The sequence below is a fragment of the Eleutherodactylus coqui genome, chromosome 13 (genome assembly GCF_035609145.1).
Source record: "Eleutherodactylus coqui strain aEleCoq1 chromosome 13, aEleCoq1.hap1, whole genome shotgun sequence".
Classification (NCBI taxonomy): domain Eukaryota; kingdom Metazoa; phylum Chordata; class Amphibia; order Anura; family Eleutherodactylidae; genus Eleutherodactylus; species Eleutherodactylus coqui.
Genome location: NC_089849.1, coordinates 90803787 through 90947965, shown reverse-complemented (window position 1 = coordinate 90947965; position 144179 = coordinate 90803787). Strand labels below are relative to the sequence as shown.

General features: G+C 43.8%; 1 protein-coding gene across 2 annotated transcripts; it reads left to right on the top strand.

Annotated features, from left to right (window-relative positions):
• The first annotated feature begins 61301 nt into the window (after nucleotides 1–61301).
• On the top strand, nucleotides 61302–143802 carry PIK3R5 (phosphoinositide-3-kinase regulatory subunit 5). Of its 2 annotated transcripts, none has more exons than XM_066586267.1 (19): nucleotides 61302–61437; nucleotides 106873–106994; nucleotides 108231–108331; nucleotides 119530–119598; nucleotides 121666–121804; nucleotides 121891–121960; nucleotides 122257–122431; nucleotides 123077–123233; nucleotides 128875–128955; nucleotides 129424–130192; nucleotides 130316–130472; nucleotides 131215–131334; nucleotides 131853–131972; nucleotides 135006–135099; nucleotides 135685–135761; nucleotides 136121–136214; nucleotides 137160–137242; nucleotides 139859–139971; nucleotides 142221–143802. In XM_066586267.1, exons 2-19 carry the CDS (start codon nucleotides 106886–106888, stop codon nucleotides 142360–142362), a joined length of 2670 nt encoding a protein of 889 aa, XP_066442364.1. In that variant the 5' UTR covers nucleotides 61302–61437; nucleotides 106873–106885; the 3' UTR covers nucleotides 142363–143802. The 2 variants fall into 2 exon arrangements, with proteins under 2 accessions (XP_066442364.1, XP_066442363.1); XM_066586266.1 differs by having other exon boundaries at nucleotides 139856–139971.
• Nucleotides 143803–144179: the final 377 nt, after the last annotated feature.

Here is a 144179-nt window from a genome sequence, read left to right as displayed (position 1 = left end):
TTATAATAGACTGTTTATTAAGCCTCACATTATTGTTGTCAGTCTTGCAATTTCCTTTCATTTTAAATGGTTTTACATAATTGTGTTCTGTGTTTTGTCTATCATTTTTGTCATTTGTTATATTTTTTACATGTGCGCGAATTCATGACGCATCCTCTTTTTCTTCTTTATATGTAACTTTAGGTCTGATTAATGTCCAGCTCCCCAACTTGGTATTCATTGCAGTGCCAGACATTCCTTTTTTCCCTTATTAGCACACCGTGACAGCCTCTCTACCACTTCTTTTAGGTGTAGATGGTGCCTATATTCTTATGTCACATGAATTTCCTCAAGAGAGGCTGTGATGTTTGCTTATCCTAGAATGGCTTATAAGAAGTGTGATGGTCAAGAGGTTGGACAATGGGTTTCTAAGTTAGGTAAAGGCTGAAACAAGGTTGTCTATCCAAGGAGAGGTTAAAGTAGGGACATGCATCCTAATAGAGAGCGTAAGAAGTCTTTCCATCATAGGAAAGAGAATAGTGAGCTACCTAATACAGGCAAATGCAACCTGCTTATCTCCAGCAGAGGCCACAAGATGAGTGTCCATTCCCAGGAGAGAATGTAAGACGTTTTTCCATGGTAGGAAACATTGCTGGCCAAGGAGCAACAGTAGGGAGCATGCCTATCATTAAGAGGGCCTGTCCATCCTGAGGACAGAGTATAGGAGCCTGTCCATTCCCAGAACAGAGTAGAGTGAGCCTGTCCATCCTGAGGACAGAGTATAGGGAGCCTGTCCATCCTGAGGACAGAGTATAGGGAGCCTGTCCATCCTGAGGACAGAGTATAGGGAGCCTGTCCATCCTGAGGACAGAGTATAGGGAGACTGTCCATCCTGAGGACAGAGTATAGGGAGCCTGTCCCTCCTGAGGACAGAGTATAGGGAGCCTGTCCCTCCTGAGGACAGAGTATAGGGAGCCTGTCCCTCCTGAGGACAGAGTATAGGGAGCCTGTCCCTCCTGAGGACAGAGTATAGGGAGCCTGTCCCTCCTGAGGACAGAGTATAGGGAGCCTGTCCCTCCTGAGGACAGAGTATAGGGAGCCTGTCCCTCCTGAGGACAGAGTATAGGGAGCCTGTCCCTCCTGAGGACAGAGTATAGGGAGCCTGTCCCTCCTGAGGACAGAGTATAGGGAGCCTGTCCCTCCTGAGGACAGAGTATAGGGAGCCTGTCCCTCCTGAGGACAGAGTATAGGGAGCCTGTCCCTCCTGAGGACAGAGTATAGGGAGCCTGTCCCTCCTGAGGACAGAGTATAGGGAGCCTGTCCCTCCTGAGGACAGAGTATAGGGAGCCTGTCCCTCCTGGGGACAGAGTATAGGGAGCCTGTCCCTCCTGGGGACAGAGTATAGGGAGCCTGTCCCTCCTGGGGACAGAGTATAGGGAGCCTGTCCCTCCTGAGGACAGAGTATAGGGAGCCTGTCCCTCCTGAGGACAGAGTATAGGGAGCCTGCCCCTCCTGAGGACAGAGTATAGGGAGCCTGCCCCTCCTGAGGACAGAGTATAGGGAGCCTGCCCCTCCTGAGGACAGAGTATAGGGAGCCTGCCCCTCCTGAGGACAGAGTATAGGGAGCCTGCCCCTCCTGAGGACAGAGTATAGGGAGCCTGCCCCTCCTGAGGACAGAGTATAGGGAGCCTGCCCCTCCTGAGGACAGAGTATAGGGAGCCTGCCCCTCCTGAGGACAGAGTATAGGGAGCCTGCCCCTCCTGAGGACAGAGTATAGGGAGCCTGCCCCTCCTGAGGACAGAGTATAGGGAGCCTGCCCCTCCTGAGGACAGAGTATAGGGAGCCTGCCCCTCCTGAGGACAGAGTATAGGGAGCCTGCCCCTCCTGAGGACAGAGTATAGGGAGCCTGCCCCTCCTGAGGACAGAGTATAGGGAGCCTGCCCCTCCTGAGGACAGAGTATAGGGAGCCTGCCCCTCCTGAGGACAGAGTATAGGGAGCCTGCCCCTCCTGAGGACAGAGTATAGGGAGCCTGCCCCTCCTGAGGACAGAGTATAGGGAGCCTGTCCCTCCTGAGGACAGAGTATAGGGAGCCTGTCCCTCCTGAGGACAGAGTATAGGGAGCCTGTCCCTCCTGAGGACAGAGTATAGGGAGCCTGTCCCTCCTGAGGACAGAGTATAGGGAGCCTGTCCCTCCTGAGGACAGAGTATAGGGAGCCTGTCCCTCCTGAGGACAGAGTATAGGGAGCCTGTCCCTCCTGAGGACAGAGTATAGGGAGCCTGTCCATCCCCAGGACAGAGTATAGGGAGCCTGTCCATCCCCAGGACAGAGGATGGGGAGCCTGTCCATTCTAGTTGAGGATGGTTCATCATTGGTAAAGCATTAAGAAGGACGTTTATCAGTGAGATTGGAGGAATAGATAAAACTATAAGGCCTAGGTTTATCAAAAGAAATGAAGTTTTTACCAAGGTGTGGATTTGTTAAAAGGGTATTCCGGTTATTCCAAAGTCTTTTATCTCTTTTTTATTTAAAGGGTATTCCGGTTATAGGTCATTTTTTCAAGCCTTTATTCATCCACTGAATGCATAAAAACTGAAATATTGATGGGGCTCCGACCGCTGGGACCACCACTGATCCCAAGAATAGGCTCTATTCCTCTCAATGGCGCAGACACATAGCTGAGCGTTGCACTTGGCTATCTCTATCTGTCCCTTAGAAATGAATGGATTGGCGTCGCTCCATTCATTTCTATGGGGCAGACAGAGATAGTCGAGCACAGTGGTCGGACCCTTAAGGTTCTATCGGTTTTCACCCATCCGGTAGATGGATGAAAACTTCAAAAAATAACCTATAACTGGAATAGCCTTTAATGAAAAAGAGATGAAAGATTTTGGAAGGTAGTAAGAGTGTATATAGTCTGTAGACTGTCTTTGTGTATGGTATGTTCTAGCAGAGGCTGTGAGATGTCAGTCCTGGGAGAGTTTTCCCAGCTTACAGATATTTTTACTCACTCAACTTGTCTACCTGCGGAAAACAAACTTGCAAATTCCTGACATAATTGTGACCACTACTAACATGTTTTCAGCTCTCTGAAGACTCATCAGTCTACTTGGCAAGGCAGAAAACCATCCATTCTAGCCTGCCATAAACTACGTGGACATTCAGACTGCAGTAGATAAATCTCGCTCGCTCATTTACATATTTACTATTCTGTTTAAAAAAAAAAAAAAAAGTTAACAATTTAACTGGTATAAGGTCGGAGCTTCGGGCACAGATCCGGCACAAAAACCCGAAAGAAATAATATAAATCAAATGGACCCCATTATAGTCAATGGGGTCTGTTCGGTGCTGTTTGTTTCAGGCATAAGACAGCCCGTGAAAGCAGCCTAAGTGCATGCAATGAAAGGGAAACAACAATTAAAAAACATATATAATTTTGTCATATTTTGATACTTTTCATATAATAACATTTTTTCATGTCTGATTTTAAAACTTTTGAAATATATTGGTGTGAATTGAGCTACAATGTCTAGAAAAGTCCACGGCACTCGGGTTGAATGCAAATAAAGTCTACTGTTGTATAGATATATTAATCCGTTTTTAAGGGGGCTTTCCAGTGTAATACTATTGATGACCTATCATCAGTACAGCTCATCAATAGTTGATCGGCTGGGGTCCGCCACTCGGGATCCCAACCGATCAGCTGTGCGGGCGCACTGCAAATACACAGAGGTCGGTGCCGAAGCAGCGGTAGTCTCCGTGCCAACCTCCCATGTAGTGGCCGGCATTTGTAACTGCAGGCATGGCTCACATTGATTTCAGTGAGAGCCGTACCTGCAGTTACGAGCACCAGCCACTACTCGGAGGTTGGCGCAGAGACTTTTACTCCGACCTCTGTATACTTGCAGCGCTGACAGCTTTTAGGTCAGGGTCCCGAGCGGCAGACCCCAGCTGATCAACTATTGATGCCTATCCTGATGATTGGTCAGCAATAGTATTACACTGGAAAACGCCTTTAAATTGGAATAGTGTGATGCTTGGAGTCAATGGGCATCTTAGTCACTCATATTGTAGAGCTGACGTCTGAACAGCAGTGTTGGCTGACGGCGAGTTATTGTATGGTGAAAGGACCAAACGTCATTAGATGAATCCAGGTTTTGCATCATCCTGATTACTAATTGACACATATTTGTACACCACATTCAACTTAAAGGGGTCATCCAGCCTTTAAAAATTGATGGACCATCCTCAGAATACGCCATCAAAATCTGGTCAGTGGGGTCTGTCACTTGGGATTCCCCCAATCAGTGGGTTGAAGTGAATAGGACAAGACTGTAGTGCTCAAATGGTCATATACGAGTAAATAATACGCCATGGAAGCCACAATGGAGAATCCATCGGCGCTGCTGAGAGAGGAACGCTATGACCATGGAGAATTGAAGAATGGATTTACTGGTATCATCACTATTGGTTGCCAGTAAGCTCATTCTCCAATATCCTGTGGTCATAGCATTCCTCTCTCAGCAGCGCCGACTGATTCTCCATTGTGGCTTCCCTGGATTCTTCTTCCTCTTGAGTCTTGCCGGCGGTACTTGAGCAGAGAAGGCGAGCACTTCTGCTTGTTGTGCGCCTGGTACAACTCCATCAGGCGAGTGTCTTTACCCGTTACCTTCATTTGCCTGGGGATCCTGCACATGGGAGCCACGCTTTCTCATTTATCTCAGCTCCATATAATACAGCATTCTGGGTATGAATATACAAGAGTACCGTTGCCGCTTTAATAAGTTGATCAGCGGGGATTCCGAGTGTTGGACCCCCACCGATCAGATATCGATGGCCTATCCTAAGGCCAGATCATCAGGTCTAAAAAGGCTGGATGACCCTCTAATTTGCATTTGCCCTCACTGACTGCTGTGGACTTTTCTCTATATAATTGCTACAGATTTTAATATCTGTCTGATGGACTCCGGGGTTATACTGCTGGAGTGATGAAAGAGCCATAGGCTGAGGTCTGTCCCGCCTGACACCAAGACGCATGACAATAGGAGATTCCCAATGGTAATAATGTTCCCTTCCATAGAGAATCATTTACATAATAATAGTATTGTAAAGGCAAATTTATGCAAATCTAATATTAATTTATGCAAATCTCATTTCACCTTTTTTGAAAGAGGTATTCCGTCTGTAATGACGACGCAGTTTGTACACTCGCAAAAGCGTGTTCATCAGTAACTGGCAGTGATGCCTTGTGGGAGGTGTAGTTTTTGTACTCCCCGGTCAGCAAAAAAGGTATGGAGTTGGACATTCGGAATAATGGCTGTAAGTGGAAATGTTAGGTAAATTTTGCCCAGAGTCCAGATCACCCCTTTAATGATCATTTGATGATCTCAGAGAGACTCAATAAAGCTGAATAAACCCCCTATGAGAATCCAGATCACAGGTGCGGATTTTGGGGCTGAATATTCCACAGGAGGGCAGATTCCGCATGTGAAAGGTCCCTTAGAATAAGCTGAATATAAATTGTGTTCCTGCTCTGACCTCTGGCAAGCAGCTATAATCTATGGTGAAAAGTGGCAGTAAGTACTTAATATCTTGTAGCGCCACCACTGGGGAAAATGAGTATTGCACAGACTTTATTATTAGAAACTGTCGCATTTCAGGAGGATGGGGGTTGGGAACCACAGGCAGCACTGCAGAGAGGAGAGTAATACTTGTCCCTTTCCTCTGCACTGGTAGGTTTTGCAGCAGTTAGCAGAAGCTTCTTTCTGCTGCTCCACCAATCAGCTTTCATATACAGCCAAGGAGGAAGAGCCGCCTCTCTCCACCCACGAGGAACGGATCTGCAGCAAGTCCAGCTGAGAGAAGGGTGTGCATTAGTATCTACTATTTCTGCATGTTCAGTTATCCTGCTGCTTTAGGTCCTATAACTCCTCCATAATCTTTGTGGGTCCGGATGTCAGAGGCTTCTGTCCTCAGACTGCAGGTTGGTAGATAGCAGACAGACCCTGCGGGTCTTCACTGCCCTTGCTTCTACACCAGCTTCAAGTAAGGGTCCTTTTACATGGAAGGACTGTCGGGTGCTTCAGAGCCGAACAATCATCCCAGCGATAATCGTTCCCATGCTTTCACACAGGAGGGAGGATCGCTCAGCGACCAGAGGCAGAGCGGACCGGAGGTAGGTCCAACCACCCGCCTCCTTTCACAGTAAGCAGTCATTCATAGGGGCGATCGGCTTTTTGTTTCTATGCATGCAGAAACTGAATGATTTTCGTGCGTTAATACTACATGCGAGAAAGATTGGGAAGGACCTATCTTCCTGCCTTTTTTTTCAAACTCACATGTACTAGCTCGGAGTTTGAATAGTCAAAAAACCTAAAAAAAACAGTTTATGCGCTAATGCGGTCTGTAGCAGCTAGCATATTAGCGCATACCCCATGTGGTTTTGCCCTAAGGCTGGTGGTAACTAGTATTCTCATACTGTCTTTTATTCAGCAGTATACTCTGCTATAACAGTATAGCCAGAAGTGGTTTGGGGATGTTATCCAGTCTCCGCATGGTGATACCTATATATTGGTAGATGTTGATGCGCTTATCTATGTAGATAAATTCTGGTATAGCATAGTGCGCCTTGTATTTCCCAACAGAGCACAGAACTCTTGGGTAAAGGAACCTTCACATGGGACGATTCGACCAACTAAACACTGGAAAATAGAGCATCGTGTGGCGGCAAAGTGTGAGTGTAGGGCAGTAAAAAATGCAGTCCTCGCTCACGACCTGAAGGTTGCAGGTTCAATCCCTGCATGGTTCAGGTAACCGGCTCAAGGTTGAATCAGCCTTCCATGCGGTAAAATGAGTGCCCAGCTTGCTGGGTGAATCGCAAAAACAGTTTGGCAAGAGAATGTCACCCTAGGAGTCAGTCATGACTCCGCACCAGGGGACTTTACACTAAATAGCTGGATACAGTTAATTTAGGGGGTAGTGGTCTTGTGTACCAAGTTTACTATGGACAAGCAAGATGGATCTAGGAACCCCAGTTGGATAATGGAATTGACAAACATTTTGCAGATGCGATTCATACATCTCATAAGCTAATAAATAGAACTTTCATCACTTCAAAATTAAAACGGTGAAGCGCTTTTACACGAGACGGTTACCATTCGCCTGATATCACAGTTTGCTTGTTTACGCAGGCGGTCAGTTTAGACACAAAAATAAATAGCTTTTTTTCTTTACCGGGATGGTTCAGTCCGACGGAACGATCGGTGTTTAAACTGAGCGATTAGCAAACGAACCAACGATGGTTTTCGTGTTGACGTGTAAAGAATGATAAGTGAATGAATTATCATTCATCATTCAGTCGTTGGTCGCGTTTTCACTGAACGATTATCGTTTAAACAATTTTCTGAATGATAACCGTTCCGTGTAAAAAGACCTTTAAGCCTCCTATTACGTCTCTATAGGATATTTAAAACATATTGGGGGCTTCCTCAGTCGACTGTGTTTTCTTACTGTTTTCCGGACGTGAAAATCACGCCTGAAACCGAAACGAAATGGAACCATTGATTTCAATAGTTTTGTTTTTACTAACATGATTCTTACGCAATATTACTACACGCAAGAAAAAATGGGCCTGCCCTATCTTCTCGTATATAGTTTTTCTACGTGCATGAAAAGATAGGGCAGGACCTATTTTTCTTTTTCTTTTTTTTGCGCACAATAGCACGGAGTTTGAAATGTCATTTTAACCCTTTCCAATCTACTGTCTGACGTCTGCAGACATTATGATTTAAGGATATACAGCTCTGATATTGGAAGACGTCCGTCGGGGTTCTCTTACTGTATATTGCCAGCCTCTCTGCTGTCGGAGCTTATCCAATGTGTCACCTCATGCAGTACTGGCTTTAGCCAGCAGATAGCGCCGTTGTTTAACCGCAGAAAAGAGTAAGCCCCCTAGGAAAACCAGGATACAAATTGGATTGGAAAGGGTTAATGCAAATATTATGATGATCATTCTGAAGGAAAAAAACGGACAAGAAATAAAGGAGGACATTATAATCCCACTAATCAGGGCTTCAACAGACAAACGTATATGCAATACACTCGCCACAACGGAGTGTATTTGCGCATGCACAAGGGTTATCTGCAGGGTCACACCCATCCCCTTGATTGTTTTACCCTGCCATAGACTTCTATGACAGCTTTCTGCGTAACATGCAGAAATATAGGGCTGGTCCTATCTTTTCTCGAAGAAGTTGTGTGCGTGAGAAACACGCTCATGAGTACAAACCCATTGAAAACAATGGCGTCGCTTCATCACGTTTTGTGGGCGTGAGTTTAACTCGCATTGAGAAGAGGTGAATTTCGCAGTGAAAACCGCGATAAAATTGACATGCTGCGGGATTGAATTCCACACCGCATGCCAATTTCCGCACGGGTTTTGTGGGGATTATTGGTGGACAAGGTCTTCAAAATCTCATCCATTTTGCTGCTACTGGAAAGGTTGCAAAATTAATGTGTGGAGGAGTCGCATAGAAATTCTGCAGCAAATCCGCCCCATCTGGACCTCCTTTCACAATAAAATTGGGGGTATAGAAAAGAAAATGTTTTAAATGCCAGATGAGTTAACAGGACAATGCCGTGTCTCCCTGAAAATAAAACCCTGTCTTAATGTTTGTCCCAAAAGAGGTGCTAGGTCTTATTTTGGGGGGATGTCTTATAACAGTGACAAACAGCAGCGATTTTACTTTTGCTTTTGGAGGCAGTGTTCCTGCTTCCGACAGCAGCTTTAGCGCCCCCCATCATTGATGAGGTGTGCTAAATACAAAAAATAGAACAGACAGCACTTGAAAATTGTGTTTGAGTGCATGTCTGCAAGGCTCCCATTGAAATAAATGCAGCGTTATACTACGATTATCACGCAGTAATTTGAGAAAAAAAGTGTGTGCTGCTCCCTGAGCAGGCACCGTCCGGGTTCCTCCCGCTGGTCTGAGGAGGTCCGGCAGCTAGCTTGCAGTCGCCAGCAGAAGATTGCTTTCCGGTAACGGAGTTCATAAACCCCGCCTCCAGGAAAGCAATGGCTCTGATTGTTTCTCGAGTGCCGCAGCTCAGCCATTCAATGCAGCACTCAAGGACCAATCAGAGCCATCGCTTCCTGGTGGCGGTGTTTATGAACCCTGCTACCAGGAAGTGATCGTCTGTCAGCTGCTGAGCAAGCTGCCGGAACTCCGCAGAGTGGCGAGAGGGACTCCGATGGCGCCTGCTAGGTAAGTATTGCTTTTTTTTCCATGTAGTGTAGCTATGGCTTATTTTCAGGCTAGGGTTTATATTTCAAGCCCCCTTGAAAATCAGGGAAAGGCTTATTTTCAGGATAGGTCTTTTTGGGGGGGAAACACGGTAATGCAGTGAGATTTGAGATATAGAACAAGGACATGGGGTACAGGACAATGGGGATGGTAGGACAGTGACACCCTAGCACTTATCACATAGAGTAATACTGAGCTGTGGATTATAAAGGTTTGTGTAATAAAGGTATTTATTTTTCTTTTTTGTCTGTTTCACAAGGGGTTAACACGGTAGAATTGAGGCATAAACAGAAAGTGTTGCCGGATTAGAGTTTTTCTTTTCTTTTTGTCACCAAGTCAGTTTCTTTGTGTTCGCCCCCATCCAGGAGAAGATTGATTGGAGACCTTTCAAAACACCTTTACAAATCCTTGTCTTATCATCAGATCTGGGAAGACTTTGAAATACTTAACACACATGCTGGCAAAGAAAACAGAGAAGTTATGTGGCCCTCACCACCCAAACACCTTTTTGAATCCAGTTTCTCACCCCTTCTCCCTTTCACTTGGGGCCGATAGCCCCTCATTAACAGGTCAGTCCTATTTCCACACTTGCTTTTTACATACAATCTGTCAGTCAAGGCGAGCAGACTATAATCAGCCCCGAAGGAGGAGAGGAGAACAAACAAGCACTGGATCAAGCAGAATCATTTGGAAATGGGGGTATATGCTAATGTGGCCCCTTCCCTTTCTGTATGGCGGCCCCTGCTGCATTCCTAAACACCGAGCTGTGAAAAAAAATCCTTTAGCTGTTGCAAATCGAATTAGTGTTTGATTAATCTGCTCCCAGCTTTGGTAAAGCAGTGGGGTGTCCTTGGCAAGGGCAGTCTCCTTCCCCCCTACTCTCCGAACTAATTCCCCCTCCTACCCCTTCTACGCTTAGCAGGATGCTCCATTCACACAGACAGCTCACTACAGGATGAATTTGTTAAACCGCTGCTGCGAAGAAGCCTATAAGACGCCTTAATGATCTGGAAACCCTTCTTGCCTGTGATCATGTTGTATGTGTGTGTGCGCGTCTTAGGGGGTCATTATGTATCCAAATTAAGCATTTTTTCACAGTGATGTAACAATGCTGCACATGATTGTGCTAAATATGTATACAATTACCGGTCGGAAGGGGGAGGTCTTACATGGGAAATGGATAATAGTAATGCACCCCTGCGAAGGTCCTTGACTGACAGCATCCTCCAATGCTATTGGCATTGCTCTTGGGTCAGGAACTGAGAAAGAACCCTGAGCCCAAAATAGTTGGTGGGAACGGAGGGCAGAGAGGGGCTATGCCTGTAGCTGCTATACTGGTGATACGGTGAAGCCATGCCTGCTTGCCTATCTTTATCCGATTATTTAGGGCAGACAGTTTATGGATCTGCCCTCTCCACGCGGTTCTGTTCTGTACGGCTTCTTTCAGTTCGATCATTTGCATGTTGGTGTTGGCTTTGATAGTATCAACCCAGCGTGTTCTTTAGCGGACAGGTCTTCTTTTGCCTTTGACCACTCCGAGCATTGCCGAAGTCTCTGTTTCGTAATTTTGCCTTCCAATGAAAACTTTGGTTTGACGCGGTCTACGCGATCTTGGCGGTCCAAGGAATTTGTAGGTGTTTCCACCAGCACCAAAGTTCAAAGGCATCAATCTTCCTCTGGTCTGTTTTTTCCAGTGTCCAATGTTCATAGTCCTAAGTTGGGATTGGGAAGGTGATCGTGTTGACTACCCGGCATTTCATTGCAATTCTTAAGTCTTTGTATTTCCAAATCTCATCCATACTTATCATTGCTTAAAAAAGGGGAATTTGGTTGGCCTATCCTTGGAAAGCTGATATAGGTGAGGTGGAGGATCTCGGGGACTACAAAGGGAGAGGTAAGTTACATCTCAAGCACCAGAACCTATTAAATTTGTCAGGGGATCGCCGGTCGTTGTAAACAATCTGATTTAATGGTACAATAGAATTGACCAGCTTCCTCCTGGTAGATAGGGAAGGATTTGTCTGATCCATCCACCTGAAGGCAATTGCCTTTCTAGTTAAGAATTGTGATTCCTTAAGGAATATCCAGGTATGATGCTGCCAGGTTTCTTCATGAAGAATCCCAAATAAAAAATAATATATATGGTACAGGCATACTTAGAATCTCGGAAAGGAAACCTGTGACCACTTTCCAGAAGCCTTGGATAGCTGGGCATGCCCAGGTCATATGCCGGAAGTCCGAACTGGAGCATGGGCATCTAATACAATTAGCAATAAAGACTCTACTCAATTATTGCAACTTCCCGGCAGTGAGGTAACACTGATGCACAATATACAATTGTAAGGTGATTCTAAAACCTCCTGAAATCCGTCATCTGTTAAAGTAGGTGTCACCATAGTAGTGTTTTCCACCATAGAAGGGCAGGTGGAATCACATGCGTAAATGATATTAGATGAGAGTATAAGTTAGATATGAGGCCACTCAGGCCCTGGTATCACAGGATCCCAATTAAAAGGTAATGAGATATACATGGACTAGGAGAAGGAAATTGTGTGTTGACAGCATGTCTAATTTGCAAGTATCGAAATAATTGGGAATGAGGTATGTCATACTTTGTAATTGGTCAGAGGAGGCCAAAGTGTTGCATATATCCAAGAGACCCAAACTATATATTACGAATTGTTCCCAAATATGAGCATCGGTCAAACAACATAATTTTGGAAGACCCGGGTTTCATTAAATAGACAAGTCACCCACAATATCTCTAAATGTATTAATTGACTTGGCTTGCCTCCAGATTTAGGAAGCCAATTTGTGCATGGCCAATTTACTGGAGTAAGTGAGAGGGACTTCAAGTATAGGCCTAAGAGTAGCAATTCCCAGGAAATTTGCCAAATGTGCCTCTGAATCTGGAAGAAGGCCATCCTTTACCCAAGATCTAAGATGTATAACTTGACTGGCAACATACTATAGAAGTAAGTCTGAAAGAGCGGCACCCGCAGCCTGTTTCAGGCGAAACTTGCATTACTTTTACTCAATCACACAGCTTCACCATAGAGTGTTTTTAAGGCTGTAGTATGTTATTTTCAAATTTTCATCCACCCATTAGATAGGTGAAAACTGATAGATTGGTGTGGAGATCTGCCCACTTACCCTCCCTGGATGGGTAGCTTAGCATGTGCATCACTGATCCATTCATTTAAATGGTGGAACTCAACTATCTCCAGCAGCCCCACTGCAATGAATGAGTTGTTGCATTCATTCTAGGAACGTTGAGATCTCTATTCTGCTGATTGTTGGGGACCCATCAGTTGGACCTTTACCTATCCAGTGAATGGGTGAAAACATCAACTGGTACAACAATTTAACTTGTCTCTAAACCAGACATACCTTTAGATGTATGGCATGAGATGTTAAAGGGAACCTGTCACAAAATAAAGTCAGTAGGGCTTGCGATATAGCTCTGTGGCTGTGACCCCACTGACTCTATTCCTTTTTTTTCCATACCCACCTCCCTTTGCCCAGATCTTCTTAGGTCTGGCTCCCGGAGCTCTCAATGTGTCTAGTAGTCGGTCTCCATCACTCACTCTCAATGATGTTGGATTGTCATTAAGTCTGACATCATCCATTGAGAGTGGTGGGGACTATCCACTTGACACATTGAGAGTTCCAGACCTAAGAAGAGGTGAAGGAAAGTGAGTATGGGAAGAAAAGGGAATAGTGTCAGTGGAGCCGGAGCTACAAAGCCGTGCAACCATCCCCACTGACTTCATCCAGTGACAGGTCCTCTGTAAAAAAGAGTCCGTATATGTCTGAGGGGTATCTCAACAACTGTTAGACATTCATCAAGCATAGACTCCCACGTTAAGAACCTTACAGGTTGGTACAGATTTACCGAATTGGTATGATAATCCTGTATTAGCTTGTACTATTGGTTTATATAAGGTTTGCTGAAACAAAAGCGCCCATTTAAGGGTATGTAAGAAAAGTTTTGGAAAAGTAAAAAGTTATATTATGCTGTTTGTGGACTGAATTAGAAACGGGGAAAGATGAGCATTTCAGTTAGAATTCACACAAAATCCTGTAGAGATTGAACCAAGAATCTGCAGCAATGGAAAACTGATTGCGCAAAAGTTGATAGAAAAGGTCTACCTGGTCTCTTCTGTGTTGCCGTGGATTACTTTATCATCCATCGCCTATTGAACTCTGAATGAATTTGGCCTTTACTTAGAGAACAGACAATTGCACTTTCAAGGGGGACACCGAGTCTTATCTTCAAATGACAACCTGGCTGTGGAGTGAACATTTTTTCCTACCCTTTCCCTCACCGGCCTTTAAAAGCTTCAGCTGAAAGTGTCCCCTAGTCTCATTTGTTCAAGCATGGAGTTTGGCCTGAACTTTGGATTACTCTTCCTTACTTATCTCTGCAATATACTGGATCAGATGTGCGTTGGTCAAGTCAAAAACTTGGTTGAAGCATTTTTATCTGTGTTATTTCTGGTAACTACTGCTATGGCACTTACAACATTTATAGCCAAGTCGGCTTCTGCTTTCAATCAGTGTTTTATGCTGCTTGTTTAATGGAAATTTTGTGAATTGTTAAAATAAAATAAAATAAATCTTAGTATTTGTATAGCACCAACTTATTCTGCAGCACTTTCAAGTAATTATTACTCCCCCACCAAGCTGACTACTCATTTTACTGGTTTCAGAAGGATGGGGGGCTGAGTTGACCTTGAGCTGGCTATGTGAACCATGTGGGGATTGAACCTGCAACCTTCAGGTCATGAGTGAGAGCTTAGGACTGCATTTCTGCTGCCTTAACACTCTGCGCCACACAAGGCTCTATTACAATAAGGGCGCCTTCAGACGACCGTATATCGGCTGGGTTTTCATGCCCGTCCGATATACGGCGTTCCTCTCTGCAGGGGGAGGAGGCTGGAAGAGCAGTGCACTTGAGCTTCCGCCCCCTCTCCACCCCTCGTGACTATTTGCAATGGGAGGGGAACGGAGCTACATGCCGGAACGTAGCTCCGCCCATACCATGCCCCCTCCAATTGCAAATAGTGGTGATGGGCAGAGAGGGGGCGGGAGCTCAGTGCACTGCTCCTGGCTCTTCCAGCCTTCTCCCCCTGCAGAGAGGGACGCCGTATATCGGCTGGGCGTGAAAACCCAGCCGATATATGGTCGTGAGACCAGCTTAGGGTCCTTTTTTTTGGGATGAGTGCCTATTGTTGTCCCAACGATTATCCCTTCTGTTCTTTCATAGATGAACTGCCTGTTTACACGGACCAATTGTCACTTGATTTCTAAGCCTGCATAAACTGAATGACGAACGCTAAGCAAACAAATTATCGGTCGTCATTCAGTCGCTGGCCGTATTTACTCTGAATGATTATTGTTCAGTTTTACATGACCCAGGGATAAAGGGGTACTAGGGTACATGTTCCTGTGTAAAAATTAGTATTCTTCCTTATATTCAGGGTGTTGAATCCAAATACAGAAACAAAAATTGTTGAATCCCCGCCTGCTGAAAGAGCTGTATCTGATTGGTCACAGTGCTCAGCTAATCACAGGCAGTGCTCGGCCATTCATTGAATTCCCGGCCTGATGAAAGAACTTCAGAGCAGTGAAGGGAGGAGACCCGGCTACACCCGGCTGAGCCCCGGCAGTGGCGGAGAGGTGAGTATATATATTTTTTTATTTTTTACAATTGATAAGGATGATTTTTCAGGGAAGGGCTTATATTTAAAGCCCTTCCCAGAAAAATCACTGTGGGGTTGCCTGTGTTCTGCATACCCCGCTCAGAGCACTCAGCTGGATACCAGCTGCGTGCTCCGAGATGGCAACAGCTATATGCAGAAGATAGCGGTCCAGCTTGTCTTCTGCATACAGCGTGAGCCTTCATTTACACACTTATGCACAGTGAACACTCAAAACTGTCACTCCAATTGCCGTCTGAGCGAATTTTAAGCGATCATCTTGCCGTGTAAATGCACAAAATGATTATCGCTCAAAAGATATCTTTTGAGCGATAATTATCATTGCGTCTGAATTAGGCATAATGCATTTACTGCTGGGTTCTCTTCACCTATCACTGTTGGTTGTTGGGGGCACATGATCACCTTATTGTTGATGGTCTATTGTTTGCACAAAAACAATATGACGCATGGTCTACTTTCCTGTGTATTTGTGCAGGGAAAGAGCCAATACTGAAGTAATTGCACTTATTGCCTATTTCAATAAATGGGAGCATGGTTGTGGGTTTTTTTGCGCAGGTTGTTCTTACACCTGGAATGAAGCTGGAAGAAGAACAGATCAAGGGAATTAATCAATGGATGCTATTTAAGGATGAGCGAGTATACTCGCTAAGGCACTGCTCGTCCGAGTATTGTGCCTTAGCCGAGTATCTCCCTGCTTGTCCTTAAAGATTCGGGGGCCGCCGCGGAGCGGGGAGCTGTGGGGGAGAGCAGGGAGGAACGGAGGGGAGATCTCTCTCTCCCTCTCTCCCGCCCGCTCTCCCCTGCTCCCCGCCGAGACTCACCTGTCATCCGCAGCGGTCCCCGAATCTTTAAAGACGAGCGGGGAGATACTCGGCTAAGGCACATTACTCGGACGAGTAGTGCCTTAGCGAGTATACTCGCTCATCCTTAATGCTATTACATTTCTTAGGGCTTATACAAATGGGTGCATGCCCTAATACACTCGGCACTATGGAGCGTATTAGCACATGAACCCATTATTTGTTTTTGGCTATTCAAACTCTGTGCGGTTGAGTGCGAGTTTGAAAAAAAAAAAGCGCGAAGATAGGTCTCGCCTGATCTCTCTCACAAGTAGAAAAGCTAGTCCTATCTTTTCTCGTGTGTAGTATTAATGTGCGAGAATAATAATAGTGAAAGCAAACTATTGAAATGGTGTCGTTTCATCCTCACCCAGAGAAGTGGTCTGGGCCCTGGGGTATCTATCTCTCATATCGATCTATCTATCTCATATCTATCTATCTATCTCATATCTATCTATCTATCTATCTATCTATCTCATATCTATCTATCTACCTATCTATCTATCTATCTCATATCTATCTATCTCATATCTACCTATCTATCTATCTCATATCTACCTATCTATCTATCTATCTCATATCTATCTATCTATCTATCCATCTCATATCTATCTATCTATCTATCTATCTATCTATCTATTTATCTCATATCTATCTATCTATCTCTCATATCGATCTATCTCTCTTATATCTATCTATATGCTATCTATCTATCTATCTATCTATCTATCTATCTCTCATATCTATCTATCTCTCTTATTTCTATCTATCTATCCCATATCTAATCTATCTATCTATCTCCTATCTATCTATCTTTCTTATTTCTATTTATCTCATATCTATCTCTTATCTATCTATCTCATATCTATCTATCTATCTCTTATCTCTCTCTCATCTATCTATCTATCTCTCTCTCTCATCTATCTATCTATCTCTCTCTCATCTATCTATCTATCTATCTATCTATCTCTCTCTCTCATCTATCTATCTATCTATCTCATATCTATCTATCTATCTCATATCTATCTATCTCATATCTATCTATCTCATATCTATCTCTCTCTCATATCTATTTATCTATCTATCTCATATCTATCTATCTCATAGCAATCGCATATCATCTATCATATCTCTCTCATATTTATCTCCCATATCTATTTCTCTCTTGTGGTTTTTAATAGTGTACGCAGTTTCTTTAAAAAAATTTGCGTGGTCTTTGAATACTGCATGCACTTTTTAAAATGTGTTTTTTTTTATTGTGGTTCAAAAGTACAACAGAAAACATGAACACACCCTAAGGCCATTCTCACACATGCACTCAGAAAATGCAGCTCGAAATCATAGCATTTTTACTGCAATTTCAAGTGGTGTTTTTGAACCCATGGTACAGCATTTTTAATACACCCCATTATTGTGATGGTTGAGGAGGTGCGTTAAAAACTGTAAAAAAGCAAGAATAGAACAGATTGCTCTTGAAAATAACGGAGTTTCTAAGCGTTCCAGCTCAGGTCTGAGCAACCCCATTAAAATCAATGGGAGCGTTGTACCACGTTTAGCACAGCGCTCGGGACGCCGCGCTAATCGTGGTAAAAAGCAGTGTGTGTGAGAGTGGCCTACAGGGCTACAAACAAATTTTCATGAAGTGCAGGGAATCAGTCATGTTTGGAAAGGTTACACCAAGGGGCAGATCATGCAAGGAAATTCATTTTGCAGCTGTTTGCAGCACAATCTAGGTATGGGTACGGGCGGACCTGAGCGGAACTCTTGCACCTGGGCCCGTGAGCCTTTAGTTACACCCTGTTCACATGCACCTATTGCGCGCGTTTTTGTTTGTGCACAAAAAAAGCAGCATGCTCTATTTTCCTACGCATGAAAATAGCACATATTGAACAAATTATATTAAGTACCTTTTTCAATGCATGGGAGCGTGCATGTTTTTTGTGCATGCACATGCGCATGATTTGCTTGTGCAAAAAATACTGTGAAAAACTCACATGCGCGTACAAAGATACAACACCCATTGCTGAAATATGTGGCACAAATGCACACAGAATTGTGCTGATGCCCATGTGATAACAGTCTTAGGGCTTATTCACACATTCGTATATCGGCCGGGTTTTCACGCCCAGCCGATATACAGTGTCCCTTTCTGCAGGGGGAGGAGGCGGGTTGGGCCAGAAGCAGTGGACTGAGCTTCTGCCCCCTCCCCTTGCAACTATTTGCAATAGGAGGGGGCGGGGCAGAACTTAGCTCCACCCTGTCCTACCGCTCCCATTGCAAACAGTGGCGAGAGGGGGCGGGAGGTCAGTGCACTACATCCGGCCCGGCCCACCTCCTCCCCCTGTGGAAAGGGACACCGTATATCGGCCGGACGTGAAAACCCAGACGTGTGAATAAGCCCTTAATATGGACCTACCCTCATGCTCGATTCATGTGAGGGCTTTTTCAGATGGGCGTATTTTAGTCTTGTTATGCAGCCACATAACAGGACGAAACGAAATCATGAATTTCATTGGTTTCCGTTTAACCATCGTGATTTTCGTGCGTTAGTACTACATCCGAGCAAAGATCGGACTTGCCCTATCCTTCTCGCACACAGTTTTTCAACGTGTGAAAAAGATAGAGCAAGACCAACCTTCCCGCGCAGAGTGTGAATAGTCTTAAAAAAACTAGTTCATGCGCTACTTCACTCCGTAGTGGCGAGCCGATTAGCGCATGCCCCATGTGTTTTTCTGCCCTGAGTGTGTCCAATTTGGTTATGGGAAAAGTAGATCGATTTTGGGGCTTATTAGACGACCCTATGTGTAAAAGCATTGCGCACTAATGAGGTTTTTGAAGTAGATTTGCACGCATGTCTGCGCATAGTACTGTACTTTTTGCCCACACAGTGCCAATTCACGCCGTTTCCATAGATTAGAAGGCTAATTAGCCTAATGAGCTCCAAGCGTGTTCTTTTCCCAGTGTTTTGCGCAGTGTCACACTTTCTCCTTGAGTATTTGCTGTAGACTTCTATGGGACCCTTGCTACACAAAACGCAGAAAGATAGAGCGGGTCCTACTTTTTTTCCGCGTGCGCAAAACGTGCTCTCTGGGAACGAACCCATCGACATCGATGAGCTCTATACTCTATGTTTAGCGCGCAGATTTTGCGTGCACAAATACCCGCGCAAACACGGTTTTGTGAAGAAGCCCTTAGTGTGCGTATGCTCATGTGATATCCGTACGCCTTGCATGTGTCCATTTTTTATGTCATTTATTTTATTTGCACGCCAAAAAAACAGAAGGTAGCAACATTTTTTTCTAGACATGCTAAGTACAAGTGGGGTGCACACAAACGTCCGCCATATGTGCTCTGGTTTTTGCCTTGAATGGGTGACTGTCATCCCAGTAGTCGGACCATGCTGCAATCTACAATCCATATAAAAACACACATGACCGTATAATGGGACGGTTGGTTGTCCGTGTGCAGTCAGCTGCAAATACAGATGGCACATGGACACGAAAACCGCCCCTGTGAAGAAGCCCTTATTGTTAACATCTTAAGTATGTATCAAGCTTCCAGTAAGACTCCGTAAAAGCAACAGTGACACCTACAGGCAGTAAGGAGGTATTTCCCAAGAGTCTACAGTAATGGGACTGTTTCTCCAGATCAAAGTAACCGCATCAAACTTACTACAAATACGGGCGCTTTCACATCTGCGTTGGCATTTCCGATCGGAGTTCCGTCGCAGATCCGCCACAAAATGCAGAAAGAAAAAGCGCTGCAGGATGAACGCCTCCACTGACATCAACGGAGGCCGTCTACGCGGAATCAACGGTAAAATAGAGCGAGCTGCAATTTTTCTTCCGCTTGCGGAATCTGCAATTGATATCCGCAAGTGTGAAGGAAAATGCACGCCTTTCAATGCCCACGTTTACCGTAGATCGCCCGCCAATCGTCCGCCGATCACGGAATGCGCAATTTTAATCCAGTCATATGACACCGGCCTTAGTGTTTCCTTATTTGTCACCTTGTGTCCCACCTGCATTTTATCTTAAGCCTTCCTCAAGGTGCATTCACACAGACAAGAGCGAGTCGTGCCTGACATTTTCGGGTGCGACTCACATGGCACAGCACACAGATCCCCCGTCCATGTACTCTGCGCTATGCAGTAGACCGCACATCTGCATGTTCTATTCTCGTGCGAGAAAATAGTCAATGCTGCAATTTTTCCGTCTTGCAGAATTGGTTCGAGAAAAAAGTCGCCCACGTAAATACACCATTGTGGGGCATATTTCCGTGCGACCATTTTCTCGCCCGTGTGAATGCACTCTAATCCTGAGCTTCAATTGACTAATAATGTTATTTCCCGGAATTCTATTCTCTCTAACACGTCTGTGATGCAGAAGTAGTCAGAAGTATCTGGCACGTCTTGTCGCAGGCTCCAGATAAAAGAATCTAAATATATTCAAATAGCAGATCTGGTTTATTAGTCCCAGCGTAGCACGGAGCTTAGTCATAAGAGGGCGGCCGAGAAAGGGTTACTCCGCATGGGGTCACCTCCACAGCCCGCTCTTTGTCTCTTTAGACGTCAGGCATTACAATTTTAATTAATTGCCGTGCCTCTGAATCAGCAACACGAAGAGTGGGCAGCCTCCTGTTCTGCCCATTACTATACCGCTGAACGGTGGAGGAGGCTCGGCATTATGTAGCGAGCTCAGCCAGGCCCACCTCCCATTTACATCCAGGCCTGTTACTGAAACAAATGCCTCATTGGGGGGCTTCTAATCTGTGTTTTACACTTTCTTTTCCTAATTAGTCCTTCTTCTAATAAGGAGGCCACAAAAGAAACTGGCTTTGGCTCTGATGCCTGAGAAGGAACAGAGTTGATGCTGGTAAAATGCTTCCAGATATGTAATTAAATGTTCTTAGTTAATTGGTCTCCTTCATTCACGGCTTTTTTTTAAGGGAACGTTTAAAATAATAGATGCAGAATGTAACGGCACAAATATGAAAAGCAATTGCTACATTAAAATAATCGTATAAAGATAAAAACGTCATTAAATACATAAGTGCAGGCGTTGGCTACTTTTTCCAAAAATATTTTAAGGAAACTTGGGTGACAACAAATATGGCTGCCATGACGGCTCCCAAAGGAGTTGACCCCAAGCTTTTTGAGACTCCATAGTGATGAGCATGCAGTTAAAGAACAATACCTGTGTGTCGCACCCACTGCCAACGAGCGGTGAGTGAGTTCTTGAAATAAACGCACAGGAACTGTTAACACCACAGATCGCGGAAAGCAAACAGTTAATGGAAAAGAGAAAATAAAGTAAATGGGTACTATCTAGAGATGAGCGAGCATACTCGATAAGGCAAACTACTCGAGCGAGTAGTGTCTTATTCATGTACCTGCCCGCTCGTCTCGATTCGGCTGGCAGCGCGGGTGATAGGTGAGTTGCGGCGGTGAGCAGGGGGGAGCGGGAAGGAGAGAGGGAGAGAGAGATCTCCCCTCCATTCCTTCCCGCTCTCCCCCGCCGCTCCCTGCCCCCTGCCGGCACCCGAATCTTTAGAGACGAGTGGGCAGGTACTCGAATAAGACACTACTCGCTCGAACAGTTTGCCTTATCGAGTATGCTCGCTCATCTCTAGTACTATCCCTATGGGACTCTAAAATGTGAACGTCCCTACCTAAATAGTGAGTGTACCATCCCGATAAGGACGCCCTCATGCCGAAACCTAGGGTACTCTCTAACCCTAATACCTGGAAATAAAGATATAACAATCCTAGAGAACACACTTCACAAATAAAAGAAGCTAAAAACCCTCCCTAACCATCCCCTGGTGCGCCCCAACAGCAACACACCCCCAAACCACTCCTACCAGAGTCAGAGAACACTATGCAATGGAAAAGCCAAACACCAACATAGTGACCTACACCGACACAACACAGTGCGTGGGATATATGTCATGGTCAGCAAACACTATGAAGAGACCCAGTTACCGAGAGATCACAGAGGCGGGTTCCCTACTGACATCACTGAGGATGCCATTTTGAAGAAAATGGTTGTCACGGAGGTTCAAATGGTTTTAGATGTCTAGGACTCAGATGTCATGCAGATATAATAGTGTCCAGGGGTCATAGCTAAACAGGGATGTATTTGGTGTGGCATAAAGGATGGATGCTGGACATTAAGTAGGGATCCGCATAGAAGTATGGACATCAAACCATGCGGATAACCTTCAGACGTTTGGGTTGATATTTTTCTGCTTTTACTATCTCTGGGTAGAATTACCCCCATAGTGATAGTCAGTTGATTGGCTTCAGATCTGACCTATGATGACTTGCTGCTAGGGGGGTGAAGATAACAGGTCATTGGGTCTACTAAGGGCCCATGTAACAAACTAAGGGGTTTGTCAACTAAGCCCTCTCAACTAAGAAAACCAGCTCACCATTATGGAGGCTCTTGTGGCTGAGCTGTGGAAGGAGAGCAGATGACAATGCTACGGCATCCTGGTTAGAGCAATCCCTTGCTCAATGCGGTTTTCCTCCTGCTTCCTTAGTTGTTCCAGATCCAGTATCTCCTGTGTTGGATGTAGGTCCTCAGGCCCCTAGGTCTCAGGCACAGGCACCAGGGTGAGAACATCTTTGGAGGTCCAAGTGCAGGAGGCAATGCTACTCTTCATCCCTGTCTCATAGTTGCTGGAGGGACTCTCGTTCCTATGAACGGGCTTCCCCATTGGGCTTGTCACATAGTGCAACATCGCTTCCGATCATCCCCGACATCCAGGGCTCTTGTGAGTGGCAGGAAGAGGCCATGGAAGGGGTGATGCTTTTACAGAAGCCAGAGTTAGTCAGTAATCCCGAGATCATGCATGGTTTCCCGCCAGATGTGTCTTCCTTCCCTTCGTCAGATGAGTGTCTCCAGCAGATCAACTTTCCAGGTCGGCAGCAGCATTGTGGGGGCCACATTCCTCCTCAGTATTCTCTAGGCTGCCTTTGGGTTGCCGTTAGCAAGAGCAGTGCCAGTCCGAGCAGTGGTTCCCAAGTGAGAAGCAGTAATTCCTTCTCACCCAGCAGCTGGAGCATTGTCAGCAAAGGTATGGGTTTCCTTCAATGGACGGGAACATCGGGCCTCTGCAATGGGCGCCCACCCAAGATGCTGGCTCAGAATGTTCATCTGGACAGCACACTGCGGCTGGTGAGTTAACAACTCCTTTAGTATCGGTATTAGCGTCCTTGTCTTAGGTACTTGCTTCCTTGCAGGCGTTGTCTGATTCTTCATCTGTACCTGTGCAGCTTCCCATAGGGTGACCCCAGATACATGGCGCATGCTAAGGAGCTGGGAGGGCAAGATGCTGGCTTGTCATAGTGGCACTTACCACGCTCCCTCCCGGAGGGACGCACGCAGCCAAGGCCAGGGCAATGCTGGGCCTCTTCCAGGATGCCCAATAGATGGTAGAACAAGGAAAGAGTTTGTCATGGGTGACATCACCGTTCCGGTACCCACCGGCATGAACATCGGCTCGGAAATAATTGAGCCACAGACAGTAATAGAGTTCCTCAGGTCCCCGGGAATGGTCAGGGCCTGGAAAAACTTTACTTAACATAACTTCAGCAATACACAAGGCACAGATTACAGATTTGAGAAGTGCAGGAATTAGATGAGCTAGAGTACCTCCACGCAGCAGATCCAGACTTCAGGATGCCTGTGTGTGACAAAATAAAGATGCGTACCTCCACTCAGCAGGACCCAAACTTAAAAATGCTGGAGTGGGAACAATGAAAGTAGAGTACCTTCCCCTGGCAGTCCCAGACTACAGAACGCTCGGGTGTGAAACAATTGTGAAGGAGTACTTCTGCACTAGGCCTTGGAAGATTGCACTCACTTGCTGCTTACTCTCTCTCTTTGGGGGGCTCACTCTTTCTCTCTTCATAGAAGCAGGCACATCGGAAATCTCTCCTCCTCTTCCATCTTCACTACATGAGGGTTGAAGGTACCCCCATGCAGCTCTGTACTTTCTCTTCTTGGTGGAACTCAAGATGAAACATTTTCCTGCTCTTAAGCACTCACATTTATACCTTCATTCGTACCACATGACAGGACATAAATTGATACATTTACCAGACAGTCAGCTCACACCAGACATTAACCTCTCATATGCTGCAGCTGTGCAATACACATACCAGAATGACAAGACATTTCTGCACATTGCATCAAGACAAGACATTACATGTATGACATTTATGGAGGGAGCCAGGGAAGCATGTACTGGGCAACTACACTTGTGGGGGCTTGGACAGCAGCAGACAGTGCAGGGGTTGAAGAGGGTGATAGTGATTTGGATCCTTTGCCACAGTTCCCTGCACCACTAGCTGCTAAAGCTAGAAGAGTGCCTGAGACTTGTTATAAAGACATGGTGATACTATGCGAGGTATCACTGCTGGGTTTTCATTTGCCCAGCTTGGCATGGTAACGGGGTCAATGGGTCCAACGGTCAGCCACCTGAGATCTACGGCAGGGTCAACTTATTCCTAACTCCCTGGATCCTGTACTTGTGGAAGATGGAGTCTAAATTGCACCCCACATGGGCTAACATATCCCAACACGCTTCGCTGCCACCACTGACTGTTTATTGACAGGTAGGTCAGCCACCTTGGTTCCACTCACTGTGTGGTTATGAGCCTTCTCGGTTTCCACCAGCCAACACACAAATTAATACACCTTCGGGGTTAAGGATTAATTACAGCTCAAGGACTGGCTAGTAAAGTAGAACTCTTTATTCCAAACAGGTTAGCAGTGCTTAGATAAAAATATGCAAAAGGAGTTATTTGCAAAAGCGTAAGGGAACATACAAAATGCACACAAAGCAGTTATTAAAATAAAAAGCAATAGAATAATAGAACATATCAATTTATGAGGTTGATTCAAGTAGTCCTGGCTGTGAAAAGGGTGTAAAAAGATGGACAGTCCTGCATCAGATGAACTCCTGGGTCTGACAATGGGTAGGGAACCCCGTTTAGTTTTTAAAGGCTCTTTGAGCCGCACCTCTGCCATCCTCCTTATGTCATCATGGATAAGTAGATGCCCCGATCTTCTGGATAGAAACGCAATTTAATATTTCAGCCATATTTTCTCAGGAGACACTCCAAAAAGGAAACTATGGCTGCCATATTTTATAGCATGAATGTACCAACAATTAGACATCAAATACTATAGGTCCAGCAAGAGTGCAATTCCACATGTTCTGGGGGTTGCACAGAGACAGGAGGGGATTTGTTGTATTCACTGTATGCTTCCGGTTCGGAAAAAATAATTGACTAATATTTTTGGATTACTCATAATCCCATTTATTCATTTTTTCTTTGTCTCATCTCAGTAGTTGGCGGTCACAGTCAGTCAGTCTGAGAGAATGTGTATTGGACAAGCAGGAGGACAATGGACTCTCCTGCAACTAGCTAATTTCATTATCATAGAAAAAAGGCTTCTTCCTTGATCCAAAAAAGAGCAGATGAAAGAAATAAAAAAAACCCTGACAGATGTGACTATTGGTGCCCTGCTTGTCAGGATGTACACTTAAACATTTGTTTGAATTCATCCAATTCTCCTAGGTCAAGGCATTTGGTATCTTTACTAGTATGCTAGGTGATAAAACCGGGGACTACTTAGGCTGGCCCGCCTACTCATTAGACTGTTCTGCCTGTTCATGACATGGGTGTGTCCTGTGGCGATGTTAACAGAACAGGCAGTGGCGAGCCTGATTTTCCTTGTTAGTGATCCTCGCTGTCCATGGGATCCTTAGCATTCTTCTCCAGTACTATAGACGCTTTTGAATTAACTTCCTCCTGTCATTTTAAGTGTCCAGCCTCCCCAACAGCAGTTGCAATGGGAAAAATAATTGTATTTACTAGGCAGCATTTGCTTCTGAAACTGATGCCTTTACTTTTCCAGATCTTGACCAATCCTAGCAAAGCCACACAACCCAGCGCTAAGATGGGAAAGAACTGTAGAATCAGCAAGCAGTCAGAAATTGATGGCATGAGTATACAGAAGAACTTTTTGCTGGAATCAACCACTCTCTACCAAATGCAGAAGAGAATATCGCAGAGCAAGAAATCGAAGCAGAAATCGAATTGGGCATTAAAGCAACTTCCAAACCGCAAAGCACCAGAAATTGATTATTTGCCAGCAGAATTGATCCAAGCAGTGCCTAAAAGGATACTACTGGCTCTATGTCAGAATGTCCTGGAAACAAAAACGTGGCCAAAAGAGTGGGCGAGATCTGTTTTCATCCCAACACCCCCCAAAAAGTGATGCACGTGACGGCTCCAATTACTGAACAATTGCACTGTTAGCACATCCAAGCCCATTCTGCTGAATATTATTCCGAAGCAATCATGGAATGCAAAATACCTGATAGGCAAGCTGGTTTCTGAAAAGACAGAGGCACTCATCATCATATGTCAAACCTCTACCGATCATGGAGAAAGCAAGAGAATACCAAAAAGACCTTTACTTTTATATCGACTACACCAAGGCTTTCGATTTTGCAGGCCATGAGAAACTCTGGATTTGCCTCAAACAAATAGGTGTCCAAACTCATCTAATTGAGCTCATAAGATCGCTCCATATCAATCAGGAAGCAGCAGTCAGAACACCATATGGGGGCACCGACTGGTTCAAAATCAGAAAAGGAGGCCGACAAGGCTGCATCTTGTCATCATTTCTTTTCAGCATGTATGCTGAGGCCGTTATGAGGAAAATCGGCTTGGCTGAGTCAGAAATTGGTGTGAAAATAGGAGGGCGGAACATAACCTATCTACAACATGCTGATGACACCAACCTTCTTGCAGAAAGTCAAGATGATCCAGAGCAGTTAATAATGGCAGTCAAAGGAAGAAGCGAGCTGGAAGGACTCTTCTCAAACACCAAAAAGACAAAGACCATGACACCTGCTGGAAATGGTGGAAATATATATATATATATATATATATATATATATACAGTGGTTTTTTTAAAGGGCCCCTCTGGCGAATTTTTTTTCCTCTATGCACTCCTATCACAGTTAGACCTCCTGCACAAGAGCAGATTTGCATTGGCGTAATCCGGGGCAGGTGTCCGCCTCCGAATTCCGCAGCCAATACTGCCTATAACATGTTATTGAAAACCGCTTTCCTTCACACAAGCGGAAATCAATTACAATTTTCCACTGACAGAGGAAAAATCACAGCATGTTCTATTTTTGCTCAGATTTCACGCGGACGTCTTCCATTGAAGTCAATGGAAGCCGTACGATCCCCGACCCTTCTCTATTCTGCTGTCTCTCCTGTTTTCTCCTTGATGGTCCAGCTACAACTCCTTTCCACCAGTAATCTCGCGAGAGCGGGGCTTCACACTTACAAATGAACACACACTGGTGGATAAATCTTTGCGCAAACAGTTGCTTGTGCGAATATTCATTTGCACAAATGAGGGAATCTTCTCCCACATCTTCACATGGGCCCCTTCTACACCATGCACGGAGTGGCAGCCAAAACCCAGCCCACAGACTGCTACTGCACCCCACTGCATCACTCCTGTCTCACATTACTATGCCCCAACTCCGAGGGCGGGAAGAAGACCCTCAATGTATCTGGCTTCTGCAGTGACGTGTGCAACGCCATGAAACCTACATGTACCAATGTCAAAAAGGGAAGGGATTATTCCGATCATCAGAGCCCTAGTTAGTATGACTAGCTAAAACATATGAAGCTAATACACGGGGGTCCTGTAGAAATGCTTACATGCTGGCAGTGTCCACCGGTAATTATAGCTGATCACCTGGAGTTTCAGCATTTAGCTCATTGCTTGAGAGTGGATTATCGAAAGAAGTCATGTGATTGATGGAACCAAGGGTTCTTTGCACTAAATACAGTACATCTATCACCTATGGTATGCGTAGGGCACAGCAGTTTTCATAAGTAGCATAGACTTTAAATCAAGGATGCCCACCCATTTTTGGTCCAAGGGCTGCAATTCATACTGTTCTATTCAAGGGGCCGCAAGAAAAATTTGCCTCCAACAGTCATAATATTTTTTCCACTTACAACATATAGGACATCTTATTTTTTTGTGGGAGGAGTTGTATTATTTAATAGCACCATTTTGGGGTACATATATATTCTATATAGAAGTTAGCTTTCATCATAACTTGTTTTTGGGGGGGCAATGCAAAGAAAAAAATGCAATTCCACTTGCTACACCTTTCATGCACCCAACTCCAGCTCAGTTATAGGAACGACGTGAGGCTTTTTTTGTCTAGCCACCTATTGCTTGCAAATACGGAACAGCTCAGCATCCTGTAGAACAGCTTCTGATATATCAGTGTCCAGACCCCGCTGCCATGTGACTGTGATGGCACCAATGGTCCTGCAACGCTCTGTCTGTGAGGGTGAAATAAAGTAGATGGTTTATACTTACCCAGTGTATCAGTGATGCCTCCTGTGGACTCGCATCATACCAAAAAGCCAAGATAACCTTTAAATATCTAGAGTAATCATAAGCCCCCATTTCTTAGAATAGCCACTCTGGGGTGCGCTGATCACATGCCCCAAAGGACCTCATATCATCTTGGTATACAAAAAAACCATAAAGGGATACAAGAGCTCAGGGTTTGTATATGTCACTTATAGTGCTTGTACCTGAATAGACTTCTATGATCTATCCATAAAATAGGTGATAAAAGTGTGACAGGTCGGGGTCTCACTATTGAGATCCCCACTGATCCCAAAAATGAGGGTCTTGTGTCCCCTTTCCCTCCTCACAGTAGGTTTACTGCAGCCCCCCAGTGAGAAGAAGAATTAATACAGTGGCAGTCACAGTGCCACTCCATTTATTTTCGGTGGGACTGCCGGAGATTGCTGAGTGCTTGTACTCGGCTATTTTTGTCAGCCCCATTGAAATGAATGGAGCAGGGGCCATGTATGATCAACCATCACTGCATTCAATGTGATGTCACTGCAGGTGGGTGCTGTAAGCAGTGACGAGAAGAGGGGGACATGGGACCCCTAATCTCAGGATTGGTGGCATTCTCAGTGGTAAGACCCTGACCGATCAGACTTTTATCCCCTATTCTATGGATAGGTGATAGAAGTCTATTCTGGTACAACCCTGTAAATATATAGAATTGTGCTTGAGAAAAGAAGTATTAGTGACCCAGAAATGTGTCACAGAATGGTATATACTATACTAAAACCCTCCTGGTCAGGGGCGTAGCTAAAGGCTAATTGGCCTGGGCGCAAAAGTTTACCTTGGGGTCCCCAGCTTCTCTTAACCTCAACGCAGAGGCGTAACTTGAAGCTCCTTGGCCCCAATGCAAAATCTGTAACAGGGCCCCCAACTATAATGCTTTACTTATAGTACTGGGCTCCCTATATGGAGAAGAGAGGCCTTATGGGCCCCCTAAGGCTCCTGGGCCCGGATGCAACCGCATCCCCTATAGTTACGCCAGTGCTACTTGTATCATCTACATACAAGTGGAGTACTTCCCGAACACTCTGGGTGGACTGTAGGAGTCTTGGCACTCCCAAGTTACTGAGGGCATCCCAGCAAGGGGGTAGGTGGCACACTCTTCAGAATAGTTACTTCTGACTACTTTTTATAATCTATACACTAATATATACAACCGCTTAGGGCTGGTATCTTTTTTATCTTTTCATTCTGTAACCTGAGGGACCCCGAGGCAATAATGCATTTGATCACATAGGTAAAAGTTAAGATGTCTGCATCCACTGTCTATAGGTGTCAATCCTTTCCTGTCCAATTTCTGAATTTAAAAAAAAGTATTATATATAAACTGGACAAAAATAGTAATTAAAGATCCATTCTATCCTACCAGGCAATTCATACTGCACAGTCTACACTGTGGTTTCCCTGATATAATCAATGTGGGGCACTGGCAGAGTTAGGGAGGAGGAAGATGCGGGTAATTGCCCCCTAGCCATGACCACCCCTCCCCCCAAAGAAGGCACTCCTTGGATGTTCTTCTCACCTTTCCACAGTGGTTGTATATTACTGATCTCCTTGTCGCCAGTTCTCTCTTCCCCATGACTCTCACAGATCCATTACTGTAATTTGGGAGGCTCCTCCCACATGTCACACATGAGCTGTGAGAGTCATGAGTACACTGTGCTGGGTTTGTCTCACCCAGGTTGTCTGTCCTCCTACTTTGCCCACTCTCCCATGAAGCTGAAGTTCATTTGGGACTGCAACCTCTAGATTATTTAGTGTCCACCACATTCTCATAAAGGGTCCAGTCACATTGGTGTATGTGTCCCGCATATTACACACATAAAATACATAGTACACAACAAATACACATGTACATGTTAAATCCCCATAGCTTATATTGATGCGTATTATGCACCTAAGCAGGACATGAGCTTTTTTTCATGTGTCCAAAAAAACAAAGATGTAAGTGGCCAATAGAAATCAATGGGCATTTAGCATTGTATATCACGCGGGCCACATATGCCCGTGTGAGAAAACCCTTATGCTACATTCCTCTTGGGCTGGAAACTTCTTCATAGATCCAAAAGGCCCACGATTCTCAATTACTGACAATTGTGATTTCATTCCAGGTTGCACTTATCTTGGGAAGGATGCCTCCATTGCTGACCTTTGTGCTTTCCTCATTTCATATCCCACCAGACTCGGCCCTATCTGCTCATCTTAACTTTGAGTACAACTGCAATGTCAGCAATAAAGAGTCCACACACAGGGATTTAACTTTCAGAGCCAAACAGGAACGGTCGGTGAAGCTTGTTTACTTGAACAACTTTTGTACAGTTCAGCAATACACGCCAGCAGGAAAGCAGTACAACACACTCAGTGGTGTGACAGGGAGGATTCATGGGTAGGCAAGAGAAACCACAGTCCCGTTATCCGTGGGTCCCAGTCCCGGCAGCACACTTCCTTCTCTCCAGCTCTCTACCGGTCATCACTCACATTTGGAAAGTGGGTATGCTGCATGGCGGCTCCACATCCGCTCTCTGTTCTTCCCATCCATCAACGTAAAAGTCTGGGTACATTAGGCCCAGGGCATTCACAAAGCATCTACTTGGCCTCTTCCATCCTGATGGTCCTCTAGGAACTGAGCAAAGTCTTTCCTTCTCACAAGCTGTTCACTCCAACTTCAGCCAACTCTTTAGCTTGGCTGGGATGTTTCACACACTCCCGCAAGACGACCAACTTTTTCTCTGTCTCTTCTTTTTCTTTCTCTTCTCTTTTTTTTCTCTCTTTTTTTTCTCATGCACCTTGCAAACACATATATAACACGAGGTCACATAACACACAAAAGATACATTTCCAGACATAACCCAGACAGTAACCCATTCAGTGCTGCACTTAGGTAATACACATCATATTCATACACATAGAAGACACTGACAATACAGTAAGCACGAGACAAATACATTCACACTGATGAAGGGGCCCCACTAACTCTGGGCCACTACACAACCAACTTAAGCATTTCTATACAAGGTCCAAACATTACGCAGACCTCCACCAGTAGTCACGGATTTTGAACTCGTGTCACCCTTCACCTTCACGTCATGTCAGCAATCGACTGTATAAATTACTAACCTCTCAACATTCCCAGCAACTTCTCCCATATTGTAACTCATGGGAGATGGAGCTGAGAAAGCAGTTCACAAAGGCACAGTAGATGCTTTTACTGTTTTCATAAGGCAGCTTTAAAATTCTATTGAGTTCCTGTGTCTGTAGTGGCCTAGTACAACAGGGCCCCTACATAACTGCTTGGGGGATCCCGATTGTACTGGGCCCTTCTGACGGTCTTGTCAGTGTCTTCTGTGTTGCAAGAATGATTGCATAGCTGCAGCATTGAAGGAGTTAACTGTCTGGTATGTGAGCTGACTGTCTGGAAAATGTATCCATTTGTCTGTCATGTGACCTTGAGAGATATATGTACTTGCAAGGCGTGTGCAGGAGGCTTCTGTTATGAGTTCTGAGAGGGTTCTGGGCCTGCAGCAGAGAGGTCTTCAGGAGTTCCACACAGGTACCTTCAACCTGTGTGCTTCAGAATGGAAGAGGCAGAGAGAATAGCCTAACGACTGTCGGGTTTCTCCTGACGTCCCGTGCGTTCTCCCTGTCACACTGGCTGTCTAGGAAACTGATGAACTGTGTTTGCTGCTAAAGTTGAGTAAAACAACCGGTCGCCCGTCCATTTTCGAAGGCCACTTCTTAAAAAGTACCCGTGTTTGTGTGGATTTACTCTGGCAACCAGAAATTCCCCCACGGAAGCTGTGCAAGAGAGGATTTACTCCACCATCTAGGAATTTCCCGCTGCAGAAGAAACGGTGGTGTCTCGAGTGACTAAAAGGACTCAGGTAATTCCTAAGTGGGTTCCTGTGTATTAACCTGCCCTCGGCCCTTGGAGTGTCACCGGTTACCCTCTGGGTGGGAGATGGTAGAGCCACCGTGACAAGGCCAAACTCTACCCCGCTATCTCGTAGGCCGGGACTTGCTTCTCGGACGCTGCATGTCTCTTCATGAATGGTACCCATCAGTGCCTGATAATTGTTGGCATTGCCATAGTCCCAATGGCACTGTCTCACATACAGTATGATGGAGTTGCCCAGCTCTGCGGTCCTTAGAGTCGTACATGAAGTGACCAATGCTTTTTTTGCAGACTACCCAAAAGTAGTCCTACTTGTTATGTTCCCAATGGCCCAGGCCATGATATAAACATAATTTGTTACAAGCTGCGAAATTAGTGATTTCACCTAGATAAAAATTCAGGGACAACCAAAATGAAGAAGCTGATTGCTCATGCTTTGGAGGCCTCGACCCAACACATGAACACATGGTATAATTGGATGTATTTAACCCCTTAATTCCTCCACAAACCTATAGCCCCCACTTCTGTGACACCACATTTCATAGTGCCCACTTCTGTGACCCCTGCAGTACCTAGCCCCACAAGTCCGGCCAGCACAGGAGTAACTTCATTACCTTTGTGGGCAGCTGCCTGACACAGTGCAGCTCCATATATAGGTTTTTTTTTGTATAATATGTAGCAGCTATCGTGTTCAATTGGTGTTTGTCTTCAACGGGACAGGAAAACACATCAAATAAGCAAAGGCCAACCCTGCCTCTAGGTCATCCAAGATGCACAGTACACCCAGGAAAATGTCTACTTGCCTCTGTTTCAAGTGCCATTGTGGTTACGCCACAGATAGCAAACACTACTCACTATCTGGCCTGCTCAGTCAGGCTCCGGCAGAATAGAGTGGTCACACAGAGAACAGGTGCAATGACTGTTCTTCTCTTATCAGCCTCCCAAGTCCAGCCGGCCACCTTCTCAGGAGGCATCCTTATTCAATGCGAATCATGGCTACACTCAGTCTCTGCCGATGAGCAGTAGGAAAGCTGTAACCCAGCTTTCCAGGTCCCACTGCTCAGCAGTATTGACTGAGTGGCTGTGACTTACATTATAGCTAAAAGTAACTATACAATACATGATTGGTGGGGGACCATTCTCAACCATATATTAAGACACACTGCGTAGTCTCAATATATGGTTGAAAATCCAGAATACAGCCCAGTGATGATGCGTTTGGACATTTCAGGTCCACTTGACTCGGGAGATCCTGGGAGGACTGAGCACCCCATCACTGAGCTGCCGAAAACCATAGATGCTCCAGGTCTTTACCTTCAAGACCCTTTAACTATTCCTTTTTCACATGTAGTATGCAGGATGGGTGGGAGTTTGTTTGCCTGCGATGGACATCCTCCAGTAGACCTACACATCGGGTCCTCTTACAACAGCTGATTTTCTGCCAAGAATTACATTTTAGCAAGTTAATCAGTTCTCATTCAGTTCCATTTACAAGGACGACAAATGATTGTAACTATGATTGTTTTTCCTTAACTGTTCCATTATTGTCGGCAGCACATCCCTGTTTACACACAGCGATGTGTTGATCAAAACCAGCGATTTTTGGACAGCATTAGAGATGTGATCACCCAACAAAATAATAGTGTTTGCCCATTTTTTTGGCTAATCGCCAACAAGTTTAGATTAGCTGATGATCAGGAGAATGAATGTTCAGGCGAACATTGGTTCCTGATTATTACCCATGTCAAGGGCCCTTAAATCTTTTGGACCTCTTTAAATAAAAGCTTGGATCTGGATCCGCCACCTCGGTGGTAGTTGGGATCCTTGTTTGCTAAAATGCTTTGCATAACAAGATCTTAGGTCTGTAATTTGCGGACCATAAAAACTGGCATTTAAGGTCAATTTTCCTCAAATTTCTCTTAAAACTCACTACTTTCAGTGGTGAATTGTTCATGATCATCTCAGAGTCCTACGACTAAATCCTAAGTAACCTTTCCCTTTTTCTGCTTGCTGAAACTGTTAACCCATTTTTACCCCAAGTGGGGATTTCTCCAACATCTCTCTTTCTCCCTCTTCAGTCCCTTAATATTCAGCCCGAATTAGATGGAAGACCAAGTGATTTGACCTTCGTTCTGCACCGATTTCCATACTGAAAAGGCCTTTAATGATTTTAATATTGATTTGTCAAAAGGAACCAGACAACTTTGTCTTGTGGTAACAATGTGGTCTGAATGGCTGGTGTGTAGAATGTGTGAATGTCGCTCTCTGTTGATATGGGGATGGTTTGTCTGTTTTATTCTCCTTTCTGCGGGGAGTAATTTTCATATCATGTGGACACTTGGAGCTCCCTGTCAGCCGAAGATGAACCAGATTGACCTTTTTGGTGGAAGAGCAGTAGGGGAGTGGGAGAAAGTCTATCTCTTAAGCAGTCTTAAACTGAATGGTAGATTTCATGGAGCTGTTGGTGTATGCATGCGGGTGTATGTAATGTATTTATATACTTCTACACCGTACAGAAAAGAGCAAAAAAGAAATACAAAAGGTGGCCTCCGCTGACTTTGACCAATTAAGAACACATAAAAAATGCTTCTTAACCCTGTTTAATTCTACTTTCAGCTGCGGCCAAGAACTGAATTTAGCTTTTAATTAAATTTGTAATTAACCAGGGATCCATTTTTAATTAATGGTAGTGTTATAAGAGCTGCGAGGAATTGCGGGAGGATTTGTAAGACAAGTTTCACTCTTGCATTATGGGATTTTTAAGAATTTTTTAGGTTTTATTTTTAATCAATCCTAATGGACAAAAAAAGGCAAATGGTAATTGTAAAAATAACAAAAAACAAACAAACGAAAAAAACGAAAATTTTCTATTCTATTTTTGATGGCCAAATGGAAACAACTTTACAAGCCGTTTGGTGCGGTCCTCCCCTGACAAATGTAACAAAAAAGTTCTATATTTGTATTTGTCAGAATCTCAACAAATGTGCAGAAAAAAATACATAGACATTTTTTTTAACTAATTTCCAAAAATGTTGCTATTGAAACTTTTGGTAGTTTTGAGTCAAGTGGCTGCTTTTATTATAAAGCACAGTTGCAAATTTTTTTTATTGTCAACATAGAAATAGACGTAATGAAGAGAAGGGGCGTACGCATATATTGTCGCAAAACTACTAATCTTTTATAAAATTATTTGGTTTAGAAAAAAATTTTTTTGTTATTTTTTCAACAAAAAATTCCCTTGTTATTCTATAGCCGGAATGGAGTAAAAATAGACATTTTTCATTCATGACCAGAAGTGTTAAATCCTACTTATTTTGGAGTGAAGGATGAAATTGAATCCCTATTGACAGGCATGGAAATAAAGTGCTACTGGGAGAGGTTAACGTCAAGAGACCTATGTGTTTGAGTTGTCGCCCAACTGGTTGTTCAGCCGGAACACATATCACTCTAAGACACCGGTAGGCAGAATACACCTTGTCGGGTATAGTTGAGGTTTCATCTACAGGTAGTCTTAGTCCTTAAATAACAAGAGAAGATTGGTGTCTTATCTGCAACATATTAGCTGGAGTTTAATGTTATGCAAAAATGAAATGTAATATTACACAGATTTCCCCCCAAAAAGTTATTCAGCTACTTTTTACTTATTTTTCCAGGAAAACTGAGTGACATCCAATATGGCTGCCTTTACCAACCCTCAGCTTTCCTAGACTCCTGATTGGTAATTCAGTCACATCACCATTCTGCATAACTAGGCAGATATCTGTGTAAGGAGTCATGTGAGAGTTACACTGTATTGATGGCTATACTGGTTGTCACCGAATGAGATCTAACTGGTTGATTAGATGGTTGTGTTATAATAGCTTGTTAGAGCACAAAAACTGAAGATTGATAGTTTTCTACATTTTTTTATGTCTTTCATGGAATCATTTATCAAATCTGGCATCCGGTCATACAGAATTGTTCACTATTAAAGTTGTCATCGAAGTAGAATATGAAATGAGTTTGATATAACAAGTCTAGCCGTAGTATCCAAGGAATGACAAAGATATCAAAGAAAGAGAAAAGGAAGTGTAAATCGTTAAGGTTGCAAGAGGGCGCAATACAGTTGGAAGGAGGGTGAAATGATAATTTAAAAAAAAAAGAAGCAGTGCTAAGTAGTAATTGTTTTATGAATAATGGGGAATAAAAGGAATAGCCATAACGACCAGTGATTATTACACATCGGGGCAGTCAGCATTATTGATCAGATTGATTCAGCTCTAATTTCCCACAATTTAAGCTTGATGGGTTTATATACAGGGGCTCAACCATATGTGACTCATGATGGGAAACATAAAGCTTTGTGATTGAGTCGTATCACATATCTGTGACGGCTCTGGATATACTAAGGGAATGGGCATTATTTCTCAATGAATTAGGGAGATTTGACAATAGGACAATGTGAGGCAGAAGCGATTAACTATAAGTACAATTACATATATACAGTAATGGTAAGCCTAAATAGTTTAAGTAGCAGTGATTGCTGACAATAGTTAAAAAAATCTAAATTACCTAAAATAGGCCATTTATGACATCTAAAATAATAAAAACAAGCCTAGGACAGTTGTGCCTAGGACATTATTGTAACTACTGATGATAACTCCTATTATGAAGAGCTACATTATTATGCCAATGCCAAGAGTTATGCAGACAAGGAGGACAGAATTCTAAGACCCTCATATGTTGTTTTGACCTATAGATCATTTCCCGATGACATGCCCTACTTCCAGCCCAAACCTAAAAAAATCCCAATACTGTCCTCTTATATTCCACCAGCATCACAATAACAAATTACATTAAACAAGCATGATTTATGTGCGAGGGTGAACATTAAGTCCGAGTTGCCATAATATATAATTTGTGTTTTTTCCCCCTCCACACAACAGAATAGGAGATCATATTAAAAAACACTAATTTTTTCCGCCCAGCAAGTAAAAATGTACGTTTTGTGGAAATCCTGGTATGAGACGGTTTTGAAACGATCTGGGCTATTTAATTTTGAGAGTGACAGCTCTATTCAATTGTCGGCAAATAGCATTTTGTGTGTCTCTCTATGGCTTTTTCTTGAAGATTAGCCAGTGGGGGATGAATGGTGAGCATTATTCCGACCACTTGGTATTCTGAAATGCCAAAATAATTACCAGGGACTAATTCAAGGCATTTAGTAGTTGGAAAAAAAAGCAAAAAAAAAAAAAGCTTTCATTTAAAGTTCCTTCTATTAAGCTTCGCCTCTCATACACATATATGTATATTTTGTATCAATTTTGAGCTTATGTGAAATCTATGTGATTCCACATTCCGGGATTTTCACTATACAGTGTATCCTCTATAAAATGCCGTATTATAGCTTATGACCGCACAAAGGGAATTTTCATTTGGTATCGATACTCTCGAGGATATACAAGAGAAAGTAGCGTTTATTTTCTTACCTTCCGTGAGATCGGGGTGCGGAGATTTACAGAGTCTCTCATCTAAGGACACCAAGTGAAGTTACTTCATAAAGTTCATTCCAAAATATGCCGCCACGTGTTGCGTGGAACGCTGTCCCTTGTCTTTTCCACCTGCTGCGGGTCTGGGTGTGACATTCCTGAGTACTTGTAAGGGGTATCCAAGCTTTAGAATGGGTGTGGAGAATAAGGGGGGGGGGGGGGGGAGCAGCCTGAAGTGGCACTCTGCCTTGGATGGAAAGTAGCGTTTGGGGGATTTCATGGTTCTGTGGTTCCCAAAGAGGTTGAATCGGGAGTATAATTTCACATCCAGACAGCGAAAAAGATCAGCTGCTCCTGTGTGCACAGGGGAGAAATAAAGAGAAAAAAGGCTTTTTCAATAGAAGCGATCTACATAATCAGATGTATTTATTTTCTATACAGGTCTACCTATTTCCATTGTGCAAAGATAAGCGTCAACGTAAACAGAAATGAGTGTATTAGTACTTAGCGCCGGACTTCAAAGAATACTAGCGGTGGGTTTCTTTAAAAAAAAGTTGCACCAATTTTACAAATTATTACTTGTAATGAATGCATAGAATCGTAAGGCTTCTCTACAGAAGATACAATATTATTACACACTTACAGGATGTGCCAGTTAATGCTGCAACAGGGCAAACAGTGAAGTAGACTGCACCACATTGCTGATGCGTAATCATAGGAAGCTATAGGTAGGGAAAGTAGGGCGAAAAGAAAACTAATTTAAGTAAAAAATATGTTTTTACTTGTAGCTGCAGGAAGAGCAAATATCTTATGTCAAGAAGTTCCCAATGTCTTCTCCTTCTGCTACAATAGAAAGCTGTTCATGAAGGATGCATTGGCGCTCAGGAGCAAGTCAGATGTCTGGCGCCAATTGTCCAGCTGTGCCCATTATTCTTTGACGCAAGGTGATAATTTTGTTCACGAGTGTAGCATAAACTACTGGATGTTCTTCAGATTCCACCAAACGTAGAAGTCAAGTGGATTGTTATCTAGTGGACGAAAAAGTTTTGTCATCATGCCGTGCAATGATATGGCCCATAAAAGCCATTCTTGAATGGGTTGCGGCTGGTGCACCGGGGACAGTCATGCCGAAAGTATTTCCTACCAAACTGTATGAGCGGCCGATCCTGAATCAATATGTCGCCATGTTGCTGAACGAGTTGCAGATACTATTCTTCATTGAGATTTTACTCCTAAAGGACTGAACCAATTAGGTTGTAGATATAATGTACATGAAAAATACACCTGCACTCAAAGAGTCTGTCTGTGTGTAGTAGATGAAAATATCAGCACTTACTTGAAGTGGTGGGTCTATTGAAGGTCCAAAAACCACCACTTTTTGCAAATCCAAGGTGGCATCAAAAAGGTCTTGAAAACCAAATTCGATAACCCACCAGGGATATTGGGAAAGGAAGGCTTAATATATAGTGGAAAATATACACATACAATAAATAAAAGGAATAAACGGGGTGGATGGGGGGCTAGATATGCAGTGCAACGCGTTGGAGAGTTGAAAGTCCTTTTTCTAGCACATAGACAGATCCCCTGAATGTGAAGGGGTATATATAATTAATTGCAATCAATGAAGGCTAAACCTGAAAGTGCACACTATAGAGCAACATATGTGGCATCCGCACTTACGTACCAAACGTTGCCAGGCATGCGTTTCACTTATGTGCAAGCGTGTGCGTCCTCAACCTGGAGACACGCTCCAAGACTTATATCAGCGTGCGTCTGATCCCTAAGGCCAGCATTACGCATTTCAACAACTTTAAAGTTGTTGAAATGTGTGCCCTTGCCTTTGCAGCTGCATAGTCACGTTGTTGGCATTGCCATCTTGGGGGATATCGACACAGTATGGAACAACTTGTCCTGTCAGGTTGACTCTTTGGATAAGTCAGTTGATAAACAGCCCTGATATTTTCAGAGGAATCACTTGTGTCCTTCTGGCATTTCATCCACATTCTCCATAAATTATTAGGAGATCGCATAGCTCTGCATTCGTGTATGGTGTTGTTTACTGCTTGTCAAGGCACCAACTACTTCACCAGACAGCAGAGCACCTGCCATGAAAAGGGCGATCCCACCGGGATGTGGCAGTGAAGTAGTTCCCGACCAAAACCAGGGCTGGAGAAATAAAGTGAGTCGGTAGATAACAAAGGACAATGACAAGCAGAAACTAGCAGAAAGAATCAGGCATGTCCTAAGAGTATAAGTGGCATCTTTCATAGGGAGGTGCTAGTTTCAATAGGCAATAAGGGAACTTGATTCCTCACCCTCCGTATTCACCCGATGTTGCTCTGTGCAACTTTTTTTTACCATTGCTTCGAGCAGTGGAAAGGACACAAATCAGCCATCACAAAATAGGTGAAAAACTGTACAACTTGTTGAAAAAGAAAGCAGAATGCAACTCTCCCTAACAACATTGGCTGGTACACCGCCTCAGAAGGTTTCCGCAGACATTCACCTAGGAACAGAAGCCCTTTACTAGTAACACCCCGCCTACTGGAAGAAGATCCCTGTTTCTTTTGGGTACCCCCCGTATATTTAAAGGGATTTAGTTTGAAAAAAGGGAAAGCCAACAACCAAAATACGAGGTGCCCCAAATGTTGTAAGCTATGCTCTTACGCCGTAAAAAAACCCGTTCATAATGTGGAAATAACTATTTTGTTGGCCGGGTTACTAAGGGTCACATTAGTTTTTAATATTACGACTGGGGCAATGCATTGCTAATAGGACATGACTGGACTTGGTGACTGTATGAAGGTTCCTATTTAATAAATGTAACTCAAGTCCACAGAATGCCAACATCTCTAGTGAGTCCTTAGGGCCCTTCCAACGGGAATCTATATAAAGGCCCCAACTGAACGATGAATGAGAATTTGTTTGCTTCTTGTTCGTCGTTTGGTTTTTGCAATCAGAAAACTAAGCAATGGAGCGACCGTGTAAACAGGCAGTATCACTTAAGAAGGACTGCCTGTTTACCAAGAGTAGAGCCGGGCGGGCCGGAACGATCACCGGTCGCTCCACTCGCTCCATTCACTAAGCAATACTCGTTCCTGTTTAAAAGCACAGGATTGATTATGGCTTGGACGACTTGTGTAATAGGGCCCTAAGAAAGACAAAGAGTAAAAGTTAGGCCCAATGTCCACGGGCAAAATAGAATTAAAAAATTTGCGCGGGTGTCCTGCATGCGTGATCCGCGCCCATAGGGAATCAAATATCCGCTGATGTCATTTTTCCCTGATGCGCGGATCCCACGTGCGTAAAATCACGTGCAGTTTTCCCGCACAGAGGGCTCCTGCGGATTGCATTTAGGCCTATGGAAGCCGTCTGGTCCCGTGGCACACCTGCAGCTATGCCATGGGACCGTGGGAAGCACATCCGCCAGGCCGAAAAAAGAAGATCCGGCCGTGACAGAGGGGAGACCCGCAGCATCGGACAAGTAACTATAATCTATTTTCTTGGCCTCATGCCTGCGGGGCAGGAGGGACCTGCTGTGGGATTCCGCATGGGAAATCTGTGCGGGCCCCGAATTTCCACGTGGACACGAGGCCTTAAGTTTTTGGCTCAAAGGGGTCTCCATAACAAAAAATAAAATGGACCCTTCTGCAGGTACTGCCTCATGCCATCGCATCTAAGTATCCTAGAAGAGGAAGGCCCAGAGCCTTCGGTGTCCAATCCAATCAGATAATACAATCCCGCATGGGGGAGAAGGATGGCCTGGTGGTCTCGCTTGTTTGCTAAAGCGGCTATGATAGTCGAATGGGAAAGCCAACTGCATCATCACATAGCCGATAGAAGAGTGATGGGTCCCTCTAATCATGGGTTAGTAGCGGCCGCAGGGGCTGCTTTTGTCTTAGCGTGTATGAGGCTATGCCGCTGAGCTCACAATATGATGGCTATAGCAGGGCTGTTCTATATAACATGATCATAACACCAAGGGGCAGATTTACTAATCCGGTCTAATATTTAGACAGCATAAAGCTGGACTAGAAGTCTGAAAATGCACCAAATTAATCACAGCGGCCCATACTGCTAAATCTGAGACTTCTTTAGACTCTTTTGTCTGACTTCGCATCATCTATTGGTTGGCTTGGTTTACATCAATATTTTGGGCAAAACTTTGGTGCATTTTGTTGCATTTAAGCCATGCCGTTACCCACTAAGGGCTCCTGTACACGGGTATATTTGATTTGTGGAATCCGCGGCTGCCTCTGGATTCCGCAGCAAATACTGCCCATAGCCTCCTATAGAGAGCTGCTGCTTCCTGCACATGGGCGGAAATCAACGGCGTTTTCCGCTCACCGCAGGAAAACCACAGCATGCTCCATTTCTGTGCGGTTCCCACCTGGACAGATTCCATTGAAGTCAATGGAAGCCGTCCATCCCTCGGCCCTTCGCAAACATCATAGCGGAAAGGTCATGGGATCTGCGTCCTCGCCTAGCGACGGCGCAGCATTATCTGTACTGCCTGCGCCACGGCTGGCACTTCCGCAGTACAGATGAAGAAGAATCCGGACAGGTAAGCGGGATCCCGCATGCCGGATCCGACCCCGTCGTATGCAGAAGACCTAAGTTATGTCTCTTCCCTGCAAAAAGTGTCTAAAACACATAATAAATAGTGTGGATGCCAGATTTTGCAGCACATTGTGCCCGAATTCTGGAGTTTCATCTTAGTATATCTCCCCCATTGTGTTGCTGTTCCCCTTATGCAGCATCATTGGTCTATGCGTCACGTAAGAGTAGAGACCCGGTTGTGAGTGCCAACTTTGCACCCCAAGCGTTCTGTAGTTCATGGGCTTATGGTGGCATTAGAAAGCGATTCTTTAGCCCTAGGATTTTTTTTTTTTTAACAGAAAACTCATTTTTCTGAGTAAACGCTACATATATCCTTAGTCTAGACTATAGTGCCACCTAATGGCAAGTAATGGAACTGGGAAATGTGAGTGCTTGGATAATCAACGTGCTGTTAAATACCTCTGTATAATAAGTATTTAGCGGCACATAGATTTCACTTGCTCACGCGGTACTATTTACTGTACATAATGCTCGGTTGACAAATGTTCATTAGAGAAGCAATTTTTAATTTCTTTGTAAAAGAAAAGAGGATTCAAATTTACACTATATCAACCCAAAATTCATATTTGGTCTTTTTTCTTTCTTTTTATATTGCAATTCTGCATTTCCAATCAATGCAATAAAGACAGGCACTTGGGATGTGTTGGGAGTATACGGCATATCCTCTCACTCCTCCTGCCACATTCCTGTAGGGTACAAGAGTGCACTCAGCCTGCTCTTAAAGGGCCAGTATGACCCTTTGCTTTCTTGTCCCCAGCCATTTCCATGTTATTTAAGACACTTTCTCCTAGCAAAGATATCTGAAATAGGTTCCCAGTGTTCAGGTTAAGGTGTTTCTGTAGGCTGCTTGTTTCTCAGTTTGAACCTTTGCCTGAATATTTGGCTTTCCTGAATGCCTTCTGGCCTGACCTCCTGCCTGTTTGCCATATTGCACAAAATCTACCTGGCCCAATCATGGCCTGTTATCTGACTCCATTCTAGCCTGATCCCTTATTGCCACGCTCTGCTACCTTTTTGACCTGCCCAGGTGAGTTATCAAGGTGTGGCTGCTGACACCGCACTGAGCCAAGGCGCAATAGCTGAATAGGTGCTTAGTGGGGAGACAGGCCAAAGTCAGGGCTGGTAGTACAGGTGCAGAAATGAGGTCCAGGCTTTAGGTGACGGCAGATAAAAGCAGAGTCCAAAATACAGAGTCAAGGACAGGGAGCACAGAGGTTAAAGGAGATGTCTCGAGGAAGCAGTTAATTTTTTTTTTTGCCCAGTCCCCCCCATTAAACACACATTACTAAGCCCCCCTGTAAATGACATTTCTAGCTGGTTCGTACTTACCGTTCCAGCGTTTCAGCAAGTTATAAAAGTTTCCTCAAGATGGCCGCCGGCTCTTTCCCAGTCGCTCGCTGCAGCCCGACGTGCGCGCTCCCGAGACGCCGCCAGCTGTGTCTCCATGGCAACCGGACGCATCGCAGCCGCCGACCAGACGCCCCGCAGCCGCCGACCAGACAGCAGGTAACCGGCGCTAGCCCCCGGCTCCCAAGCGCTAGTTCCCCCGGCGCAGCGACAGCCCCCCCGGCCTAGCGCTAGCCCCCCCGGCCTAGCGACAGCCCCCCCGGCCTAGCGACAGCCCCCCCGGCCTAGCGACAGCCCCCCCCGGCCTAGCGACAGCCCCCCCCATCGCAGCGACAGCCCCCCCCATCGCAGCGACAGCCCCCCCCCCCCGGCCTAGCGACAGCCCCCCCGGCCTAGCGCTAGCTCCCCCGGCCTAGCGACAGCCCCCCCGGCCTAGCGACAGCCCCCCCCATCGCAGCGACAGCCCCCCCGGCCTAGCGCTAGCTCCCCCGGCCTAGCGGCAGCCCCCCCGGCCTAGCAACAGCCCCCCCGGCGCAGCGGCAGCCCCCCCCGGCGCAGCGGCAGCCCCCCCCGGCGCAGCGGCAGCCCCCCCCGGCGCAGCGGCGGCAGCCCCCCCCCGGCGCAGCCCGGCGCAGCGGCAGTGCCCCCCGACCCATCACTTACCTGGGAGGCTTCTCGGGGCTGCTGGGCTGGTCTTCTCCGCTGGGCAGCTCCAGTTTCTGCACCTTCCTCTAACAGAGGATGGTGCAGAATGGCCGCTTCAGCGCGCTCCCGAGCAGTGACAGCTCGTCTGCGCATGCGCAGAAGAGCTGTAGCGGGGAGCACACTGAAGCGGCTCGTGCTGAATGGAGAAGACCGGACTGCGCAAGCGCGTCTAAAAAAGCAAGCTGCCAGCGAATTTAGACGGAACCATGGAGACGAGGACGCTAGCAACGGAGCAGGTAAGTGGAATAACTTCTGTATGGCTCATATTTAATGCACGATGTACATTACAAAGTGCATTAATATGGCCATACGGAAGTGTATAACCCCACTTGATTTCGCGAGACCACCCCTTTAAGGGAGTCAGAATTGGAACGGGTCAAAACCAGAAACACATGAACTAAGATTTTGTCACCATGGTAGGAAACTAATTGTTTAGCCTTCCACCCTAGGGTGTGGATGCCTAATATAGGAGGTGCAGGGATAGAATTGGAGGGGGACAGGTTAGAGAGCATGCACGGACCATTTAAGAAAGGGCAAAAAGGTGCATGAACCCTACAGGCTGCGACACATTGTCTCCATACTGCTGGCATGGGTAACTCCACTCTGAGAGCAAGGCGATACGGTCACAGATCACTTACAGGACTCATTCTGATAAGCCTTTGAGGAACCGGTTAGACCACCTCGGCTTTACCTACATTTGTACTAATGATTCTGAACTGTCCTGGAACAACCAAGCTCTGGTCATTGCCTTCTGAGAGGGTCTGGCAAGTCACATTAAGGATGAATTGGCTGACAGTGATCTCCCAGCTAGTCTAGACAACCTGATTGATCTTGCTACTCAGATCAACATCTGGTTTAAGTAGCCAGTGAGGGAATCTTTCTGTGAACGGAGATTACCGTCTGGTATCTACCTTCTAGAGACCTTCATCTTCTATGTTCTGTTGAAGTCGGTCAGTTCTCTGCTCCGCATCTTTCCTGGCAATGCAACTGTAGTGTACAGAAGTTTCTGAGTGATTTATGTATGTCTTGTGCCTATGCATTGTCAGTGTTTTCTATGCAAGTGAATTTGATGTGTATTGCATAGCTGCAGCACTGAATGGGTTACTGTCTGGGTTATGGCTGAAAATGTATCTTGTTGTGTGTCATGTAACCTTTTTTCATATATGTGTTTGCAAGGTGCATGAGAGGAGACTGTGAGTGATAGCAATTGTAGAGAGATCTTCGGTTGGAGTTAGAGTGAGGCCTTTGGTGTTCAGGACAAACTGCACCTTGGCTTACAGGAACCCCCAGGTTGGAAGAGCCTGAGCGAATGCCTTATGTATTGCTCTGGGCCCAATCTACATAGGCCTCTATGCTAGTGACTTGGAGGACCGCAAGTACGTGAGAACCCATCCTTAAAGGAGATGTCTCGAGGAAGCAGTGAATTTTTTTTTTTGCCCAGTCCCCCTAATTAAGCATACATTACTAAGCCCCCCTGTAAATGACATTTCTAGCTGGTTTGTACTTACCATTCCAGCAACTTATAAAAGTTTCCCCAAGATGGCCGCCGGCTTTTTTCCCGTCGCTTGCTGTAGCCCGACGTGCGCGCTCCCGAGACGCTGCCAGCTGTGTCTCCATGACAACACGACGCCCCGCAGCCGCCGACCGGACCCCTGGAGTGAACACGGCCGACCAGTCACCCACCGCCAGGCAGCAGGTAACCGGCGCAGCCCCCGGCCCCCCCACGCTAGACCCGGCTCCCCAGCGCTACCGCCCCGGCTCCCCAGCGCTACCACCCCGGCTCCCCAGCGCTAGACCCTGACAGACGAAGGCCCCCTCGGCCCAGCGCTAGGCCCCGGAGCCCAGCGCTAGGCCCCGGAGCCCAGCGCTAAGTTCCAGAGCCCAGCGCTAGGTTCCGGAGCCCAGCGCTGGGCTCCGGAACCTAGCGCTGGGCTCCGGGGCCTACCGCTGTGGCCCGGGACCTTCACCTGTTAGTGAAGATCACCCCCCGACCCATCACTTACCTGGGCGGCTTCTCGGGACAGCTGGGCGGCTGGGCTTCTCCGCTGGGCAGCTCCAGTTTCTGCACCTTCCTCTAACAGAGGATGGTACAGAATGGCCGCTCCAGCACGCTCCCAAGCAGTGACAGCTCATCTGCGCATGCGCAGAAGAGCTGTAGCGGGGAGCACACTGAAGCGGCTCGTGCTGAAAGGAGAAGACCGGACTGCGCAAGCGCGTCTAAAAAAGCAAGCTGCCAGCGAATTTAGACGGAACCATGGAGACGAGGACGCTAGCAACGGAACAGGTAAGTGGAATAACTTCTGTATGGCTCATATTTAATGCACGATGTATATTACAAAGTGCATTAATATGGCCATACAGAAGTGTATACCCCCACTTGCTTTCGCGAGACCTCCCCTTTAAGAGTGAGTGTGTAGAGGTAGAGAGAGAGAGAGAGAGGAAAGGAGTTTTCTGGGGTCCGGGTCACGCAGATAAATGGACTGTGGATCGTCTGAAGCAACCTGAGAGAACCTCCCTGTCAGACCACTAATTTGTCTGCACCAGTGTCCTGATGGTGGATGTAATTTGTTTTGGACTGTTACCAGTGATTCTCAAGTAAACGAGCTCTACCGACCATTCCCGGTTCGGCTCTGAAACGTTAACTCTGTGTGTGTGGACTCTTTATTGACACCTGCTGGATTCACCGCAAAGGACGGAATGGTGGCGTCACACGTGACAACGACTTAAAGGGGTTGTCCCGCGCCGAAACGGGTTTTTTTTTTTTTTAAACCCCCCCCCCCCCGTTCGGCGCGAGACATCTCCGATGCAGGGGTTGAAAAAACCACCCGCACAGCGCTTACCTGAATCCCGGCGGTCCGGCGTCTTCATACTCACCTGCTGAAGATGGCCGCCGGGATCCTCTGTCTTCATGGACCGCAGGGCTTCTGTGCGGTCCATTGCCGATTACAGCCTCCTGATTGGCTGGAATCGGCACGTGACGGGGCGGAGCTACACGGAGCCCCATTCAGAAAAGAAGAAGACCCGGACTGCGCAAGCGCGGCTAATTTGGCCATCGGAGGGCGAAAATTAGTCGGCACCATGGAGACGAGGACGCCAGCAACGGAGCAGGTAAGTATAAAACTTTTTATAACTTCTGTATGGCTCATAATTAATGCACAATGTACATTACAAAGTGCATTATTATGGCCATGCAGAAGTGTATAGACCCACTTGCTGCCTCGGGACAACCCCTTTAAGGTAAACGACAGTTGGGATTACCCTTTGAAAGGCCCGCCCTCGGTTACTTGGACGGGTCCCCGTGCTACCCTCAGGGTTGGAGATGGTAGAGCGCTGTGACAATGCCCAAACTCTACCCCGCTGTCTCCTAGGCGGGGGCCCGCTCCTCGGACGCTGCACAACCACCCTCCTGTGATTGACTGGAACTCTGGTTAGGTTGTTTGTTAGGAACCTTTCTGTCATTCCCATTGCTTATCTCCCATCATTTCCACTGTTAAGCCTCTTGCATCTCAGGATCCTTCCAGTATACTTGGTCAGTATAGCAGCTATGCGAACATCTTCAGCAAGAAGTAGAGACTCTAGAGATTCCATAGACCTTATGATTGTACCATAGATCTTCTTCCTGATTCTACTCCACCTCATTTTCCACCCCTTCCCCCAGCGACCGAAGCAATAGCTGAATATGTGAAACAGAATCTTTAAAGGGGTTGTATATGCAAATCCTCCTCCCCAGCAGGTGCTGGATTCTTCTTTATTCACTGCATTGAATACTATGGTTTTAATAAAATCCCTATAAAAAATAAACACCCTTTGCTGTGGATTACACATCTCTTTAACAGGATTTGTGCGGCTGAATTCTTTACCAAAATGCATCTTAGGGTCACATACCTGATTCGTATCAAGCGGGTGCCAAATGGAAGACAGCCTTTAACACTCATCATGGCCATTACAAATATCTCATCATGCTCTTCAGCCTTAGCCATGTTCCAGAAGTTTGTCTATGACATCTTCCGTGATCAGCTCCATGTTTGTGTGGTGGTTTATCTGGATGACAACTTGATCTACTCACCTGATCTGACTACCCATAGGGAGCGTGTTTGGGTACCGGTGCATTATGTCTCCACCAGAAAAGTGGGTGGAGACATGGGCTGTTCAACCGGAGATAGAGGGAACGCCCACAGCTTGTTATTGGCTGGCGGATACAGACCTTAACCAAGATGAACTGGAGACATGTAAAGCCTTCACAGAGGTAGGGAGCTCCCTCTGTTGTATACTCAGCAGGTTGTCATGGCAACAGGATGCCAGCTATAGGCGTCCTGCTTTGCCATTCAGCTCCTGCGGGGTTAAATCGTTGGGCAGCGCCTATCAGCGGGGGTGAATTGGTCGTAGTGGGGAGCTGGCTCGCCCACAGAGGGAACCGCCCTCCCGCTGTATCAGCAGGGCTGAATCGGTAGCCAGCGGCTATCGTCTCCTCGGCCAGGGGTGAAAAACAAACGTGCACAGCCCCAGAGGCTGACCTTGTGCTACCTCTGCTACAGCAATCCGTTGACAGAGGAAGCCAGTTCCCAGCTCAGCAGCCGGGAGATGGGCTGACAGTCCTTGGAGGTTCGGCCAGCATAGCACTGAAAGCTGTGCAGATCACTACTGAGGTGCTACGTGGGCGTTCCTGGGCATTCCCTATCAGTGTGGCTTACCAACCCATGTCTCCACCCATTCTTCCGGTGGAGACAGAATGCACCAATGCCACATGTTTGTATGGCTCTGCAGTGGCTTAAGGAGAACAAACTGTACACAAAGTTTGAGAAATGTTTGTTCAAGAAGTCAAGTTTATCAATCCTTGTTTACATCATCTCTGACCATGGTCTCCAGATAGACCCTGATAAACTAAACAAAGTGCTTGACTGCCCCCATCCACATAGCCTGAAAAGTATTCAGCAGTTGATCACCGGTGACCACCGACATGTCATAGCTGCAGGGTCTTCACAGACCCCTAACCAGCTCTGACAGTGACTACTATCAGTGGGCTCTTATTGATGATGCTCCTATGGATGCCCCAGCTACAGCGGGAAAGAGTGAAATAAAAAAAAAAAATAGTTCTATTATTCCAAAATTGTCATTTTATGGAGTAGCTAGTAGATCCATATATCTTATTTATGTTTTGATACTTACTCTGAGATATAACAGGTTCATTGTTGGATTATTTATACTGTAGCTATATGTCCACTATGATTGTGCTGCTTATTTACTTATTTATTATCAGTTCAATCCATTTGCATGTATTTTTACACAACGTTTTGTAGTTTGCTTTTCTTTTTCCTTGTTTTTATCAACTTTTGTACTTCCATTACTTTTCAAATGATTACACACACAACTTTTATTTCATGTACATTCTATATATTGTATATCCAGCGCTACTGAAGAAGGGGCTTATTTTGCCTCGAAACGCTGTGCGTTTCAGCTGTTTTTTTTTTCCAAAATAAAGCAACACTTTCTTCTAAATATCCAAGCATGTGCACAATTTTCTAAAAGAAGTCGTGCCACTCGATCAGCGTCTTTTTCTTTTCTACCCAAAAAAATAGTGTGAATGACCCGCAGAGGTCTTATATGATATCATGGGGGCCATAGATGCTAAAAAAAATTACAAAAATAAGTATAAAAAAATCAGACTAAAATAAAAAGTTATATATAAAAAAGAAAATGACGTGCCGACACCGACCAAAGCTATCTCTATTTATACCCTGTAATCCAGGATTATACAAATTATAATAATAATAAACTTTATTTGTATAGCGCCAACATATTCCGCAGCGCTTACATAGACAGGGGGGGATTACAGAAAGACAAAAGTACAAACATTACAGAACCACGGTTACATAGTAATCAGTTGATTGATACAGTAGGGGTGAAGGTCCTGCTCCAACGAGCTTACATACTACGAATATATAACACAATTATGTTAGAAAAAATTGTCACCGCGCTACGTTTCGTTGCCTCAGTGACACCTTTATCAAGCCATATAATGCACTATATGGCTTGATAAAGGTGTCACAGACACCAAAACGCGTTGCCTGCCTGTTATGTTTTCCACAATCGGTGGATTATGAAATAAAACTTTGGATTTTACCCAGTACACCGCTGTGTACCTTCGTCAGTGATTGGAGTCTACACTTCAAGGAGGGGGCTTCTGTATTACATACACACCCCCCTCCTCCCCAGTAAGTGTCTTTCTTATATTACCACTCGCCTTTATGCTCACCGCTAAAGACAAAGTGTTTCCATACATATAATACAAGTACCACGTAGCGCGGTGACAATTTTTTCTAACATAATTGTGTTATATATTTCTCTATGAGGGTTACTCTGCATCAGGGAAACCCCTTTTAAATGTCCTGCAGCTCTCCGGTTAACACGTGGATCGGGTACTTGTGGAATTACATCGGAGTTTTTGAAAACCTTGTGGCGCATTCCTACCCTACCTATACATTCTACGAATGGTGGGGTAATACAGAAGGTAAAGGGGCTGGAGATGTACACGGTATGGCGAGGTGGAGAATGAGCGATGTTATACACATAGACAATGGTCAGACATTTAGCCGTGTGACGGCAGAAATGGTGTGACTGCAGGAGCGGTTTATGGTGGCTAGCAGGGATTGCAGTCAGTAGGTCAGGGAGCTTGTTATCAGGCGGAGTACAGAGGGGTTTGTTTAGGGAATGCGGTATGCCTCCCTGAAGAGGTGCGTTTTTAGAGCACGCCTGAAGTTCTGCGAGTCCTGGATTGCTCGGGTTGCCTTTGGTAGTGCGTTCCAGAGGACCGGTGCTGCTCTGGAGAAGTCTTGGAGGCGGGAATGAGAAGTTCGAATGAAAGGGGCACTCAGTCTGGTTTCATTAGCAGAGCGGAGAGCCCGGGCTGGTTGATGGATTGAGATGAGGGAGGCGATATAGGGTGGCACTGCGCTGTGGAGGGCTTTGTGGATGAAGGTAGTCAGTTTAAATTGAATTCTGTATTTAACGGGCAGCCAGTGCAGTGACTGGCACAGAGCAGAGGTGTCCGAGTAGCGGCTGGACAGGAAGATGAGCCTGGCTGCTGCATTCAGGATGGATTGGAGAGGGTAGAGTCTGGTGCAGGGGAGGCCGATCAGCAACGAGTTGCAATAATCGAGCCGGGAGTGCATGAGGGCAACAGTAAGCGTTTTTAACGTCTCCACAGTGAGAAAAGAGCGGATTCTTGCGATGTTCTTGAGGTGCAGCTGACATGTTCGGGCCACCCAAATTATAATTCAAAATGTCCGAAACAAAATCGTGAACCCTTTCCTGTACTTTACTTTAATGTAAATATAATAACTAGTAATGAGCGAGCATACTCGCTAAGGGCAATTGCTCAAGCAAGCATTGCCCTTAGCGAGTACCTGCCCGCTCGAGAGACAAGGTTCGGGTGCCGGCAGGCGGGCAGGGAGCTGCGGAGGAGAGCAGGGAGGAATGGAGGGGAGATCTCTCTCTCCCTCTCTCCCCCCTGCTGACTGCCGCTACTCACGGCTCCCCCACGCCAGCACCCAAACCTTGTCTCTCGAGCGGGCAGGTACTCGCTAAGGGCAATGCTCGCTCGAGCAATTGCCTTTAGCGAGTATGCTCGCTCATCGCTAATAATAACCTTTGTTTTGTCATTTTTTGTACACATTACCCCATATAAAATAAAAAAGGAAAAACATTTAAGTGAAAAAAAGGTATTGCAGAAGAGCCCTGTATGTGATTAAAAAAAAGGTGACAAAAATAGTTTTGGCAGGCCAGGACAAATGATAGGGCCATAAAACCACCGCATGGATAAATATCGTAAAAAGTGTCTGGTCCTTCAGGACTGACGACCCTGGTCTATAAGGTGTTAAGTGCGCCTTCTCCTCTGCGTTGTTCCTGCATTGTCCAGATGTTTCATGTTTCGTCTCAGTGCAATTTTCATTCTGCTGATAACAATCAGCAAATTCGACCTACAGTTGTGGCATCCCGTTGAGTTTCCGCCTCAGCACAATGCACAGGCCAACCGGCTGTACGTAGCGCCACGAGGAAACCTTTAGTAAACTCGCTGTTTCATTTTGATGAACTGGCTCTTGGCAGCATCTTAGAGGCATCTTCACCCCTTAATCTTTATGCAGACAAAAAACGACACAAAGCCACCCCCTTGGGCAGAGGCGTAACTTGAAGCTTCTGGGCCCCATGGCAAAATCTGTAACAGGGCCCCCAACTATAATACTTTATTCATAGTACTGGGCTCCCTATATGGAGAAGAGAGACCTTATGGGCCCCCTAAGGCTCCTGGGCCCGGGTGCATCAGCATCCCCCGCATCCTCTATAGTTACGCCCGCGGCGCAACTAAAGGCTCAGGGGCCCTGATGCAAAATGTGAGCTGGGGCCCCCCCTCTATCTGTATCTGTACCCGTAGCCATACCTAAACCATGCTGCACGGAGACATAACTTGAAGCTCCCAGGCCCCAATGCAAAACCTGTACCAGGGTCCCCAACTATAATGCTTTATTCGTAGTACTGGGCTCCCTATATGAAGAAGAGAGGCCTTATGGGCCCCCTAAGGCTCCTGGGCCCGGGTGCAACCGCATCCCCTGCACCCTCTATAGTTACACCCCTGCCCTTGGGCATGACAATGTCTCCAGAGTTAGCTTTGCAGGTTGCTTTTCATCTTTTATGATTCTCTGATCACATGATTGGACCGAAGTGTCATCAATTTGCACCACTTGTTGCTCGAACACACCCTAAAAACTGCATGAAACTGCAACCATGGTGTGGCTTGTTCTCTGTAATGCAGCCTATGTGGAAATCAACTGGAAACTTCTGTGCAAGAGTGAAGACAAACGGCACTTTTTTTTTGGATATTGGCAGGAATGCTGGAATCCCGCACTGTTTATGGTGATTCGTGCAGCACCTGTCATATCAATCAAGAAGTATTACTATCATTCACAAAGTAACAGCCCAATGAGACTAAAAAAGACTAAAAAATGGAATACTGTGCTTATTAAATAAGTGATAAAAAGACTTCTCTTTCATGAAAAAAAGACAAAAAAAAGGCCCAAAATATCTCTGGTGTTAAGGGGTTATATTACAATACCAGCAAAAATGTTCACAATGCCTTGAAGTCTTGAAGTAAACGGATGTCTTTCTTGTAGTACACAAAAGGCTCCACAAGAGGGTGCATCCTTTGGAGAAAGGATCCTACAGAAGTCCAGCTAGTGCAAGGATTTACATTTGCAATAGCTTCACACATTTATCGAACCGCTCAACTATCAAATAATGAGAAGAGGGTCAATTTTTTTGCCCTTAAACGGGTTGGCCAGTTGTAAACTACTGATGGTCTGTCAGCGGGATAGACCATCAATAATAGATTTGTAGGGGTCTGCCACTTGGGATCCTCACCGATCAACTGTTTGCTAGGTTGGTGTGCTCATATAATGAGCTGATTACTGCAGTAAGCAGACAGACCCGTTCCCTCTGTAGTGGCCAGACTTGGTATTGCAGGCCAAGTTCCCATTCACTTCAATGCAAGCTGGGCCTGCAGTACCAAGGCTGGCGGCTGCAGTGGGAGCAGAGCTGCCTGCTTCCTGCAGAAATCAGCTCTGTGCACAAGAACACAGGCCCAGCAAACACCTCATTGGTAGGGATCCCAGGTAATAGAACACTGTTGCTCTACTATTGATAAATTATACTGCAGACATGCCATCAATAGTTTACAACTGGACAACCCCTTTAAGCCACACCTTTAATCCTTCCCAAACCTATCCAGCCCCCTTTGTACCCACACACAGTAATAGTGCCCTCTACGGCGTAACACACAGTGCCCCTTTGTTCCTCGCATACCTTTATGGTTGTGTGGCAAACAGTAATAGTACGTCCTCCCAGTAATAATGCCCCATCAGTGCTCCGTACATAGTAAGGATACCCTCTTAATGCCTCCACACAGAAAGTACCCCAACTAATGCCCGCCCTCATTCCTCATTAAAGATTCCCACCAACACATGCTCCACCAATACATTCACCAAGTGGCACACCTAGACTTTCTGCCTGGGGCAAACCGCAAATCACTACTGCTTGTACCCCTTTTCATTCACCACTACTGAAAATAATACATATATATATAGGCAGACAGACTTATTAAGGAAGAGGTCTTTCTGCTTCTTCTATCAGCCCTAAAACAATGTTCTTTATGTCCTGCCGGCTGCTTGCTGAAAGCTTCGCGCAAAGAGGTAGAGTAAAGGGTGAAGCTGGGGGAATGCTCGGTAGCCTATATCCTACTGCATGCAATGGGGTTTGGCATCTTGGGCACAAGCCTTGAAACTACAAGTCCCATCATCTATTTATACCCAGGACTGTAAAAAGGGGGCGCTCAAATAACTATGTATAAATATATCAGGGGACAATACAGAGATCTCTCCCATCATCTATCATACCCAGGACTGTAACAAGGGGGCGCTCTAATAACTATGTATATATATATCAGGGGACAGTACAGAGATCTCTCCCGTCATCTATTATACCCAGGACTGTAACAAGGGGGCGCTTCAATAACTATGTATAATATATCAAGGGACAATACAGAGATCTCTCCCATCATCTATTTGTACCCAGGCCTGTAACAAGGGGGCGCTCTAATAACAATCTATAGATATATCAGGAGACAATACAGAGATCTCTCCCATCATCTATTTATACCCAGGACTGTAACCAGGGGGTGCTCTAATAACTATGTATAGATATATCAGGGGACAATACAGAGATCTCTCCAATCATCTATTTATACCCAGGACTATAACAAGGGGGCGCTCTAATAACTATTTATAATATATCAGGGGTCAGTACAGAGATCTCTCCAATCATCTATTATACCCAGGACTGTAAAAAGGGGGCGCTCTAATAACTATGTATAAATATATCAGGGGACAATACAGAGATCTCTCCCATCATCTATTATACCCAGGACTGTAACAAGGGGGCGCTCTAATAACTATGTATAATATATCAGGGGACAATACAGAGATGTCTCTCATCATCTATTTGTACCCAGGACTGTAACAAGGGGGCGCTCTAATAACTATGTATAAATATATCAGGGGACAATACAGAGATCTCTCCCATCATCTATTATACCCAGGACTGTAACAAGGGGGCGCTCTAATAACTATGTATAGTTATATCAGGGGACAATACAGAGATCTCTCCCATCATCTTTTATACCCAGGACTGTAACAAGGGGGCGCTCTAATAACTATGTATAGTTATATCAGGGGACAATACAGAGATCTCTCCCATCATCTTTTATACCCAGGACTGTAACAAGGGGGCAACCTCTACGTCTAGAGCAGTGGTTACCAAACTTTTTGAGCCAAGGAGCCCTTTTTGAACCAAAAGTTTTTCGTGGAACCCCATGGAGGGTATGGTCAGGGGAGGGGTTAGAGGCATGACTTATCACAACATGATTTTTACCTCTGTCATTATAAAAGGGACATCATTTACAGCCTAGTAATATTAGGGTTCCCCCATTGCTGCCCCAGTAGTGATAGGGTCCCTCATTGGGAGGGAGAGGTTTAGCAGTGCGGATTACATTAGCGTCGATTGGGACAGCCATTGGCCCCCTTGCAGTTTCAGGCTTGGGGTGGTGGCTCCAATCGTCCCCTTTATAATTCTCCATTGGTCCTGGCTCTACTCACCCCTATAGTGGTTTCCCAACAGCCTGTACTAAGAAAATCAGAATGCAGGACCCCATGTGACTCACATTGCTATGCCGACCGCAGGTCTTGCATGCTGATTTCCTCAGTACAGACTATCCAGACTCCGCTACAGTGGTAAGTAGAGCGGGGACCTAGACCCTCCATCGGAGCCCCAGAGAAGCTCTCGCAGAGCCTCAAGCATCGGAGCACACTTTTGGAAACTCTGGTCTAGAGGAAAGAAGGTTTCTACACTGACATAGAAGTGGGTTCTTTACTGTAAGAGCAGTGAGACTATGGAACTCTCTGCCTGATGACGTGGTGATGGAGAACTTGATAAAAGAGTACAAGAGGACCTGGTTGCCTTTCTTGAGCGATACAATATTACATGTTATATCACTGATTACTTCAGAAGGGTCGGTGAGTGAGGAAGCACTTTTTTTCCCCTTAAGTGAAGAAAATTGGCTTCTACCTCATTTGTTTTTTTTTTCTTTCCTCTCGATCAACATTGGGGGCTAATAGGCAGAACTGGATGGACATATGTCTTTTTTCAGCCTAACATACTGTTACTTGCACCAAGCAGCCTTTTACAACTTCAGCGGCCGTCACTACAGCAGCAGTAGCAATGTACAAATGTCTTATAGCAACAGTTCCTCATAACTACTTACTCAGATCACAGTTCAATCTTTATCTCCTGTGTCAGTAAATAACGCTGCTGACGTCTCACGGAGTATATAAAACAGAGGCGCAATTCTTTTACAGGCAAATCTCTGGTCGACGTCATTAACCCTTGATGGGCTGTAGCGTAGACAGTCTCCAATCAAGGCACAGAGGATTATATCCTGCTCATGATGCAAATTTCGGTAATGAGCCAAGGCTGGAGGGTCTGATGTCACGGTGGCAAATGTCTCCCACTCTGATCCACTGCAGCGTCCCGTACGGTGACTCCAGACACAGGGCATACGCTGAGGAGCTGGGAGCGTAGAATGGTCACTTGTCACGGTGGCACTTACCACGCTCCCTCCTGGAGGGACACACGTAGCCTCAGCCAGAGCAGCGCTGGGCCTCTTCAAGAAACCCCTAGGAGAGGGATGGCCAATAAACATGAGAACAGGAGATAAGGTTGTCACGGGTGATGCCACCATTCTGCTACCCACCGGAATGAACCTTGGCGGTAAATAAAGGGGCCGCAGACTGTGTAACATACATCAGGGTAGTGGCTGGATTGAGAAAGTGTGTGGAGATGAGTGGTGACTGGGGAAATGTAGTCATGGTGGTCTGGGCCCGGATAGAGAAAAAAGTGTAGATCAATCAGAGATCTCACTTATGATCACTGGAGGTAATTACGCTATAATCACTATCACTGTGTAGAGCTGATATTCAACCACTATGGAGTGGCTGCAATAAATAGAGGAATACTAAAGCCCAGCCCCTGTATCTAAGACTGCTGTGTTATAAAAGTTGTCTATTGCATATGCTACCAATACTGTATATATCTTTTTATTATGTTTTTGGCCTTGTGTCCATAATAGGTTAGCCCGAGTCAGAATCCAACATTCTCCCTTTAAGAAAATTCTGCACGTGTCCCTGACTGGGAGCCATGCTAACATTACCATTAATTGGGAACCACCACATCGGTGCGCGCAGTTATTTGTACAGTGAATGGTAGTATTATTGGAGTTCTCTATGGAACTGCTATTTGAGCACAGTTTTGCACTATATGGTAGTATTGTTTGAGCACCTTGTGGTACTATTATTTTAGCGCTGTATTGCACTGTTATTGAGCGGTGTAGGGCAGTATTTTGGGGTACTTTATGGCAGTTATTTGTACAGTTTATGTTAATATTTTCTTTATTGTTTGGGTATGTCATGGTAGCGTTATTTATCACTGTACTGCACAATCGTTTGGTAGTAGCCCCATTATTTATGTAACATCTGGCGGTGTTATTTAGGCACTATATACCAATGTTTATTATATACCAATTAACAAGTAAAGCAGTGAGGAGTATAAACCCATAAAATGTTTGCTTCCCGAGATCTGATCCAATACGCCTGGCATTCAGGGCATCCGCAGTTACATGGAACAAATGATTGGCATTCATATGAGGTGTTCATGGGAGCCCCATTGACGGCAATAATATACAGTATATATCATTTAAACCTTGTCCTACATTTCCATGGAACGCAGCGCCTCCGCAAACACTTTCCCATCTAAATAGGTCCCAAAGCAATGAGTTTTTTAGTTCATGAACATAATGCCAGAATAGACTGACACGGCCCTTACATACCCAGATAATGCAGATCAGTATGTTATTTGGAGTCTGCGGACAGCCGCTATGGGTGATACTTGGCATCTGTCACCTATGAGCCTGCGTTGGTTCTAAAACCCTGCTTGCTGCCAAGCCTATGGATTTGTGAATATTCTGGCCGTCTCCCAACCTTTATTTCCAATCCGAAGAAACAAAAAAAGTGAAATGTCCCGGCGCTCCAGGAGATTACGAGGTTTACAGCGATAGTGGAATGCAGAGAATACGCACGCACTTCGGAGGGGGGTTTGGATAAAGCCAGCCCCCTTGTATTCCAGGTTCACTTATGCACAAAACAATGAGGGTACATTACGGGTAAGTATCTGAAATCCAAGAGAACAGTAGGTTCACATACTTCATTGGCAACCGTCAGAACAGTAGCGCCACAAAATCACGCAGGTCAGTGAGCGATTTAATGTGAACAGGGTCCGTATTTGCGCACCCCCATTTACTCCTATGGTGCCTTAGATGTGCACAAAAATAGAGCATATTGCGTATTTTTTCACAAAAATTAAGCGCTAAAACACAGTATGTGAGGGAACCCATTCAAATCAACGGGTTCTAATCTCTGTGGTTTGTACAAAAGATTTTGCGCGTTTTTGCGTACAAAATCGCCCATCTGCAGAAGCCCTAATTGGCAAAATCTATGCTGCGGACAATTCCGTGCCATGTGAAAGCACCTTTAAGAGCGGTGTGAGAGTGAGTACTCACATGGTGGAGCAGTGTGAGAGCGAGTACTCACATGGTGGAGCGGTGTGAGAGCGAGTACTCACATGGTGGAGCGGTGTGAGAGCGAGTACTCACATGGTGGAGTGGTGTGAGAGTGAATACTCACATGGTGGAGTGGTGTGAGAGTGAGTACTTACATGGTGGAGCGGTGTGAGAGTGAGTACTCACATGGTGGAGCAGTGTGAGAGTGAGTACTCACATGGTGGAGCGGTGTGAGAGCGAGTACTTACATGGTGGAGCGGTGTGAGAGTGAGTACTCACATGGTGGAGCGGTGTGAGAGTGAGTACTCACATGGTGGAGCAGTGTGAGAGTGAGTACTCACATGGTGGAGCAGTGTGAGAGCGAGTACTCACATGGTGGAGCGGTGTGAGAGCGAGTACTCACATGGTGGAGCGGTGTGAGAGCGAGTACTCACATGGTGGAGTGGTGTGAGAGTGAGTACTCACATGGTGCTCATCACACCTAAGTGGTGGCACTTACAATATAGTAAACACATGCATACACATGCAGCGTGGGGCGGGCCTGTTACCCCCCAAACATCTCAGGACCTTTTTACACGGGCGGATAAATGGTTCAGACTTCTGCAACCAGTGGAAATCTGAAGGATTATTGCTCAGCGTAAATGTCTGCCCCGATTGAACGACCAACTAGAATTAATTCGCAGAAAACTGAATGATTGTCCCATGTAAACAGGCAGTATCACTTATGAACGACTGCCTGTTTACTGTGAATGGAGGCAGGTGGATTGGAACGATCCCCAGCTGCTCCACCGCCATTCGCTGATCGTTCCTGTGTAAAAGAACAGGAATGATTAATGCCGGGACGACCTGTTGGGCATCTACATCCGACAAGTCGTCCAGTCTGAAAGGTGTAGGCAATTCACTATCCCCAGACAAATGACCAAGATTACCATTCCCGGGTCTGAGGGCTCTTTCACACGGCCGTATGCGTCTTTACGTTTTGTAGGCCGTGCCGTAAAATTACATGAACGGGCGTTTTTCCGCGCTCACGACCAGCGTTTTCTCATCCATTCACGCGACCAGGAGCAACCTTTTTAGCGAAAAAATATGTCGCACCCCGGAAAACCCTCGCTCTGCCAAAATCCTTGGGATGCCTTCCAATGCCTATATAGAGGCACCTATAAGCTTGGACGCTACTAAAATGCCTCCCCCTTCCTTTCTTTGTGCAGCTCCCATAGGAGTCTATGGGAGCCACCAACGTATATTGGGCAAAAGATAGTTCCAGAACAATTTTTTGTCGCCGTATACGGCACGTATGTTCCATTTTTCACAGTCTGACGTATATACGCACCGTATATTCGCCAGTGTGAACGAATGCATTGGAAACCAATGCTTCGAATGGTCGCGAATATCGGTCGGCCTCCATCACTAGCTCCATGTTTCTGGCCAACCTTAAGTCAGTAGAGGACCGGCTACTATTGTGATACCGCTTGGTCCAGCTTTGAATGGTCAGCTCTTAGGAACGGGGTGCAAACTAATAGATTTATCAAAATCTCCTATGCCTAGATTGTAAGCTTCTGAGGTTCAAAGTGTATTGGGCTATCAAGTGATTGAAACCGCTTGCTAGAGATGAGCGAGCATACTCGCTAAGGGCAATCACTCAAGCGAGCATTGTCCTTAGCGGGTACCTGCCTGCTCGGAAGAAAAGAATCGGGTGCCGGCGGGGGAGAGTGGGGGGGGGGGGTGGAGGGGAGATCTCTCTCTCCCTCTCCCCCCCCCCCCCCCTCCCCGTTACCTCCTGCTCACTCCTGCAACTCACCGCTCACCCGCGCCGGCACCTGAATCATTTCTTCCGAGCGGGCAGGTACTCGCTAAGGACAGTACTCGCTCGAGTAATTGCCCTTAGCTTGTTTGCTCGCTCATCTCTAGTAACCTGTAATAGATTATTACACTTATGACAATTCCCTCCTATATACCTATATTATAATGGTTTTCTTCATGCCTGTATGTGACGATTAAATCCCATGATGCTACTTTTCTGTTCGCTGCTTTCCACCCGTAGATTCTAAAATGCACATTAAGGGACTGTGACTTCTGCAATTCACTAATCACCAAGTACTCGCTCTGGATGTGCAGAAGGGCAGGTCTACATACAAGGAAGCCTCTTCTCAGCATCAGAGTTGGCCGTCCTCCCTGGGAGGGTGTGAGGCGTCCTCCACCGCCCTCCTTCTCTCTGTCAGGCTCCTACTGATGCACACCACAGTTTCCTTAGACAAGATATGTGTGACAGGTCAGATGAAAACCACCTGCATCTCTAGGGACTACTGATTCGGAATTCCTGCCCCCTGCAGTCGATGGGAGGCAAGTTGTAAAGAAGCTGAAGGTAAGTGCGACTAGTCTGACTATATAAAAGTCTGCAGCTGGGCAATACTGTTCAGTATATCCATATATCATTGCAGTGGCGGTTAAAGGGTAGATCCACTTATGGTTACTTATGCAGCAAGTATTACCCCAAATTGCACCCATTTAACAGCAGGAGGGTAACTGATATCATTTTGCTTTTCTGCTCGGATACATGCCTATATATTATTATCAGATGCTCACTGCACTATATATATATATATATATATATATATATATATATATATATATATATATATAATGCAATTGTTATTTAAAGGTACCTGCACTTTTTTTTATGCACATGAGAGGTGATTCTAAGCATTTTTGGGATAGGTTTTAGTAGCCTATTCTGTACATTTTACTTACAACACGGGGCTGAGAGAGCTGTCTTCACTGCATAGCAGTAGAGGGCGCTCCATCCAGCTGTGTCTACACCAGCTATTGCCATACACAGTACCAGTTTATCATTAAATGTCTCCATTTTATTTCTTTAATTTTTAGTCTTGCCGCCCCCCCCCCCCCCCCCCGAATGTGTCCCACCACCTCGGGTGTTCTATAAATTCCCGTCCAGCTCCTGCCGCTGTCCCTAGCTGCACTCCATGTCAGGAGAAGCTGTTCAGTGTTGCAGACTGCTTCTCCCCTATGCAGTGCACCTGCTCCCCTCCGGACCCGATGCACTGTTAAGGGACTCAGTGTATCAGGTTGTGACATGCACTACTGTACACCCCATGCATTGAGTCTCTGGTAGTACATCAGATCCGGCAGAGGGCAGGTGCGCTGCGTAGGGGAGAAGCCATTTGCAAGACAGAACGACTTCTCCTAATACAGAACACTGCCAGGAACAGTGGCAGAAGCGGGATGGAGATTTATAGAACACCTGCGGTGGTGGGACACATTGGGGGGCGTGGGAGGACTGAAATTAAAAGAAATAAAATGGAGACATTTAGTAATAAACTGATACTATGTATGGGAAGAGCTGGTGCAGATGGAGCAGACGCAGCTAGATGGAGCGCCCTCTACTGCTGCCCAGTGAGGTGCAGGCGGCTTTTTAGCCCTGTTTTCACCTATATGCACATCAAAGTTATTAATGATGCTTGGCTTCAGATTCATATATAGGGGATTGGTAATTAGGTTGTGCATTCAGCATTATGTGGACCAACTAATTAACACACTGCTTTCTGGAACTCTCTTATAAGGGTCAGTTCACAGACAGTAGAATTCAGTTGCATCTTGTCTGCTGAATGGGAGTCGAAATTCTGCAGCAATGCACAGTATAGTGTTTAACAAACCCTATTCACTTACAGCAGAAACCAATCCACGGTGGAAAATAGTCATGCTGCAGATTTTCATATCCACGGCATGCTCTATTTGTTACAGATATGCAGTGGATTTTCAATGGATGGGTTTCGGTGCAGATTTGTTCTACCATGTGCATTCATACCCTAACTGGGCAGACTGGCCATTCAGTGTTGAGGGAAAGCTAAGTGACAAACCCTGTGGGAGTTTATAATGGAATGGAGGTTATATTGTGTGTAACCCAGCTTTCCCATGAACAGATAGAATTAACCCCTGAGATATCTAGCAGAGCTCACTAGCATGTTATGGTTGCAAAAGATGTGATGTTTGTGTGCTTTCCTATAACATCATACCCGAGTACAGGATGTCCTGGGTCCGCCGTGCAGTGCACAATGTGGCATTTTCGCAATTGCAGTTGCTTTACCCAAAATGCTCAATGTAAATGTGTTATGTGGGCTATAATGGGCAGGAACTGCGGGGAGAAAGGGCAGCGGATAATGCAATATCATATGGAAATACAAGAAGGCAGTGCAAGAGAGGAGGACGGTGGAGGAAGTAACTTCATATGGAGGAAGGTCCTTGGGATCATGAAAATAAGGAAGAAATTCAAGAAAACAAGAGTGACAGATAGAGCCGACTCCGGGTTTATGTGGCCCTCGGGCGGTAGAGTCTCAGTGGCCCCATTGCAGTGTGTCAACAGATACGCAGCAGTAAAACTGCAACATTGTATTATAGTGTGTTATTCTACTTCATTTACTACAAGGTTATAATAACGTGTTGGACTTATTATACGGGCTGTTACAATTTTGGTTTGATACACTTAGAATACCAAAGCATGGCTGGCAACTAGAGATGAGCGAGCGTACTCGCTAAGGCAAACTACTCGAGCGAGTATTGTCTTATGCGAGTACCTGCCCGCACGTCTCAAAAGATTTGGGGGGAGAGCGGGGAGGAACGGGGTGGGAGATCTCCCTCTCACTCGCTCCCCCCTGATCACTCCCGCAACTCACCACTCTCCCCCGCCGGCTCGTGAATCTTTTGAGACGAGCGGGCAGGAACTCGCATAAGGCACTACTCGCTCGAGTAGTTTACCTTAGCGAGTACGCTCGCTCATCCTTACTGGCAACACATCATGTGATATAGTTTTCACTCGTGTGCATGAAAAATCACTTTTCCATAGCATGCTATGGGCAATACTTGCTGTGGAATTCGGAGGCAGACGCCGGCTCCGGATTCCACAATGCAAATCCGCCCGTGTGCAGGCGGCCTAAAAGCTGTACAATACATTACATGTACCCGAAAATGATGCCATGAAGAATTACAACTTGTCCTGCAAAAATCAAGCCCACATATGGCTATGTCAATGGAAAATTAAAAATTATAGCTCTTGGAATGAGACAATGGAAAAAACTGAAAAATTAGTTGATCATTAAGGCTCAAACTAAGGCCTAAAGCACACGGGCGGATTTGATCTGCGGTATCCAGATTATATGACCACCGCCGGATTCCGTATTAAATGCTGCCAATAGCATGCTATGGTAAAGTGGTTCGTCATGCATATGAGCAGAAACCAATTGTGGTTTCCGCTCGTGGATGAAAAATCGCAGTATGCCCTATTTTCCTGCGGTGTCCACACAGACGGCTTCCATTGAAGTCCATGGGAGCTGTCCAACCCGCGGACCATCCACAATTAACATTGTGGACGGGCCGTGTATTCAACAAGAACAGCAGGAATCTGCCTCTGCAGTGTGCATGCAGCCTTAGGGGTTAATATAGATACATTTGCAGATACTGGGCCTTCGTTGTGATGTTTAAACTATATACTAATGGGCACAGAGGGCTGGTGAAGTCTCTGGTCATGTGTGTGAACACAGAAGCCTGGCGTCTCAGGGGCTCAGAGCCATATAATAGAGTATGGGCATTGAGAGCCTGCAGAAAACCTGTAACATATGACACAAGTAGCACATGGGACTCACATTGCAGCTGAGATCCATAGAAGATCTGGATAGGAGTCGGTCCCTGCCAGACTTTGTCACTAAAGAGGCGGTTACCTGTGAGTCTGGTCAGTGGTTGTGGACCCCTTCTAGTGTCTTGATCCAGACAGTTGTATTGCCGGATGGACCTGTGTATCCTGGAAGTAATTTCACACCACTTCTAGTGGGTTCCTATACCAAGGGCAGGAGAAAGCCTTGTTATCCCCGTCTGTACGTGTATCCAAAGATCAGAGAATAAGCTAGTGCAAGCCCACAATGCCCCCACATACACTAAGTGCTCTAAGTTGCCTTGTAAGTTTAACAGAGACTGCAACCACCAAGCTGCATGCCTACTTGCATTATCAGATGACCTGTGTGTCCTGGAAGTTGGTTTCCAAGTGCTCCTAGTGTGTTCCTTTGTCAAGGTCAGGAGAAAGCCTTGTTATCACTGTGTGTAAATGTGACCAGAGAACAGAGACTGAACAAGTGTAAGCCCACAATGCACTTCAGGGCACAGCCATTCCTGTCACAGTTACTGATGATGATCACACAGCTCCTGTCACACAGTTATAATAGAGGAGATCACAGCTCATTCTCCTGACTGTTTACTTATGGTCAGTAGCTTTTTTAGAAGACTATAGGAGCTAACAGGGATGTGGCTGGAATACACAGAGGAGACCTTCGGAGTGTGACAGGCAATCAGGTGAGGGGGCACAGATGGAAAAATGTGTTTTTGCCTAAGTGGCCTTTTAACAGAGATTATGATTGTCAAGCTGTATGTCTAAATGAGACTTTCACCACCGAGCTATGTGCCGATTACAGACTGTAGCAGCCAAGGTACATGCCACTGATTCTAACCATTTACACTTTGTGCCCCAGCCATGTCCAATTGAACTATGCTGTCTCTGCCTCCATTACTGCACCATCCTCAAGTAGGTTACGGTGTAATAGTCAAGGGTCATGCACTAAAACTCTTACATACTGGTTTGAAATGTTATTTGCATTCCTATATTTGTGTTTATTATTGTAATCTGTTAATGTTGTAGTGGTCACTGTTGCCTTAAGTATATAAGAACTTGCAGCAGAAAACAGATGGAGAGTATGGCTAAGGCCACATGGAGGGGTAGAGGAACCTGGTGTTGCCGGTTTTAAGAAGAGGCTATCTAGTTCCATAGGCAGTTGCTACATTACACAGAAAGAGAAGCTGCAGGTGTACAAGGGTTTAAAGAGATGGAAAAATCCCAAAAATTCACACATTAAACGGTGTATTTACAATATGGTTTTTAAATTTGCATGCCGATTTTAATGCGTACTTGAAGATTTTCAGCCTCCCATTAACTTCAGTGGCATGGATTGTTCTCACCGTAAAATCCCTTTCCTGTCTTGTGATTGGGGGACACAACAAAGACCGTGGGGATATAGATACTGCCACGAGGAGGCGACACTAGGCAAAAAAAAAAAAGGCTTAGCCCCTCCCACTGGCTATATCCCGCCTGCCGACACCCAGCTGATCAGTTTGTGTACCAGCAGTAGGAAAACAACCACGCGGGAACAGAGTTTAACAAAAGTAACAATAAGACACCAAATGCTACAGTTGCAACTAAAAACACAGCACCATGTGAGACTTACGGAGCCGAGATCCCGGTCAGGACCTGAAAGTGGTTTCATCGAAAATGACCAAAAAATGGGTGGGTGCTGTGTCCCCCAATAACGAGACGAGAAAGGGATTTTATGGTGAGTACAAAAATCCTCTTTTCTTGCGTGTGATTTGGGGACACAGCAAAGACCGTGGGACGTTCTCAAGCAGTCCCCGAGGGTGGAAACACATAAACAAGAAATATGCATGCGGTCAGATTACAGCTTTCTGCAACACCTTTCGACCCGGCGAGGTGTCAGCTGACGCGAACGCATGTACTTAGTAGAACTTAGAGAATGTATGCGAAGACAACCAGGTAGCTGCCCTACACACCTGTGAAGCAGAAGTACCGTTGTGAACTGCCATGAAACCCCCACCACCCTGGTGGAGTGGGCTGTTACCCTCAATGGAGGAGGCCTACCCTTTGCCCGGTACGCCTCCAATACCGCTGAATGGACCCAACGAGACATGGTTACCTTGGAGGCTGCGAGGCCTCGCCTCGGACCCTCAGGAACTACAAACAAGGAATCAGAACGCCGAAACTATGCTGTTAGTTCTAGATAGATCCTTAGCGTGCAAACCAGATCCAGTGTATGCAACGCCTGCTCCCTCAGGTGGACCACTGCCGGGCAGAACAATGTCCTCATTAATATGAAAAGCCATCACCACCTTGAGAAGGAAAGAAGGCACTGGACGCAGGCCACCGTATCCACCTGGAAAACTGTGAAGGGAGGCCTAGCCGAGAGCGCAGCAATCTCGGACACTTTATGAATCGAGGTAACTGCAACCAGGAAGGCAACCTTCCAGGACAGCATCCTCCACAGCACCTCCCCCAATGGTTCGAACGGATGAGCCTGAAGGGCATCCAGGACCAAATTTAGATCCCAGGGTGGCACCGGAGAACAGAACGTCGGCACGGAATGCGCAACCCCCTGCATTAAAGGGTGCACCGCTGATCTGGATGCTAAGGGCCGCTGAAAAAGAATGGACAAAGCAGAAACCTGGCCCTTGAGGGAGCTAGGACAGGGTCCCATTTCGAGCCAGTCCTGGAGGAAGGACAGAAGAGGGGACACAGAAAACACATGCGAGGACCCGCCCGAAAAAACATGCTGCCGTAGTCCCCGAAGTGTGTCCCTGCTACCCTAGAGTACCCCAGGTAACCCTTATCCCTCCAGGGACTCACCCAGTGAGAAGGGAACAAACGGGAGGAAGGTGGGGTGCAGGGGAAAAGCCAGAGCAGAGGGAAAGGGAGAGGGAGCCTCTAATACTTACCATCCTAATGCTCCTGGAGAACTCCAGAATCCAACAGTCAGCCATCACCTCCAGCAGAGTGCTCACCCCCCCATCGCCTGCCCTGCGCGGGGAGGGGAAGTGGATCGCAACAAACGGGGAAGGGGACTCTATGGCTGGCAAGACACACACGGGAGTACCCGGGTAGTCCTCCTTTTTCTTCTTAGGGGGCCGGGCAGACAACAGAAGGATTATTTTACTTCTGTTCGCCCTCCTCGGTTGGTTTAAAAGGGAGAGTTAAACCTCCCTGTTAGCCCTGGCCATTTGGAAAATCCTTTCAGCCCTTGCAGGCGAGACCGTCCGCCCAGAGGTGTAACTTGAAGCTTTTGGGCCCCAATGCAAAATTTGTAACAGGGCCCCCAACTATAATGCTTTATCCATAATACTAGGCTACCTATATGGAGAAAAGAGGCCTTATGGGCCCCCTACGGCTCCTGGGCCCGGGTGCAACCGTATCCCCTGCATCCCCTAAAGTTATGCCCCTGCGTCCGCCTCCTACGGACACTAAGCTGAAAACTGATCAGCTGGCTGTCGGCAGGAGGGATATAGCAAGTGGGAGGGGCTAACACTTTTTTTAGTGTCGCCTTCTAGTGGCAGTAGCTATATCCCCACGGTCTTTGCTGTGTCCCCCAATGACACGAGCGAGAAATTACAAATTACTTCTTTTTTTTTCTGCTATGTGAGTTTTGACTCTGTGACAGAGTTACATAGTGGAAGGAACAGAGTCTTGCAGAACCAAAGTATTTCTGGAGATCAGTGTGCTGATCTTGTAGAAGGTCACAGAGAACTAGTGCGATAACCAATGCACCTCCTTGCATACTAAATCCACTCACCCAACTTTCTAATGTAGTGCCTGCACTGAAGAGCTTCTCTACATGGGCCTTGATAACACCCTGTGAATTTCTCAAGCCTATTAGTAGCAGAAAAGGATTTTTTCCCTATTTTTTGTATAGCATGATCAATGCAAATGGGTGTAACAGTATGAAAAGACCATGACAGCAATACAAAACTGTATGGGACTCGGAAGTCAGGATATGGCATTTAGGAGCAGGAGGCTGCAATGTGAGAGAATTCGGCTTTGTTTTGTGATCTACATCCTCTTCCAGACAATTAATCCAGGATTGGTAGCCAGATAATGATCTAGACCTATTCACGGTCAAATTAGGTCATTACAAGAGAGAATGGGGTCAGATAGATGTTAAACTGACCATTCACATGAGGAACGTGTTTGCTAAAAGTGGTTCTAGCTGGCATTTATCATACTCAATCCTTCCATTAACAAGCATGTTTTGCTATGTGGGAATGCAGCCTTAGAAGAGATGTGCGACCAGCTGAAAGCTCTGAGGAAGAGCCAATATAGTCAGGGTTGCTGAAGTGTTGCATGCCAATTGAAGGGGCACTCCAACAAACACATTTTTCCATTATTGCCCTTCATCTGATTGCCTGTCATCCTCTAGTGGTCTCCTCTGTGTATTGCAGCCACTTCCATGTAGTGCAGCCTCCTGTCTGATTTCTTACTTCACTTTCAAAGCAGTCTCATAATGCATTAGCTAGAAGCTATACCATTTTTGACTGCTGGGTGGAAGTTTAATTATTATCATTACCTTCTATGATCACATAAATAATCTACAAACCATATGTATACAATTAGGAAGATGAACTGTGATCTGCTCTATTATGACTGTGTGACAGGAGCTGTGTGATCATCATCTCTAACTATAATAGGAGTGTTTGTGTCCCCCCTCTAGACAGTTTCTGTGGTAGGTCTATATAACAGCATCACATAGACTGAGAAATTGACTAGAAATTGAACACATAAACCCGAAGAAATCTGAGGTGGTCAGAATTGAGATCACATGACCATTTGAGGAGAAATCAGCTAGGAGTTTTATATAGAATGGAATAACTAACCAAGGGAACACTAGCTCACTTATGTATACTGGAGCGAAAATGGCTACATAATGAATGAAAAACAAAACACCGGAGTGGCCCTTTAACAAATGAATGGCTGACCATGTAACATATTCAGCGCTCTTTCCTACGAACATATATCGGCTGGCCGTTTTCATGGCCGGCTGATATACGCTGTGATCTGATGCATTGGATTCCAATGCATCAGATCACATGGCCGTATTCCTGAAATGCAAAAGCGCCAGGCCAATATAGGGCCAGGCATTTTTACGTAGGGCCCAAAAGATAGTCCTGGAACTATCTTTTGGGCCGGAATTAGTCGGCCGCTGCATGGGCTCCTATGGGAGCCCATGACAGCGTCCAGAGGTGGGAGGTAGTTTAGCAGCCTCCCGTGTAGGCTCACCTCTGCTCTCCTCCTCGCTCGTTCTTTGTAATGGGAGGGGGCGGAGCTAAGCACCAACCCATCCCGCCTCCTACCACTGCAGGCAATGGGCGGGACATGGGCGGAACTAAGCTCCCACCCTCTCCCTGTCCCTTGTCCATAGCCATCAATGGGAGGAGGCAGGACGGGACGGCGCTTAGCCCCGCCCCAACCCTCCCATTGCAAAGAACGAGCGGGAAGGAGAGCAGAGGTGAGGCTACACGGGGGGAGGGAGGGAGGGGAAAGGGGCGAAGACATGTTGACCTTAGTGCATATGCGCCGTGGCCCATGCCGTGTGAACGGGCACACAAACGTTAGATTTGTACACCCGTTCACGAGCTTCTGCGCCCCAGATGATAGCGTATATCGGCCAGCGGTGAAAGCGCCGACCGATATACGCTCATGGGAAAGAGCCCTAATGAGGCTTATGGAAGGGTTTTGTAGTGATAACACTTTAAGGCTTGGTTTTGAGCCACATGGCACGCTGTCACTCTTTCCAACGTGCTGCAAAAGCCAAGCTTTAAAGGGTATGTCCAGCTTTGCAGTTAATTATTTGTATTACTCCAATACACCTCATATTGCCTTGATTGAAGTGTCAGGCGATTTCTGGTGGCTTGAGACCAACATATGTGATAAATCAGTTTATATGATTTGGGGCAGAAGCACTATATAGGATACAGTAGTGGTATTTGAAGCAATGAATTTAATGTATACAACCCTACACCCTACTCATAATATACACTTCCATTAATGTACATGGCAAACATTCTAAGACAGCTTCGTAACATGGAGGACTACGATACAGTTCCTCAGTTGTAGTATGCCTCTATATAATGCAGTCACCATATAATAGATACCAGCTTTATACAATGATAGTATTACAGTGCAGTTACCTCCAGTTATCACAAATGTTGTCTTCTCTGAATGTGGTCATCTGATTTCACTTTTCTTTCCCGTGGACCCACACCGCCATGAAGATTTCTTCCAACTAGACTCATCTCTGCACACACACTTGCTATCCTGCTGCTACCTCTCCCCCTTTAAGTGTTCCTTACGCAGTAATGTAGCCCTTTTGTGCCCCAAAAAACAATAGTGCCCCCACATAGTAATAATTAGTGTACCACACTTATAGTGCCCCCTTTTTTTGCTCCTGTACAGTATTCACTGTTGTGCCATCATAAAGTAATATGTTTTGTGTCCCCCACAAGATAATAGTGCTCAGGTACCCTCTTTTTGCCGCCCCAAAAAGTAATAATGCCCCCTTTGTGCCACTTTTTGACCCATGAGGCAAAAATGCCCCTGCAAAAAATAGTACTCCCTTTATGCCATACAAAGTAATAAGGCCCTCCCAGTGTGCTTATGAGGTAATGCACACTTTGTAGCCCCACAAAAAGCCCACTTGTTGCCCATTCTCTGCCCGCGATTATTCCCTGTTAATCTCCCTGGCTGCACTGTGAATTGTTTAACAATTAACTGGTCCCCTGCTTCCATTGCAGTGTGATATCTTCAATAGTCCTCTTCTGTCTGCAGCTGAAGATATCTCATGTAGAGGAGAACAGACAGAAGTGGATGACTGAAGATATTGCAGTGAGTAGAGCAGATACAATAGGGTTATTGAAGATATCTCACTGCAGTGAAAGCAGGAAATCAAATGATTACCCGGGTGAACAGAAAGGGTCACCGGGTGAGGGTGCATAAAACCTGGGTGGCTGCCAGGAAAACTTAACATGCCTGCAGACATTGTCCCTTCCATGTCCTCTTTTTTGCTAACATGCATACAGTAACACAGGGAACACATGAAAGACTACAAGATCAAATCATATACAGTGTTTGTTTGTAGTCTGCAACCATGCAAGCACAAGGGTTTACATGGGAAGTGTATACACAAACCAATAGGACATTTTTAATGAAGGCTATTTGCAAAACTATAACTTTAGCATAAAGCGTGACTAACTTTTTGAATGACTTTTCAGAATAAGTTAACATGTGTACATAATGGAATAACACTATTTATATGCGTTTTATCCTGTATTTCCCCCATATCCTCCTTTGCAGGGTGTATATTTGATTCGCAGTCTGGTGGGAGGAGCTTGATTGCTGTGCTGTGTGTGTTGAGTTCTATAGACTGTACACAAAGAACTATAGATCCTGTTCTCTGTCTGTAACACACACATCACATGCATATCATCATCATGTAGGAGTGTACAGCAATATTTAGTTAGAAATGTACATGTGTATAAACAGCAGCAGATACATCACCATTAGCTCCAGCAGGCCACGACTATGTGTGAGTGTTTCCCCTTCCCCCTCCTCTCTGCTCTCTATACAGTTCAATGAGCAGAGAGGACTCATCCCCCAGCTCTACTGTCCAAATATCCCCTGTCAATCATTTGGGAGCAGGCAGTGTACAGCAAGCTGGGAGTAGGGGAGACAACAGTTGAAGGGGAATTTTTAGCACAAAAACTTTATTTTAGGTAAATGAATGTTCTAGTTATCACACTGGCTATTATTAAAGCACAAGTTGTTTGTAGAGTCAGTAACCATTACAACACAGAACTGCGGCACATGTTCTTGCTATAGCACTATGGGATATAGCATGATGGTAGAGTGTGCGCTGTGGGAGGAAGTGTGGTGCTGTGGTTAATGTGCTGACAACCAAATAAACAGCTGTGGATTCAATTTGGACATGAGTGTCATTTAAAGAGACTCTGTCACCTACTTTTAGCCCTATGAGCTATGCTTATAGGCTGAAGGTAGGTGACCTGCTGAGTCCAAGGATGTAAGTGTTATACTTACCTCTCCCATCATTCCCCCAGTGTTAGCACTGGAAGCTGCTGCTCAGTGCATTGAGAGGCGCTGCTAAGTAGTCCACCCATTGTAAAATTAGAATGGGCAGACTACCTAGCAGCGCCACTCAACGCATTGAGCGGCAGCTTCCAGTGCCAGCATCGAGGGAACGACAAGGTAGGTAAGTATAACACTTACATCCCTGGACTCAGCGGGTCATCTACCTTTAGGCCGGCTTCACACGGCCGTGACAGGCTCTGTGGCGGAGCCTGTCACGGCGCCCCCCAGAGATCCCAATATTTACCTCCAGATCCGGCGTCCTACGTCCCGTAGGACGCTTCAGCGCGCATGCGCAATAGAGCGTGTGACGCGCCAGCCGCGTCATATGACACGCCCACAGTGTCACATGACGCACCGGCTGCGTCATATGACGCGGCTGGCGGTAGGCGGGGAAGCTGTGCTACAGCGTAAGATAGCGTGACGGACGGCTTGCATTGACTGCAATGGAAGCCGACCACGCGCACACCTGCGGCAAATAGAGCATGCCGCGGGTGAGGACGGGTGATTTTACGGTGCGGAGCACTGAGCTATTGGGTTCAATAGAACCTAATAGCTGCGGGCAACGCAGCGGATATCCGCCGCGAATTACGTGGCGGAAATCCGTCTGTGGGAAGGAGCCCTTAGACCTCAAGGACTAAAAGTAGGTGACAGAGAAAGACATTTTTGGTTTACAGAATATATATTGTGACTGCATTGCACCTCTCTTAAATTAGAAGACTTCTTCGTTTCTGAGAAATCCCTGAATCTTCCACCACAAGAGCAGATCTCTTTGGGAGATGACGTAAGATCTCCATTATATCCCTATACTGTAGATATCAGTCTGAGGATACAAAGCGACTCATTGGCCTCTGCTGTTGCTGCTTGTATAATAGTTGGGTATTCCTTATCATCTCCCTTACGAACAGTCTATGTAGCAGGTTAGTCTGTTATTGGATGGTGATGTCACAGTGTGATTGCAGTGAGGTCACACAGTCTGCGTATTAGGTTAACCTGAGATTGAATATCATGAAGAGATCAGTGTAGTCAATCACAGTCTGTAGCAGTTTAAATAGAATTGGTCACCATCTTTTTTGCAGCGTTCACTGAGAGCACCATAAGTGCAGTAGTTTGGGAGAAACTTGCATTTTATTAGTAACACAGAATTGGTCCTGCATATTCATGAGCTGCAGGCAAGCCACACCCACCCCAACCTCTAGCCAATGATATCTCTCTCTATACACAGTAATAAACTGAAAGTTCTCGGTCATTGGCTGGAGAGTGGAGTGGGCAGGAGTAGCCTGCAGATCATGAACAACCAGGACTACTTTAAAGGGGTTGTCCCGAGGCAGCAAGTGGGTCTATACACTTCTGTATGGCCATATTAATGCACTTTGTAATGTACATTGTGCATTAATTATGAGCCATACAGAAGTTATAAAAAGTTTTATACTTACCTGCTCCGTTGCTGGCGTCCTCGTCTCCATGGAGCCGACTAATTTTCGCCCTCCGATGGCCAAATTAGCCGCGCTTGCGCAGTCCGGGTCTTCTTCTTTTCTGAATGGGGCTCCGTGTAGCTCCGCCCCGTCACGTGCCGATTCCAGCCAATCAGGAGGCTGGAATCGGCAATGGACCGCACAGAAGCCCTGCGGTCCATGAAGACAGAGGATCCCGGCGGCCATCTTCAGCAGGTGAGTATGAAGACGCCGGACCGCCGGGATTCAGGTAAGCGCTGTGCGGGTGGTTTTTTTAACCCCTGCATCGGGGTTGTCTCGCGCCGAACGGGGGGGGGGGTTTAAAAAAAAAAAAACCCCGTTTCGGCGCGGGACAACCCCTTTAAGTAATCCTCTAAGCATGTGCTGCAACTGATAAAATGCAAGTTTCTCCAAAACTACTGCAAAGATCCACACAGCAGATATATTTATGTAATCAGTGTGATTGTCACTACCTTGTGCTGCCTTCAGATAGGGGTGCAAAAACATGGTGACAGAGTTTATGATGTCATCATGTGAGGGGATTGAAGTCATAGTCTTTGTATTAGTTTAGTTCATGATTGGGTGATGATATCATAGAGAGTACAATGAGGTCGCAATGTTAATGTTGCTGGTTAATTGATTTCAATGGGAGCCGTGCCTGCAGTTGCAGGCTCCGGCCACTGCACGGAGGTCGGCATGCTTCCGCTCCTGTGCATTTGCGGCACTGACAGCATGCGCCCGCTCAGCTGATCGGTCCGAGTCCCAAGCAACGGACCCCAGCCGATCAACTATTGATGACCTATCTTGATGATAGGTCATCAATAGTATTCTCCCTGGAAAATCCCTTTAAGCCCATGTTTGGAGGATGATGTCACAAAGTAGTGTACAGTGAGGTCGCATAGTCTACATACAGTTGGAAGAATACGTTAATTAACCCTTTTGAATTACCTGGATTTCTGCATTAATTACTAATAAAATGAAATTTGATTATTATTAAAATCAAAACTATAGACAAACTAAACTAAACGACCCTGTTTCCCTGAAAATAAGACATACCATGATTTTCCAGAATTTTTGAGGATGCAAAATGATTTTTCAGGCTTTTTGAGGATGCTCGAAATATAAGCCCTACTCCAAAATTAAGCCCTGCTAACAATTAATTAAAAAGGTCAATTTAAATAGTGTCCAGGCAGCTATACATGTAAAAAAAGTTAAACATTTTTGAACAAAAATTAATATGACACTGTCTTATTTTCAGGGAAACACGGTAGTAACTCTCAGACAGTTGTGCCGTCCATGTCTTATATTGAGCACATTGAGTAAATGTCCACAATGCAAAGAGATAACTGAGGAACCTCTATGTTCGGCTGGGTTTTCATGTTGTGGTAACCATATGCATGTGATAGCCCGCCCACCTGCCGCCATGACCTTTACAGCAAGATATTTTTATGACTCATAGTGATGTCACATGTATAAAAAGTAATCATTACAGCCCCCCGGCCCTAATTACCAAAGACACCACAGAACATACAACTGTCCCAGTCCTTCCCCTCCACATTCGAAAGTGCACTTCATGGGTTTTCCCAAGACTTTAGTTCTTTCATCTCTCATTACACATCTTCGTATAAATCTTATTTCATGTCCTGCAGTTGGTTTCTTGACGTCGTCTGCTTCTTATTTGCATGTGATCAGTTGATATTACATAATGCATATATATCTTCCATGTGGCGTTATAAGGGATTCAGCAAACATCTATATATCCTTCATAAATCTGTATTGGTTTCTATAGACATTGGAGCCCTCAAGGCAAAGATAAGTACATTTCACCACTTCATTGTTGAGATCTTGAATGGGTAATCTCTATGGTACATGCACCCTGTTGGTGTTGCTGCTGGGATCTGTTGTGCTGCATAGGTTTTCAGCAGCAAAGCCCCACAGGTGTGGAATGATTAAGCTGGCTGGTTGTGGATTTTCCCAGTTAGCCAATCCCCAAGGTCTGTGCTCATGTATATACCAGCTCCTTTGCTAGATGCTGCTGGTCTTTCTCTGGTATGAACAGTGTCATGCTTCTGCGGCTCTGTACAGGTTCTGTTCCATGTGAACTGTGTCATGCTTCTGTGTCTCTGTTCTAGCACTAGCAGTCTTGTGTTCCTGCTCATCTGTGCAGGCTTCAGTGTGTTCAGTGTGAAATGTGTTGTGTTCCTTCATGTTTGTGCAAGCTTCATCAACGAGTGGGAAAGAGCTTCATCAACGAGTGGGCCAAAGCTTCATCAACGAGTGGGCCAAAGCTTCATCAACGAGTGGGCCAAAGCTTCATCAACGAGTGGGCCAAAGCTTCATCAACGAGTGGGCCAAAGCTTCATCAACGAGTGGGCCAAAGCTTCATCAACGAGTGGGCCAAAGCTTCATCAACGAGTGGGCCAAAGCTTCATCAACTAGTGGGCCAAAGCTTCATCAACTAGTGGGCCAAAGCTTCATCAACTAGTGGGCCAAAGCTTCATCAACGAGTGGGCCAAAGCTTCATCAACGAGTGGGCCAAAGCTTCATCAACGAGTGGGCCAAAGCTTCATCAACGAGTGGGCCAAAGCTTCATCAACGAGTGGGCCAAAGCTTCATCAACTAGTGGGCCAAAGCTTCATCAACTAGTGGGCCAAAGCTTCATCAACTAGTGGGCCAAAGCTTCATCAACGAGTGGGCCAAAGCTTCATCAACGAGTGGGCCAAAGCTTCATCAACGAGTGGGCCAAAGCTTCATCAACTAGTGGGCCAAAGCTTCATCAACTAGTGGGCCAAAGCTTCATCAACTAGTGGGCCAAAGCTTCATCAACTAGTGGGCCAAAGCTTCATCAACTAGTGGGCCAAAGCTTCATCAACGAGTGGGAAAGAGCTTCATCAACGAGTGGGCCAAAGCTTCATCAACGAGTGGGCCAAAGCTTCATCAACTATTGGGCCAAAGCTTCATCAACGAGTGTGCCAAAGCTTCATCAACGAGTGGGCCAAAGCTTCATCAACGAGTGTGCCAAAGCTTCATCAACGAGTGGGCCAAAGCTTCATCAACGAGTGGGCCAAAGCTTCATCAACGAGTGGGAAAGAGCTTCATCAACGAGTGGGCCAAAGCTTCATCAACGAGTGGGCCAAAGCTTCATCAACTATTGGGCCAAAGCTTCATCAACGAGTGTGCCAAAGCTTCATCAACGAGTGGGCCAAAGCTTCATCAACGAGTGGGCCAAAGCTTCATCAACGAGTGGGCCAAAGCTTCATCAACGAGTGGGCCAAAGCTTCATCAACGAGTGGGCCAAAGCTTCATCAACGAGTGGGCCAAAGCTTCATCAACTAGTGGGCCAAAGCTTCATCAACTAGTGGGCCAAAGCTTCATCAACTAGTGGGCCAAAGCTTCATCAACTAGTGGGCCAAAGCTTCATCAACTAGTGGGCCAAAGCTTCATCAACGAGTGGGCCAAAGCTTCATCAGCTTTTACAGACAAGTTTCCAACTGTAGTGTAAAAAACACTGTGGTTAAGCAATTATCTGGTCCTGGACAAACAAAGATGGCTGTATCACTTCTCTGACTACCTGAAGCACACTGGGCATTAGTATGCGGTCTAAGGTACTACATGCTGCTCTGACTGGCCAGTGTTGCTCTCGTGGGTGTACTGAGCAACGGACGAAAAGCAAACAAATTCTCGTTGGCCGTTCAGCCGGGTCATGCATTTACCCTGAATGATAATCTTCAGACTCTCCTGGATGCAGTGCAGCCATCTCTGCTTGTCCGGGACTGGAGTGCCACTTTAAGGCTTCAGTTTAGTAACTAATTTCTACCTAATTACCCAACTGCGCTGTTGGTCGTATGCTCACTGCTGCTCATACTATCTTGACGCATATTAGTGCATATACACGCCAAGATGGGGAATGATATGTATACTTACGAGGGATACGCATGCACCCCCGCCCCCCGGGCAAACACGTTTGCTTGAGCCCGACCTAACTTAGATAGCCACCTACCTCTATTGTAATAGCAGACGAATATCACAAAATAGGAGTGTGGAGCAACAATAAGGCTTCCTAGTACAGATCCGCATGGCTGCTGTATGAGGTGCCATGTGTCTCCTTATATCTCCATACATACCCCATTCCATGCAACATGCCACTGTGACACTATGGCAGCATTGTTACAGCTCAGTACAAAATATGGGCATGTGCCATCATCATAGTCCACCTGCAGAGCATTACTCAGGATCCGATAGTGCCAGATCCCTTATTGTAGGCGATGAGTTGTCCCTCTCATATGGATGCACTGTATAATTGAGCATTGGTTTCCGTCTGGAGATTTCAATCACTATCTGGAGAAGGATTTTGGATTCATCCAATGGAAGGCAAGCAATGGAGGTTTACATAGTGATGGCGTCAGCAATCACCACCGTGAAGACCTAAATTACCCGGTGTGTTTTATACAATGTCCCTGGTACCATTCTGACCGGCGATACTCTTGAGAAGTACTCGGCTGCACTGCGTAGCTCTGTGTCACATTTCTCTGCATATAAAATGGACCAAAAGTTTAAAGAAAAAAATAAGGGAAATCAGAAATAAACCAGAAGTAGGTTAAAGAAGGTTGGTCTGTAATGCCCTGTGAGCCCTTATGAGTGCCAATGTTATTTGGAGGCAGTGCTGGAAGTTACAAAAGTACAATACCCGGCAGAATTACCGACCTCACATGATAAGTCAGCTGGGTTGGTGGTTAGGTGGATGCAATGGCTAAAATTACTGATGACAGGACTGAGATCTGCTTCATCCAAGAGACAAATGCTTCCATGTATGGCAGTCATGGCAGCCTTAGCTATGTGTGACCTGTGCAATCGCACAGGGCACCAGCCACCAGCTTGTAGTGGGGCATCAGGCAGATGTAGGCTGGGAGCGATCACCCCTCCTTAGGTCCATCTGACCAAATGATTTTCTTCTTGCATGCAGTTGCCTCTTGGGTAGCTACATTAATCCTCCTCCTCCTGGCTCTGTCTCCTTCCCTCTTATGTTCAGGGGCACTGCTGTCACGCCATCTGCAGCCCTGCCACAGCATTGCTTAGTTCTGCTACTGTATCTATGTACTGAGCCTGGTTCTGGTGCTGTATGTATGCTATGAGTTTGGTTCTGATATAGTATTTATTCACTACTGAACTGTTCTGTTGTAGGTATGTTTCTATCTTTCTGTACAAGCAGAATACAGGCAGACGTCCTATGAATACAAGATATATGGGGGGAAGGTGGTGCCAAAAACTGTTCTGCACAGGATGCCATCTAACCTACAGCCAATACTGCATGTCACTATGACACAGACTTTTGTTAGGGCAACAAAAGGTCCTCAGAGCTGACTGCATAGGGATTTCCATGGCCCGAATCGCATCACCCAATCAAAGGAGTCTTCGTTGACAATGCTGCCTTTATCAAAGAGTTAAAGGCCCAGAAATGGAGGCTCCCAAGGTCCCATTTGTTAAAGCATGGTCCAGGCGGCACGGGTTTACAATGGTTTCCTTCCCATCTGCAATGTTTTCACTCATGCGATGTGGAGTAGACAAAAAATCGCGGCGTGCTCTATCTTTCTTCGCTCTCCCATATTTCCCTATGGAGCCTCCTTCTTATCACATCGCAATGCAACAAACATGCGATGCAATGCAATTTTAACATTATTAAGTCCTATTGACTTTCACGATGCGCTGCAAGATTATTCTAGAAAAAAAAAGCATGGCTGACGCTCAAAAATTCGCAGCAAAATCGCGATTGCCTGTGTGAAACTAGCCTAAACAAAAGGTGGTCTGTACATTGGGAGAGGGTATATTTCTGCTGCTGTCAACATATATACCTAGCAACAAAGCAGACGGACAAACTACACTTTGGCGTGAGGAATATTGGAGTTCTCTGTGACTTCAGACGTTGTTCAGACTCGCCAGTCCGGCCACACAAGTAAACAAAACAAAAAACAACTAAAAATACAAGGAAACCTGAAGAAAGCAACGGATTGGGACGTGTCGGTAGTGGTGGAGGTGGTAGAGGATGGGCCAAGTTGGCACTACAAGAGGCTCCCATTGGAGCAACAGCTTCATACTCTGTAGGAGGCAAGGCAAGCCCAGTGCTATTCCTTAGAAGTGTTTCTGCCTGTGTGTTACATCTGCAGAACAGGTCGTAGAGTGGATGACACAGCGTGCCTCAACTACCACCACATCCTCTTCCTCCCAGTCACAGGACACAGCAGTCAGTCTGCACCAGTCGGCCATGAGCATCCTCTCTACTTCATCCTGTGCCATAAATCAGTCTGAGGAGCAGTTTGATCATTCAGTGTCATCGATGTCAGCCGGGCAGTCCAAATCACCAGTAGAAGAAGAAGACCAAGACGTTGAATGCACTGATTTTTTTTCCCTCCATAGAAAAGGAGGAAGGTGGGTCAGTGGGCCCGGTCAGCCCTCCAAAGGCAATTTGTACTCAGGGGGAGGGAGACACGGACGTGCCAGCTCCCAGTGCTCACTGTGAAGTAGAGTCCACTCAGGAGGAGAAGACCGACGAAGGGGAGGAAGAAGATGATGAGGTGCTTGCCCCAATATGGACAGACGGGGAAAGCCATGATAGCAGCTCACAGGGAAAAGAGGAAGGAGAGGCAGACGTTGTGGAGCAGCACCATGCTAAGGCAGGGAGTAGAGTGTCACAGACAAACATAAGGGCTGTAACTTCAGCAAAACAAACTGATCATTCCACTAACCACTCATCAGTAATGGTGACATAGAAGATAGTATACTTGTGTACAGAAGTGTGCTGATAAAATAGACATTAGAGATGAGCGAGCAGGCTCGTTTAGAGCAATTACTCGAACAAGCATCGCTTTTTTCGAGTAACTGCCTACTCGGGCAAAAAGATTCGGGGGGAGGCAGGGGTGAGCGGGGGGTTGTGGGGGTGGAATCTCCCCCTGTTCCCCCCGCTTACCCTCGCTCCACCCCGCCGCCCCCAGAATCTTTTTTTGGACGAGAAGTCAGTTACTCGAAAAAAGCGATGCTCGTTTGAGTAATTGCTCCAACCGAGCCTGCTCGCTCATCTCTAATAGACATGTAAACTGTATACCTTTAATAGGATTAAAAGTGTACTAAAGGATATTATCGAACGAAAATGGTAAAAACACCAATTATTTAGAATACATTTTCAAGTGTAAACAAGTTCCACACAGGCAATTGCGATTTTACCGTGAGAAAATTACGTATATTTTTTCCCGCGATCTTTAGGCGTCAGCACTGCTTTTTCTCGCAAAATCATCACTGATGCTCACGATTTTCTCGGGCGTTTTTATTGCACGATTTTGTAGCAATTTTTTTGTGAAAGGCAAAAAAAAACAAAGAAAAAACTACACTTAGTAGTTATCCATACGACTGTAATACCCTGAAGATTGAACTCAACAGGATATTTAGTGTGAAAGGTGAACACTATAATAAAAAAAGCCAAAAAGATAATGTTTTGTTAATATCCGTACCTCTAAATGTTTTTAATAGTATTACACAGTCATTTATATATACTTAAAAATGAGTGAGTCACTAAAGAGTTTTTCCAATTACACAAATATTCTTGTCAGTTGGGGGTGGGGGGGGGGCGGGGGAATTAAATATTTTAAACAGTTAATAAAACTCACCTCTCTGCTGGCCTGCTGCTCTCCCGCTGTCGCTCCAGTTCTCCAGCTTACCCCTTTTTACATTGGCTGCAGTGGTCACATGGCTGTTTGCTCACATGAAGGCTGCAGCTGGGAGGAAGCCCCAAAATAAGACAACAACATTAGTGACTTCCTGTAAACGGGCCAGGACCTTTAACTTAGAAACCCAATTTACCTGTTTATGATGTACCTCCCAACTTTAGAAGGAAGAAAGGAGGGAAAGGCATTTTTTCTAAGCCACACCTCCAACCAGACCCCGCCCCTGGCCACACACAGTCCCCACCCCTGACCACCCTAAATCTATAAGGAGGAGGTGCTTTTAGGGGTGGGACTCAAAGTTTTAACAACACATTATCTAACTGGGTGATTAAATTATGCGACCATTATCCCTAAACTAATAGTTCAATAAACAATTACCTATATTATTGTAGTCATTAATAGTAGAACAGTTAATTCTAAAAATAACGGTCCTTCTGATGCAATGGGAAAAACACTTTTTGAGAACAGTGCCTTATATCACTTCCAATGCGCGGTGGGTTTCACAATCCTATTCAATTACTCAGACACAGATACTTGGATCTACCGTGTTTCCTTGGCGTTGCGTAGGCGGTATTTATAAATTGGCTGAGCCGTGGCTTTGATGGGGCAATTCAAAAATCCCGCCTCCACAACGCGATGGCTGCGATTGGTTCTTCGACCGCTGCTCAGCCAATCAATGCAGCACTTGATGAAGCAATCACAGCTATTGCATTAGTTCATCAAGCGCTGCATTGCTTGGCTGAGCAGTGCTCAAGAGCCAATCAGAGCCGTCACTTCCTGGAGGTGGGATTTATGAATCCCGTAACCAGTAGGTGATCGTCTGTGGGCGGCCGAGGACTGCAAGAAGCATGTAAGAGCTCCAGAGAGCAGCAGGAGGGACCTGGATCAAGCCTGCTAGGTAATGTTTTTTATGTAATACTGCTAGGGCTTATTTTTGGGTTGGGGCTTATATTTCAAGCCTCCCTGAAAATCACCCCAAATCAGGGTAGGTCTTATTTTGGGGGAAACAGTGTAGAAAATAGGAATTCTGTTATGTTTCTGCATGTGGCAGTAAACAGGAAGACCCAGAGGAATACAGAGAGCACACACAACCTTGTTGATTTCACCATTGGGTAAATGTCCACTATTTGCCACGATCCTTATATTGTCTCCTGGTGCTACATATCTGTGGGCATGTATATTATTTAAAGCTTGTGTCAACTTTTGAGAATCATTTTACAGTTTCTATACTTAATCTATTTACAAAGTTACTATGTAATTACATTGCATGAACTGTACTGATTCTGATTTACACTCCACAGCTGCATTCATAGTTCTGCAGGCTTCAGAGCTCACATCAAAGTGCATCCCTTCCTTGTTCAGTTTCTGGATAGAGTTTAATGTGATGATTAGCATTTTGGAAAGTGTTGCGTTTGCAGCAGGTAATGTACAGCCATATGGGGATGACAACAAGAAAATATGTGTTAGATTGGGAACAAGTCTGTGAATCTGCCTGGTGATCCAGTATGCCAAGCACCAATATGAGTTGGTCCCAACTTGCTACTTTTAATACATTAACCACACATGTAAAGACTACTTGCACAACTAATATATGTTGGAGAGTTCGGGCACAGAAGTGTTAATAAATGCTGCTGCAGCATTAAAAAAAGCAGAATTCTACCGCATACCAGGAAGTGAGAAGAACAGGAGGAAGTCAGTGTTTTGCAAAGCTGGTGTTTACAAAGTTTCCCTTCCACCTTGTTGTCATAGGACAGTGCATGTCAGTGAGAGATCCAGCAAGCTTAAAGGGGTTGTCCTGCGCCGAAACGGCTTTTTTTTTTTTTTTCAATAGGCCCCCCGTTCGGCGCGAGACAAACACAAGGGATGGGTTAAAAAAAAAAAAAAAAGTTTAGTACTTACCCGAATCCCCGCTCTGCGGCGACTTCTTACTTACCTTACCAAGATGGCCGCCGGGATCTTCACCCACGATGCACCGCGGGTCTTCTCCCATGGTGCACCGTGGGCTCTGTGCGGTCCATTGCCGATTCCAGCCTCCTGATTGGCTGGAATCGGCACACGTGATGGGGCGGAGCTACGCGATGACGCGTAGAAGGCGGCGGAGCCAGAACGCCGCTTGTGCCGAGACCCAAGAGAAGGGAGAAGACCCTTCTGCGCAAGCGCGTCTAATCGGGAGATTAGACGCTGAAATTAAACGGCACCATGGAGACGGGGACGCCAGCAACGGAGCAGGTAAGTGAATAACTTCTGTATGGCTCATATTTAATGCACGATGTATATTACAAAGTGCATTAATATGGCCATACAGAAGTGCTGAACCCCACTTGCTTTCTCGGGACAACCCCTTTAATGAAAACGTCACACCGCATTTAAAAACATACTTGGAAATGTGTCCCACAGACAACGTTGCTGCTTCCCCAGTCACATCGCAGAATCGTGATTTCTCTAGTATTACTGTACAATTATCTGCAGTGTCCAATCACATGTTAGAGCCCCTGATGACCAATAAAAGCCCTCCTTGAGAAGTCATACCCATGTTTAATCCCTTAAAGGGGTTCTGTCATTAGAAAACAAAAATTGTATACTCACCTATTCCTCCCCAGTCAGTCTTCTTACCACATCTTCTCCCAGCCGATTTTCCCCTGTTTCCTGCAGACCCCTGGGTCACCTCACCGCAAGCCGGACAATTCCTCTTCAGGTGACGAAGCGTCTATTCTCTGCATTCTCCTTCCTGCAGGGCAATGTGTCCTTTCACTAGTGACATAGCGTTCATAGCCTAGCAGGGAGTGCCGAGCTATTGCTGAGACTGCACATGCACGCTATTCTCTATAAGAACTCTCGTGGCGAGATAGGCTGCATGCGCAGTATCGGTAATAGATCGGCATTCCTTCCTAGGCAGTGAACGTTACGTCACTAGTGACCCGGTACACTGACCTGCTGGAAGAATAATGCAGAGAATTGGCGCTCTATAACAAGAAGAGGATTCGGCCGGTTTGTGGTGAGGTGACCCGGGAGACTGGAAAAGATCAGCGAGCACTAGATGTGGTAAGAAGACTAACGGGGGAGGAATAGGTAAGTACTGATTTTTTTTAAAAAAATTTTAAATGACAAAACCCCCTTAACCGCTTCCCACTATATGACTTACATTTACGTCATGCAGGTGCAGGGGATTTATGAAGAGAGATCGCAGGGCAACCTCTCTTCACACAGCATGTGAGTCAGCTGTTTATTACAGCTGACACCTATGGGCAATAGCTGCGATTGGCCGCACGGGGGGAGGAAAACACAGAAACGAAAAAAAATAAGGGGTTAAGGACATGGCCTATTTTGGCCAGGAGGACGCAACGATTTTTTAGGGATTTTCCTCTCCACTTTTCAAAAGCCGTAACCTTTTTATTTTCCCATCGACATAGCCCAAATGATGTTTTTTTTGCGGGGCGAGCTGTGGATTTTACTGATACTAATTTTGGAGTAGGTATAATGTAGTAACCCGCGTAGCCAATACAGAATGCGTACAATACAAAACGGGTCATTTTAAGTAAGAAAGGATGACTCAAGCGGCCGCTACTTTAAGTGCGGTGGTCGTCCTTCTGCCCAAACAGGTACTTCGCTGCTCGGCATCTTATATCTAAAACACAAAATCCGTTTGCTTGTGTCGTATACAAATTCCCAGTTCTGGACTGATTTGAGTAAAATTTGGCATTTTTTTGTTATTCATTTGTTATTCTGCTGAGGTAAAATGAAAGCTGCTCTGTGATTGGTTGCTATGGGCAACAGTTTTCAATCCTTGGTGCTGAGGTAAAATAAAACCTGCTCTGTGATTGGTTGCTATGGGCAACAAAACCTGTTTTTTTCCTGTTTGTTGATTCACTGTTAGACAGTGTTGATAAATGAGGGCCGGTGTTCATACATTTGCCCCATGTATCCCTGTCTGGGGACAGATCATTATCCACACGGACATCCAAGGCGGAATTAGGAAGGACATAATGGGCAAATGATTGGCGGCTCCACAGGAATAGATGGGGGCTAAAGAGCAGTCCTGAAACACAAATTTCCGGCGCTCAGTCTGACTCTTCTAGTGGGAATTACTTGTTGGATATAACCTGGATACTAAATCGAGTCCGTAGAATCCATTGGTGGAAGCAGATTTGGGGGGTGCTGCATTAAAATTCAAGCAAAGGCAAAAAAATGCAAATAAGGTTGCCAAGACAACAACATTTTTAATCTTTTATAAGCCTGTAACCTTCTCTGGGGCGAGATTATACTGCGTGCACAATGTCATGTCAGCCGGTCGTACCGTTTGTCCGTGACGCAGACAATGACAAATATATAGAAGATTGTAAAAGTTTTAATAATGTTTTTGGGAGAGCGGGGAGAAAAGAAGGCATTACTTCAGCCGTTGTTTTTTACAGCTTTAATCATACAGCATGAAGGACTTGTGAGGACTTGTTTTTTGCGTGACGAGCTGTGGTGTTTATTGGTACTATGTTGGGGCACATAAGGCTTTTTTGATCAATTTTATTGCATTTTTTAAAAAAGCAAAATGAACAAAATAAGCATTTTGGCTCTGGTTTTCAGTTTTTGGCAGTTTTTTTTGCTGTGCAGGATAAATTGTGTGTTCACATTATTGTACTGGTCGTTATGGATAGGATACCAAATATGCATGTAGGGGACTTGAACCAGTAACACATTAATTGCTATGATAATGCATTATCACTTACAATAGAGATCACAGACCATGGCTGACCTGCCACCATTATCTGCCATGGCAATCCATCCGCCCTCTCTCTGTGAACCCTGATCTACTTTGGGTTTAACAGTGGGGATCGATGAGAACACTGATCCCTGCTGTTGCAATGGGAGACAGCTGTCAGTCACAGCTGGCTTCTGCTGCGGGATGGCACGGGTTCTGCTTCTAAGCCTGTGCCATCCACAGGATGTAAGTTTACATCCTCTTGCTTTAGGTACCACCCAGCCAGGATGTAAACTTACCTCCTGTGGCATGAAGAAGTTAAATACGCGGTAGGTTAATTGGTTGTAGGTAGAAGGATGCTGGAGCTCCCACACATTCGCTGATTCTGCAAACTCATGACCGGGGTCACCTCCACTGTGACCTGACCACCTTCTTACCCCCACCCCCCAATGATACACGGAGACCATAGTAAATTTTGCGATATTTTGGCCACAGCAGCCATTTTCTGTAACAAAATAACAATACATATTAACTCATCTTAGCATACAGAAAGAAGGTCCTAGGAGCCACAACTAAAAGGTCTGGAGTTTCACACATAAAACCAAACCTTGCTTCCGAACCATACACCTGGCACGGAGCCACCACTAACCCGCCACCCAACCACTAGACGCTAGGATATCAAAAAATTATGCAGGCCACCTGGGATCCCTTCCCTGGCCTTCCCAAACGCACCAGACCCAACCACAATGAATAAACAGGGGCGGGAGGTCTTAAAGATGAGGCCGTACCCAACAAACTCCCTCCACCCACTAGAAAAAAAAAACCCGGCTCCAAGGACCCCCCCAACACGCCACAGGCTGCTACCACAGGACATGAACGATTTCCACCCTACATACTCGTATCACTTGAACTTTTGAAACTCATGGAATGCTTCGCCTCCCCTTCTACCTCTCCATCTCCTCTCACTTTTTTCTTTCCTAAAATGGCACTCCCGCCTAAAACTTCCCCCTTTTACCACTTTCCCTAGCTCACTCCCCTAATTCTATCACTCCCAATCCCCATTTTTCCCTTCCTTAACCTCCCCGCCCCCCTTTACCTCCTTCACTTCTCTTATTAACTCTTTCACCCCTTCCTGCTCCCTAGGAATCCTGTTATGTAGGGCCTCCCCTTAGGGTTCCCTGGGCCCCGATCCGGCCATCAATGAGACCAAGGATTCCATTGTTTCTATAGGTCTGTGCACATGGCAGGAGATTAAAAAATAAAGACAGGCACAATTTTTGCAACATCAATTTTTCCTCTACATTACTGTGTAAAGAGTGTGATGCTTTGGTAAACGCTAAGAAGGTATCCCACCAGAGGCGTAACTAGAAGCTTCTGGGCCCCTATGCAAAACCTGTAAAAGGGCCCTCCAACTATAATGCTTTATTCATAGTACTGGGCTCCCTATATGGAGGAGAGAGGTCTTATGGGCCCTCTAAGGCTCCTGGGCCCGGGTGCAACCACATCCCCTATAGTTACGCCAGTGTATCACACATAATAGGCTTAGATACACAAGCTAAGCAGGCTGGTTCACACATGATATTCTTAGAAACTGTGCATCAGCTCAACAGGCAGACTCAAGAGCATAGTGTAATAGAAAATAGTTTCAAAAGTTTTTACAATTACGCAATAATTGCTGTGCAAGGAATTGCTTTGCATATTGACTAAACTTAAAGGAGGAAGCAGATATTTATAGCAAGAAAAGCCTAAAATAATAATAATTCATCCTTACCATTTGGGGTCTTGCGACCTCAAACGATAGCAATGACTGAGGTCAAGCCATAAGTAGCAAAAATATGAATTTTCACTCTAATCCCCTGAAATTCCCTCATAATCATGGCATACACAGTCATAACCCATGACATATTTATGATGCCTTGCCATAAAAGTTGAATTTACCAATAGGCACAGCAGGCATGAGACTACAGGGGGTTAGAGTTTGAGGAGCCCCTTTTGCCTTTTCGAGTTCTCATAGCAAATGTATCAAACTGCTATCATTGTAATAGGAAGCATCTGGTTCAGCAATAGCACCATTTACATTCCCAAATAGGGGGGGACTTGTTATTTGTATAGCGCCAACTTATTCCGCCGCTCTTTCAGGTAATTTATTTATTACCACCCAGCAAGCTAGTTACTCACTTTACCAACCTCGGAGGGATGGAAGGCTGAGACAACCTTGAGCCGGCTACCTGAACCAGGCGGGGATTGAATTCAGGTCGTGAGTGAATAGCCACCACTAGACACCGGCTCTTTCACGATTAGGGCTTTCCTATATGGAGATGTTTTCTGTGGATCAGTTTCATTGTGAATGGACATTAGATGGGAAATTCAAGCGATCTGGGCGACCTCAAATGAGTCATTGTCATCGGGCTAGACTAGACGGGGCCAGGATTTCACTGCCGACATTGTGGGGTTTTCTTGTGCAGCGGTGTCAAGAGTTTACTAATAATGGTGTGATTATGGACAAATATCCAGCAAAAGCGGAACCTATGCACAAAAACAACTCGGTGATGAAAGGGGTCAGAGGAGGATGTCAAGAAACCTTCTGGCAAACCGGTGGTGCACAGTCAAGCAAATGGCAATGGAATGCAACTCCCGTGCTCCAACTAATGTATCCGACCGGATGACTCATCATTCCTTTAGCATGAATAGGCTGTAAAAGCAGACAACCAGCGCCATTAACATCTAGGAGAAACAATAGGGAGCAAACATTGGATCACTGAGCAGTGGAAAAACATTACTACGTCAGATGAATCCAGATTTCGGTTGTACCATGCTGATGGGAGGTTCAGAATTTACACAAGCAGCATGAATGGATGAACCCTTCCTGTCAGCTGTTGAGAGCATTGGCAAAGCATGGCATTGGCAACCCTCTCCCACAACAGGACATCAATTTACATCCTGACTGGCAAGGGGTTCCTGCAAATGGACATAAACTTACATCCTTCTTCTGAACCTGCACCATCGACAGCAGGAGCACCCTGTGATTTGCAGCCGACCTCCCAATGCAACAGCGGGGATCAGTGAAACCACTAATCCCTGCTGTTAATCCCTTACATTTCTACACCTTGTGGTAACTACGCCATGACAAATTACTGCTGTTCTGAAGGCCAAAGGAGGTCCAATAGACAACTAGATGAGTTTCTCCAGTAAAGTGGCCATTCCATATATATTGCTTGTAAAGTAAAGCATGACTACTCAACAGGGAGTGTCTTAAAATGACAGAGGTAGAGTTGTTCCAGCATATATGCCCGATTTATCTATTGATATCAATAGGAGTAAGAGAACCACATGAGGGAGGGCAGAAGTTGCACCACAATGTGTGCAACTTCCTGCACCACGATGCACATGTGGCTATAGTTTTGGATCCCTATGGTGATTTTAGTTTGGGGATACCAGACCTGCAGTCAGGCTGGGACATAATAGGGGCGCATAAATGCAGCCATAATACTCTTGTGTGAATGCAGTCTAATTGCTTCTCTATACTAGATATTTAGGCCTTTTTACCAGTTCCTACCTTGCCAATCCTCAGCAGGTAAGCCCATGCTTCAGAAACCATCAACAAGGAATAACCAGGCACACCAATCGGAATGTTCTTTGCTGTAAAAGTTTGCAGTAGCCCAACTTTAGTTTTCGGACTGCTAAATCAATGTCTAAGCCTTCCTATTGCGTAATGTATTATCTTCAAATCCGCCCATGTTGATATGTAACAAAGTAAAGTCATCCTATTATATATTTTTTTATATGTAAATGAAATGTTATAACGCTTCCTAATAAAGTCCTTCATCAGTCCTATGATCATGCAGCACAATTAAACAGCTTTGTGCTGGTGTTTTTTAGCGACTAATAAAAGTGGATTGTATTCAAATCTACTTCTTGTTTAGTCTTCCAGTGAATATCGTAATAGACTCTTTGTGGAAAAGGAGAAGTGACAAGTCATAAATGCCATACAAAGCTTTTGTAGGCTGCAAACTTAGGTAGAAAAACAACATGGTGATCAGTTTGTCTATTCAAATCAGTGTAAATATAACTGCATCAGTGCACACACTGAAATACCCTGTTACTTCAGTATATAAGTACTGGTCCCTATCACTAGATACAAGATGTATCACTTTCACCCATCAACCATAGCATTAAAATCCCCTACCTAATATTGTGTAGATGCCCTCCTGCTGCCCAAACATCTATGGCCCATGGACTCCCCAAGACATCTAGAGGTGTCCTGTGGTATCTGGTGCCAAGACATAAGTAGCAAACGCAGTAAGTCCTTGAGCTGTGAAGGGTCTCCATGGATAGACTTGTTTTTACATCTTTTAGCTGCTTAGACTGAGATCTGGAGAATTTGGAGGTCAAATCAACACCTTCAACTCTTTGTCATGTTCCTAAAACCATTTCTGAACACCTTTTTGGAGTGTGGTAGGACACATTATCCTGCTGAAAGAGGCCATCACCATTAGAGACTATCACTGCCATAAAGGGATGTACTTAGCCTTAAAGAATGTTTAAGCACATGGTACATGTCAAAGTAACATCCACATGATTGCCAGATTCCAAGGTTTCCCAGCAGAACTTTGCCCGTAGCATCACACTGCCTCTTCTTCTTATAGAGCAACCATAGAGTGCCATCTCTTCTCCAGATAAGCAATGCACCTGCCCACATGATATATAGGATGTGATTCTTCAGACCAGGCCACCTTTTTCCATTGCTCCATGGTCAAGTTCTAAGGCTCACTTGTAGGCGCTTTCGAAAGTGGACAGGAGTCAATGTGAGCTCTCTACTGGTCTACATCTGTACAGCATGTGTTCTGACACCTTTCTATCATAGCCAGCAGTAACTTTGTCAGACGATTGTGCTGCAGAAACTCTTTTGTGGTATCGGACCAGACAAACTAGTCTTCAATGCCCACATGCATCAAAGAGCCTTGAAGACCCATAACCATGTCACCAGTTCAACGATTGTTCTTTCTTGCACCAAATTTTGTAGGTTGTAAGTTACCACTGGGAACGCCTCACAAGATCTTCCATTCGGGAGATACAAGTAGATATAAACCTTATACCAGCTGTACATATAGAATTATATACCAGAGTCGCAGTACTTTTTGAGAAGTCTATAACAATTGTGTTTAGGCAATCTATAGTAGTGTTATTCTTTGGTAGTGGTACTCTTTGGTCAGTCTACGCACTGTTGTGCTCTACCAACATACATATGGCTGTCTTTAGCAATTTGAGCAATACACCTGCAGTTCAGAAACCATGGTAAACACATCTCACGTCATTAGTGGTTCTTCAATCCAACCCACAATGTTGTCGCAAGACAATGAATCAACATTGCAACATTGGGGATATGGACGTCTAATAGTGGATCTCTCACCGGAAGGCATATTAGCTAACTGTCCTAGATCAGCAAGTGAATCACTAACTGTTGCTTCAACTGACTACTCAAATGCTGGACAAACATCAACTTTTGCTCAACCCTTCTTCTGCATTAGGTCATCCGGAAGGGGACAGATGGTCAAAGGATGCGAAAGGAAGATCCGGCACTCATCTTAAAACTTGTAATCAAACCAACAACTGGATATCCATGGAGACGGAGTTACGCTTTTAAAGCCCTTAGCATTGGCTCTTATATATTGCTGTGAGTCCACTGGTGGGTCTAAAATTAAAAAAAAAATGTAAATTAAAAAAATAAATAAATAAAAAGCCTCAAGCCCTCTCCTTCACTCTGTATATAGAAATAAAAAAATAAAAAAACTACCCAAAGAAAAGTTATGTTATCTAACCCACGTGTTGAATGTAGTAAAAAAAAAAAAAGACAAAATTGCTAATTTCAATTATACTGCCTGACAAAAATGAAATAAAAAGCAGTCAAATACGGTATGTTAAGCATAAAAATGACAGCTCATCCTGCAAAAAACAAGCCCTCACACAACCCAATGGCTTAGAAAATAAAAATGTTGCTGGTGTTTGATTGCAACAACACACATTGTTTTCATGCAAGGCCACCTGTCCACAGCCAGTGCGATATACCGCCGCAGATTTCTGCAGCAGGAGCCTCCCCCAGGGAGCACTTTATCATCGCGATTTTCCGCAATCAAGCTATCTTTAATGATAGGTTCATCGCAGATCGCAGAGAATTGCAGCAAATCGTGGAATGCCGCGAGTTTTAGACGCGGGCGGAAAATCATGGGCGATTTTCCACTCGTGTACATCGGGTTGCGCTTTCCATAGTTGTCCTATGGAAAGCGTTCACTGTGTTATCCGCATGCGGATTATCGCCACAGGTAACGCAGCAATATATCGTCCGTGGACAGGAGGATTTAAGTGAAAAAATGCATATAAAACAATGCCAGATTACAGTTTTTTGTTAATCCCATCTCCAAAAAATGGAATAAAAAGTGATCAAAATGTCATATGTTCTCCAGAATAGGATCCATCCATGAAAACTACAGCTCATCCTGCAATACCGCCAGTCATTGGAAACTGGGATTTTCACAGCTGCATAATGGCACAAAATCGCGGCCATCTGTTTAAGACCTAAGGCTGGATTCACACAGGGCGGATCTGCCGCGGCAAAACCGCCCGCGGCCGCTAATCTCGGGATTAGCCAGCCATGTGGACGAGGTTTCTCAGAAATCTCGTCCACATGGGACGGCTAATCTGCTGCGGTAAATCTGGTCGAAACCGCGGCCGCGGTTTCAAAAGATGCAGCATGTCTATTTACTTTTTTCTGTTTGTTTATTTACATCGCGGCTGCGCTCTTCTCTATGGGAGCACCGGCCGCAACGGAAAAGCATGCGGCCGAGCCGCATCAAAGCTGCTGCGGCTTAAACCGCGGCGGTTCTCCCGGCGGAAGTCTCGCGGTTTTTGCTGCGGCCAAACCGCGAGATTTCCGACGGGAATCCGCCCTGTGTGAACCCAGCCTTAATGGTAGAAAAGTAGCAAAACATAGAAAAATGTAAATTTTGCATCAACCTAATCACGCTGACCCAGAAGATGACATCATCAGGTTATTTATACTGCATCGTGAATATAGAAACAGAAAACAAAGATTTAATTTCTGTTTCAGGGTGCTTCACACGTAGCGGTAATGATGCACAGTGGAAGATCCGTACCAAAATCTGCACCAAAACTGCATCAAAATCCACAGCAGATTTCACTCCACCAACTGAAAGGGTGAAATCTGCTAAGGAACTGCACTAAAAAACTAGTGCGGTTTTTGACACGGATTTGATGCAGATTTTCTACCGTGAAAAGTCCACACCATTTCCGCTACGTGTGAACATAACGTTATCATTCTATTACCCCTGCCCCCCCCAAAAATGGTAAAAGTTATCGAATACATTTTATGTACCCCAAAATGATGTCATGAAATAATACAACTTTTCCACACAAAATAAACGAGACCTCAGGAAGCAAAATAGTCCCATCATTCAGGGGTTAAGGTGCTCTTTAAGAGCTGACTACTTCCACCAGTCATCCAGGATGCATTGTTGGTCATATGAAGATGTAGGAACCGCAACTGTTACGTCATTACTAGTTTAAACTATGTGGTCAAAATAGTTGAGTGGCCTAGAAAAATCCCAAAGCTTACTCATTAACCTCACATATAGCGGCTCGCAACGCAAAAGCTTATTGACATTTACAGTAGAAAACAAGGCTAAGAGAGTGGCCAAATTATATGATATCAGATCTTATACCTGCACCCTCCCTCCTAACCCTCCTAAGCTTGGCGTTCCGATCAAAGACAAAAATTCCACTATGTGGTTACATCTCAGAGCTGCTTCTGTGCTCTCCACATACTGGTTTCTTCGAACTGGAGATGAGTTGACTCAGAACAGGAAACCTCACTTCTTCAAAGCGCATCTTTCTACACAGCGATAGTGAGAGATGTATGAGGGGGAGAGAAATATAGAGAGAGGTCCAGGCAAAAAAAGAGTAAGAAAGTGTGAGGAGAGTCAACCAAATGTTGGAAGGATCATCTAAGTGTTGATAGGATCATCTAAGTGTTGGGAGGGTCCTCTAAATGTTGGGTCATCTAAGTGTTCATAGGATCATCTAAGTGTTGGAGGGATCATCTAAGTGTTGATAGATGATCCTATCAACACTTAGATGATCCTATCAACACTTAGATGATCCTATCAACACTTAGATGATCCTATCAACACTTAGATGATCCCTCCAACACTTAGATGATCCTATGAACACTTAAATGACCCTCACAACACTTAGATGATCCTATCAACACTTAGATGATCCTAAGTGTTGTGAGGGTCATCTAAGTGTTTATAGGGTCATCTAAGTGTTGGAAGGATCATCTAAGTGTTGGGAGAGTCAAACAAGTATTGGGAGGGTCAAACAAGTATTGGGAGGGTCAACCAAGTGTTGGGAGGGTCAACCAAGTGTTGGGAGGGTCTACCAAGTGTTGGGAGGGTCTACCAAGTGTTGGGAGGGTCTACCAAGTGTTGGGAGGGTCTACCAAGTGTTGGGAGGGTCAACCAAGTGTTGGGAGGGTCAACCAAGTGTTGGGAGGGTCAACCAAGTGTTGGGAGGGTCAGCTAAGTGTTGGGAGGGTCAACCACTCAATGAGTTTTAACAGCTGCTCATGACTATTGGTGGGAGGAGTATGCTTTACGTTACATAACTTACTTTCATATTAAATACTGCACAAATACAGCAAGTGTATCCAAGGCCGATTTCTGGTTTGGTTGATTCTATGTGATAATTGACAGTAAGCCAATATGATGATTGGTACAATAATGTGTGAATTGAGTCCTTTCTTAGGGCTTCCATCAACTGACTTCACTAAAGAACAATACAAAAACACCCACCCCACCCCAGCGTTTGGTTCATTAATGCAGGTTCCAAGCTGCTGTACTACAGTCTTATGTGAATGGGATTCAATGATCAGTATTTTTAGTGTAACAAACCACTAGCCATGGTGGAGTAGGCCTGAATACGAGTCCATACCATTCCCTATGTATTACTGATGTCCTTTTCTGGGGCGTATGAGCCATTGGGCCCTTATTAGATACCTGAACCCAGGTGCAACTAGGAAATGACAGCTGAACTGTGATTGGCTGCTCTGGAGAACTAGGACACATGTTGCTCAGATGTTCTCATGAGGAGGATTTTTTGTGTCTATGTAAAGCTACCTTCGCTATGAACGCCCGATATCGTGCTTGTCAACGTGCGTTTTACCTGTGGAAGCGAGGCATTTTTCATGCAAAAACGCCTTGTATCACTTCTGGGAAATTCCGATCCCCCAGCACTAGTTTCACGTGATTCGGAGGATTGGAAAGTGTTTCCCATTTTTTAAAGGGAAACATCACATCGCACTGACATGCACATCACATGGTATGCAATGCGTTTGACTGTTCCATTGAAAACAATGGGTGATGCATTCCAAGAGACACGAAAAAATAGGACATGCGCAATTTTTTACTTCGCAACATCACTCATGTGTATGACTCCATTCAAAGAATGGAGTTTATATTCGTGCAAGTTTTCTATGTCTCACAATGTACAGAACTCATGGGAGATTCGCGCTCGTGTGACTGTAGCCTTAGGGGTGCATTCACATGGGCGAGTGCGATATTGGTCCGAGCAATTTGGACCGATATTGCAATTGTAAAATTGTAATTCTTAAACGCATCACATCAAAGCAATTGCGATTTTCACGCACATAATAAAAATCACAAGTGCTTCTAATAGTTTTCAATGGAAGGGCATGTAAGCGTGATGCAATTTTTTTTTAAAAGATCCCATAGCAAATAATTCCATTGCGATTTTGAAATGCAATATATCACTTTTTTATTTTTAAATGTTTTAAAATTTTTTTACATTTTCCATTTTTCTAACCCGATTTTATTTTCTGATTGTAGCCTTTTTTACATTTTGTTGTCCGTGCATGACTATGGAGACGGCCATCTTGTCTGAGCTACATTTAACAGCATTTAGAGACCCTTTACTGTAGAAATCATGGGCCATTCACACAACGGGCAGGAGGGGACCCATTGACTGTTCTAGATATGCTCTGTGACCGATGCATAGGTAATTGTATAGGGAGGGGGAGGAGGTAAGCTGTGACCATAACCTATTGTGAATGGTGGATCCTGTGTTATTTACATATTGGTGTCACCTCTCAGGGTATAGGTCCTTTAAATGATGCTTTTCCTCTTATATTTTAATCATTCACTTATATCAATGTTACAATCACACAGAGAAAGTTTCATCCCCTCCGACAACTTCTAGGGGAGGGATTAGTGCTGACTAGAGATGAGCGAGCGCACTCAGTTCGGGTGGTTTTGCACTCGAGCACCGCTTTTTCTGAGTAACTGACTACTCAAACGAAAAGATTCGGGGGGCGCCGGGGGTGAGCAGGGGCTTGCAGAGGGGAGTGTGTGTGTGTGGGGGGGGTTAGAGAGCTCCCCCCTGTTCCCCCCTGCTACCCCCTGATCCACTACACCACCCCCCGATGCCCCGCGAATCTTTTCGTCCGAGTAGTCAGTTACTCGGAAAAAGCGGTGCTCGAGTGCAAAAACCCCCGAACCGAGTACGCTCGCTCATCTCTAGTGCTGACCATGAGTGTGCAATCTAGCGGCCTATTCTAGAGCACATAACATAGCAGAGTTGGGACTTTCAGACTATTTATTTAATACAACCGTGTATGAATTTCAGAGTTTGTGGTTTGAGGTGTGATTTTCCGCTATGGGCTGGTTGCTCTGTGAAAGCTTCCACGCCCCTCCACAATTGAACCAGAGCCACAAAACTAAACAGGATGAATGAGGCTGAAGGTGGTTTGATGTCTGACAAACAGAATTGTGCATACAGATGTTTATCTCGCACTTGCCTCTCTCGAGGACTGAAGCCTCTTTTACGCGGCACGATTATTCTGCAACCCGCTCATTAGATCAAGTGGTTGGTACAATAATTGCGCAGTGTGAATGTATGCAGTGAAAGACCAGAAAGTGCTGACCAGATCTTTCATACAGACCATAAAATAATTGCTTGTCCACTGCTGCATCTGTCGGTGTAAACAGGCAGTGGTTGATCTATGAAGGATAGCTTTGACTCTTTTTCATATCCGCCCCTAGAAGAAGTTGTCATTTTACTTCAAAACTTGGCATGCAGTTCCATCTCAGGCAGATATACAAATGATCAGGGTTGTGGTGATTAGATGGACGGTCTTGTCACCGGAGGCCCTAGAACTGGTTCCCCCCTTGGCCTATAAGAGGCTCTCGGAGGCCCCTTGTGTGTAGTGACCTCTTCTTCCCCTTGTGTAGAGCTTGTTGACCACTAGAAGCCTCTACGATGCAGAGAAGAGCTTTCACCCCGTTACCAGAGTCTGAGAGGGGCGCATTATTGGGATGTGAGAAGCTGGAAAGCCGTATCAATAAATTTCCAACCACCGGACCATTCTGACCAGACTGTTAGGAGGTGTTGGGACCAGTGGATGTGTGAGGGCACAGAAGGTGACTGGGCTCACGATTCCCCCTACAGACCACCAGTAGAGAGGATTGTTTGATTGTGCCAAAAGCACAAGCAGCTCCAACTGTTTCGTTGTCCACTTTCCAGAGACAGTTGGCGCCATCATTACACCCCTGTATCTGTCTGTACCATTTATGGGCACTTGGTTGAAGGACATTTGGTCTCACGGCGCTGATTACGTGTACGGCCTTTGACACTCACCGTCACCTCGGTGTCGCGTGCAATGACGGAGTTGAACCGGGTTGTCTTCAGCGACGAATCCATGTTTAGTTTGGGCACTGATGGTCGTGTTCGAGCATGGAGGCCTTGTGGGGAGAGCTTCTATCCTGCCTTTGCTGGGGAGCGGCACACTGCCCCCTGCTGGTGTCATAGTTTAGGGGGCCATCACATACGACAGTTGGTCAGCCCTAGAAGTGGTACGAGGGACAATGATAGCTCAGCGATATGTTCAGGACATTCTGCAGACACATGTGTACCTCTCATGACAGTTCCCAAGAGGCAGCAGGATAATGCTCGGCCGCACACACAAGGGGGTCCAGGAATGTCCCCACAATATTGGCACACTTCCGTGGCTGCCCGGTCATCAATAGTACATATATAGGAGCATCTTGGACGCCAACTTCGACTGCCTACGAGTTTGCACAATCTAGAGGCTTGGTTATAGCAAATATGGAGCGATTTGCCTGAGGATACCATGCGGAACCTGTATGCCGCCATAACCGTGACCTATCTTAATGCGCATATGACTATTTAAGGGACATCTGGGAGCACTATGACTATTAAGGGGACACTTGATTAACCACATAAGAAGGGCAAGAAAACATGCAAAATATGTTTAATAGATTTTAATAGCTTTTTAGAGGCTGACTTTGTAAGTAAACATATTCATTACACTTTCATTACTTACAAAGTGAGCTGCTGTAAACCTGTCTGCGACTCCAAGAGGTTTGCTGTTTTTAATTTTGGCCCCTAAAGACCACAAGCCTGGTTTAGACGTACTTTCTAATCATTGGCTGAGGCGGCAGTCTGAAGTGATGATTAGGCAGGGGGCGTGTCCCAGACTACTACAGATCAAGCATTGTAGCTAAACTCTGGTCCCAGATCACAGCATTGTCCTGTAGGCGCACTTAGTAAATATAACAGTTATACAAGTTTGATTCACATAATAACTGTCCTGGAGTTCTGTAGCCAGGCGTTTTTGCTGTAGTGTCGCAGTCATGGCAAACGTCCACTTGCACATTTTATTCATTTGTTGGACGTGCTGATTGAATACGGGTTTTCCTGCATTTGTGGGGTAGCGGCTGCCTCCATACCCTTCAGGCACACTACCCCACTTTCCTGAATGCATTTGGAGGCTTAGGTCCAAAGAGAGGTGAGTTGGCAGTATAGGGTCCCACCTACAAGAGGTCACCTTGATGTGGCAGGTGGACCAACGTTTTGATCAAAACGTGCACCAAGGACCTTGCATTTCCCTGCAGTTAATAACTCTAACAGTTATTTCATGTTAATCCAGATATTAAATGCTGCGGAGTGCTGTCGCCACGCGTTTGTGCTTTGACCTAAATACCATAATAACACAAGGTGGATAATCACTTTCAAGAAACTAAGAGGTGAATTAAGGGGTTCTTTGACCAAGCTGCTATGAGATGCTTTCCTACTTAAAGGGGTTATTTAAGTTTTTAACCCTTTAAGGATATGGACCATTTTTTCCATCTTCATTTTCAGCTTTTCCTCCCCACTTTCAAAAAATCATAATTTTTATTTATCCATGGACGTAGCTGTCTGAGCGCTTGTTGTTATTGTGGGCCGAGTTGTATTTTTCAGTGTTACTATTTAATGTACCATGTAATGTACTGGAAGACTTTAAAAAAATTCTAAGTGGAGTGAAATGGAAAAAAAAAAAATCACAATTCTGCAACTTTGAGTGGTGTGCCTTGTTTCTACGGCGTACACGCTGTGGCAAAAATGACACGAAAATTTAATTCTATGGGTCAGCACGAACACACGTCACCGAGGCAGAGGAATCAGAAAAGAGTTAAATATGGCTTCATTGATGAGATTTAATTTGTGGTATAAATCAGTAAGACTGTATTGTTATGATCAAATTCTTGCAACACCATTAAAATTCTAGGAAAGTTGGTTTAAGAATGATTCTAGAAATTCTGATTCAGATAGGGTCCTAAAGAAATCTAATTTAGGATAATTCTCGGAAGTTATCGTTCAGCAGGTTCAACGCGTTTCAGTCGACTCATCAGGAACCTTTATGCTGCTGAATCTGTTGATCCATACAGGGTCGCCCCTATAGATGGATCACTTTAGAACCCAAAGGCTAACCAAATATTTTCAAACTAGAGCCCAAATGAAATTTCAAAGTTCTTAATAAGTGTCCATAAAGAGATGGCTCCAGCCTACCGTCAAGGCTGGAAACTATGCTAGGGCTCTTCTTTATTATTTAGGTTCTTTGACCACAAAAACTCTGTTCATGCAGCAAGTAACTGGCTGGGATTATTATATCCAGTCTAATGCATTAAAATAATACTGTGTTACTGATGTATACCACAAATTAAATATCATCATTGGGATATAGTCAGTCCAGTATTGTGATGTCCATTCTGAGTCACTGTGGGGAATCGCAGACTTTCATTAACAAAGATTTCCATCTGTCTTTGCCCCTATAAAGTTGGGGACATTAACCAACTAAGACCTTTACTTGCCTCGTATCCCTGTTATTTTATTTATGGGGATTTGAACACAGGTGCTCTATAATTACCCACTCCATTTGCTATTTGAGGACACTATCTTGGGTCTTGTGGCCATGGTAGTTCCTCTCTACACTTCATGTGACTACAATTTTAGCCAAAAGAGACCGGAATCTGGGGTTCCTTTGTTTTGTCACATGAGAATAGAGATCATACACCTCTTATTTGACCTATACTTGGAAGATCGGGATCTCTTATGTGAATTCTGGTGGGTTCTGTCCCACCAATGAACAGACGTAGTGGGTTATAATAGTGATTTTGTCACTTAATTTATGTTGTTTGTCTTGAAGCCTTCTGATTTCAATTATTATAGTTATTAAAAGTTATATTTTAGGGGATCAATTCAGTGAAGGTATGGGTCAGTACGATTACGAAGATAACAAATTTATATAGTATAGTATGCTTTGGAAAAGCATAAAATTATTTTCTGCCACCGTCTTCTGACCGCCATATTCTTATTTTTCTGTCTATCTAGTGGTTTGAGGGCTTGTTTTTTGCCATTGGTACCAATACAAAACTGCAGGATATCCCGTCCTGCAGGTTCTATTGGTACCATTTTGGAGTACATACAACTTTTTTATTGCTTTTCATTAAAGTTTTTTCTTGGAGATAGGATGACCAAAAAGTGAAATTCTGTTGTTGTGTATTTTTTTTGTGGACATTCACTATGCGGGATAAATAATATGTTACTTTTATAGATCGAGACTGGCAGGAGAAAGAAAAAAAATTGTACATATTCTACACTCCATGAATATGGTTGACGCTAATGGATAGGTAGCACCTCACTCTATTTCTTATAAGGAATATTAACCCCATACGTAAAGGAGCTCCACCCCTACCCCTTCTCGACTTGGATAGATCGGACTTAAATAGACTCAGCGATACCAAATATGTTTTTGGTTTTGTTTGTTTTTTTGATTTCTCTATTATCAATATAGGAAAAGGGTTTTTTTAACTTTTATTTTTAATTAATTAATAAAACATTTTTAAACTCATTTTTAAACTTTGTTTTAGACCCCATAGAGGACTTGAACTTGCGACGGTTTGTTCGCTCCGGCAGTATAATGTAATACCATAGTATTACATAATATTGTGACCAGGCATGGCTTGATAGGCAATCTGCAATGGCAACCAAATGAGCTTTCAGAAGGCCCCCGGCTGCCATGGCAACTGCACAACAACCCAGAATCTCATTCTTGGGGGATTTAAATGCGTCATTTGCAGAGTTAACAGCCACAATCAATATTCACACTGATCGTGGCTGCTGCTGACAGACATCAGCTGTGAGGAACAGCTGGTACCCGTATTGTATAGAGAGGAATCGGCTCTTGATACCCCTCCAATACAAACCCCAAACACACAGGACTTAACTGTACATTGTGTAGCATTAAGGAATTAAAATTAGACCCAAATGTGTTAAAACAATAATATAAATGGTGCTTACCTTTTCTCAGCCCTTGTGATCCATCACTGCAGTCATGAGATTCTCCTGGTGTCTTTTGACAGAGGAAGTCAAATGATGGCTGCCAATCAGAGGCTGCAGAATCACCACCTGTTCTCCTGGCATTAGCACTTACATGCTGGGCGCCATGATGCCAGCAGTTCTCAATGGTGACGCTACGACCTCTGATTGGCTGGCAGCGATCACTTGACTTCTGTTGTCAAAAGACACCATCAGAATCTTGGGGCTTCAGCGCTGGATCATGGCGGCTCAGCATGGGTAAGTACTGTTCATTTTATTTAACCTATTTGGCTCTAATTTTACAAAACTTGACTTCTATGTGGTGTAACCAAACACCCCCTGAAATAGCTGTTTGAGATTTTTATCCAATTATTTGCTGGGCACTAGGATGAATATCTACATATATGTCCCCAGCGTATGGTGAACATTGTTCGGGGATGAAGTCCTACAAATCCTGTGTATTCCCCTAAGATTGACCCTGCAGTGCTCGAGCCTGCCAACCTGGCCAGGTGCCCGCTCCCGGGAATCTTGTCATCCTGGGGTCATTCTGACTTGGTCTGATTAGACAAGGGCTCCTAAACCACTTGACCCACCGTCAGGTTGTGCACACTTATTGTCTAAGGCACGGAAAAGGGAAGCCTAATACAGTGAAGAGGAAGGCTTAATTTCCTACTTCTTTCAGTTGAAAGCAGGAAGGAAAAGTAATAGAGCTCAGACTTCATATAATTATATATATAGTAATTCCCGTCGCTTGTCCGAAAGTTAAATGCCCATCGCATGTGTTTGTTTAGTAATAATCTATGCATTATGACTGGACATAATATGGCCATATTTTAACATCCGGGTTTTGGAGACGAGACTCAGTACCCTGGTGGTTCTATCACTGAACCCTGTTGTGTGATTTTATGGGGGGGGGGGGCTTCAGGGGTTATATTTTTTCGTTAAAGTTGTACATGCCCCTTAAAAGCTTGTGCTATTCTTTCCCTTTTTCTCATAGACTTCCATGAACAGGGTTTTTTCACTATTAATAGGATGAGGGATAACATTCAGATTGGTAGGGGTCTAACCCCTGGGACCCCACCAATCCCTAGAATGGGGCTCCAGTGTATCCTAAAAATGAGGGCATCGGTGGTCACACATGTGCACACCACTTTTCCATTTATTTCAATGGGACCAATGGAGATAGTTGAGTTCAAGTTTAAGGAGATGCAGAGCAATAAGCACATAAGATACACACTTAGGTAACCTTTACACTGGGCAATTATCGCCCAAATTGTCACTGGGAACAATAAATTTGTCGATAGCCGTCCCGTGTACATGTGGCCACCAACAGGGTGGCCACATGTACTAAACACCAAAACGACTGTCGGCCCGTGTAAACAGGAGTTGCTGAATCTTTGAGCAGGTTACTGTGAATAGAGGCGGGCGGATGGAACGATCTCCGCCTCCATTTACAGAATGACTATCACTCCTATGTGAAGCACAGGATCAATAGTAACTTAGACGACTGTCAGGCACTAATACGCCCGACAGTCATCCCATGTAAAGAGGCCTTTAGCCACTTTTGACATATAGCCTTTCAAATGGCCACCCATATTCAACTTTGCTTGCCCTTGGGTCTTTTATACACAGTCGTCCCTGCGATCATCACTCAACAAAAAGGGGGCAGATTGGGCTGGGGGTCGTTACGGCCCACCCACCTCTGTTCACAGTAAGCAGGTAGTCGTTCATAGATGAATGACTGTCTGTTTACACGGGCCAATCGTCATTTGATTTTCTTATGCCTGTACAATCCAAACGGCAAACAAATCAAACATTCCAATTCCTGCAGCGAGAATCCTTCAGTGTAAAGGAGACCCTACTCGGATGTTTGTTCCTCTTTCTGTCTCCGTCGTCTCATATACACAACTTGTTTGTTTTGTGCAATTAGATAAGTAAGGGGGAAGTTGTAGGCTCTGGCGATTTGTATCTTACAGTTGGCATTTACAGTGCAAGATAAAGTCCCATTCATTGATTCGAGTTACTGTGGACTTTCTTAGTGTTAGAAGACTACCAATAGTTTTAATATCTAGCTGCCCAAACCTTGCTGATAATATTATAATCAGAATACCAACAGACCTCCTCCAGTTCCTGTTATCAACGTCATTTAAAGGGGTTTTCTGGGACATTAAACTTTTTTTTTTCTACAAGCTTTAAATAGTGTGGAATAAAGAAAAAATGTATACTCACCTTTTCCGACAGCTCCCTGTCCAGTGCTGCAGCCCACGCTCCCTCCGCTCAGAACCCAGAAGAAGAGGTGGGCAGTCAAGTGCTGCTCACTGCGCACATGACCACTCAACCAATCACAGGCTTCAGCAGCCATGGAAGAATCACCACTGAAGCCTGTGATTGGTTAAGCGGTCACATGCACAATTAACGACAGATACAGGGTCTGCAATGCTGGACACAGAGGCGACAGAATAGGGGATTATATATATTTTCTTTATTTCACACTATTTTAGAGCACTCACGTTTTTTACGAAAACCCCTTTAAACTATTACAGTTACTTGTGCTTTGATGATTATTGCAATTTTTCTGTTTAATATTTTTCCCCAAATTGTATTTGCTTACAGTTCTTTATATTAAATATGTATCAGTATTACTTCTATACATTGCCATAATATTTATAAACATGGTTCTTGCAATAACTACTTCAATGCACAGCTAGTAGGTGCAGTAATGCCCAACTAATGCCACCTTTACCTCATCCTAAAAAGTGTGTGCTTCTTTAAAATCAGAGAGCTGCACCTGCAGTAACATGAGCTGGCCACTATGAAGGGGTCGGAGCAGCAGCTTACGATAGAACACCTGTGTATTGCGATTCTGACAGCGGGTGTCTGATCAGCTAATCGGTCAGGGACCTGAGCAGCAGACCCCAGTCGATCAACTATTGGTGACTTTTCTTGAGGAAAACCCTTGAAAACCTCTTTAAGTCTTTCCTGGTATATTTTGCTTGTAACCTTCCACCATTTTTGTAGCCCATCTTTGGACTTGTTCTATTTTATCAGAGTCTTTTCCTAGGTGGGCTCTCCAGAAGTGAACAAAGTATTCCAGATGCAATTCAGCAAAACTCTGTACAGCACGATCACAATTGTCCGCTTGCTACTTGTTATACCCCTAGCTGAACATCCTACTTGCATTTTTTGCTACCTTGCTGTACTGTTGATTCATTTTGAAGATGTCAGAAATCAGAACCCCTAAATCATTCTCTTCTGAAGTCCCGGATAACACAGACCAACCCGTATTATACTCAGTCCAAGGATTCATTCTCCTTAAGTACCTTGCTCATTAAATAAAGGTACGCAAAGCTTGGTTACTGACAAAGCTGTCATTCTCAAGGAAGACTGATTAGTGTGTACCATACCTTGAGGCAAATAACTTTAAGACTTAATGAGACACATGATGCTGGAAAAGGCTACATTGGTGGAGACCTGGGTGTACATCAGTCAATGGTTAGACAACATTGTACAAATGCAGAAAAGTCAGGACTGCTGCTACTCTCCCTAGGTGTGTAAACATCACTCCAAGAGTATAATGGCAATCTTGAAGGAGAAGAGAAATAACTTGAGGATAACAGCGAAAGACCTACAGAAGACTCTACGAACTGCAGAGGCATCTATATGTACGTATGTCTGCTGTTTATGGAAGGACACCACAAAATCAACCTCTGCTAATTAAAAGAAATGCATATGGCCTCTTTAAGTCCATATGCATTTCTCAAGTTTTAGCCCATATCTCAAGTTTTCCTGAGACCATATGAAGGTTCCACACTGCTTCTGATGGGACAAAAGTGGAATTGTTTGTAGCACAAATGCACAACATCATGGTCGGAGGATATAGAGCACTGCACACCAACACCAAGACCTATCTTTCATCTGTGAAGCCTGTATGGAACATCATGGCTTGAGGCTGCTTTAGGTCTAGATGACTTGTGATCATTGAGGGAACAATGGCAGCCGTCTATGACCTCAAGCTGAAGACACGTTGAGTGATGCAACAAGACAATGACCCAAAGCACACAAGGAAATCAACTCAACAGTGGTTGAAAAAGATTTGTCTTGCAGAATGGCCAAGGCAGAGTCTTGACCTAAGGTTCACTTATTTTTTTCTCCCTGCCCTGTGGATGTTTACTCAGTGTTCTCAATAAAAGACATGACTGGTCCAATCGTCTGTGTGTTACTAGTTTAGTTAGATTGTGTTTGTGTATTATTGTGACGTAGGTCAAAATCAGATAACGTTTTACTAATAATCAAGGAAGAAATCCAAGTCATTCCAAAGGGTTCACTTACTTTCTCTTGCAACTGTAAATAGCAATTACCTAAAATGATGTTAATAAATGTGAAGCTATGGGTGTTGATGAGGTCAGCATTACAATGTCTCACTGAATCTCCTTTCTCTCAGGACATGCCTTAAAATGCAGAACACATCCTGCACCGAGGACAGGATTCAGCATGCGCTGGAGAGGTGTCTACATGGACTCAGTAGGACATATGGATCCTCCTCCTCATCCTCCTCCTGGACAGGTAGGATATCTGCACTGACTCATCCGGATACGTCTTGCAGAACTTCTCATCAGCTAGCCCTCAAAGATAAGTGTACAAAATGAAAATGACAAGTCTCGGAATTCTCCAACTCAGATTCCAAATTGTCTTCCTCCTCTCCATGCACAAATACAATTACAGGTGCAAGGCTTTAACAATCCTGCATCCGGGAGTACACCTCGCATCCGCGGGGACATCATATGTTGACGAGAGCCATATCGCACTTGCCTGTGTGAAATTAGCCTTATTTATAAGACTTAAGACCGTACACCCAACATCCATTAGAGACAAACAAGACAGCTACACTTTTCGGCATGTATATCGTGCATGTGGGGTATCTCATTTGCCGGCTGGAACCTATAGATCTACCATAGATACTCATCTGCTGCCCGTGGTGCAATCGGGGCATGGTAACGTGACTGAGAGTTTAGAGTGTGAATCGATGGTTACTGATGTTCTTACACACCCCAGTTTTATAGCCAAAAGTGCCGGGGAGCCGCCGATATGAAAGGTGGTAAGTGCCGTTGTCCGGCATATCAATATTCAATGGCCGTAATACCTTATTGCTTAACACTCTGGAAGTGAGTTCCTATCTGAGACAGAAATTTATGTGGGAACAAACTCTTGTCTGGTGATTTCCCTATGGCAAACGCCAAACACAAGGCCCGCGGGCTGAATCCGGCCCGCCGGCCGTGCAGCATCCTACTCATCCAGGCTGCTGGTCTGGCAGCGTCAATGCAGTCTGACCTCTGACCACTCCCCATTGGCGTCTCTATGCGCTGACCTGTACGCAGCACAGACGCCAAGGGGGGAGGTCAGTGGTCACAAACTGCACTGCCGCCGCTGGACTAGCACCTGGGTGAGTGGAATGCCCGTAGGGATGCTGCCCACTTAAGGCTAATAGAGAGGTTGCTATCACTGTGTTTCCCTGAAAATAAGACATAGCCCGAAAATGAGCCCTAGCCTGATTTTTCTGGATTTTCGGGAGGCTTGTAATGTAAGCCCTTCAAAAAAAATTATCCCTAGTTAGATTACATAAGAACAAACAAGGGATACATTATCCATTAAGCTTGATCCTACCACTATGGAGGACCCTTTTATTACTGGGGCCACTAGTAACTCCAACAAACTCCACTCCGATTGGCATGTTTGACCCAACTCATTCACCATATAGTCGTTGAATTCTGTAACCCAAAGTCAAACTTTGTTGTCTTGCAGCCGGTCTTTGCCTTAATTACTGGAGTTTAGAGGAGCTGGTGAATCGTGAGGCTGCCAATCATATTATACTGGCCGAGAAGATCCTGGACAGGACCAGAGAGGTGAGGAATGACATGGACTCAATATTATACTATGGATTCTATGCATCTCCTACCCAGAAATATATAATGCACCATGGGTTATTCATTTCTGTCCGAATGAAGCTAAAGAGGGGAAAGGGGTTATCACATTTTAGGACACCTTCAGACGAGTGTTAGCACAAACACCCTCGCCGCAGTGCAGTGTATTTGTGCATGAATGAAGTTTGAAGAGGTAATCATGGTGTTGTGTGCGTGTCAGCACCTATTAATGTACGATCTGAGCGCGCAGGGCCAGTTCACACACATGCGTCATACTCCCTTTTTGTGGATATGATTGGCGATTAAAGCCTAATAAATCCATCTGTCTTCTTCTCCTGCGTTTTTCGCAGTGGCAAACCTTTTTCTTTTGCGTAATTTTGCCCCTCCCATAGACTTCTATTGTAGTTTCGCTGCACACAATGTAGAAAAAGAGCAGATTTTTTTTTCCGCAAGCAAAACGTGCTTATGAGAACAAAATCACTGAAATCAATGGGTTCTATTCTTTGTGCTTTGCGCATGCAAGTTCTGCAGCGCAAAATTGTACAAACATGTAAAAAAATGCCAATCTGAAGGAGGCTTTACACTGAATATATGAGGAACTCCCATACATCTACAGCATGCCTTATACTAGTAAATAGCAAGATGGCTCATGTCTGGCAACCCCATTCCCAGAAGACAAGGAGGACAACGTATCGTAGACAATACAAGTGGTATTTTAGCATTTTATACCAACTTTACAAATGTTATCTCAAATCAGAAGAATAACACTAACATGAACATCAAAATAATACAAATATAACCACTAAACTACTGACCTACATTTACAAGAACGTAGCCACTAAAATACTACCACTATGTACTAGAATATAACTACTATAATACTGCTACTATGTACAAGAATATAACTACTATAATACTGCCCCCTATGTCCAAGAATATAACTACTATAATACTGCCCCCTATGTACAAGAATATAACTACTATAATACTGCATCCTATGTACAAGAATATAACCACTATAATACTGCATCCTATGTACAAGAATATAACTACTATAATACTACCCCCTATGTACAAGAATATAACTACTATAATACTGCCCCCTATGTACAAGAATATAACTACTATAATACTGCCCCCTATGTACAAGAATATAACTACTATAATACTGCCCCTATGTACAAGAATATACTATAATACTGCCCCTATGTACAAGAATATAACTACTATAATACTGCCCCTATGTACAAGAATATAACTACTATATTACTGCTCCCTGTGTACAAGCATATAACTACAATAATACTGCCCCCTACGTACAAGAATATAACTACTATAATACTGCCCCCTATGTACAAGAATATAACTACTATAATACTGCCTCCCATGTACAAGAATATAACTACTATAATACTGCCTCCTATGTACAAGAATATAACTACTATAATACTGCCTCCTCTGTACAAGAATATAACTACTATAATAGTGCCTCCTCTGTACAAGAATATAACTACTATAATACTGCCGCCTATGTACAAGAATATAACTACTATAATACTGCCCCCTATGTACAAGAATATAACTACTATAATACTGCCCACTATGTACAAGAATATAACTACTATAATACTGCTCCTATGTACAAGAATATAACTACTATAATACTGCCTCCTATGTACAACAATATAACAACTATAATACTGCCCCCTATGTACAAGAATATATCTACTATAATACTGCTCCTATGTACAAGAATATAACTACTATAATACTGCCCCCTGTGTACAAGAATATAACTACTATAATAATGCCACTATGTACAAGAATATAATTACTATAATACTGCCCCCATGTACAAGAATATAACTACTATAATACTGCCCCCTATGTACAAGAATATAACTACTATAATACTGCCCCCTATGTACAAGAATATAACTACTATAATACTGCCCCCTATGTACAAGAATATAACTACTATAATACTGCCTCCTATGTACAGGAATATACCTACTATAATACTGCCCCTATGTACAAGAATATAACTACTATAATACTGCCCCCTATGTACAAGAATATAACTACTATAATACTGCCCCCATGTACAAGAATATAACTACTATAATACTGCCCCCTATGTACAACAATATAACTACTATAATACTGCCCCCTATGTACAACAATATAACTACTATAATACTGCCCCCTATGTACAAGAATATAACTACTATAATACTGCCCCCTATGTACAAGAATATAACTACTATAATACTGCTACTATGTACAGAAATATAACTACTATAATATTGCCCCCTATGTACGAGAATATAACTACTATAATACTGCTCCCTATGTACAAGAATATAACTACTATAATATTGCCCCCTATGTACAAGAATATAACTACTATAATACTGCCCCCATGTACAAGAATAAACCTACTCTAATACTGCCCCCTATGTACAAGAATATAACTACTCTAATACTGCCCCCTATGTACAAGAATATAACTACTATAATACTACTCCCTATGTACAAGAATATAACTACTATAATACTGCCTCCTATGTACAAGAATAAAACTACTATAATACTGCCTCCTATGTACAAGAATATACCTACTATAATACTGCCCGTATGTACAAGAATATAACTACTATAATACTGCCCCTATGTACAACAATATAACAACTATAATACTGCCCCCTATGTACAAGAATATATCTACTATAATACTGCCCCCTGTGTACAAGAATATAACTACTATAATACTGCCACTATGTACAAGAATATAATTACTGTAATACTGCCCCCATGTACAAGAATATAACTACTATAATACTGCCCCCTATGTACAAGAATATAACTACTATAATACTGCCACTATGTACAAGAATATAACCACTATAATACTGCCCCTATGTACAAGAATATAACTACTATAATTCTTCCCCCTATGTACAAGAATATAACTACTATAATACTGCCCCCTATGTACAAGAATATACCTACTATAATACTGCCCCTATGTACAAGAATATAACTACTATAATACTGCTCCTATGTACAAGAATATACCTACTATAATACTGCCCCTATGTACAAGAATATAACTACTATAATACTGCCCCTATGTACAAGAATATAACTACTATAATACTGCCCCCTATGTACAAGAATATACCTACTATAATACTGCCCCTATGTACAAGAATATAACTACTATAATACTGCCCCTATGTACAAGAATATAACTACTATAATACTGCTCCTATGTACAAGAATATAACTACTATAATACTGCCCCTATGTACAAGAATATAACTACTATAATACTGCCTCCTATGTACAAGAATATAACTACTATAATACTGCCCCTATATACAAGAATATAACTACTATAATACTGCCCCCTATGTACAAGAATATAACTACTATAATACTGCATCCTATGTACAAGAATATAACCACTATAATACTGCATCCTATGTACAAGAATATAACTACTATAATAGTGCCTCCTCTGTACAGGAATATAACTACTATAATACCGCCTCCTATGTACAAGAATATAACTACTATAATACTGCTCCTATGTACAAGAATATAACTACTATAATACTGCCTCCTATGTACAACAATATAACAACTATAATACTGCCCCCTATGTACAAGAATATATCTACTATAATACTGCTCCTATGTACAAGAATATAACTACTATAATACTGCCCCCTGTGTACAAGAATATAACTACTATAATAATGCCAATATGTACAAGAATATAATTACTATAATACTGCCCCCATGTACAAGAATATAACTACTATAATACTGCCCCCTATGTACAAGAATATAACTACTATAATACTGCCCCCTATGTACAAGAATATAACTACTATAATACTGCCCCCTATGTACAAGAATATAACTACTATAATACTGCCTCCTATGTACAAGAATATACCTACTATAATACTGCCCCTATGTACAAGAATATAACTACTATAATACTGCCCCCTATGTACAACAATATAACTACTATAATACTGCCCCCTATGTACAAGAATATAACTACTATAATACTGCCCCCTATGTACAAGAATATAACTACTATAATACTGCTACTATGTACAGAAATATAACTACTATAATATTGCCCCCTATGTACAAGAATAAAACTACTATAATACTGCCTCCTATGTACAAGAATATACCTACTATAATACTGCCCGTATGTACAAGAATATAACTACTATAATACTGCCCCTATGTACAACAATATAACAACTATAATACTGCCCCCTATGTACAAGAATATATCTACTATAATACTGCCCCCATGTACAAGAATATAACTACTATAATACTGCCCCCTATGTACAACAATATAACTACTATAATACTGCCCCCTATGTACAACAATATAACTACTATAATACTGCCCCCTATGTACAAGAATATAACTACTATAATACTGCTACTATGTACAGAAATATAACTACTATAATATTGCCCCCTATGTACGAGAATATAACTACTATAATACTGCTCCCTATGTACAAGAATATAACTACTATAATATTGCCCCCTATGTACAAGAATATAACTACTATAATACTGCCCCCATGTACAAGAATATAACTACTCTAATACTGCCCCCTATGTACAAGAATATAACTACTCTAATACTGCCCCCTATGTACAAGAATATAACTACTATAATACTACTCCCTATGTACAAGAATATAACTACTATAATACTGCCTCCTATGTACAAGAATAAAACTACTATAATACTGCCTCCTATGTACAAGAATATACCTACTATAATACTGCCCGTATGTACAAGAATATAACTACTATAATACTGCCCCTATGTACAACAATATAACAACTATAATACTGCCCCCTATGTACAAGAATATATCTACTATAATACTGCCCCCTGTGTACAAGAATATAACTACTATAATACTGGCACTATGTACAAGAATATAATTACTATAATACTGCCCCCATGTACAAGAATATAACTACTATAATACTGCCCCCTATGTACAAGAATATAACTACTATAATACTGCCACTATGTACAAGAATATAACCACTATAATACTGCCCCTATGTACAAGAATATAACTACTATAATTCTGTCCCCAATGTACAAGAATATAACTACTATAATTCTGTCCCCAATGTACAAGAATATAACTACTATAATACTGCCCCCTATGTACAAGAATATAACTACTATAATACTGCCCCCTATGTACAAGAATATACCTACTATAATACTGCCCCCTATGTACAAGAATATACCTACTATAATACTGCCCCTATGTACAAGAATATAACTACTATAATACTGCTCCTATGTACAAGAATATACCTACTATAATACTGCCCCTATGTACAAGAATATAACTACTATAATACTGCCCCTATGTACAAGAATATAACTACTATAATACTGCCCCCTATGTACAAGAATATACCTACTATAATACTGCCCCTATGTACAAGAATATAACTACTTTAATACTGCCCCTATGTACAAGAATATAACTACTAGAATACTGCTCCCTATGTACAAGAATATACCTACTATAATACTGCCCCTATGTACAAGAATATAACTACTATAATACTGCCCCTATGTACAAGAATATAACTACTATAATACTGCCCCCTATGTACAAGAATATAACTACTATAATACTGCTCCCTATGTACAAGAATATAACTACTATAATACTGCCTCCTATGTATAAGAATATAACTACTATAATACTGCTCCCTATGTACAAGAATATAACTACTATAATGCTGCCCCCTATGTACAAGAATATAACTACTATAATACTGCCTCCTATGTACAAGAATATAACTACTATAATACTGCTCCCTATGTACAAGAATATAACTACTATAATACTGCCTCCTATGTATAAGAATATAACTACTATAATACTGCTCCCTATGTACAAGAATATAACTACTATAATGCTGCCCCCTATGTACAAGAATATAACTACTATAATACTGCCTCCTATGTACAAGAATATACCTACTATAATACTGCCCCTATGTACAAGAATATAACTACTATAGTACTGCCCCCCTATGTTCAAGAATATAACTACTATAATACTGCCTCCTATGTACAAGAATATAACTACTATAATACTGCCCCCTATGTACAAGAATATAACTACTATAATACTACTCCCTATGTACAAGAATATAACTACTATAATACTGCCTCCTATGTACAAGAATAAAACTACTATAATACTGCCTCCTATGTACAAGAATATACCTACTATAATACTGCCCGTATGTACAAGAATATAACTACTATAATACTGCCCCTATGTACAACAATATAACAACTATAATACTGCCCCCTATGTACAAGAATATATCTACTATAATACTGCCCCCTGTGTACAAGAATATAACTACTATAATACTGCCACTATGTACAAGAATATAATTACTGTAATACTGCCCCCATGTACAAGAATATAACTACTATAATACTGCCCCCTATGTACAAGAATATAACTACTATAATACTGCCACTATGTACAAGAATATAACCACTATAATACTGCCCCTATGTACAAGAATATAACTACTATAATTCTTCCCCCTATGTACAAGAATATAACTACTATAATACTGCCCCCTATGTACAAGAATATACCTACTATAATACTGCCCCTATGTACAAGAATATAACTACTATAATACTGCTCCTATGTACAAGAATATACCTACTATAATACTGCCCCTATGTACAAGAATATAACTACTATAATACTGCCCCTATGTACAAGAATATAACTACTATAATACTGCCCCCTATGTACAAGAATATACCTACTATAATACTGCCCCTATGTACAAGAATATAACTACTATAATACTGCCCCTATGTACAAGAATATAACTACTATAATACTGCTCCTATGTACAAGAATATAACTACTATAATACTGCCCCTATGTACAAGAATATAACTACTATAATACTGCCTCCTATGTACAAGAATATAACTACTATAATACTGCCCCTATATACAAGAATATAACTACTATAATACTGCCCCCTATGTACAAGAATATAACTACTATAATACTGCATCCTATGTACAAGAATATAACCACTATAATACTGCATCCTATGTACAAGAATATAACTACTATAATAGTGCCTCCTCTGTACAGGAATATAACTACTATAATACCGCCTCCTATGTACAAGAATATAACTACTATAATACTGCTCCTATGTACAAGAATATAACTACTATAATACTGCCTCCTATGTACAACAATATAACAACTATAATACTGCCCCCTATGTACAAGAATATATCTACTATAATACTGCTCCTATGTACAAGAATATAACTACTATAATACTGCCCCCTGTGTACAAGAATATAACTACTATAATAATGCCAATATGTACAAGAATATAATTACTATAATACTGCCCCCATGTACAAGAATATAACTACTATAATACTGCCCGCTATGTACAAGAATATAACTACTATAATACTGCCCCCTATGTACAAGAATATAACTACTATAATACTGCCCCCTATGTACAAGAATATAACTACTATAATACTGCCTCCTATGTACAAGAATATACCTACTATAATACTGCCCCTATGTACAAGAATATAACTACTATAATACTGCCCCCTATGTACAACAATATAACTACTATAATACTGCCCCCTATGTACAAGAATATAACTACTATAATACTGCCCCCATGTACAAGAATATAACTACTATAATACTGCCCCCTATGTACAACAATATAACTACTATAATACTGCCCCCTATGTACAACAATATAACTACTATAATACTGCCCCTATGTACAAGAATATAACTACTTTAATACTGCCCCTATGTACAAGAATATAACTACTAGAATACTGCTCCCTATGTACAAGAATATACCTACTATAATACTGCCCCTATGTACAAGAATATAACTACTATAATACTGCCCCTATGTACAAGAATATAACTACTATAATACTGCCCCCTATGTACAACAATATAACTACTATAATACTGCTCCCTATGTACAAGAATATAACTACTATAATACTGCCTCCTATGTATAAGAATATAACTACTATAATACTGCTCCCTATGTACAAGAATATAACTACTATAATGCTGCCCCCTATGTACAAGAATATAACTACTATAATACTGCCTCCTATGTACAAGAATATAACTACTATAATACTGCTCCCTATGTACAAGAATATAACTACTATAATACTGCCTCCTATGTATAAGAATATAACTACTATAATACTGCTCCCTATGTACAAGAATATAACTACTATAATGCTGCCCCCTATGTACAAGAATATAACTACTATAATACTGCCTCCTATGTACAAGAATATACCTACTATAATACTGCCCCTATGTACAAGAATATAACTACTATAGTACTGCCCCCCTATGTTCAAGAATATAACTACTATAATACTGCCTCCTATGTACAAGAATATAACTACTATAATACTGCCCCCTATGTACAAGAATATAACTACTATAATACTGCCCCCTATGTACAAGACTGTAACTACTATAATACTGCTCCTATGTACAAGAATATAACTACTATAATACTACCCCATACGTACAAGAATATAACTACTATAATACTGCCCCCTATGTACAAGAATATAATTGCTATAATACTGCCCCCTATGTACAAGAATATAACTACTATAATACTGCCCCCTATGTACAAGAATATAACTACTATAATACTGCCCCCTATGTACAAGAATATAGCTACTATAATACTGCCCACTATGTACAAGAATATAACTACTATAATACTGCCCACTATGTACAAGAATATAACTACTATAATACTGCCCCCTATGTACAAGAATATAACTACTATAATACTGCCCCCTATGTACAAGAATATAACTGCTATAATACTGCCCCCTATGTACAAGAATATAACTACTATAATACTGCCCCCTATGTACAAGAATATAGCTACTATAATACTGCTCCTATGTACAAGAATATAACTACTATAATACTGCCCCCTATGTACAAGAATATAACTACTATAATACTGCCCCCTATGTACAAGAATATAACTACTATAATACTGCCCCCTATGTACAAGAATATAACTACTATAATACTGCCCCCTATGTACAAGAATATAACTACTATAATACTGCCCCCTATGTACAAGAATATAACTACTATAATACTGCTCCTATGTACAAGAATATATCTGCTATAATACTGTCCCCTATGTACAAGAATATAACTACTATAATACTGCCCCCTATGTACAAGAATATAACTACTATAATACTGCCCCCTATGTACAAGAATATAACTACTATAATACTGCCCCCTATGTACAAGAATATAACTACTATAATACTGCCCCCTATGTACAAGAATATAACTACTATAATACTGCCCCCTATGTACAAGAATATAACTACTATAATACTGCTCCTATGTACAAGAATATATCTGCTATAATACTGTCCCCTATGTACAAGTATGTAACTACTATAATACTGTTCAGATTATATTCATGATACACCTGCTTTATAAAAGTATTGTCACGGTGTGGCAGATGTCAGACGTACTTTTCTCCAGAGGCTGGTGGGAACCTACAGTCAATGAGAAAACGTATTCTCCAACATCTGCTGTGAATGGAAGTTGGAGGGGAAGAGGCATTGCTTCCTGAGCTTACTCTCTTGTCCAGATCTTGACTGGTAACAATGAGCCCTGAGGACAAACAGGGAGGACCGTGCAGGAAGAAGTTTATAATTCCAATACTTAAAACTCACAACAAGCAACATGGAGGTCATTTATCAAGACAGGTGACACCAATTATCCCCCAGAGCCCCCGCATGACCTGCACCTACACAATAGTGCATTTGATTCACTGTATTCTTGTACTCTATTATTACCGGTTGTTTACATTGACTGTTGTTTTCAGCTCGGTCATACAGTACATTCACAGTAATAGTATCATACATATAGAAGTCTTTATGTAAACAGGACAGACATGTCACAGCTCCATCCCACCGCCTGTATGAAGCAGCCATATGAACCTACAACTAGTGGTTATTAACCCTTTCCAATCCACTGTCTGACGCCCGAAGACATTATGATTTAAGGCTGTACAACTCCGATGTTGGAAGACGTCCGGCGGGGTTCTCTTACTGTATATTGCCAGCCTTTCTGCTGTCAGAGGCTATCCAACGTGTCACCTCATGCAGTACTGGCTTTAGCCAGCAGACAGCACCGTTGTATAATGTCAGAAAAAGAGTAAGCCCCCTAGGAAAGCCAGGATACAAATTGGATTGGAAAGGGTTAAAACCTGCAAATGCAAGAAGCGAAGTGATATTCTGCTAGTTTTGCATTCTATTCCTATTATAGCGTGAAACATTTGTTGATTTTATTGCTAAATTAAATTTGAACTTTGTAAAGTTTTTTTTAACATTTTTACAGTTTGTTTAAATTTTTTTTAACCCTCTCCAATCCACTGTCTGACCTCTGAAGACATTATGATTTAAGGCTGTACAGCTCTTATGTTGGAAGACGTCCGTCGGGGTTCTTTTACTGTATATTGCCAGGCTCTCTGCTGTTGGAGCCTATTTAGCGTGTCACCTCATGCAGTACTGGCTTTAGCCAGCAGATAGCGCTGTTGTATAACGGCAGAAAAAGAGTAAGCCCCCTAGGAAAACCAGGATACAGATTGGACTGGAAAGGGTTAATGCTTTGATTTTCATGGAACTCTGTGTAGCATGAAGTCTTCCAAAGGCTTAAAGAACTGCAGATTGTCTGTATGAAGCGAGTTCTACCTGCACTTACCTTCTGGCATTAATAACACCAGTAGGGATCATGTTCTCAAATCTAATGGTCTGTAGAACGCATTTGGCATCACATACAGATTTCCTTTAACATTGGGGACATTTTTTTTTCTGGTTGAGTTCATTGTGTTGAGTTTTTGATTATTGTCCAGAAGAGCATTCAATAAATGAATGGCTACAACAAAAATGTCATTAATGATGAGCTGCTCATATCCCGAGCTCCCATATTACCACTTACTCATACATATATGTTTTGCAGGCCCAGGAAAAGTGCCAGTACGAGCTTCTCACGCCTCTTGCGTTGATGTTCCACTTTGCTGTTCTTTTGGTAAGCATGATATGGGTATATGCGGGACTAGAGTCAGAATCTGTATAACATGCTGTTAATTGTGTCAATACATAAATTAGATGTTCATTGGGCGCCACCTGCTGGTAAATCTATCCTACTACATTAAAAGCTCAACACAGAAATCCACAAAAACAAACAGCTAAAAAGTACTCATGGTAAAAAACTAAAAATATAATAAAATATAAAAAAGGGCCAACTGGAAGGATTTCTTGGACTTCACAAGGAAACAAGTTGTCAAAGATTGTCTTTATTATATTATTATCTTAAGAGTTAGATTTGGGAATTCGATCTACCTAAAAATGTGTAAAAAAAACCCAAAACACTCCCGACCCTAGAAGAAGTTGTTGTTTTGCATACAGTTCCATCTCAGGCAGATCTGTAAATAATGATGAGTTGTGGTGATTAGATGGATGGTCTTGTCACCGGAGGCCCTAAAAGCACCTCCCCCTTGTCCTATAAGAGGCTCTCGGAGGCCCCTTGTGTGTAGTGGCCTCTTCTTCCACTTGTAGAGCTTGTTGACCACTAGACGCCTCTACGATGCAGAGAAGAGATTTCACCCCGTTACCAGAGTCTGAGAGGGGCGCATTATTGGGATGTGAGAAGCTGGATGGTCGTATCGATGAATTGTCCCCCACCGGCCGTTCTGGAGGCTGGACTGCTACAGAGTGGAACCGGGTTGTCCACAGTGCTGAATCCAGGTTTAGTTTGGACACTTACGACAACCATGTTCAGTTGCCCATCAGGGGACTAGAGCCTGCACACCGACCAGTATCACAATTTGTATTCAAGCTAGCTGTTGCCCAAAGGGGTACTAGAGCCTCCATGTCCGCCCTTTATCACATCTTGTATCCAAGCTAGAGGTGGTACAACAGGGTACTAGAGCCTCCATGTCCGCCCTTTATCACATCTTGTATTCAAGCTAGAGGTGGTACAACAGGGTACTAGAGCCTCCATGCCCACCTGTATCACATCTTGTATCCAAGCTAGAGGCGGTACAACAGGGTACTAGAGCCTCCATGCCCGCCCGTATCACATCTTGTATCCAAGCTAGAGGCGGTACAACAGGATACTAGAGCCTCCATGCCTGTCTGTATCACATCTTGTATCCAAGCTAGAGGCGGTACAACAGGGTACTAGAGCCTCCATGCCTGTCTGTATCACATCTTGTATCCAAGCTAGAGGCGGTACAACAGGGTACTAGAGCCTCCATGCCCGCCCGTATCACATCTTGTATCCAAGCTAGTGGTGGTACAACAGGGTACTAGAGCCTCCATGCCCGCCCGTATCACATCTTGTATCCAAGCTAGAGGTGGTACAACAGGGTACTAGAGCCTCCATGCCCACCTGTATCACATCTTGTATCCAAGCTAGAGGCAGTACAACAGGGTACTAGAGCCTCCATGCCCACCTGTATCACATCTTGTATCCAAGCTGGAGGCGGTACAACAAGATACTAGAGCCTCCATGCCCACCTGTATCACATCTTGTATACAAGCTAGAGGTGGTACAACAAGATACTAGAGCCTCCATGCCCCCCGTATCACATCTTGTATCCAAGCTAGAGGTGGTACAACAGGGTACTAGTGCCTCCATGCCCACCTGTATCACATCTTGTATCCAAGCTGGAGGCGGTACAACAAGATACTAGAGCTTCCCTACAAGAGGTCAGTTCTCCATAATTAATGATCCTTTTGCTCTGATATTGCAATCACTTACTTATATTAATGTTACAATCACACAGAGGAAGTGTCATTGCACTCCAACAACTTCTTGTAGGGGAGGGATGTTACTGACAGTAAGTGTATGTGTCTGTATATATGTACGTCATAGAAATGACAAAGCATCATTCATAAATAGACATTCTTGATGCTGGTATGTTAATAGCTGTCAGTTATATCATATATCACTGTACAGTCTCCAAAGAGAATGTTGTTCTTATAAGTATACATAACATCAGTTTCAGCACATGACACCAACTACAACTGATACATGTGTTCGACAATAGGTGTATAAACTACCACTTACATGATGGTTCTGTCATTGCAGGCCCCCTGGGTTCCTGAAGAGTGTGACCTTCTATCGAAAGCCTTTGAATTATTCCACGTCTTCCTTACTTGGCCAGCTCCATATTGTGACATTTATCAGGAGATTCTAAGCCTAATTAGTGAGGAATGTAAAGTTCCAGGTACTGCGGTATTACAATATGCTGATAACCGCCCGGCTTTATTTACCAGCACACTACAGTGTCATCAATGATGTCTCTTTTGACAGGGATCACCTACCAGCGTCTGGTCAGAGCAGAACAGGGCCTCCTGACTAAATCGACTTTGCCCAGCATTGTGTAAGTTTGAATAGGAAGAATGACCCCGGCCTGAAGAAGAGCTTAATGCTTTACATTTCATTTTCTGTTTTACTTGCGTTTTTTTTCTTTTATGCTACAGCTGGAGTATTTCTGAATACTGCACACTTGGCTTGTATATTATGCTACAGTACAACCTAAAACTAAAGATCACTCCTAAATGTAGGAATAGCACCACCTAGTGTTCACATGATTACGAAAAAGGACTTGGATACAGAAAAAAAGAGGCAATCGAATGAAGTGTGAATTTAAAGTTAAATGTTTTTGCTTTCTTCTAGGACGGTGCTGTTGGTGAATCCTGTAGAACTTCCTAAAGAGTTTCTGTCAATTGCTAACCATCTAAGCAACACCACGCAAACTCCCCAAAACACTTATATCTTCCTCATTCAGCATCTGTACCAAGCCAACCTGGGACCATCCCCCCAAATCACGGCCATAAAAGATAAGCTCAAGGTAGGTGTCCACAGGCAGGTTGCCTATTAGAGAACTGCAGAATATTAACCCTTTCCAATCCATTGTATGACGTCTTCCTACATTCTGATTGAAGCTTATACAGCTCCAATGTCAGAAGACGTCCGACAGGGTATTGTTACCGTCTATTGCCAGCCACTTTGCTGTTGGAGCCTCTCTGGTGTGCACACACTGGCTTTAGCCAGCAGATGGCACTGTTGTATAACAGCAAAAAGAGAAAACCTTTTAGAAAATTCTGAATCCAAAAATGGGATTGCAAAGGGTTAAATGCAACAGGATCCAAAAGGCCCCCCTGGCCCAAAGATGCAAAAAGTCAGTTTTTGCTAGCATTTCTAGCATTGCCAACATACTTTCTGAGGTGTCCTCTGCTGTGAAGATCCCTCGAAATTCCTGAGTTTGCCCTCTGCATCTGCAGAGAGGGTGTGGAATTAATGTTCGGAGGTCTACAAACAGTACAGGTTCTGTGCAGCACAAGGGTACCGCAGGATATGCTGGACCCTATTGAGTCTCAGAGGGTTTGAAGCATGACCACTTACCCATAAGACAGTGCTGCGAGGGTCTTGGGAATTCTAGCTTATACGCAATTGACTGTGTATGTCATGAATTATGTCTTTTTTTTCTTTGCAGTCTTGGACAGTAGAGGAGCTGGAGAGGATCTTTGCCGATCTGACAGAGGCTGTAGAACAAGTAGTGAATGACAGCGATCTAGAGAAAACTAGGGAGTGGTTGAAGGACAAGTTGCAGCAGATCGGGAGACAAGTTGGTCTCCTTGGGGATGAAACAGGTGAGAGTTTTCTTTAAAAAGCCTAATCTGAGATAGGAACCCCTTCAATGCACCATGGATGCCTCGGGCCCCATTCAGACGGCGGTGTTCGGAAGTCAGAATGGGGAATGGAATGTACAGAGAAGAAGGTATAATGTAAGATTGTATCTCTTATGCAAAATACTGACCAAATACTGCTGTCTGAATGGGGCCTTGAGTGTAGGTGCCCTGTACCAAAAACTGTGCTTCTCTTAGTTTTGATGCCCAAACCTCTGGAAACCTTGTAAGTTCTACCATACTGGTCCATATTGGAGCCAATACCAGTATCTTTTTGCTGTGTAGTTGGTAAATAGAGAAGATGATACAAACACAGACAGCGGTGGTGTGTTCTCTTTGCAGAGGAGTGGAGCACTGCTGGCTGTATATCCCCAGCTAAATACTGAGGAAGGGGCGCAACGGCCCCGAAACGTGTCTATTTGCCTATAACCACAATTTTTCCTACATTCCATGGGCGGCCGCATGCATATTTGTGCGGGCAATATGTGCACGCACAATACGCAGTGAATAGAGACCATTGATTTCTATGGGTTCATTCTCACGGTTCTTTTTTCACACTTGCGCATAAAAAAAAGTGACATGCTGTATTTTTGTGCGCACCAAAGGTCCCATAGCAGTCTAAAGAGGTGTGCAAGTGCGTACATATTTCTGCTTGGGTATGGGTGAAAAACACTGCGGATACCTGCGAACGCTGGCACCTTGTAAAATTAATTCGCCTTTTAAATCACGGTGGAGGTGATTCCCCGCCCGGTGCCTCAGGCACGAAAAACAATCCACTGCGCAAATACATTGCGCAGGCACGAGGGTTTTTGCGCTTACGCCTGTGGATGGACGTTTTGAAGGGGTAAAGCTCTTGCGGATCCGCATCGAAATCTACACCAATGCAGAACATGCGAATGTACCCTTAAGAGAGCTTGCCGGCGCTGATTGTCTGAGACAGTCAATGAAGGGCTGTGATTGGACATCGAGCGCGCCTATAACCAATCACAGCACTCTATTGCCGGAGGCGGGGTTCTCAAACCTGGCTGGCAATAGACTTGTTAGTGCAGAGGAAGCCCGGATCAGCGGCAGAGACCAGCAACCGCGACCCGGACTGCAGCGGCTAGGTGAGTATTGCTTTTTTTTTTTTCTCTACCTAGCTGGGACTGATTTTCGGGGTAGGGCTTCTATTACAAGCCCTCACCCCGAAAATCGGCGAGCGGTTAACGCTGCCAAAAACACGGCACTGCTGTTCTGAAACCGCTGCCCATTCATTTTAATGGGCAACGCAGGACTGAAAACGCCCCAAAATAGAACATGCATCGCTGTCAAAGCGCAGCGTTGGAAGTCGCTGCGTTTTCAGCCCTCTGTGAGCAGCCCCATTGGATTGAATGGGAGTGTTGTACAGCGTTTAGCGCTGGGCTGAAAAGGCAGCGCTAAACGCTGTACAATACGCCCTGTGTGAGGGAGGCCTTAGGGTGGACACCCACTGGCATTTTTATTTCTTGCGCTGCGAAGAAAACACTCGCCTCACAGCGCAAAAAAATGCTGCGATATCGCCAGTGTTTTCATTGGGGCCAGTGGACTTCTGCTACAGCTATGACAGCTGACGCAGGAGTTTCCTTCATCCCCGCAGACCACAGGGGTGCATGACGTGGGCGCAGGAGTTGAACCCACTCCGTACCTGACAAGTGTAAATTGTGTTAGAAAGAACCCACTGGCAACAGCCGCGATGGGAGCTAGCTCAGTTTAACCTCTTAACTACTATGGTGAAAGGCAGCCCTCTCCATCGCCCCATCAGTCCCCTGTGACCCAACTTTGGTGTGCTGATCGCCTGGGGTGTTGTGTGTCTGGGGCCTGCCTGCATTACTGGTATTTCAGTTGACATTTGGGGACACATGGAGTACATCATTGTATAATAAGGTGGTATGGTAACACTGCCCATAAATAATGATAATACAACTAATATGGATGTGTGCTATGTTTTAAAGCAAATGTCACCGTGACAGAGGAAAACCCTAAAGAATAGAATATAGTATCACCGAGGGAATCACTAAAATATAACTTTTATTAAATAAAATTAAAAAATGTCTAACGCGTGATCCTTTATTACTGTTCGACTCCAATTAAAAGAATTGGCGATGTATAGACGAGAAAGTCCTTATGCATACTATATATCAATGCACAGAGATCAGCTGCACCGATGTAAGTAGAGTACACCAACTATGGTGACAATGGCGCCTCTAGTTTGTATATTGCCATAGGTCAACACTATAGTTGTATACAGCTCCAACTAAAGCAGTCCCTGGTTTAATGATTAGTTTGCTGCTCATTCTCTTACAGCCGGTCAGGCTGTTCAGTCCTATACCGGATACTTCCCATCCTGATGATGCGGTTATACCACCAGTAACCGTTGAAACGCGTTGATGGTGTTAGCTATGTTACACTAAGGATAGCCTTACTGATCTGATGGCCATGCAATATATGTCCACCGTATCTTCTATCAGGCTTCTCATGTGCTGCTGGTGGTACCGACTATAACAGTTACTGATAGTGGGAACTCAGTGCACATCATACTGAACTCCCTTCTGCTCAACTGTTTATAGCCGCTATTGGTTGCAAAACATTATAACTAGCGGCTCGTATCTGAATGATAGCAGTTATATTCAGCCCTCATTTATCGGCTGTATATAGGACTGAGAAGTCCTCCTGAGAGGGTCACTATATCTTACTGACCCTGCTCTAAGATTTACCGCTCTAGTAAATAGAGACCGTACTATCAGTGTTCCACTTTTCGGTCTCGGGGGGATATGGTATGGTACTGTAGTGGTTATCATACTACACACCACTCTACCTTGTACACCAAGAACATTCTAGCGGTATTATCTCTTTGCCAGCTCCAATATAAAACTGTTGCTATCTATATCAGTTACTAATAAAACAGTGACTGTTTTTTATTTGGAGCTGTATACAACTACAGTGTTGACCTATGGCAATACACAAATTAGATGTGCCACTGTCACCCTAGTTGTTGTACCATACTTAGATCGGTGCAGCTGATCTCTGTACATTGATATACAGTATATGTAAGGACTAGAGATGAGCGAGCGTACTCGGATAAGCACCACTCGCTCGAGTAATTTGCTTTATCCGAGTATCGCTGTGCTCGGGTCTGAAGATTCGGGTGCCGGCACAGAGCGGGGAGCTGCAGGGGAGAGCGGGGAGGAACGGAGGGGAGATCTTTCTCCCCCTCTCTCCCGCCCGCTCTCCCCTGCTCCCCGCTGCGACTCACCTGCCAGCCGCAGCGGCACCCGAATCTTCAGGGATGAGCACAGCGATACTCGGATAAAGCAAATTACTCGAGCGAGTAGTGCTTTTCCGAGTACGCTCGCTCATCCCTAGTAAGGACCTATTCGTCTATATAACGCCAATTCTCTTAATTGGAGTACCGCTCTACTAAATAGAGACTATACTATCAGTGTTCTATCTTTAACCTTGGGGTGAAATGAAACGGTGCTTTAGTGTTTATCATACTGCACACCCCTCTACCCTGCACCCCCCAAAATAACCTTTAAGCGGTATTATCTCTTTGCCAGCTCCAATATAAAATTGTTGCTATGTACATCAGTCACTAATAATTAAACCAGGGACTGCTTTAGTTGGAGCTGTATACAACTATAGTGTTGACCTATGGCAATATACAAACTAGAGGCGCCATTGTCACCATAGTGGGTGTACTATACTTACATCGGTGCAGCTGATCTCTGTACATTGATATATAGTATGCGTAAGGACGTTCTCGTCTATACAACGCCAATTCTTTTAATTGGAGTCGAACAGTAATAAAGGATCACGCGTTAGACATTTTTTAATTTTATTTAATAAAAGTTATATTGTAGTGATTCCCTCGGTGATACTATGATTTAAAGCAATCCTTCTTGCACAGGCCAGGTATTTCACGGTAAGAGTCTCACTAATAAGTTGTGTCCTTTCTTAATCCCCTTTTCTAATACAGTTTGCAACTTTTTGGGGTCTTTCCCTAGGTGTCCTCGTTAGGGCTATACCATCTGCAGAGAAAAAGACCTTACAAAAGTTCATTTCTTTGATGGATTCCTGAGCTCTCTGTGAACTCAGTACGTGGGGTCCACATGGCATCATTGCTCTGGGGGGGCTGCTCTAGCTGTTGTCATGGGGTGCCCTCACTGAAGTTGCTCATCACTGGATGAGAATGAGAAGAGGAATGGGGTATATTCCTCTTCTCCCTCACTGGCCATATTAGTGTCTAAGGCCAATAGGCTATGATTCATCCATTTTTAATTTTTTGTAACAGGGAGTGTAAGGCCGGTCTCACACAACCAGATTTTAATTGCAGATTCCGAGATCAGCCTCTGCGCGGACTATCTGCAGTAAAACTCTGGCATTGAAAGGCATGGATTTTTGATTTCTCCTTCACACTCCTAGATACGAATTATGTATTCTGCGAGCGGAAGAAAAATCACAGCATGCTCTATTTTGCTGTGGAATCAGGTTGGACGGCCTCCATTGATGTCCATGGAGGAATCCAACCCGCAGCCCATACGCAGTTAACATTGCGTATGAGTTGCGGGTACCTGCGTCATTGCTAAGCAACGGAGTGGGAGATACAAACAAACGAAAAAAACTGTACTGCACACAACCAACGACGAGCCTCTGCGGTTATCCGCTATACAGTAAAGTGCCGAACGCAGGGTCACCGGCCGGGTTTACAGCCGGAATCCGTTGCGGGCGTCCTGCATGCAGAATCCGACCTGTTCGTGTGAGCCCAGCTTAAGTCTGTATGCTTTAACACACTGTAGCAACACAGGGGTTAAAGAGTACGCCAAATGGTCACTTTTACTTCTTTGTTAATTTATTCAACATAAGTTTTAGCAGAACATAAACGTCTGGGTCTCCAGATAAATGATAACCTTTGCAAAGTCCTTTCAATATAATCCTCCACAGTCCCAAGGAGGAGCAATCAAGTCCACAGCTGCCAGACAGTACAAAGTCCGTTCACCTTCACAGACCTGTAGTAGTCCAGAAGGGCCGCTCATCACCATGCCGTAGCATTTCCAGACCCCGGTCCTAGGGCAGGCGTTCCCCAAGGGTCCTGCTGGAACAACGTAGCTCCTTGTCCGCAGCGTCTCTCTGCTCACAGCAGAAGTCAATTTGACCAGAAGTCTGGTCACCACTGAAGTCTGGTTCTCCCAGACACACACACACCTCCTCCTTAGTTCCTCCTGTCCCTTTACATAGCTTGCTGGTTCAGGTGGAAGAACTGGCATGGAGTATTATTGGACAGATCTACATCACAGAAGCTAGCAACCTCTGTGACATACATCTTTCACTCCCTACCATACCTGTGGGGTGTTTTTCCTCTTGTCTCAGGCACCAGACTTACTGTCTGTTGCCCCCTACTGCAGTCCACCCCTACAACACGTATAGTGCATACAAACGTTATTTCTACATAGTGTTATGTATGTAGTGTTTCACAAGTTTAGAGGGAAGAAAAGTTAAGATGTAAGTTTAGTAAAAAAAAACAAAAATAACTGTAATAAAGTATAACTAAAAGTTTAACTGTATAAAGTTTTTTTTTTTACTTTACCAGAGACCCCCACAAGTCAGTTCCAACCTATCTACCTGCCGGTTCCTAAGTGCTACACATATACCTGGGACCAGGACAACTTTGGTAAGTACATAACTGTACACTGCCATGCTTACAGTACTGTTTATCACATATGTTGCATAGTCCAATTAATGAATTTGTCATTACATCAATGTCTATGGCATTGTACTTTTCCAGTAACCATATCCTCTACCAGTCCTGTCCTTACATGCAGTGTAAGCGCTCTAATATTTGCAAAACATTACTCAATATTGACTGCAATTAATACAGCCATTCGAGTCTATGCTTTGTTTCCATGGTTGCTAAGTCCCTGGTATGCTTAATGTATTTGTCAAGGTGGATACATGATATGCATGTCTATTTATACCCAGATATGGAGAACTGACACCTATGCACGGAATATAGGTGACCTCCAATGAAGGTCTGATGGTTGGCTTGGACTGCAAGACTAGAGCAGCATTAATAGAGAATCCCCTTTAAGTCTTAGAAGATTATCAGGTATTAATTCACCACTGACTTCTGTTTTGGCAGATGTTCTGAATAATGTACTTATACATGAAGAAGACACTAGAACACCCAGCCTTTCTCCAGAGTATGAAGTCAATGAGGAAGAAGATGATAATGATGGTGGTGAAGAAGAGGAAGAAGACGAAGAATTTGAAGAGGTAGAAGAGGAAACTCAAAATGAGAGTAACCAAAAAGATTCTGTATTCTCTAGTAACTCCAGACGTTATGTGTACTGGAGCAGTCCAAGTAACGTACAAGAGGAAGCCAACATGGCCAACATCTCCAACCACTCCATGCAATTTGTCTCCAACCTGTCCAGTTGCGTAGATAGTGGATACATTGAAGACAGCGATGACAGTTCCCAGGAGACACTAGAAAGGATGGATTACCGTGAAGAAAAAGTCAATCGAACATTTACTCATAAGATCTGTAAACTATTTAGACCCAAGAACCATCTATCGAAGGGCAAGTCGAAAACTGATTCGACCAATTCTCCTAACCATTCTATAACAGGATCTATGTCCAGCTTGCAGAATATACCATTAAGACGAGCAGGTAGCTTATGTACACCCCAGGGAAGACGGGTACCAGTACGGTCAAAGAGATCCCAGTCACTTCCCCAACATGCTCTTGGTGTCCATATATGGGAAATTCAACAGAACCAAAAATTAGCTTTGACAAGAAGACCTTTCCTGAGCTGCAATGAGGACTCCAAAGCTTCCATACTGAGAGTTGTGGTGTTCGGTTCTGATCGAATTTCTGGAAAGTTAGCTCGCGCTTACAGCAATTTAAGGTGAATATTGACATCTTCTGCCTTTTTATGGATATTGCATCAGAATAGATTCAAATCTATGAGGACATTGAAATGGGTCAACAAACAGTTTCTCTATCCATTGTCAACAACTTTGTCTTTCAGGTTGAAAGAAAGTAAATGCCCATTGCTAACAAGGTTCTTTAAGCTGCAGCTATACTATGTGCCAGTGAGAAGAAACAGTCTCTCCCCACCCGAAACACTGACAAACCCCGACTTCCCCTTGAAATCGCCAAGTCCAGCCGGAAAGTCTACCCCAGAGGTAATCTTTACTTAAGGCTCATTTAGACCCAATGATTCTTGCTCAAAATTCGCTCAAAGCCGTCTTTTGAGCGAGAATTGTTGTGTCTAAATCCACGGACATCCTGCAGTTTTCGTGCACGAGTCGTTCCTCGCTCAATTCTAGTTTTCTGGAATTGAACGATGAACTCTTATCAGTGGTGCAGGCTGTTATCACAGTCGGTAGCGCTGATAAGAGTCTTTCAGCTCGCGTCCCGCTGGTAGCTCACAGTGGAACGTGAGCTGTAATTGCGGAGAACAAGACAGCTGTTTGCTTATGCCAAACAGCTGTATTGTTTGCCGAGCGATGGCAGCGGTGGCCCGCTCCGCCTTCATAGCTCTTTAGTAGCTACTTAGCTACTATAGACTATGCAAAGATGAATGCTCAAAACTGTCACTCAAACTTTGAGCAACTTTTGAGCTATCATCTGTCAGTGTAAATGGGGTCTTAGTATAGTTTGATGACGTAAACACTAAATCTCCTAACATGAATTTTTGGTGAATCACAGGAAACCAATGGCAATCAGCAGAATTGTGAATGCCGCTCTTGATGTGAATATTTGGGTTCGAAGACTCTTAAGTCACTTTAAAGTTTCAAGGAACAAACAGGGCAATATGGATCCCTGATTGACTTCTAATATCCTCACATTTTACTGAGCAGGAAGCCTTTTTAATACTGAGATTAAGTGTAAGCATGAACTAAATGTCACAATGCTCCCCACCAGGACCTGACAGGAACAGAGGAAAGCACTAATGACATCTCTCACTACATCGGGATGTTGGATCCATGGTACAAGCGGAATATCCTGGGTTTAATGGATCTTCCCACATCAGTTCTCTCCCAGGTAATTAAAAAGAAGGAGCTGTTAGTGTCCACAACAGGCCTTATCACGCCACTACGTGTGTTTAGTACATGACAAGTGGTCTTAGATGCTGCATGACTTACAGACCAAGGAAGATCTTTGAAAGTACCGTTTCTTCTGGAGGAGACCCGGCGGGTGAATGGGGTCCTACAGGCAATGCTGTGTTGTAAAATTAGGTAAAATAGCTGTCTCTGGAGGCAAACCTATAGGTGGCTAACCTGTAAGCAATGTCTGACCCATGATATGGTTGAACATTGGTTCATAGAGTAACTACCTATAGGTGGCACTAGAGAGACAGTTTTCCTTGGTGTACAAAATAACTCTCCTCCAAAAGGAAGAAACCTAACTGGTTGGATAAGACTGGCATAGGTTGTGGGCAAGATGCATAATACATTTCTTTCTAAAATCCCATTTTTCAGAATGTAGACTGTAGACTAGATACGCATCCATGAAATGCAATAAAATTGATGACAGACATTTTTTTCCGTATTCTCTTGCAGTCCTCCTCACCTGACAACAGCACGACAGAGACCCAGAAGATGCCCATCCTAGCTGACATGGTGCTGTATTATTGCCGGTTTGCCAACCGCTCCTTACTTCTCCAGCTGTACCAAGCTGAGGTAACCACAGTCCATGAATCAACAGTCTAGGGCAGTGATGGGCAACCTTTTTGGCTTGGTGTGTCAAAATTCGCCGAAAAACCGAGCAGAACTCGGGTCGTGTGTCACTTGGGAAAAAACCTAAAATTTGTGATATTAATAGTTTAAATCGGAAAAATGTATACTTGTAAATGGCTGCCGCACAGGCGCTCCCCTCACTTCTCAGTAATGGCGCTAATGGGCTTTTGTAAATGGCTGCCGCACAGGCGCTCCCCTCACTTCTCAGTAATAGCGCTAATGGGCTTTTTAAAATGGCTGCTGCACAGGCGCTCCCCTCACTTCTCAGTAATGGGGCTAATGGGCTTTTGTAAATGGCTGCCGCACAGGCGCTCCCCTCACTTCTTAGTAATAGCGCTAATGGGCTTTTTAAAATGGCTGCTGCACAGGCGCTCCCCTCACTTATCTCAGTGGTGGCTGCTGCTGCTGGCGGCTGCTAAGATGGCCTCCAGATTCCTTCCCCTGCGCACTCCGTGGCTAAAAATGCCGCCGGCCGGAAGTGAGGTCGGCGATCTAACCGGAAGTCCCAGCACTACTAGACGCTCTGTGCCGGAGGTCTGTGGTTTTGGCCTACAGACCTCCGGCGCACAGCGTCTACCCGTCCCACCGCAATGTTTTATCCTCGGCTACTGCACCTGGCCGTGTATGCGGCCGCAAGCGGGCCGCGTGTCAGCGAACATGGCCAAGCGTATCAGCACTGACACGCGTGTCATAGGTTCGCCATCACGGGTCTAGGGAATATTCTAGAGTCTACAACAACCTTCCCGAATTTATATCAGGGGCTCATTTTTCAGTGAATTCATTAATTTTCAGATAAATGATTGCTTGCATTTTTGGGCTAAAATACTTGTCGTCCACAACAACCAATCACAGCACAGCTTTCATTTTTCAAGTGCAGACTATAACATTAAAGCTGTGCTAGCATTGGTTGCTACGGGGCACAAAGAGTTTTTGTTTTAGACAGTTTACATAAATCTGCTGCTTTAACTTTAAAATGTTCCTGTGATAAGAAACCCTAAGAAGACTGTCACCATCTTTTTGCACTCCTCTCTGAGGGCACCATAAGCTGGTGCCAGTCACACTGATCACAGGAAAATGTCTACTATGTGGATCTGCGCGGTAGTTTTGGAGAAACTTGCATTTATCAGCAGCAGCATATGCATGGAGGACTACTTTAGATAGTCCTGGATATTCATGAGCTGCAGGCCAGCTCTACCCACATCGCCCTCCAGCCAATGATTGACAGCTGTCTGCCTATTACTGTGCATAGTGAGAGAGCTGCCAATCATTGGCTGGAGGGCCAGGTGGGTGTGGCTAACCTGCAGCTCATGAATATGCAGAACTAGTTCTGTGTCTGGGTACTGATAACAAAACTCTAGTTGTATTAACAGCCGGCCTCTCACTGCGGCAGCAGAGAGTCGTGAGAACACCGATCCTGCTGTCAACCCCTTACATGCCGCAATCAATGTTGATAGCAGTCTGTAAAGGGTTTACAGAGGTAGGGTGTTCCCTCTGTGATGACATCGCAGTGGGCCAATGACATCGCAGAAAGCTGATGAGTTGACATGGCATATGACCCCTACAAATATCAATAATACAATGCAGTGCAGACATACTGCATTGTATTATCATAGAAATCATACAATCATGGGTTCAAGTTCTTTACAGAGACATAAAAATTGTGTAAAAAAAATAACAGTAAAAAAAATTTCCCCTTTTAAAAAAAAAAAAGCCAAAAAAAACCTGTACATGTTTGGTAACAACCTATATGATAAAATGAATGTACTACTTATCTTGCGTCACAGAAGGGGAAATATAAAAACATAACAATTATCTCAGAAAATGGCCATATACTTACTGACTAAGGCCTCAGTCACACGGGCGATTTTTCAGGCGATTTGGGGATCGCATAATGGTGCGCTCCAAAAAATCGCGTGACCGAGGCCAGTGTCACGGCTGAAAAAAACGCTGCTAGCAGCGTTTATCAGCCGAAAGGGCTCGGTCACACAAGCGCTGCCCGTTATCCTCTGCGACAGCTGTACTACAGCTGTGGCAGAGAAGAACGATGTTCGCCCATTGAATTCAATGGAGCCGGCAATACAGCCGGCTTCATTGAAAGCAATGGGCTGCCGGCAAACGCTGTATTCATTTTCGAGGAAGGGCTTAAAATATAAGCCCTTCCCTGAAAACCATGCAAAAAAAAAATGTAAAAAATATATATACTCACCTTTTTGCAGCTGCTGGAGTTCAGCCACGTCCAGCTGGCAGTTCTCCTGAACTGCTTTCTGTAGTATTCAGCAGGCGGGGATTTAAAATCCCCACCTGCTGAATGGGCTGCCTCTGATTGGTCACAACCCTCAGCCAATCAGAGGCAGCTCTTACTCACCCATTCATGAATAGGTGAGTGAGTGCTGCCTCTGATTGGCTGAGCACTGTGACCAATCAGAGGCAGCTCTCAGCTGTCATTCAATAGGTGAGAGCTGCCTCTGATTGGTCACAGTGCTCAGCCAATCAGAGGCAGCACTCACTCACCCATTCATATAGAGAGGGGGCGGGAGCTCAGAGCACTGCTCCCGGCTCTTCCAGCCTCATCCCCCTGCAGAGAGGGATGCTGTATATTGACCGGCGTGAATACCCAGCTGATATACGTTCGTCTGAAAAAGCCGTAAAGAAGAGAACTCTGGCAGGCCTGCAAATAGGGTTTTCATGCTGATTCATGGATATACGGCTTATTTTACTGAAATGTTGTGACATGATAAGTTCTAACTTCATAGTGCTAAGTGTCTAGACATGCGCGCCTCCACTGATACCAAACGGCAAATGCTGCTGTTAAATTTATTTCTACAAATATATTTATTTTAAAAAATGTTTATAATTACGGGCTGGATTTAACTATGTATTTTTCGTGGAAGAACCCCTTAAATATTCAGCGTTAGATTTTTAAAAATTAACTCCATAAACCCCGGTTGCTTTATATACCATTTGTTTTTCATGTAGATAACTTTTGATGGTGGCAGGAAACAAACAGAAGTTTTTATCCAATCTTTGGAGATGGGGCATTCTGCAGCATTAAGAGCCATTAAAGCTTCAGGTAAGAATGGTTGTGAAGGAGGTCATCGAAGGAGTCAAGAAACACGTATGAGTAATATATGATCAGATCATTGCTGGTTGGAATCTGTTCCTCTGGTTACTGTATAACCGCAGTCACAGGTCTGCTCACATATAACAGGCAGGGACTTATTCATAAAATTTGTTATAGACAACCCTTTTTTTTTTCCCCGAAATTGGATAGATATTTCCTGTCACTACGGGCAGTTACAGTACCACTGCTCGTTACTGCTAAAGTGCAGACATTAATGCAACAGCACCTCTAACTGTGATCTCATTTCAATTAAGGGTACATGAACGGGTGTTATTTCCATTCGTTCAGTCAAAAATCGGATGGAAAAGACGTGTGCATGTACCCTACCTGGTAATATATCAAAATGCCATATTGAGCATTTTGTTATCCCCAAGATGTGGCAGTCTTCTCATTTTAATTGACATATAAAGCTCTACAGCGCTGCCTCCTGTAGGAAAAACAATGATATTAGACTTTTAACTTTACCTTACATGTGGAAAAGCAGTATGTCGGAGTTGGCTAATCATGGGCACTAATGGGGCTTCCTATTCTTAGGCCCTGGCTGCAAGAGGCTTGGAATTGATGGTGATCGAGAAGCAATTCCCTTTACACTACAGATAGTTTACAGCAAGGTAAGTTTACAATTCATCTAAAAGTTGTACTATACTAAAAAGGATATTCAATAACAAAACCCCTCATACTGACTACTGATCATCATGTCCACATAGGCAGACCAATGCAGGATCCACATGAAATCCGCGGCCCATTCATTGCACCATAGTATATGTAGCAGGGATTTTTTGCCGTGCGCATTTCGAATCCATGCTGCAGAAAAAATGGGGCGAGATACTACCAGATGTGAATTCCAGAATTTCGCATTGGGAATATTCGCATGCAATGGCAGGATTATTTGGTGGATCCACGTGTGGTTTTGCTGATGTGCAGAACACTGTGTGAACATAGCCTAATTATTCTTCTCTTTATCCTTTAGTCCAGTGTAAGTGGCCGGAGCCGATGGAGTGATGGAGAGAAGGTGTGTACATCCGTCAGCCTGAGGAAAGCGTGCAAGACATTAGAAGAACTTGGTGAGAGCCTTACGATGCTACTAAGTGAAAAATAGTTGTATTTTTCTGGAAACTACAATAAAGCTAAACCCGCCCTTTTCTTTACATCTCGAGGTTCCAGATTGTCATGCAGATTTGTTGGCCATGGTTTGAGTAGACAGTAGGTTGGACCCCATGATCATGGTCATCAAAGGGGAAAAAAAAACGATGTGATGGGACAATCGTGAGGATTGGGGTGATTTTACAGAAGCCAATGACCTGGCCACTTATGGGATGATATTAGTAAGAAGAGGGCTGCCTGTGATGGGCGCAGTGTCAGGGTGGTTTATCTCACAGCGTTTTGTAGCATTTTGTAAACCAAAGCCGAAAGTGGATCCAGCAAGAAGGAGTCCAAGTTCTTCTTTTATATTTTGCATTCCTTTGGAATCCACTTATGACTTTGATTCAGGGGCGTAACTAAAGGCTCAGGGGCCCTGATGCAAAAGGTCAGCTGGGCCCCCCCCCTCTATCTGTACCTGTACCCATACCTAAACCATGCTGCACAGAGACATAACTTGAAGCTTCTGGGCCCCAATGCAAAACCTGTAACAGTGCCTCCAACTATAATGCTTTATTCATAGTACTCAGCTCACTATATGGAGAAGAGAGGCCTTATGGGCCCCCTAAGGCTCCTGGGCCCGGGTGCAACCGCATCCCCTGCATCCCCTATAGTTACGCCCCTGCTTTGATTTAAAAAAAAAAAACTGCACAAAAAACTGCCACTAAGACCTGAGTGTGAAACCACCAACCAGGATGGTGAAGTGGAAGGTCATGGGCTGAGTGATGATACAAGGAGCAGGTTTTCATGCAGCACAGAGTATGACCAGTTGCATACTTGATAAACCAGTAACGAGAGGATGCAGAATGTGGATCACAATGTAGGAAGATTGTGGTGTTTACTTTTTATCTTTTTGTTTGTTGTTTAAGATTCCAAAATGGAATGTCTAAATCTTACTGTACGAGAAGTGGTGAAAAGACAGAACTCCAAAACAAAGAAAAGTTTTAATCAGGTAAGAACCAACCTGGACCAGACAATACTAATTCTCTACAGTACAGCTAAGGCCTCATGCCCATGGCCGGCTCGGATTCTAACTGCAAAATCTCGCGGAAGAATCAGACCTGGCGCTCAGCCAGAGGTGCATACTCACCTATGCGGATCTGCCGCGAACTTCTTGGCCGTCACGCATTCGCAGTGCAGGGGGATGACGTGGATCCGGGGCGATTTCAAAATTGACATTTTGGAATCAGCGTAGATTAGATGGCTTCCAATGCAGTCAATTGCAGTCCATGCAATTTCCCGCACCAAATAGAGCATACTGCAATTTTACCCTGCAAGCAGAAAACCACAGTTTATTTCCGATCGTGGGCATAGAAGAATCCTTTAACATAGCATGCTATGGGCTTACATTACTGTGGAATTTGCAGCGAGCGTCTAGCCGCAAAGTCCACAACAAAAATCCATTCGTGAGCATTGGGCCTAAATCAATTATTGTATATTCGGTAATTATCCTGCTCATAACGTTTATCTGCGCATTTCTATGAAGATGATTAAGGTATTCACAAGATTAATCTAGCATACATTTCTTGTATCATACTCCGGGAGTAGCTTTATACTGTGCTTCACTGCCTGCTGAGTATTCTTTGTTTTTTTAAGCTGCCCAGAGGATGAGGAAAAAATTGCTATAATACTGCCTGTTATGTACAAGAGTATAACTACTATAATACTGCCCCCTATGTACAAGAGTATAACTACTATAATATTGCCTCTTATGTACAAGGATATAACTACTACATAGGAGCAGTATTATAGTAGTTATATTCTTGTACATAGGGGGCAGTATTATAGTAGTTATATTCTTGTATATAGGGGGGAGTATTATAGTAGTTATATTCTTGTACATAGGGGGCAGTATTATAGTAGTTATATTCTTGTACATAGGAGGAATATTATAGTAGTTATATTCTTGTACATAGCGGCAGTATTATAGTAGTTATATTCTTGTACATAGGGGGCAGTATTATAGTAGTTATATTCTTGTATATAGGGGGCAGTATTATAGTAGTTATATTCTTGTACATAGGAGACAGTATTATAGTGGTTATATTCTTGTACATAGGAGCAGTATTATAGTAGTTATATCCTTGTACATAGGAGACAGTATTATAGTAGTTATATTCTTGTACATAGGGGACAGTATTATAGTAGTTATATTCTTGTACATAGGGGGCAGTATTATAGTAGTTATATTCTTGTACATAGGGGGCAGTATTATAGTAGTTATATTCTTGTACATAGGAGGCAGTATTATAGTAGTTATATTCTTGTACATAGGGGGCAGTATTATAGTAGTTATATTCTTGTACATAGGGGGCAGTATTGTAGTAGTTATATTCTTGTACATAGGGGACAGTATTACAGTAGTTATATTCTTGTACATAGGGGGCAGTATTATAGTAGTTATAGTCTTGTACATAGGGGACAGTATTACAGTAGTTATATTCTTGTACATAGGGCACAGTATTATAGTAGTTATATTCTTGTACATAGGGGGCAGTATTATAGTAGTTATATTCTTGTACATAGGAGGCAATATTATAGTAGTTATATTCTTGTACATAGGAGGCAATATTATAGTAGTTATATTCTTGTACATAGGAGCAGCATTATAGTAGTTATATTCATGTACATAGGGGGCAGTATTATAATAGTTATATTCTTGTACATAGGGGGCAGTATTATAGTAGTTATATTCTTGTACATAGGGGGCAGTATTACAGTAGTTATATTTTTGTACATAGGGGGCAGTATTATAGTAGTTATATTCTTGTACATAGGGGGCAGTATTATAGTAGTTATATTTTTGTACATAGGAGGCAGTATTATAGTAGTTATATTCTTGTATATAGGGGGCAGTATTATAGTAGTTATATTTTTGTACATAGCAGCAGTATTATAGTAGTTATATTCTTGTACATAGGAGGCAGTATTATAGTAGTTATATTTTTGTACATAGGGGGCAGTATTATAGTAGTTATATTCTTGTACACAGGGGGCAGTATTATAGTAGTTATATTCTTGTACATAGGAGGAATATTATAGTAGTTATATTCCTGTACATAGGGGGCAGTATTATAGTAGTTATATCTTTGTACATAGGGGACAGTATTATAGTAGTTATATTCTTGTACATAGGGGACAGTATTATAGTAGTTATATTCTTGTACATAGGAGGCAGTATTATAGTAGTTATATTCTTGTACATAGGAGGAATATTATAGTAGTTATATTCCTGTACATAGGGGGCAGTATTATAGTAGTTATATCCTTGTACATACGGGACAGTATTATAGTAGTTATATTCTTGTACATAGGGGACAGTATTATAGTAGTTATATTCTTGTACATAACTACTATTATACTGCCCCCTATGTACAAGAATATAATTACTATAATACTGTAGAATACTAGAATGAAGACCAGTTGAAGAAATTTCATGACTCACTGAAATAACTGATGTCCCCACATTTTATCTTAGCGCTAGCCCGATTGCTTATATAAATAATGTATCTCTAAGTAGTTGCACAACTTGTCTTATGTAAATTAATGTACTTCCTGTTTTCAGCAGATCAGCATATGTCAAATAAAAGTGGATAAAGCTCAGATTATAGCACAGAACGGTGGGACTTTTCCTTTGTGCTTGGACCAAGATGAACGAAAAATCCTTCAGCGTGTAATAAAGTGAGTTACTGGATCTACAGCAGGGCAATAAATGTAGTTTATCATCTGCCAGACATTCAGCATTAAGTAAGCAGAGTTTAGGTATTGTCGGATTAACATGAAAGCACAGCAAAGCCATTTTAAAAACAGATATCTGTAGCTCATTTCCATCACATACCTAAAAAGGGTGTGTTCACATGTGCGGCGTCTGAGGAGCGGGCCTCCGGCCTAGGAGACAGCGGGGTAGAGTTCGGGCCTCGTCACGGAGATGTCAATAAAGAGTCCACACACAGAGTTAACGTTTCAGAGCTAAACGGGGAACGGTCCGCAGAGCTCGTTTACTTGAAGTTGAAGCAACATTTCAAAACAAACTATATCCTCCATCAGGACACTGATGCAGACAAGTTAGTGTTGTGACAGGGATGTACTCTCGGGTTGCTCCAGATGATCCGCAGTCGAGTTATCTGCGTGACCCGGTTCCCGGCAGACTTCTTTTTTACTTGCTCTCCACCAGAACACACTCACATCTAGGAAAAGGGCACTTAGCGCTGCATGGCAGGTTCTTGCATACTTACGGTCCTCCAGGTCAATAACACAGAGGCCTTGGTAGATGGGACCCAGGACACACTCATGGCAATCGCTCAGCCTTTTTCATCTTTTCCCACACAGACTGAAGGTGTCTGTGTGCAGGCAGACTCTCCTCTCTTGCAAACTCCACTCAGAGAAAGACACTCTCATGCACCTTGCAAACATATATATAAAACAAGGTCACATGACACACAAGAAGATACATTTTTCAGCCATAACCCAGACAGTAACCCATTCAGCAGAGGTGCAATACACATCAAATATACTCACATAGGAGACGCTGACAATACAAAAGCACAAGACACACATAGATCACTCAAACACATTTTATATCAGGACACTACAGCTCCTCCCTACTTAAGAATAAGCCAACCCCAGTGACTCTTAATATAGAGTATTTATTTCAGAGTTGGAATTCCTCAGTGTTCTATTTATTAGCATTTTGAAACATCTACACAATCATGGAGTGTGCAAGGCGAAACCTGTAAACACAAACTCCCCCTTTGGTTGCTACTGTGAGCTTTACCTGTCCTGGTGTACTCAGACTACCTAAGACATCACTTTCTATGTGAAGCGTAATATGTGACAGCCTGCAAAGAAGTGGACTGGCCAGTCACTAGAGAAATACTGCTAGGTTGGACAAAATCCAAGATGCATTAGCATATACTATGGGGCCCTTCCATAATTTTTCTTCCAAAGCTAAAGAGAGATACAACACTCTAGCTAAACATTAGAATAGAGAAGTGGTGATTGGTAGGCAAGGAAAATGAAAGGTAAGTGGAATGACCATCACTACCCTGAGGGTTTATGAAGGGTGGTAGCTTGAAGTCAATATCCCCAACCAAGCTGACTAAAGAGAAAAATGATAATAAGGCTGCAGCCCCTGAGACAGATAAGAACTGCAGACAGACACTGGAGCTTTTGTTAATTAGCAGGGTGTAGGGATTAGACCTGTTATCTCACTCAGATAACATACATACACTATGCAAGCATACACATTACCTCCATGCAAAGTATCTTGAACATTTTAACATTACATTACTTAGCAGTAAAAATCTTCAGCAAATCTGTAGCAAAATCTAGACTATTTGATGCAGATTTTGAAGCAGATGGTGCGGATTCACGGCAGATTTCACCCCTTGAATTGAAAGAGTAAAATGTGCTGCAGATCTGTCCCACATGATGCAGATTTGCTGTGGATTACTCCTCTGTGGAAAAGCTGCAAAAAATCTGCAACGTGTGAACATATCCTTAAGGAATTCTCTCATTACAACATTCCCTTTTACTGATCATCCAAATGAATGGCTGACCATTTAATAAATGGATGGACCAGTAGACTCCCTGCTCTGACGTAGTGAGGTGGTCCCACTGGAGAGAAGCTGTTGATGCCCATGAAATAGGCAAGATGATTTCAGGCATTTTCTAGATTCAAGGTTCTATTATGCCATTTCTTGTAATATTCTCAGCTTCTTGTTGTCAGCCTGTACAAAGCTGTATATCATCCTGAGCAGGAACTGCATAAAGATTGGCCCCCAGTGGTGGCAAAAAGCTGCAGATATTTTGTTTACCAATGCGGGAGGGAACGATGTAAGATGCTCTCAGCATATTACTCAGTCTAATTTGTGCTGTATTGCAAAGTCCATACATATATATAACAACATGTATTTTTCCTTCTGTGGCAGGTGTGAGGTTTCTCCATGCTATAAACCTGAAATGCGAGACTTCCGCCATATCTACAGGCCTCACTGGTCCCACACCTCTCAGGATCAATTCTGCTCCCTGTTATGTTTACCAGTAGCAACGTTCAGTGGTGCTCAGCTCTAGTTGGGATGTATCAACGCGATCTTTCTGTCCTCAAATCAACAATTTTGAGCTACTTTCTTACCTTTGTCAGATATTGATTTCCAAAGGTGGATATTCCTTTTCTCTACGGTACAAGAAAAAAATCTGCAAAGTCACTATAGACTACCAATTGTAACCACGAACCGGAAGCCATGTTGTGTCATGCAGACCTGAAGGCACATCGGCTACTTTGTTGAGTGGCACGCATGATGAGTTGAGAAAAAGTTGACAAGTGCAATCCTTGTGAATACAGATTTCTGGAGGTCTCTACTAGTAGCAATGGTAGACAAACGGGTTTACGACATAGCCGTGGAACCTTTTGTCTTTCAGAATATACGAGGTCTTAAGGAGTTGTTCTGCATATGGATGTCAGAGTCCAGCTTGTAAGATATTAGAACATAAAGGAAGTCATGGGATTGGTTGCGGTGGGGTGGTCTGAGCCTAACTTTTTGCTTATACCATTTTTTTCCGCATGAGGCCCATTGTTTTTGTAAATATTATATTGATTCTGTAGACTTCTATAAGGCACTTAACATTTCTGGCATTGGGAACTGTAACATTATCTGATCCCTTTTTTTGTGTTTTTGGTTGTTTTTGCGTTTATTTATCGTGTTCAATGAGTTCAACTTTAAATATCCAATTTTACAATTCCTCACTGGATAAAAAGACTTTTAGCAGATTTACCTCAAATGTTTTTTTTTATTAAGGAAAAAGAAAAAATGATTTCATTGTTTCTTCTTGAGCAGGCACCATCAAACTTAAGTGCCACTAATTTGGGACAATTGGTTTACATTTCTCATTTAAAATGTCTATTTGAAACAATTGTACTTGATATTGTGGGAAAGAGGATGATAATATTTGGGTCTGAACTGCTGATCGGACATCTTACAAAACATAGCACTGATTAGATGAGAGGGTACTAAAAGAGGGAACCGTGGCAGTTACAGACGTTATTTCTATAGCTAATAGATCTTTTCAAGTAGTATGTTTTCTGCTGCCAGTTCATTATATACAGAACTACTATAATACTGCCCCTTATGGAAAATAATAAAAAGTTTCTAAATACTTCTTCATATCTACAAGACTATAACTACTAAAAGACTGCTCCTATGTACAAGAATATAACTACTATAATACTGCCCCCTATGTACAAGAATATAATTACTATAATACTGCCCCCTATGTACAGAATATAACTACTATAATACTGCCCCCTATGTACAAGAATATAACTACTATAATACTGCCCCCTATGTACAAGAATATAACTACTATAATACTGCCCCCTATGTACAAGGATATAACTACTATAATACTGCCCCCTATGGAGAAGAATACAACTACTATAATACTGCCCCCTATGTGCAAGGATATAACTACTATAATACTGCTCCCTTTGTACAAGAAAACAACTACTATAATACTGCCCCCTATGTACAAGAATATAACTACTATAATACTGTCCCCTATGTACAAGAATATAACTACTATAATACTGCCCTCTATGTACAAGAATATAACTACTATAATACTGCCCCTATGTACAAGAATATAACTACTATAATACTGCCACCTATGTAGCAGAATATAACTGCTATAATACTGCCCCCTATGTACAAGAATATAACTACTATAATACTGCCCCCTATGTACAAGAGTATAACTACTATAATACTGCCCCCTATGTACAAGAATATAACTACTATAATACTGCTCCCTATGTACAAGAATATAACTACTATAATACTGTCCTCTATGTACAAGAATATAACTACTATAATACTGCCCCCTATGTACAA

Bases quoted from the DNA above. Each gene is read 5' to 3' on its own strand.
- PIK3R5 (XM_066586266.1), top strand. From the start codon at position 106,886: ATGCAGAACACATCCTGCACCGAGGACAGGATTCAGCATGCGCTGGAG. The intron at 108,332-119,529 runs GTGAGGAATGAC...TATGTTTTGCAG, and splicing joins TCCTGGACAGGACCAGAGAG to GCCCAGGAAAAGTGCCAGTA. The intron at 131,973-135,005 runs GTAACCACAGTC...TTTTTCATGTAG, and splicing joins TCCAGCTGTACCAAGCTGAG to ATAACTTTTGATGGTGGCAG.